The 134,614-nt window shown below is 46.7% G+C and overlaps 5 protein-coding genes and 1 pseudogene across 15 annotated transcripts; 1 reads left to right on the top strand and 5 right to left on the bottom strand.

The window, feature by feature from the left end:
• Nucleotides 1-20,248: 20,248 nt before the first annotated feature.
• Nucleotides 20,249-23,837, bottom strand: ITGB1BP2 (integrin subunit beta 1 binding protein 2). The gene is made up of 11 exons (XM_061178890.1): nt 23,774-23,837; nt 23,470-23,519; nt 23,324-23,380; nt 23,101-23,246; nt 22,129-22,223; nt 21,964-22,022; nt 21,751-21,821; nt 21,532-21,631; nt 21,148-21,261; nt 20,837-20,899; nt 20,249-20,476 (listed from the first exon to the last, which is right to left on the bottom strand). The coding sequence occupies exons 1-11, from the start codon at nt 23,835-23,837 to the stop codon at nt 20,249-20,251; spliced, it is 1,047 nt and encodes a 348-aa protein (XP_061034873.1).
• Nucleotides 23,838-24,476: 639 nt separating this feature from the next.
• Nucleotides 24,477-38,092, bottom strand: NONO (non-POU domain containing octamer binding). 2 transcript variants are annotated; one of them, XM_061178493.1, is made up of 12 exons: nt 37,982-38,092; nt 37,244-37,300; nt 32,392-32,551; nt 31,065-31,258; nt 29,524-29,825; nt 28,540-28,635; nt 28,149-28,345; nt 27,719-27,803; nt 27,187-27,289; nt 26,565-26,604; nt 26,227-26,336; nt 24,477-25,491 (listed from the first exon to the last, which is right to left on the bottom strand). In XM_061178493.1, the coding sequence occupies exons 3-12, from the start codon at nt 32,540-32,542 to the stop codon at nt 25,357-25,359; spliced, it is 1,413 nt and encodes a 470-aa protein (XP_061034476.1). In that variant the 5' UTR covers nt 32,543-32,551; nt 37,244-37,300; nt 37,982-38,092; the 3' UTR covers nt 24,477-25,356. The 2 variants fall into 2 exon arrangements, with proteins under 2 accessions (XP_061034476.1, XP_061034474.1); XM_061178491.1 differs by lacking the exon at nt 37,244-37,300.
• A 6,694-nt stretch (nt 38,093-44,786) lies between these two features.
• Nucleotides 44,787-60,293, top strand: ZMYM3 (zinc finger MYM-type containing 3). Of its 6 annotated transcripts, none has more exons than XM_061178475.1 (25): nt 44,787-44,802; nt 46,726-47,411; nt 48,403-48,446; nt 48,769-48,841; nt 49,274-49,568; nt 49,802-49,979; nt 50,333-50,551; nt 50,846-50,996; nt 51,240-51,355; nt 51,523-51,609; nt 51,737-51,887; nt 52,140-52,312; nt 52,519-52,684; nt 53,361-53,458; nt 53,541-53,703; nt 53,980-54,092; nt 54,233-54,407; nt 54,592-54,738; nt 55,184-55,287; nt 55,617-55,785; nt 56,085-56,236; nt 56,831-56,945; nt 57,533-57,787; nt 58,571-58,688; nt 58,812-60,293. In XM_061178475.1, the coding sequence occupies exons 2-25, from the start codon at nt 46,745-46,747 to the stop codon at nt 59,002-59,004; spliced, it is 4,122 nt and encodes a 1,373-aa protein (XP_061034458.1). In that variant the 5' UTR covers nt 44,787-44,802; nt 46,726-46,744; the 3' UTR covers nt 59,005-60,293. The 6 variants fall into 6 exon arrangements, with proteins under 6 accessions (XP_061034458.1, XP_061034456.1, XP_061034457.1 ...); XM_061178473.1 differs by lacking the exon at nt 44,787-44,802 and adding an exon at nt 44,875-44,921; XM_061178474.1 differs by lacking the exon at nt 44,787-44,802 and adding an exon at nt 45,313-45,340.
• An 874-nt stretch (nt 60,294-61,167) lies between these two features.
• Nucleotides 61,168-61,501, bottom strand: LOC133082399 (large ribosomal subunit protein eL33-like; annotated as a pseudogene).
• Nucleotides 61,502-69,787: 8,286 nt separating this feature from the next.
• GJB1 (gap junction protein beta 1) lies at nt 69,788-76,414 on the bottom strand. 3 transcript variants are annotated; one of them, XM_061178400.1, is made up of 2 exons: nt 76,338-76,414; nt 69,788-71,310 (listed from the first exon to the last, which is right to left on the bottom strand). In XM_061178400.1, exon 2 carries the CDS (start codon nt 71,292-71,294, stop codon nt 70,440-70,442), a length of 855 nt encoding a protein of 284 aa, XP_061034383.1. In that variant the 5' UTR covers nt 71,295-71,310; nt 76,338-76,414; the 3' UTR covers nt 69,788-70,439. The 3 variants fall into 3 exon arrangements, with proteins under 3 accessions (XP_061034383.1, XP_061034385.1, XP_061034384.1); XM_061178402.1 differs by lacking the exon at nt 76,338-76,414 and adding an exon at nt 74,338-74,435; XM_061178401.1 differs by lacking the exon at nt 76,338-76,414 and adding an exon at nt 72,361-72,482.
• A 35,800-nt stretch (nt 76,415-112,214) lies between these two features.
• Nucleotides 112,215-130,368, bottom strand: NLGN3 (neuroligin 3). 3 transcript variants are annotated; one of them, XM_061178943.1, is made up of 7 exons: nt 129,908-130,368; nt 129,217-129,276; nt 125,212-125,271; nt 123,356-123,505; nt 116,989-117,174; nt 113,692-114,481; nt 112,215-113,058 (listed from the first exon to the last, which is right to left on the bottom strand). In XM_061178943.1, exons 1-7 carry the CDS (start codon nt 130,362-130,364, stop codon nt 112,215-112,217), a joined length of 2,547 nt encoding a protein of 848 aa, XP_061034926.1. In that variant the 5' UTR covers nt 130,365-130,368. The 3 variants fall into 3 exon arrangements, with proteins under 3 accessions (XP_061034926.1, XP_061034927.1, XP_061034928.1); XM_061178944.1 differs by lacking the exon at nt 129,217-129,276; XM_061178945.1 differs by lacking the exons at nt 125,212-125,271; nt 129,217-129,276.
• Between the last annotated feature and the right edge of the window lie 4,246 nt (nt 130,369-134,614).

Below are 134,614 nucleotides of genomic sequence, written 5' to 3'. Positions count from 1 at the left end.
AGGTACAACCAGCACCACAGGAACAAAAAGGATCATAAGAGATTACTACAAACAACTATATGCCAATAAAATGGACAACCTAGAAGAAATGGACACATTCCTAGAAATGTACACTCTCCCAAGACTGAACCAGGAAGAAATAGAAAATATGAACAGACCAATTGCCAGTAATGAAACTGAATCAGTAATAATAATAAAAAATCTCCCAAAAAACAAAAGTCCAGGACCAGATGGCTTCACAGGTGAATTCTACCAAATATTTAAAGAAGAGTTAATACCTATCCTTCTCAAACTATTCCAAGAAATTGCATGGAAGGAACACTTCTGAATTCATTCTATGAGGCCAGCGTCACGCTGATACAAAAACTAGACAAGGATATCACAAAAAAAGAGAATTATAGGCCAATATCATTGATGAACTTAGATGTAAATATCCTCAACAAAATATTAGCCAACCAAATCCAACAATACATTAGAGGATCATACATCATGATCAAGTGGGATTTATCCCAGGTGTGTGAGGATGGTTCAATATCCACAAATCAGTCAGTGTGATACACCACATTAACAAACTGAAGAATAAAAATTTTATGATCATCTCAAAAGATGCAGAAAAAGCTTTTGATAAAATTCCACATCCATTTATGATAAAAATATACTCTCCACAAAAAGTGGGTATATAAAAAAAAAGGGGAATTCCATGGCGATCCAGTGGTCAGGACTCTGCACTTTCACTCCCGAGGGCCCAGGTTCAATCCCTGGTTGGGGAACTAAGATCCCACAAGCCATGCAGCACAGCCAAAAAAAAAAAAAAGTAGGTATAGAGGGAACCTACCTCAACATAATAAAGGCCATAAGCCCACAGCTAACATCATACTGAATGGTGAAATGCAGAAAGCATTTCCTCTAAAGTCAGGAACAAGACAAGGATTCCCACTCTTGCCACTTTTATCAGCACAGTATTGGAAGTCCTATCCACAGCAATCAGACAAGAAAAAGAAATAAAAGGCATCCAAATTGGAAAGGAAGGAAAATTGTCATTTTTTACAGGTCGCATGATACTATACATAGTAAATCCTAAAGACACCACCAGAAAACTACTAGAGCTCATAAATGAATTTGGTAAAGTTGTAGGATACCAAATTAATACACAGAAATCTGTTGCATTTCTATACACTAACAACAAATTATCAGAAAGAGAAATTAAGGAAACAATACCATTTACAATTGCATCAAAAAGAAGAAAATACCTAGGAATAAATCTAACTAAGGAGGTAAAAGACCTGCACTCAGAAAACTATAAGACACTGATGAAATAAATTGAAGATGACATAAACAGATGGAAAGACATACTGTGTCAATGGATTGGAAGAATTAATAGTTAAAATGACCATACTACCCAAGATTATGTACAGATTCAGTGCAATCCCTAACAAAATACCCATGGCATTTTTCACAGAACTAGAACACATAATTTTAAAATTTGTATGGAAAAACAAAACATCCCAAATAGCCAAAACAACTTTGAGAAAGAAGAACAGAACTGGAAGAATCACGCTCCCTGACTTCAGACTATACTACAAAGCTATAATAATCAAAACAGCATGGTAATGGCATGAAAACAGACAAATAAATCAATGGAACAGAATAGAGAGCCCATAAGTAAACCCACGCACCTATGGTCAATTAATCTATGACAAAGGAGGCAAGAATATACAATGGAGAAAACACAGTCTCTTCAATAAGTGGTGCTGGGAAAATTGGACAGCTACACATAAAAGAATGAAAGTAGAACATTCTCTAATACCATATACAAAAATAAACTCAAAATGGATTAAAGACTTAAATGTAAGACCAGAAACCATAAAACTCCTGGAAGAGAGCATAGGCAGAACTCTCTTTGACATAAATTGTAGCAATATTTCTTTGGATCTGTCAACTAAGGCAAAGGAAACAAAAGCAAAAATAAACAAATGAGACCTCATTAGACTTAAAAGCTTTTGCACAACAAAGAAACCATCGAGAAAACAAAAAGGCAGCCAACTGAATGGGAAAAAATATTTGCAAATGATATGACTGATTAGGCGTTAACATCCCAAATATATAAATACCTCATACAGCTCAATACCAAAAACAAACAACGTGATTAAAAAGTGGGCAGAAGACCTGAACAGATATTTTTCCAAAGAAGACATACAGAGGGTCAACAGATACTCAACACTGCTCATCATCAAAGAAATGCAAAATCAAAACCACAATGAGATATCACCTGTCAGAATGGCTATCATCACAGAGACAACAAATAACAAGTGTTGGTGAGGATATGGAGAAAAGAGATCCCTAGTACACTGTTGGTGGGAATGTAAATTGGTGCAGCCACTGTGGAAAACAGTATGGAGATTCCTCAAAAAACTGAAAATAGAACTACCATACAATCCAGCAATTCCACCCCTGGGCATATATCCAAAGAATACGAAAACACTAATTTGAAAAGATACATGCACCCCAATGTTCATAGCAACATTATTTACAATAGCCATAACATAGAAGCAAGCTACATGTCCATCAACAAATGAATGGATAAGGAAGATGTGTTAAACAATGAAATTTTGCCACTTGCAACAACATGGATGGACCTGGCGGGTATTATGCCTAGTGAAATAAGTCAGACAGAGAAAGGTAAATACTGTATGTTATCACTTATATGTGGAATCTAAAACATCAAATAAATGAATGAATATGAGAAAACAGAAACAGACTCACAGATACAGAGACCAAACTAGTGGTTACCAGTGGGAAGAGGGAGGAGAAAGGGCAAAATAGGGGTAGGGGATTAAGAGGCACAAATTAATAAGTATAAAATAAATAAGCTACAGGGATATATTGTACAACACAGGGAATATATCCAATATTTTATAATTTAAATGTGACAATCTATAAAAATTTTGAATCACTATTATATACCTGAAACTAATATAATATTATAAATCGACTATACCTCAATAAAAAAAAATTGTTAATAGTTGGCAAGGATGTTGGGAAACAGACCCTTAAATATACTGTTGGTGGATTTGTAAATTAGTACATCCTCTTTGGAAGGCAATTTGGCAAAATCTATTAAAATTAATAATGCACATAATATTTCACTTAGCACTTACACATCTAGGATTTTATCCTACTGATATACATAATGGCAAAGATGCATGAATAAACACATGCAGTGCAGTAGTATTTATAGTAACAAAAGACTGAAAACCATTTATATATCCATCAATAGAGGATTTGTTAACTACATTATGATATATCCATAAAATGGAAGTTAATTTTAAGAAAGCAGACTTTTACACAGCAATGAAAAAGAACAAACTATATACATATACATATATATATATATATTTTTTTTTTTTTTTTTTTTTTTTTTTTTTTTGGCCACGCTGCATGGCTTAGCAGGGATCTGAGTTCCCTGACCAGGAATTGAACCCAGGTCCCCGGCAGTGAAAGCCTGGAATCCTAACCACTGGGCCGCCAGGGAATTCCTAAGAACAAACTACTGATATATTCAAAATAGATGAAGCTCACAGACGATGCTGAATGAAAGAAGTCAGATGCAAAAGAGTACACACTCTGTATGATTCCACTTATATGAAATTCAAATACAAGCAAAACTAATCTATGACTATAGAAGCCAGAAAGTGGTTAATCTTGGGACTGAATAATGACTGAGAGAGGTCACAAGGAGCTAGCCTCTGTAGTGCTGGAAATGTCCTGTATTTTGACTTGGGGGAGGTTTCATAGATGTATACATACACAAAAACATATACTTCAGATTTGTACATTTTTCTATATGCAAGTTATACTTCAATCAATAAAAAGAAAGAAATGAGGGGACTTCCCTGGCAGTCTAGTGGTTAAAACTTCACCTTCCAATACAGGGGGTGTGGGTTCAGCCCCTGATCGGGGAGCTAAGATCCCACATGCCTCGTGGCCAAAAAACTAAAACAGAAACAATATTGTAACAAATTCAATAAAGACTTTAAAAATGGTCCACATCAAAAAAAAATCTTTAAAAAAAAATAAAAGAAGAAAGAAAGAAATGAGGTAAATTATATACTGATATGGAATGAATTTCAAGACATGTTTTAAGTGTGTATGGAGATATATATCTCTGTCCATATACACATATATGGTGCACGGGCAGTAAAGCAGAGGAAACAATGAATAACTACAACTCTACTGGGTAATTGCTAGAGCAGACTTTTGCTCTGAAGTCATCTGATCCCTCGTGGCCTACGGCCTTAGTTTTAAAAGCCCCATACTGGGCACTTCCCTGGTGGCGCAGTGGTTAAGAATCCGCCTGCCAATGCAGGGGACATGGGTTTGAGCCCTGGTCCGGGAAGATCCCACATGCCGCAGAGCAATTAAGCCCGTGCGCCACAACTACTGAGTGTATGCTCTACAGCCTGCGTGCCACAACTACTGAAGCCCGTGTGCCTAGAGCCCGTGCTCCGCAACAAGAGAAGCCACCGCAATGAGAAGCCTGCACACCGCAACAGAGTAGCCCCCGCTCGCCGCAACTAGAGAAAGCCCGTGCGCAGCAACAAAGACACAAAGCAGCCAAAAATAAATAAATAAATAAAAATGTAAATAAATAAGTAAATAAATAAATAAAAGCCCCATACTTACAGGTGATGTCTAATTGGAGTTCAGGCAAAGAATAGAGAAAACAGTGGAGCAGCAGTATTTGAAAAGAAATAACTGAGAATTGATGAAAAATGCCAATCTTAAAACTCAGGAATCCCAAACCGGAAAAAGAAACAAAGAAAGAAATCCCCACCCAGACACATTTTAATGAGACTTAAGAACATCAAAGAAATCTTAAAAGCAACAAGAGACTTTTAGAAGTATACTACTTATAGAAGTATACAATACTACCTATGACATATTCTTGCCCCTCAATAGAGGAAAAAATAGAACCTAAATCTAAATCTAATCAAGCCTCTAGTTCTAATCAATATTCAGGAAATATAAGGAACAGGGAAACATTACCACAGGGATGCAATTACTAAAATCCATTTTATGCAAAATGCTATAGGACAAACCACCCAGTTTCTTGAACTAATAAATCCCATGGGAGAAAAAAAAAAACGGGGGCAGAAGGAAGGCGCACCTATTGATTAAGAGATTTGAGAAACATATCAACCAATTGCAGTGTATAGCCTGTATTTGGATCCTGATTCAAACAAACTAAAACTAAACACACAAACATTTATGAGACAATCAGGAAAATTTGAACAATGACTGTACATTTGATGTCATTAAAGAATTGTTCATTTTTTAGAGGTGGTGGTTTTGTTATAATGTTTAAGAAAAGTCCTTATATTTTAGAGATACATATCAAAATATTTATGGATGAGATGAAATAATATGATGTGTGATATTTGCTTCAGAATAATCTTGTGTGGGTGGAGGAGCAGGGGTTAGTGAAATATAGATGAAACGAGATTGGCCATGAGTTAATAATTACTGAAGCTAGGTGACAGGTACATGGGAATTCAGTATACTATTTTCTTTACTTTTGTATGTTTGAAATTTTCTATAATGAAAGTAGGGAAAAAGAGCCAAAAAGAAAAGACAGATTGATTACCTGCAAAGAAATGACTGACAGCTGATTTATCAACAAAAAAAATTGGGGTTTAGAATAGTGTTTATAGTATGCCACTATTTGTGTAAAAAATAACATATTCACATATATGCTTATATTTGCATCAATTTATCTCTGGTAGTTCACCTAAAAATTGTTAATAGGAATTGCTTCTCGGTAAGGGAACTGGAAAACTAGGGAATACAAATGGGCAACTCTTCACATACCATTCTGTACCATTTGAATTTTTTACCTTATGCTTGTAGTACCTTAAAAATATTTTCTGGGAGGGAGACGCAAGAGGGAAGAGATATGGGAACATATGTATATGTATAACTGATTCACTTTGTTATAAAGCAGAAACTAACACACCATTGTAAAGCAATTATACTCCAATAAAGATGTTAAAAAAAATATTTTCTCAGTAGGCTAGGGACAGGAGAATTTTATAACTTGATAAAGAATATAGAAAACAACTGCAATCATCATACTTAATAGTGAAATACTAGTGGCATTCACCTTAAAGTCAGAACAAAACCAAGAATATTCACCTGTTTTCACAACTATTACTGAACATTGCTCTGCAGGTTCTAGTCAAAGCATTAAGACAAGAGAAGATAAAAGTTATAAATGTTGTAAAGGGGACTTCCCTGGTGGCGCAGTGGTTAAGAATCCGCCTGTCTACTGAATAATATTCCACTGTCTAGATATATCACAGTTTATCCATTCACCTACTGATGGACATCATAGTTGCTTCCAAGCTTTGTCAATTATGAATAAAGTTGCTATAAACATTTGTATGGAGGTTTTTGTGTCACTGTAAGTTTTCAATTCATTTGGGTAAATACCAAAGGGTATGACTGCTGGATTGTACGGCAAGAATACGTTTAATGTTGTAAGGAAACCACCAAACTGTCTTCCAAACTGGCTGTATTATTTTGTATTCCCACCAGCAATAAATGAGAGTTCCTGTTTCTCTTTAAAAAAAAAGAAAAGAAAAGAATCCGCCTGCCAATGCAGGGGACATGGGTTTGATCCCTGGTCTGGGAAGATCCCACATGCTGTGGAGTAACTAAGCCTGTGTGCCACAACTACTGAGCCTGCACTCTAGAGCCCACAAGCCATAACTACTGAGCTCGCGTGCCACAACTACTGAAGCCCGTGCGCCTAGAGCCTGTGCTCCGCAACAAGAGAAGCCACTGTAGTGAGAAGCCCACGCACCGCAACAAAGAGTAGTCCCTGCTCGCCACAACTAAAGAAAGCCTGCGCACAGCAACAAAGACCCAACGCAGCCAAAAATAAATAAATAAATAAATAAATTTAAAAAATGTTGTAAAGGAAGCATCATAAAATGTCCTTGTTTATATATGATATATCGATAATCTAAGAGAATGAACTGATATATTATTAAAATTAAACAGAAATAGAGTTTAAGTTTTAAATCAATAACTTTTCTCTATAAAAACAATATCCAATTAGAAAATATAATGGGGGGAAAACGATCCCATTCACAGCAGTAAAAAAAAAAAATGATAGGAATAAACCTAACAAGAAACGTACAAAATAATGACATGAATAAAATTATAAAATATTACCGAAGGCTATAAGTATGAATATTTGACAAATGGATAGATGTACAATATTCCTGAATGAGAAGTTTCATAATTTAAAATTTTTTTCAAAGAAGTATAAATTCCTATAACAATCTCTTTGGGATTTGAGAGGATAGGGTGGGAGTACTGAACAAGTTGGTTCTGAAGTTCATCTGGAAGAACACATAAAAAGAGCCAAGAAACTTTTAAAAGATAGAAATGAGGGAAGACTTACCTGCTAGATATCAAATTATTATATAAAGCTGTGATACGCTTCAAGAATAGACAAATATATCAATGGAACTGAATAGAGAGGCGGTTACGTGTGAGAATTTAGTATATAACAAATATAGCATTTCAAATCCCTTCTGAGGCACCACTAAAAGTGTACCAAAATAATATATAAAGTATGTACAAACCCAAAAGGACAAAAAGTTCTTGGAGTTTTCTGGATGCAAGAGAAATGGTAGCTGAAATAGGAGCTGGGAAGAAATTTTGGTCTAGTACAGAGGACACAGATAAGAAGGGGCCATTTTACCAGTAAAACTATGGAAAGATACAAGACACCAGGTACAGCAGAGGATGGACATGACATATGGGGCTGAAAACAGAGTTTAATTGAAATTCTGTACATTAATACAGTAAACCCGCCCCCCCTTATTTGCAGGGATACTTTCCAAGACCCCCAGTTGATGCCTGAAACCACGGATAATACCAAAACCTATATATACTATGTTTTTCCCCCTATACATACCTATGATAAAGTTTAATTTATAAATTAGGTACAGTAAGAGAATATCCGAATTGCCAGCATTTACTCTTGCACTTTGGGGCCATTATTAAGTAAAATAAGGGTTTCTTGAATACAAGCACTGCGATACTGAGACCTCTGATAACCTCCAGGAGGTTACTAAGTGACTGATAAGAGGGTAGTGTATATAGCATGGATATGCTGGACAAAGGGATGATTTACATCTTGGAGTGGGATGTCACAAGATTTCATCTTGCTATTCAGAACTGTGTTCAATTTAAAACTTATAACCCAATCAAAAAATGGGCAGAAGACCTAAACAGACATTTCTCCAAAGAAGACATACAGATGGCCAATAGGCACATGAAAAGATGCTCATCATCGCTAATTATTAGAGAAATGCAAATCAAAACTACAATGAGGTACCACCTCACACCAGTCAGAATGGCCATCATTAAAAGTTCTACAAACAATGAATGCTGGAGGGTGTGGAGAAAAGGGAACCCTCCTACACTGTTGGTGGGAATGTAAATTGGTACAGCCACTATGGAGAACAGTATGGAGGTTCCTTAAAAAACTAAAAATAGACCTACCATATGGCCCTGCAATCCCACTCCTGGGCATATACCCAGACAAAACTATAATTTGAAAAGATACATGCACCCTTATGTTCATAGCAGCACTATTTATAATAGCCAAGGCATGGAAACGACCTAAATGTCCATCGACAGATGAATGGATAAAGAAGTAACATGGATGGACCTAGAGATTATCATACTAAGTGAAGTAAGTCAGAAAGAGAAAGACAAATACCATATGATATCACTTATATGTGGAATCTAAAATACGACACAAATGAACCTATCTACAAAATAAAAACAGACTTACAGATATTGAGAACAGACTTGTGGTTGCCAAGGGGGAGGGGGTGGGGGAGGGAAGAACTGGGAGTTTGGGATTAGCAGATGCACACTATTATATATAGGATGGATAAACAACAAGGTCCTACTGTATAGCACAGAGAACTGTATTCAATATCCTGTGATAAACCATAATGGAAAAGAATATATATATATGTATAACTGAGTCACTTTGCTATACAGCAGAAATTAAACACAACATTGTAAATCAACTATACTTCAATAAATTTTTTTTAAAACTTATGAATTGCTTATTTCTGGAATTGTCCATTTAATATTTTCAGACAACATTTGACTGAGGGTAACTGAAATTGTGGAAAGTGAAACCATGGATAAGGGGGACTACTGTATTCAGTAAAAAATGCTTACCCTTTCCTGTAACCAGAGGAAGTGCAAAATAAAAATGAGATACCATTATTTGCATATCTGGTTGGTAAAAATATTTTTTAATGATAACATAAAGTATTGATGAGGGTATTGGGGAAAATGGTACCTCATACACTGTTGGGTGACCATATAAATTGAAACAGCCTTTGTGGAGGGAAATTGAGCAGTATCTATGAACACTTTAGATGTGTAAAGATGTATATACCTTCCTTCCAGCAATCCCACTTCTAGGAATCTATCCTCAAAAAATAGTAGCACAAATATTCAAAGATACATGTATAACGATTTTCATTGCTGCATAATTTGTAACAATAAAAAATTATAAACAACTTGTGTTCACCAATAGGGGAATAGTTAAATAAATCATGGCATATCCATACGATAAAGTACTATGCAACACTAAAAAGCATGTCAGATATCTATATATATTGACATGAAAATATCTTAAAGGACAATAAAGTGATATGCTTAATGATTAAGTAAGTTACAGAAAAATATTATAGAATGATTCCAAATTGGCCAAAAAGAAAAAAACAAATTTCTCCATATAAATGCAGGTATCTGCTCAGATTTTTACTGTCTCTACATGTTGTACGCCAATATCTGTTTGTAAATGTATAGAAAATATTTGTAATGATACACACCAAACTGCTAACAGTGACTTCCCCTGAGAACAATTTAAGGGTTCAAATATTGTATTTTCCATTTTTTTCACATCTGCGAGTTTTTTGTTTTTTTAAAGATGAAGGGAGCTCATACAAAGTAAGTTGAATGTTTAAGTGTCACATTGAGGCAGATGATACTCAAATCTATCTTCAGCGCTGACTTTTCTCATGAACTCTAATTTTGCATTTACAATTAACTGCCTGCTAGCATTTCCACTCTTATGCTTTGCCATCATTTCAAACTCGTACCTAAAATAAAATTCATTATCGGATTATTCAAATAATATTAGTTCTAGTTCCCGGTTTTCCTGTTTCTGTTAAAAGTACTAGCCTTCTATCGTTACTTAAGTTTGAAGACTTGGAGTAATTATCTTATACCCTTCCCTCCCCTATCAGAAAAAAAAAAATCAAGTCCAAGTTTTTTTTCTTCTTTTTAAATAATAACTTTTGTGGAAAAACAAAAGACCCCAAATAGCCAAAGCAATCCTGAGAAAGAAAAACGGAGTTGGAGGAATCAGGATCCCTGACTTCAAACTATACCACAAAGCTACAGTAATCAAGACAGTATGGTACTGGCACAAAAACAGAAATATAGACCAATGGTACAGGATAGAATGCCCAGAGATAAACCCATACACATATGGTCACCTAATTTACGACAAAGGAGGCAAAAACATACAATGGAGAAAAGACAGCTTCTTCAATAAGTGGTGCTGGGAAAACTGGACAGCTGCATGTAAAAGAATGAAATTAGAACACTACCTAACACCATACACAAAAATAAACTCCAAATGGATTAAAGACCTAAATGTAAGACCAGACACTATAAAACTCTTAGAGGAAAACATAGGAAAAACACTCTTTGACATAAACCACAGCAAGACCTTTTTTGACCCACCTTCTAGAGTAATGGAAATAAAAACAAAAATAAACAAATGGGGGGACTTCCCTGGTGGCACAGTGGTTAAGAATCCACCTGCCAGTGCAGGGGACATGGGTTCGAGCACTGGTCTGGGAAGATCCCACATGCCACGGAGCAACTAAGCCCATGCACCACAACTACTGAGCCTGTGCTCTAGAGCCTGTGAGCCACAACTATGGAGCCTGCATGCCTAGAGTCCATGCTCCGCAACAAGAGAAGCCACTGCAATAAGAAGCCTGCGCACCACAACAAAGAGTAGCCCCCGCTCGCCACAACTAGAGAAAGCCCGTGCGCAGCAACGAAGACCCAATGCAGCCAAAAATAAATACATAAAATAAATAAATTTATTTAAAAAAACCAAAAAACAAATGGGACTTAATTAAACTTAAAAGCTTATGCACAGCAAAGGAAACCATAAACAAGACAAAAAGACAACCCTCAGAATGGGAGAAAATATTCGCAAATGAAACAACAGACAAAGGATTAATCTCCAAAATATACAAACAACTCATGGAGCTCAATATCAAAAAAACAAGCAATCCAATTAAAAAATGGGCAGAAGACCTAAATAAACATTTCGCCAAGGAAGACATACAGATGGCTAAGAGGCACATGAAAAGATGCTCAACATCACAAATTATTAGAGAAATGCAAATCAAAATGACAATGAGGTATCACCTCACGCCAGTCAGAATGGCCATTATCAAAAAATCTAGAAACAATAAATGCTGGAAAGGGTGTGGTGAAAAGGGAACCCTCCTGCACTGTTGGTGGGAATGTAAACTGATACAACCACCCTGGAAAACAGTATGGAGGTTCCTTAAAAAACTAAAAATAGAATAGAACTACCGTATGACCCAGCAATCCCACTACTGGGCATACACCCTGAGAAAACCATAATTCCAAAAGAGACATGTACCACAATGTTCATTGCAGCACTATTTACAATAGCCAGGACATGGAACCAACCTAAATGTCCATCGACAGATGAATGGATAAAGAAGATGTGGCACATATATACAATGGAATATTACTCAGCCATAAAAAGAAATGAAACTGAGTTATTTGTAGCGAGGTGGATGGACCTAGAGTCTGTCATACAGAGTGAAGTTACTCAGAAAAACAAATACCAAATGCTAATGCATATATATGGAATCTAAAAAAACGGCACTGATGAACCTAATGGCAGGGCAGGACTAAAGATGTAGACATAGAGAATGGACTTGAGGACACGGGGTGGGAGGGGGAAGCTGGGGCGAAGTGAGAGTAGCATCGACATATATACACTACTGAATGTAAAATAGTTAGCTAGTGGGAAGCAGCAGCATAGCACAGGGAGATCAGCTCGGTGCTTTGCGATGACCCAGAAGGGTGGGATAGGGAGGATGGGAGGGAGGCTCAAGAGGGAGGGGATATGGGGAAATATGTATGCATATGGCTGATTCACTTTAGTGTACAACGGAAACTAACACAGTATTGTGAAGCAATTATACTCCAATAAAGATCTATTAAAAAAAATAATACCTTACATGTCTCCTTCATAACTTTCTTTGCCACCCTAATTCAGGCCCTTCATTCCACAAACATTTATTAAGCACATATTATATATGTGCTAGGCAGTTTTAGGTGCTGGGTATAGTGAAGAAAGACTTATATGCTAGTGAAAGAGAGAAATAATGTATAAGCAAAAAAATAATTATGCAATAATATTGTTAGCATTTATAATGCTTATCCTGTAGTAGGCACTGTGATAAGCTCTGAGATAGATATGTTATCTCATTTAATATTCCTAATGACCCTATGATATAGGCACTGTTATTAATCCCATTTTATAGTTGGGGAAACTGAGGTCCATAGCTCTTAAGTAGTTTAAGGTCACATAGCCAGTAAGTAGTCAAGATTTGAACCCAGGCAGCCTGATGTTATAGTTTGTCCTCTTAACTGTTATGCTATATTGCTTCTCATGTAAGGAAACCTCAGTTGATGATAAGGGATATGGGGAAAATAAAATAGGGTAATGTGATAGTAACTTGGAGAGTGGGTGCTAATTTAGAGAAGATGGTCAAGAAAGGCTTGACCTTTTTTTTTGGAAGAACTCAAGTTTCACCTGTGAAACTTCTCACTCAGCAGTTTGCCAATTGCATAGGCATCATGCAGTTACTATGTCTGTATTTCCTGCAAATTGGCAGCTGGATCCAAAGACTAGATCAAACTGAGGTCCCATCCCTTTCGTATGACTACAGGATAGACATAATGTCTGATGTCTTTTTATAATCTTAGAAGCTGCTGATGCTCACTATCTCTATTTATCAAGGATTACAAAATGGTGATATTCTAATTTCATTTCTTTTTATTAATTGGAATCGTTTTGGAAAACATGTCCTTTCATCTACTATTTTGTTACCCAGTTCATCTAGGAAAGGAAGGATAAATGCTTGATTCTCTCCCTTTATTGATTAAATTTTGAGATAATGAATTGTTTCTCTATCATGAGTGGTGATATCTGAGCTGAGACGTGAGTGACAAGAAAAAGCCAGCTATTCAAAGACCTGGAGGAAGACTATTCCAGGTAGGGGGAACAGATAGTACAGGGGCACTGAGGAAGGAGTGAGTTGAATAGGTTCAAGGAACACAGAAGACCAGCAATGGCCACATTACTTTCACTCCTACCTGTGTCATGGACTGAATGTTTGTGTCCCTCTAAAATTCATACATTGAAATCCTATCCCCCATTGTGATGGTATTAGGAGATGGGGCTTTGGGGAGGTAACTAGGATTAGATGAGGTCATGAATGGGATTAGTGCCTTTGTAAGAGTCATGAGAGAGCTTGCTTCGTGTCTTCGCTCTCCACCTGGTAGATGTCCCTCACCAGAACTTGACCATACTGGCACCCTAATCTCAGACTTCCAGCCTCCAGAACTGTGATGAATAAATTTATGTTGTTTATAAGCCACCAAGTCTATGGTACTTTGTTATAGCAGCCTGAACTAAGACATATCTCTTAAATCCATTATTCTCTCCTCCATTCTTACTACCACACCCACTTAGTCTGAGGTCTCATCTTTCTCCCCTGCACCACTGTGATTATCTTCAACTGGTTTCACTGCCTCCAAGTATCTATCTCTTCCACCCTAGTCAATTAACTTCTTAACCTACCAAAAGCTTTCAATTCAGTGTGTAATTCTTTTTGGTGAGAACGCATCTATAATTTTATTAACGGATGTCACTGGCAAAATAACAGTGATTTAATGGAAGGAGGTGTTTGCTGGAAAGTATGCTGGACACCAAAGAGCACAGGCTTTGTACTCAAAGCTGGATTTGTGTCCCAGCTCTGACACTTGATAGCTATGTGACCTAGAGAAAATTATGTAACCTCCCTGAAGCTCAGTTTCCTCATCTATTAAAAAAATAATAATGCTTTTAATACATTGTTGTGAGAATTAAATGAGAATATAAAACCTCATTTGATATATATAGTATAGAGAGATAACAGAAAAAATGTGTATATATATATACATATTTTATTACAGTGCTTAGATCATAGTAAAGAGTAGTTTTTTTCTGTAATACTCCTCTCACCATGTGTCTTGCAGAACTTCCAGTTTTAGTGATGAATTCCACCTGTTTAAACTTCAGTCATTGCTAAGAGCTGTCTGACAGCCATCTGAGAATATCCAAAACCTAAGGACCCAACGGAGATCTTAGAAGAGGAGCTTGATATCGCATCCCTGTAGCCTAGCAGAGTCCCTTCGACAAGCCTATCTGGGAACCAGCGAGGCCCTTAGTTGATCAGTGGTATCTCACACTGATATAACGCTTTCCCAACCACTTTTTGTCTCTGATCACCTCATCCCTAACCTAAGTGGGACCCCTGGGTACTTTACCTCTCACTTCATCCAGATCAGTAATTATCTCCCAGTTACACCAGATTTAGTGTTACTGACTCTGGGACCCCTGCCTCCACTGTCCTCTTTCTCCCTTTCTGCTCCCAAAGTCCCAGAACACTGCTAGAGGGAGAACCAAGCAGACCAATATGAATTCATGCTGTCCAATTTCAACTTGGCCCTTGCAGCTGCTCAGCAACCCTTTTATTTGTCTCATACATTCCCTGGCACTCTCCCCACAGAGGCTGTTCCAGACCTTCCTCTTCTCATATTCCAGCTCCTCCTGTTCCACTCCTTCAGACTAGTACACAAACTTTCATCAGATGTTTGACAATTCAGTAACATTTTTAAAAGCTTTTTAATGGAGAATTTAAAACATGTACAAAAGTAGACTGGATAGTATAATGAATCCCCATTTACCAAACACTCAGTTTCAACTAGTATCAACTCTTGGGCACTCTTGTTTCATCTATTTCCTCTGTCCTGTAATATTTTGGAGCAGATCCCATACATGACATCATTCCATACCTAAATATTTCAGTATGTATCTTTAAAAGTTAAGGATCCTTTTTAAAAAATCATAATGGTAATATCATTAGCACACATAAAATAAACAAGCAATATTTCCTTAATATCATCAAATGCCAAGTCAGCATTTAAATTTCCAATAGTTTCATAAATGTCAAAATAATTTTTTACAGCTTTTTTGGTTTCAATCAGTATCCATATAAAGTCCACACATTGTGATTGGTGGATATGTATTATATGTCACTTTTAAACTGAAGGTTCCCCTTCATCTCTTTTTTTCCTTGCAATTTTTTTGTTGAGGAAGTTGGACTGTTTTTCAGTAGTTTCACAGTCTGGGTTTTGCCAATTCCATCTCTGTTGTATAGATTAACATGTTTCCTTGACCTCCGTTTGTTATATGTATTGGTAAGATCAATAATGACTGTACAATGCATATTCTATATTCATTGTCCTGTTTTCAATGGTGTGAGGAAATTGTCCATGTGACCAAAGAAATGGAAGGTGTCTTGCCTGGAGAGTTACTCAGGAAGGAGCTAGGACCTCTTTAGCAGGACTGAAACAGATGGCTCGATAAATAGTAACGGAGGTCCAGGCAAGATAGGATGGGTGAGGGGCCATGTAGTGTCAGATTTCTACTCTGCTGGTATGTAGAGCAGGACAGTCAGGGAAGCAGATCACGCTGAAGTCAGAACTAGAAAAGGAGAGGTAGCACTTGAGGCAGCAGGTGGGATTATTTCTCAGGGGATTACTCTACTTGCTATACCCTGTTTTCTAAATATATCTTACTCATTTCCACCTCTGTGCCTTTGCCCCGGATGTTTCCTCTGCTTGGAATATCATCTCCTGTCTCTCCACCTATCCAAATCCTACTTATCTTTAACGACCAGTGCAAGTTCCCTCCTTTCCATATTTTTGCTTGCAGAGTCATAAAGTATCTCTGAAAGGATAAATAAGAGATCAAGAACATTGATTGCTTTCCCGGGAAGGAAACTGGATGGCTAGAGGACAGGGCTGGAAGGGAGAACGATATTACTGATTTGCTGCAGGAGGGACAGTTAATCAGATGAAAGTGTCTAATATGAAATCTGTGTAAGTAGAAGCAGGGAGATTGGAATTTGTAGTTTGAGGAGAAAGAAGAAGTTCTGGAACAGCCTCTGTGGGGAGAGTGCCAGGGAATGTATGAGACAAATAAAAGGGTTGCTGAGCAGCTGCAAGGGCCAAGTTGAAATTGGACAGCATGAATTCATATTGGTCTGCTTGGTTCTCCCTCTAGCAGTGTTCTGGGACTTTGGGAGCAGAAAGGGAGAAAGAGGACAGTGGAGGCAGGGGTCCCAGAGTCAGTAACACTAAATCTGGTGTAACTGGGAGATAATTACTGATCTGGATGAAGTGAGAGGTAAAGTACCCAGGGGTCCCACTTAGGTTAGGGATGAGGTGATCAGAGACAAAAAGTGGTTGGGAAAGCGTTATATCAGTGTGAGATACCACTGATCAACTAAGGGCCTCGCTGGTTCCCAGATAGGCTTGTCGAAGGGACTCTGCTAGGCTACAGGGATGCGATATCAAGCTCCTCTTCTAAGATCTCCGTTGGGTCCTTAGGTTTTGGATATTCTCAGATGGCTCTAGAACAATGACTGAGGTTTTAATCAGTAGCCATGTGACCTCAGGCTAGCTATGTCCTTCTCTGAGCTTTGGTTTCCTCATCTATAAAAATTGGGGATAATAATACCTACCTCACAGAGCAGATGTGAGGATTAAATAAAATAATGTGGGTAAAGTGCCCCACACAGTGGCATTCTATACATGATACTTTACTCCCTCAGCAGGTGAATACAATCTTCCTTAATCCTAAAGTTGATGCAATGGTATGGTAAATATGTTATCACTTTATAGACTAGCAAAACCTGACTGTCAAGAAAAATCCTATTTTCAGGGAATTCCCTGGCGGTCCAATGGTTAGGACTCGGTGCTCTCTGCTGGGACCCGGCTTCGATCCCTAATCGGGGAATTAAGATCCCACAAGCCACGAGGCAGCTGAGGGAGTAAATCTGACTCAGGAGAGACTCAAAAAAGAGATATCACTCCTCTAATTAAGAATCTACATTTAAGGGAATTCCCTGGTGGTCCAGTGATTAGAACTCGGCGCTTTCACTACCACGGGCCTGGGTTCAATCCCTGGTTGGGGATCTAAGATCCTGCAAGCCACGTGGCGCAGCCATAAAGAAAAAATCTACGTTTAAAAAGAAAAGGCCAGGCTTCCCTGGTCGCACAGTGGTTAAGAATCCGCCTGCCAACGCAGGGGACATGGGTTCGAGCCCTGATCCGGGAAGATCCCACATGCCATGGAGCAACTAAGCCCGTGCACCACAACTACTGAGCCTGTGCTCTAGAGCCTGCGAGCCACAACTACTGAGCCCGCACGCCTAGAGCCCGTGCTCCGCAACAAGAGAAGCCACCGCGGAGAAGCCTGCACCGCAACGAAGAGTAGCCGCCACTCGCCGCAACTAGAGAAAGCCCATGCACAGCAATAAAGACCCAACGCAGCCAAAAATCAATTAAAAGAAAAAAAAAAGGCCTATAATGCCTTTTTAACTCTCTTTTAAATCATGTTCAAAATCCTTGATCTAGCATTTTAGGCTCTTGCCAATCTAGCGACACTTCACTTGACTTTTCTGTTCCCTCGCTTAAACATACCCTTCTGAGGGAATTCTCTGGTGGGCCAGTGGTTAGGGCTCTGTGCTTCCACTGCAGGGGGTATGGGTTCAATCCCTGGTCGGGGAACCAATACCCTCTGATATGTTAGCAGTGGTTACAAACAGCAAAAGGACTAAACTTGGAGAGAATCTGAAGAGGAGCATTTACTTCTTACTCCATATACTTCTGCATTGAGTCTTTTACAGTGACAATATGTATAGCTTTTGGAATTTATAATAAAACACAAAAAGTAAAATAGAACAACTTCCTACCCAAGCCTGGCTCTCCCTACTCTTCCATATCTATCCAAATTTCTCATTCTTCAAATTTCCATTCAAAATATATTTCTTAACCCTCACATTTATGGTTAATTGGTTTTCAACTAGGGTGCTAGGACAATTCAGTGGGGACAGAATAGTCTCTTCCACAAATGGTGCTGGGACAACTGGATATCCATATGCAAAAATGTAAAGTTGGACCCCTACCTCGTACCACATACAAAAACTAACTCGATGGATCAAAGACCTAAATGTAAGAGCTAAAACTATAAAACTCTCAGAAAACATAGGAGTAAATTTTCATGACCTTGGATTAGGCAATGGTTTCTAGGATATGACATCAAAAGCATAAGCAACCAAAGGAAAAGTGGATAAATTAGACTTCATAAAAATTAAAAACTTTTGTGTATCAAAGGACACCATCAAGGAAGTGTAAAGACAACACAGAGAATGGGAGAAAATATTTATAAATGATATATCTGACAAGAGACTTGTCTCCAGAATATATTTTTAAAATACAACTCAATAAAAAGACAAACAACCCTATTAACAAATGGGCAAAGGATCTGTATAGACATTTCTCCAAATAAGATACAAAAATGGCCAATAAGTACATGTAAAGATGCTCAGCATCATTAGCCATCAGGGAAAGTCAAAGTAAAACCACAATGAGATTCCACTTCACACCCACTAGGATGGCCATAATAAAAAAAGACAAGTAACAAGTGTTACTGAGGATGTGGAGAAATTGGAACCCTCATACACTGCTGGTGGGAATGTAAAATGGTGCAGCCTCTTTGGAAAACAGTCTGGCAGTTCCTCAAAAGGTTAAAAGTTACCATTTGACCCAGAAATTACATTCCAATTACACTTGGTATATATCCAAGAGAAATGAAAACATATGTCCACATAAAACTTGAACATGAATGCATGGGAGCATTATTATAGGAGCGTTATTCATAATAGCCAAAAAGTGGGAACAACCCAAATATACCTCAACTGATGAAGAGATAAACACAAGTGGTATATCCACACAGTGAAATATTATTTGGCCATTAAAAGGAATGAAGTACTGATACATGTTATAACATGGATGAACCTTGAAAACATTATCCTAAGTGAAAGAAGCCTGTCACAAACAACCACATATTGTATGATTCCATTCATATGAAATATCCAGCATAGGTAAATCCACAGAGGCAGAAAGTAGATAAGTGGTTGCCTAGGGCTATGAGTTTGGGGGGACACTGGGAGTGACTGCTAATGGGTAAAGAGTTTATTTTTGGAGTGATGAAAACATTGTAAAATTGATTGCGGTTGTACAACTCTGAGTACACTAAAAAAAAAAAACCTGAATTTTACACTTTGAACAGGCAAATTGTATGGGATGTGTATTGTATCTAATTAAAGCTGTAAAAAATGTGCTTCTTCCATGGAGCTTTCCCTTTCTACTACAGTCCACATTAACCACTCCATTCTCTCAACTCCTACAGCTTTTCAAAACTGTACTGCACAATTTAGCACTCAGTTAAACTACCTGATAATGTTTATTATTATCTCATGTAGAGCCTTGACTTGGCAGCCTGACTACAATTTTCCTGAGAGGAATGAATGAGTCTTCTGTTTCTCAGATACCTCTAAACCACCTAACATATAACTGGGCACATAGTAAGTACTCAGTAAATACTTGGTGGTTGTGAAGAATTGATTACATGTGCTTTTTTCACACATGTGTGTTGCACACACAGGGAAGTTGGAGGGAATGAATACAATCTTAGATAGTGAGGTGAGAGAACGACACTATGTGAAACTGCAGAATACAAGATTTATTTAAGGGAAAAAAACAGAATGGTTGGGACACTTTTGTTCTCCCCTCCTTCTGCCTCCTGCTGCTCAATGACACCACATGGCCAACCATATCCTGGTCTCTGAGATCCTAAGGGAGTCACTGAGGTCCTATCTAGGCACTTGACTGTCTGGTGTCACTATTCCCCCATCACTTCCTCCTCTTCCTCCTCCTCTGTCCAGCTCAGGTCATCATCTGAATCCTCAGATTCTTCCTCATCCATCTCTAACCCAACCCCTGCCTTAGCCTTCTCAGCCAGTGCATCGGGGTGCTCCAGCTGGGCCCAGGATCCTGGGTCAGCCTTGACCAGGGAGATTTCAACCCGAGATGGCATCAAGGAGACAGAGCTCTGCTCCACGTTTATGACCTGAGGAGGAGGGAAAGATAGAGGAACACAGAAGAGAAAATGAGGAAATCAAAGGGATTGGGGTCAGGGTAGGATGGTGATGAATGACAGGGAGAAAAATAAAAAATGCAAGGTGGGGAAAAATATAGGGAAGGAATAAGTAAGGGAGAGAGAGAAAGAGGAAAGAAAGGGGAGTTGGGGGGGAGAGGGAGAAAAAGAGGGAGGAAGAGGGAGAGAGAGAGAATATCAAAGCAAATGAAGAGAAAACCTCCACTTTCCCACTACAACTCCTTCCCTCAAGACACCCTCTATTCATTCCAGTCTGGCCCTTCATTTTACCCCATCTGCCTCCCCCTCCTGTGCCCCCTTATCTTCACTTACCCCCCAGAGCTTCATCTGTGCTTGGAACACACGGTTACCATCAAAGACAATGTGGACATGAAGCTGAGAGAAAAGAATTACAGGGGTAGTAACAATCCCAGAAGCTCAGAACAAGTCATTAAGACAGAGAAGCAGGCCAGTGGTGTAATCCCTACATCCACGGGTCAACCAGATAACCCTGACCTAACAGCTCTACCTTCCTCTCAGAGGACTATGGAGCCTACATGTTTACTGCCTACGACGACTCTGCCTGTAAGATTATAATATCACCCAATTCACTGGCTTCCCATCCAGCATCAGACGTTCCTCACCTCAGTTTGACTGGCCTTCACCCAGTTGAACGCAGGAAGTGGAATCTGACCGTATACAGTCACCACTACTAAGGAATCTGTCTGGTGCCAATCATGACGGCAAGACGCTGGCAGCTAAAAAGAAGATGTGAAAAGTGGGTGGTAAGAATGAACTCTTAACCCAAGGGGCATTCTCATGGTATATGTGGAGAGGAGACAGAGAGTCTCAGAAAGATTACCACCACCTCATATTGCAAAACCACTGGGCTGGTAAAGGATAAGGAGCAGAATCTTATTTGGTCCATGCAAAAGGGAGAAGATACAGAGTTTGGCCATGAGGTACAGGGAGAAGAAATTATTTTGGAATTGGGTTCTAATCAAGAGTTCAGGAAAGTCGGGACTTACCTGCTTCCCCCAGTCATGTCTACCAACTCTGCACCCTGGCTGTGCCAGGAATGCCCCAAAATCCAGGGTCTGGATACCACAACAACTCCAAGATTTCATCCTGAGGTAGGAATAGAATTCAACTGACTCTCCTCTCCCCTCCCCACAAGCCCCCACTTCCATCTTAAGGTCAACATTGGGAGAAACCTGTCTCACAGCCCACCCAGTCCCCTCCATCACCCCTCATGGAATCGAGGTGCTCCTGGGTGGTAGGTACATGGAGTAGCATCACTCTCCGGGCCTTGGTAAACCTAAGACAGATAAAGGAGAATCAGGAAAAGAATTGGGTCATTTTAAAATGTACCCTATGCAGCCTCATATCTATACCCAGTCATCCCTCAGGCGTGGCATCTCTCAACCACATGCTTGAGTCCTCCACAAACTCTCACTCACAGCATCACATCCTGGGTTCTGGCAGCTGGCACCAGTCTGGATCAGACTACTGTCAAGTCCTGGGCAAAGGAAACAGAGTCAGGAACCCTATTCATTTCCTCCACCCAACTGCCACTTTCACTAAATTCCTGCCTGTGAAGCCTGTCCTACTAAAGACCCACTTACCTGCTCCAGGTTCTTGGTCTAATTCCTTCTTTTCCAGTGCCATTCCCAGGGCTTGGGATATATTTAGCGGAAGCAGCTTTGGAGGCAACTCTGACCTAGGGAGTATGGGTGGGGTGATTTAGTCCTGACCCACTAACCGTGATCAACAGCGCCAACCTTCCCACCAGTGGTAATGGAATCGAAGAAGTCTGGTGAAAGTGGGGCAGGGTTAGAGAAGATGGGTAGCAACCCCATTGCCAATTTTCTTCTCTGTGGACATGCCAAATCCTTGAACCCTGGGGAATTCCCCAGGGCTCCTCTTGCCCATCTACTCAGTTGCTCTAAATCCAACCATATTTCTCTGCAGAACTGCATCATTCCCTCTTCTTCTTCATCTAATTAATTGTAGACCTAATATGACTTTCTTCTGTTGCTCATACTATTTCCACAAAATTATCTTATTCTCCTCTGCAGTCTCCTGGCTGCCAATACTACTACATCCTTTTCTTGATGCAAAACTTATTTTAAAGCTCTTTTCCAAAAAGAAAAAAAAAGTCATTCTCAACAATCCCCCTTGTATTGTAACTAAGTATGTATTCATGAGAGGCTATCTACTCTATTGATTCAAAATACCTATCCCGGGACTCCCCTGGCGGTCCAGTGGTTGACTGTGCTTCCACTGCAGGGGCACGGGTTCAATCCCTGGTCAGGGAACTAAGATCCCACATGCCAGACAGAGCGGCCAAAAAAACCCCCAAAAAAACAAAACAAAAAAACCTCACAGAATACCTATCCCATCACCCCGTACCACTTTAGCACAAAGGACATTATTTCCGGACACAAATTTCCCCCAAGGCACCGAAGATACACCAAGCCCTGACCCTTGGGTCTCCTCACATCTCTAGTCACTAGTCCCAAACCTCAATGACCCATTAATCACTCCTAGTAAGCTCCATGAATGTAGGAAAAACCCAGGGACCTCCTCCTCTTTACTTGGGCCTCTCCCGGCGCAAAGTCTCTGCTGACTTTGGAATCGTATTCGGAGGTTTTTGCTCCTGAAGTGAACTGCTTGTGGCAGGGCCCTCAGGTTGAGGGGTCTCAGGGAGCTTCTCAGCACAGTGTGGTCCCACAGTACAGCCCTAGTACAGATAAGGAGAGAGGATTAGGGATAGAATCCTTCTATTAGGGGCAGAATCCCAGGAAGTAAAGAATTTACCTTGATGTTTAAGAACTCAGAGAAATCTACAGTTCGCTTCCGGCAGCAGGACCAACCCTGATAACAAGAGATCCAGCTCAGCTTAGATTCCTGGCTATATTTCTTTTGCGAAATGCTCTTGCTATCCCCCCTTGCCTATTCCTCACCTTAAGTGCATCATGGAAGATTGGGACCCCAGGGTGATGGCAACAGGAATCTGTGGATACCGGTAGAAGGATCAAGGAAGGAAAGATACTATACCAAACATCACTTCCTACCTTTTTTTCCAGGTTTATATGCTTACAGTCTTTCTGTATGAAGTAAAAAAAATCAGTAAAGACTGAAAATCACTCAGACCAATTAAACTATGGCAGTACACTAAATTTTTTTCTTTCTTCCTTTAACAGACTGCCCACAGCTGACAACTCCCCCAGCACTCACAGAGCTCCTGGCAAGGTCAGGATTACTCACCAGGAAGGTTGGTTTGGGGGTCAAAGTGCTGCCCACAGCCTTTGTTATGGCAGAGTAGAGACATGGAGGCGTTGGTAGAATTACTGAAAGGGTGTTTCAAGGAGTCTGGCTGCCGAGTGGGGAACACCTCTTAGTCAGGAGGCTTTTAGCTGCCTGGAAGGGCCAGCTGTTTCTATCTTTAGTTCAGGAGGCGTACACCTCCTAACATGGGCAAGGGAACTTCAATTGGTCTTCCCAGCCAATAGGAAAGAGCTCAGGAACATTTTAGCTCTGAGGCTCAAGAAAAAAGGATCAAGCAGAGTAGGGCTTGGAACTTGGGTGAGGTCAGCTAACCACTGCTGAGACGGTTTTAGATTTACCATGCCAATTCCAAGCCTCTGACATACCAGCAGCTGCGCAGAAATGAATACCAATTTTGAGCCCCCTCCCAGCTTGGTGAACGTACCCCAATTCCTCCAGCCCGTTTTCTCCCTCTTTCAGAGCAGCAGCTTTCCTCCCATCCTCATTACTTCTGTGTACCACCAATAGCCCCGGATCTTTGTCAACCACTTCAGTCATAGCATGCATCCAACCTCCCCATGTTTGCCTAGATGGATGATTAATACTTTAAGCAAAAGTTCATAAAGGATTATTCTTATAGCCTTGTGCTCATCTGAGACAGAACTCCCCTCCCTCCCTGCCCCTTCAAAAACAGCACAGAAAATTAAAAGGCTTAAAATGTATTTTAATAAGTTGATGTTGCATTACTTCATTTCTCAGAAAAACTCCAAAGGTATCAGGGACAAATCAATCATGGTACACCAATAAAAAATGCACAGCATAACTACCTAAGATAGGCAAAGCTAAGAGCTACTGTCTGACCTTCAGCATACAGCAACCCTATTCTCAAGATTGTACTAGGCCTATCAAGAAAAGCTGTGAACAGCAATATCATAGACACAAAAGGGCCATTTCTGGGTTGTCCTTACCCAAGAAAAAGATGGAGGCAAGTTTAACACAAGAGTTTTTTTAAAGATACACTAAATGAAAATCTCTAAGAGAAAATGTCTTCCTTAGGACACGAAGGGGTAATATATGGGATATAACAGAACCGCATGTATGTTGTCTGTGACCTCTGTGGACATCTGCCTGAATTCCCACCTGGGAGTGAATGGAGCAATGGGGCCAAGGTCATTGGGGGATGTTTAGTTTTTGTGGTATATGTGGCAGTGTCTCTGGGATGGGGGGGTGTAAGGACAAGAAAGCAAATAGAACAGGGTGGACAAAGAGTGGAATGATTAAGATTAATGGCCCTAACTGGATCCATTTTGTCATGGCTCCCCGCCCCTCAGGCTCTCAACAATCACATGAGACTTTAGGAATGCACCACACAGAACTGGTTAGTTAAAGGATATACCACACAGAACTGATTTGTTAAATATCGCCCCTCCCTTACCCTCTGCCTCCAGCATACTCCCTAGAGTACTACAGGCAGGGAAGACCTAACTATTGGGAGGAATCCCTAACACTTTTCCAGGGTAGAATTCGGCTAGTCCAAAAAGGGTCCTTTTAAGGGTTTTGGGAAACTAGACACTGCAATTTTATTAGTATCGGCGACGTTTGTTTGGAGCAAATTCAGCTCCAGGAGCTGCACGGTTGAATGCAGGAGGGGTTCCACCAATTGCCCCAATTCCTTCCATTGTAGCAGCTTGGCCAAAGCGTTCAGTTGTTGGTGGGGTCTTAAAGAGAAAGAGAGCAATGTTATAACAGAACCTATGCCCTAGCTTCCCACCCATCTGTAGTCCCTCCCCCGGAGGCCACTTCCACCCAACTATTCAAGGCTCCTGATGGTAGGGTTGACTAAGCCTGTTTAGAACTCTAGTGGCTATCCCTAAAAGGAAAGTAGCCTGAAATACAGTCCTACCCAACCATCCTACCTTTAACTTTTTATCCGTATTTCTACATGCTAAGCAATATTACATACTAAATTCCTAGGCTGGATAAGTGCTAGCCAAGTCCTTTTTCCTGAACCAGGTATATGGACGAGGGCAGGCCATCACTCTTCAGCAACCTTAAGCCTAACTAATTTAAACATTTTGACAGTAGGACTAAAACCACCTCAGGATTGTATGAGCCATAAAGCTTTTGGACTCACATCTATTTTATGTGATAATGCCTACCCTTTGTTGCCTTCCCTCCAAAGAGGAACCTGTTCACCCAGCGTAGCAACTAAACAGTCAATCAAGACTACCCAGTCAGACAGTTATTTGCTTAACTCCTGGGTAAAATATAGTTTGAGACTGGGTTTGCACAAGACTCCAAACAAAGATCTTGAGGTAATATTTTATGGATAACAGTGATCCTAAAAACTGTTATCTGTAGCAAAATTGTGGCAGGCCCAGGGACCACGAAGGCAAAGTCCTTCCTCATCCTACTACCATTTAGAGTTACTATAAGGCCCTGCAGTTTATTACCAATCCCAAGGTTCCATCTGGCATCATAGTGGCAGGTCCTGGAGGAGCTGGGGTACCAGCTGGCACAGGAGCAGGGGGCATAGCGCCTCTGTTGTTTATGCCCATAGCACCTAAAGCAGAGCAGTGTGATCAGTATAGGAGACAGAGATTGTCAGTCTTTTTCTATGCCAAAGGAAATAATTCAAGATCTCTGGGCTAAGACATGTTACCCTCCCACCAAAATGATGCTCCCAGAAATGTCAAGCCTCTTAAATTTGGACTAGGTAGGAGAAGCTACCTAGTTTACCAGAGAAGAGACAAAAAAGGAAATCAGAGCCCTTAACCCCTTAAGTCCTTACCTCCCATAGCCATCTGGCCCATCCGTATCTCCTGCTCTCTCTGAAAAACAGAAAACACTCAAGACAGTCCACGACAGCACTGCATTCATTCTACCACAATCCATTGAGGCCCACATACTAAGGGAAGTAGACAGTGATAACACATCCTAAGTGCCCTGAAACCAAGCTGAGGAAGAACATCAACAACAGCTCCTTGAACTCATTACAGTTGTACAATGAATTCAAGATTAGAGCTACTAGGACACAAGTCAGAGTTTCCTATTAGGAACAGAAGGAAAGATGAAAGAAAAGGAGAGACATAGCTGATTTCTTCTAGGGCTCCAACCTGTACAACTGCCAAGGACGTCAGAAGACCAGTCAAGGCTGCTACAGGACTGGGTCTATCTGATCCTCCAGTCACTGAGTTTAAACAGCATACACTGGCCCCCCAGCTTTTCATCCTAAATTGCCTGTGAGGCAAGAAGAGCTCCTCTTCAAACCTTACCTTTCCTTCCTATGAATGCTTCTTTCTATAAGGAGTGTCATAGAATGGAAAAATTGGTCATAGCCTAGTGTGTTTTAATAGTCCTAGTGGACAATTCATGATGAGTTTTTCATATCATGGGCACATGGGAGATAATACCGCATCAGGGAATGTTCCCTTGAATCCTTCCTGCTGTCGTCGCATCATTTCTTCTTGTTGCCGCCGCATCTCTTCCTCACGGCGCCTGCGCTCCTCTTCCTGCCTACAGAGATGTCACCAAGATATTTAAGCAGAGGCATTCCAAAACTCGAACAGATTATCTTAATAGGGGACTCAGCCAAGGAGATCAAGAGCCTACTGAAAACTATCATAGCTCTCCAGGAAACTCACTGTTAAATGTGCCCAGCCCTAAAACAACCCAGATGTGTCCTTCAGGGAAAAAAGTTCTTTCCCAAAGAAGCCAGTCTCATAAGACCAGCACTCAGCTGCTTTCCTCTTTAGCGCAGTCCCAGGAATTCCTAGAACCATGGGTACCTGAAACATCTCCCATCTAAAGGGAGAACTTGAGAAGCAGCCAGGAAATATTTGCCAACATATTTACAAATGCATGAGGTAGCATGGTGGTAGGAAACAGGAGAGAGACATTACATTTTAAAGTTGTCAGAGAAAAAGGGTTGGAGAAAAGAGTTACCTGAGCTCCAGCTGCTTTCGTTTTTGCACTTCTTGGTTGTGCAGCTCTTCCATCCTCCTAAGTTCTTCTTGACGCCTCATCAAATCTATGAAAACAACAGACTGATTGAGAGTATTCTTCATGCTCCTCATATAGGCCCAGTAATTTTCCATAAAGATAGATCCAGAAAGCAAAGGGGATATTTAATCCCCAAGTGGCCATCCGAGGTATCCAGATTCCAAAAATGAAGTCAAACCTATTATTTCCTTCTCCACAGAATCCAGTATCCTCTGCCACATCTCCAAGCTCATCTGCCTACCAAGATCAACAAAATATTTCAGAGAATAAAAGTTGAAGTTTAGGCCTTTCTCTACTGATTGATACAAAGAAACTCCTGAAAATAGTTACTTTGTCCTTCTTCTAGTTTTAAGACTTACAGGCCCATACTCACCCTGCCTCATTAGCATGACCTGGTGCTCATGGCGAGCAGCCTCCATCTCCATCTCCAGCTTCTCACGAGCTTCCTTAATGTTTCGGTCCACTTGGTCCTGCTGCTGCTTCTCCATCTCAATAAGTGCCTTCCAGCGCATGGCATACTCATACTCAAAGGAGCCAGGCTGTGCAAATCTGGGTGGCTGCTCTCGCTCCCTATACACAAGGTTCCTGGGTTACTAAAACTTTTGCCCAAGATTTTCCCAACGAACACTACATTCCTCCCGAGGGCCAAGACAATGGCTGCCAGTGAACACATACAGCGAAGATGTGCCTCTTTTACACATCTCTTTACAAGCTTCCTTAAGAACAGGCAAACATCTAACAGGGAATCTGTCAGGACCACATACTTGTGAAATTGCTGGTTCTTTATAACCAGCTTCTCTGGGAGTCCCTCTTCATCATCTAACTGGTCCATGGGCTCCACAGTCACAGGTCGAGGAAATCTGGGAGAGAGACGCTCAGTGTTAATCAAATTATACCAGCACAGTGAACTAGTTAGGGGTCAGGACTGGACAGTTAAACATACTTCTGAAGGGGCTTTTATACCCAGTCCTAAGTAACCACGCCCTTTTAATGGCATTATGTGGAATCTGGGGTTGACAGGATAGTCAGGTTTCAGATCTCTGAATACAGTCTTTAAGTAGGTAGAGGACTTAAGTGCAGCCTTTATTTTTTTTTTTTTTAATTTCATTTATTTTTTTGGCTGCATTGGGTCTTTGTTGCTGCACATAGGCTTTCTCTAGTTGCGGTGAGCAGGGACTACTCTTCGTGGCGGTGCGGGGGATTCTCATCACGGTGGCTTCTCTTGTTGCAGAGCACCGGCTCTAGGCACGCGGGCTTCAGTTGTGGTGTGTGGGCTCAGTATTGTGGTGCATGCGCTTAGTTGCTCCGCGGCACGTGGGATCTTCCCGGACCAGGGATCAAACCCATGTCCCCTGCATTGCCAGGCAGATTCTTAACCACTGGGCCACCAGGGACGTTCCAAGTGCAGCCTTTATATATGGTATCTACAGAACTCAAGGTAACGACTTGGGGTAAATATTAAGAGAGATGCTGCATGCACAAAACAACTTTTTAGAGTTCTAAAACTTCACCATAAGGGGAGATTTAACACTGATTAAATGACAACCTACTGAAAGACTGCAAACGTTTATTTTTTAATCCTCATACCATTTCCATTAATTTAAGAGTACACTGAAAACTCTACTAGAGCTAAATTATATCAAAAGTCTTTAAATGAACATAGGAACATGGTTCTTAGAGGCTAACTCCCCAGACCACAGAAGGAAGTAGCATTTAAGGTATGTTTCTGAAAATGACCCCTCACTCACGTGGTTAGCAGGAAGGAGCCTTCACTGCATCTGTCCAGAGCTTTCCGAGCAGCTGGCTTCCCTGAGAATTCAACAATGCCTTTTCCTGAGGGCCTTCCTCGATCATCCACAATGACTACAGCCCTCTCCACCTGGCCGAACACAGAAAAGGCTTCCTCCAGCAGTTCATTGGACACATACTGAGGAAGGTTTCGGACTGTAAGGGATGCACTATGGCAGGCAAAGCGCACACGCAGCTGCTTTCCACGGAGCGGCATGTTGTCCAGTTCCACTTTGGCAATCTCTGCTAGGGTTCGTGTTTCCTAGGAAGCAGAGGAAAGTCAGAATAACTCAGTTGGACAAAGACCACCTACACAGCCATCAAGAGCCTCAAGTAGAATAGCTCAATGTCTCCAAAAAAACCCAAAAAACCCTTGGCAACAAGCATACAAAGAAACGTGGATAGAACTGGAAGAATGGAGCCAGGTGTTTCAGATAACTCTTTGGTTAGCCTAATTGCTCTGATGGCCTTGCAATATATCAACTGGAAATTCTAGAGTTAATACCACTTACATGGTCACTGGTATCATAGGCTATTCTCTGAAGTGTTAACAGATCATCTGGACAAGAATGACCATCATAAAGCCTACCCTTACAATACAGCAGCCAGAATTATTTTAATTTTTGCTAGCTACATACAAGTTTAACCAGAATCACTATGCCCTACAAGAGGCCTCTTTAGAACCACAGACCTTGATGAGACCCTCCACATTACTGAAGAGGAAGCTGAGCCCTAGAAAAAATGACTTGCCTATATAGTTAGTGGTAGATCTGGAATGAAGACTAGTTCTGACCGTAACATCCAGTGATCTTGCTAGCACATTATGTTCCTCATTTATGGAGATAGATTATGCCCAGAAACGTTTCCCCCATGCACTTAAACACATTTCCTAAATCAAATCAGATTTTTAAAAAAGATCTACACTTAAATTTTTAAAAAAAATAAATACAAATAAAACTGCTCCCTCAAGGTTTTGACAAATCTTAAGTGAGGTAACATATGTGTAAGGGCTTTGGAGATAAATTATATAAACCTTGATCATTACTAAAATAAAAAGCTTTTTTCATTTTTTTGGAAAAAAATCTAATTTATTAAAACATTTGTGGGGGGCAGTAAATAGGAGAAGGGTAGAGATAAAACAAAATTAACTATGAGTTGATAGTTACTGAAGCTGGGTAACGAGTACGTGCAGGTTTATTATACTATTCTCTCCACTTCTATATGTTTGAAATTTACAAATTAAAACAAAAAAAGTTCCGAAGGGCATACTTTAGCCCCAGAGTCCTAGGCAAATAAACCTATGTTGTCCTTGAAACAAAAAAAAAAAACCTATGAGGAAAAATTAAAATAAAATATGCATTTTTGTCCTGTTCTACCAACTGTAACTATAAGCTTTTAATATCATCTGAGAATTATTTCTACTGCCTAACTTTCCATATCCATCATTCCCCAGCTTCCCCACCTTTTAGAGCACATGCTCTAAAAGCCCACAGTTGCTCACCAAGCGGATAAAGCCAAAGCCCTTGTCCTTATGAATGAAGACTTCTCCTGCCTTCCCATATTTCTCAAATAGTTTCCTCATTTCCTCCTCAGTGATGTCAGGAGGAAGATTGCCCACAAAGAGCCGGCTACGCTGGGTGAAGGTCTTCTCTCCTGGTTTCCTAAAATTCTTCAGGTCAATAGTCAAGCCTTCATCTGAGAGAAGACACACAGTCACATTCTCAAAGAGTTACAACTGCTGCTAGATGGGCAATATAATTGCTGTAGCGAAGTCAAACACCATTTCCCAATGGAATCTATCCACTAACCACTTATCAGTAAATTGCACCTTAGAATGTGAAAGCAGTAGGCAGAGATCTGGGGAGACTTCTCAACAACTCTACTATGGGCCAGGAGCCACCCTGGACTAACTCAGAGACAGAAAGAGAAAACTCAGCAAGTCAAGGAGCCCTAGGTCAGAAGGGATCAGATTTTTACATTTAAAACATAATTGCTCCATTTCCCAATCCCTCACTGATCTTCATAACCTTAACAGTTCCCATTCTTTCAGGCTTGGGGTAATGGAATGAAAAGAATGAGTTAGGGAAGAGTATTCTTTGTAGGAATCTCTGGAAATAAAGAGGGTTGAGGTTGGTTGTAGTCTTAGAGGCACACAACAGGTGCTCAAAATTTGCTGAATGGATGGGAACATACCTTTAAAGACCTTTTACTCTGATTAAAAATGGGGTGGCACAGGGACTTCCCTGGTGGCGCAGTGTATAGGACTCCGGACTCCCAATGCAGCAGGCTCGGGTTCGATCCCTGGTCAGGGAACTAGATCCCACGTGCATGCCGAGGCTGGGAGTTCGCATGCCACAACTGGGAAGCTTGCCTGCCGCAACTAAGACCCGGTGCAACCAAATAAATAAATAAATATTTTTTTTAAATGGGGTGGCACAGGCCCCAAGATAAAAGTATAATACTTAATACCAGACTTCTTCTCCATTAAGTCTTAAAGACCTTTTCTATATTTTCTCTATGTACTAGTCATCTGATGATTACCTCTAAGAACCAAGCTCTGAGGTAAAATATGCAGCCATCTGTTTAGCAATAGAATGTGCCAATGCAGCAAAGCAACCTGTACTCAACTGCTATCCCACATGCCTGCTCCTTATTTCAGAGAATCAGCCTTTTTCTATCCTAAGTATTAAGAGATAAATAGGGAAAAGAACAACAAAGGTGTGCTACAAAGGCCCATTACTTTATAATCCCAAGAGTCTAATCTAAAAATCAAGAAACTATTCCCAAGAAGGGACCTATTTCTACCCCATTACCTAGCATGTACTCACTTTGGCTGCTGGCTTGCTGCCCATTTGCAGGTATTGGTGGAGGTGGTGGCTGCTGCTGTTGCTGCTGGTGGTGCTGCTGATGGTGATGCTGATGATGTTTCCTTGGAGTGTGGTTTTGTTTCTCCAAGTTAAAAGTTTTATTGCTCTGCATTTTTGCACCCTAAAAAGAAACGGTAGAAGGTCAAATACATTCAGTGCTAAGAACACAATCAGCCACCTTCCTGATGACTTGTATGTCATTAATCACCTTTGGTATTATTTTTAACAAGTATGGCAAAGGAGTACAATTCAAAAATCTAAAAACCACCAGCACTAGCAGTTATGTTGTACATAGAAACTAGACAAGTACTAGATAAGAACAGCTTGCACTAGAATGACTTGAGGAAACTTCCAGTTCAATAACTATATGCATTAATAGGAAACTACTTTCCCAAAAGAATCTACTCCCTAAAAATTGGCCTTATCATAATATTAAAGCACACTTTAAAACACAATGACTGAAACAGATTCTAGTTATGAAAAGGACTAATAATAAGTCTTGTTCTTCTCTGGTACCTTGCAGTCCTAGCCTACAGTAGATACTGTGGAATGAACAGCAGGAAAAGTATGGGCTGTGGAGTTAGATATACTTAGATTTGAAGCATGGTCCTAATACTTACTTACTAGCCATGTACTACTTAGTAAATTACTTCTGCACCAGTTTCTTAAGCTGTTATAAAGGGAATAATAAAAATACCTACCTCTCAAAGTAGCTATAAAGATTAACGAGTATGTGAAAACACTAGTTCTGTACTGGCATATAGGAAACACTTGGTAAATACTGCTATTAATCACAATGGAAAGATAAATGACTACCAAAGCAATAAAAGCAGCATATACAAAAATATACAATCATAAAATCTTAAATTCTGTCATTTAAAAATCAACATAAAGGAGTTCCCTGGTGGCCTAGTGGTTAGGATTCTGGGCTTTCACTACTGTGGCCTGAGTTAAATCCCTGGCTGGAGAACTGAGATCCCATAAGCCACACGGTGTGGCCAAAAAAAAAAAAAAAAAAAAAATCAGCATAAGATTAAATGAAAACTCCTGGTATAATCCAGACTGAATACAAAAGTTGATGGTTTTAAAATGGAAATTTCCTAATGGATCAGGTTAACAAAGTGAGGACCATCTTCCTCATCCAAAGGCAGTTCTCCAGTAAATTAATGGGCAAAATCAATCCTGAATCTTTTCCCCTCAACACAGGACCCTCCAGTCAGATTTAACTGAAGGAAAGATGCAGAAAAGGACCCCTTCCCTGAATACTCTATTATTAACATCATGATTCCTTTAAAATAAATTATATTCCTCAGACGAAAAAAATGTGACAAAGGCTTAATAACTGTTGATTCTGGATTATGGGTATATAAGAATACTTCTACGTGTATAAAAACTTTCTAATACATTTTATATCATATCCCACCAAAACTGAAAACATCAATGCAATTAAGTTCTGTATCCAAAAGTTGTTTCATAAGACAATAGGTAACAAGAGCTATCAAGATGTCCCTATTCTTTTAACTCAGGAATTCTACTTCCAGTAATTTATCCTAAGAATATCATTTTAAAATTAAAAACTACATCCACAAAATACTCACTGTAATGGGCTTTCTGGTAACAAAAATGATAAAAATGACTTAGGTACCCAAAATTAGGGGCAGTGTTTTTAATAAATTGTGGTACATCTATACAATGGAATGTTACACGGCATTAAAAATTATAAAGACCATGTAAACATGAAAAATGTTTGATGCTTTAAGAGGGGAAGTGTTTTTTTAAATGCATGAATGTAGATAAGAAACAGAAGGTGGGCAAAAATGAAATCTGTCCTGCTTGTAGGTTGATAATTTTTTTACTAATTTTTTAAACTAATTCATTCAACAAATATTCACTGAATGCTTACTATTTGCTAGGCACTATTCTAGGTGCTTGGGATGCCTCAATGAACAAAGCAGATTCTTGCCTTCAGCAGTGATAACCTTCCAGTGAGAGAAAACAATATACATAAGAATTAAATTACACAGTACTTAAAAAGAGGTTAAGTGTAGGGGAAAATAAAGAAAAGGGGGCAGAGGGGGGAAAAATGGACAGGGAGTGGAAGGGGGAAGATTGCAATTTTAAATAGACCTGTGAGGTTAGTCTCACTAGAAACCTGACATTCAAGCCAAGACTTGAATTCTCTCATTTATATCATTTCATCAATCTTTTGTTTCTCACTAATAAGGTACAAAATACATCTTTAACATAGAAAATGTAGAAACAAAAATAAAGAAAACCCCAAAGACCCACCACTAAAAAAGTCACTGTTGACATTTTGGTATACCCTTTCAGTCACTGATTTATACATTTGTATATATTCTAAATGGTATATTCCATGTCACTAAATCTTCTACATTTACTGTCAGCGGACAAAGTATTCAGCTGTCAACCAAGCCCCTATTGTGTTGGGACACTTGGGCTGTTTCTAACTTTTCACCATTATAAACAATGCTCACAGCTAAATCTTGGGGCACCTCCATGACTAAATATTCCTCCCACAATGTCCATTTTTGCTTATTTACCTTCAAAACATACATTGTCATTTCAAAACTGCAATCATAAATGCATTGTTGTATATTCACCCTTTCCCCATTTCTATAGTGTCAACTTATACTTTTTAATGGCTACATAAAGTCCAATTGGATGTACACTAATTTACTAAACTACTCCCTATGAGACATTTAGGCTGTTTTCAGCTTTTTCCTATTACAATGCTGAAATAAATACCTTCTTGCTTATAGCTTTCTGTTTATTTCCTTAGGATAAATTCTTAAAAATAGAATAATTAAATGCCTTTGTGACTCTTGCCACATAGTTTAACGACTTTAAACACCATGAATAAGTGTACCAGTTTCACAGCAAATGGGATACCTTAAAAAATGTTTTTAAAAACAAGATATAAAAGTAGGAAATTAAAACACACAAAATTTAAAGTCTACCCCAGCTACAGGTGAGGATAGGTAAGTGGGCATTAGAATCAGATCTTTTCCTATTTGAGTCCCATGAATCAAACACCTCCCTTCCCCTGACCCCAAAGTGGCCTACAGCAGAAACTTGAATTATCCACAGCCATCTCTCCAACTAGTTCTTCTTACCTCTGGCTAGAATCCAAGGAGCCTCTTTTTTTTTCCTCTAGCCTTTAATTTAAGAGTCCGTGGCCCCAGCCTCAATACCCTGCATCCCATTCAGGAACCCACAATGTATATGTTAACAGAAATCCTTATAGACATCCACTCAAAACTGAAATATTAAAAACTCTATATTTACATCCTAACCACACCTCATCACTCCATTTCAAAAAAGGCCATTTTACAACTTAGTAGAAATGATCTCCTTGAGCACTGGGATGTCCTAAACCATTTAGAATTACTTCAAGGGCGGTTATTTTTGGTTCTAGAAAGTGTAGCCTGGTAGTTAAGATGATAATACCAGATATTTATTGACCACTATATGTCAGGCACTGTGCTAAGTCCGTATTATCTCATTTAATGTGCATAACTATCATTCTTCTGAATAAGAAAACTGATGCACATCCAAGGTCACACAAAAATGTGATGGAGCATGGAGTAGAACTCAGGTCTGTTGAACTCTAAAGCTCATACTAATCCCTATGCTACAAACTGTGTAATCAAGCTCACCTTGATTTTAGAGTTCAGAATCCAAAAAACTTACTAAAATGTCACTTAACCTCTGAGCCTCAGTTTTCTCACCTGTAACACCTATCTCACAGGGCTGGTTATTTTGACTAAATGAGGTCACTAACACAGCAGTCACTTGTTCCTGCTGGCAACCACTACCCCTATTTCTACATATGGTGGGTGCTCCAGTTAGACAAATGTCATCAATTACATTCTTCCCCTGCTCTTCTGCATTCTAGCAAAAATTATTTTTACAACCAAACTGCCTACCTTTGTGTTGAATAAATGTCTCCATAATGCCAATCTTTATAATCTTTCCCTTCAGTTTTTTATTTCCCAAGCAGGCATTCAACGGTGAACACTAAATATTGTATCAATCACCTAAAACAGTGCCCACAAAGTAGCAAGTACTCAGTAAAGTATTATCCCTATAGTGTACTTCTGATGATGACCACCAATATAATTCGGAAGTATGTGCAGGTATCTTGATAATAAATTCACTGCCCCCTAACCACTGGCCCTCTGAGAAAAGAACAAAGCATAAAGATCAGCAGTAAGGATTTCTGTCTACTTATCTGCCCTTAAGTCTAACCCTGATGGACTTTCTTGAGAGAAAACACATATTTATGTTAGAAAAACTGGTGCTATTTGCAACACAACTGCACAAATGTTGTTCAGGTACAGGACCAAACACTACATCACATATATCTGAAATCTAAATAAATGTCCCCTTAATTTTCAGGAAAAGGATCAACTTTTTAAGTGGAAACTGGGGGGGTAAACCTAGTAAAAATCTACCAGACGGAGATGGCTGCCTGGATGTGGACCAGCCTGAAAGCTGTAGGAGGCACTGGCATGGTAAGGTCCTTTCCTAAGAGTCTCTTAGGACCTTTAGTAATAAGGAAGTCCGACAAAGAAGCAATGTAAATGCAACCAGTACCCTCCCATTAGAGTTGCCAGATGTATCAAATAAAAACACACTACAGTTAAATTTGAATTTCATTTGTTAAAAAATGAATGATTTTTAGTATAAGTCCCATGCAACGTATACTAAAAAATAATCTGTTGCCTACGTGAAATTCAAATCTAACGGGGTGTCCTGTATTTCATCTGGCAACTCTACCCCCTACACCTACCTCAACTTCCACTGAAGATAGCAAAGTGCCTCCCAGTCCTCTCTAACCTCGACTTCTCTGTTAAGAACACAAAGAAAAGCATCAACTTACGACAATAATTTTTCCAAATGTAAAATACCCGATACAAAATCCATAACATTCATTTTCATTTTAAAAAGTGATGTCATAGATGGGTCGAGTAGCTAGGCAACAAGACCAAAAAAAAAAAAAAGCCTCCAGGAACCTGCCTAGGAAAGCGGCGAGGTCTGGACTAGCAGATGAACTTCCCAGCTAAGAGTTTCGCCAAAAAAACATCGCTGGGAGGGGGGGCGCTTTCTCCTCCGGAATTAACGGCCTCAAGAGGTCGAGAGGAGGAGCACCCGACAAAGCGCCTCCTCCTGCAGCCCGCGACTTCAGGGCTCTCGGATAATAGACCCCACACCCTCAGGCCCAGGGCGGCTCAAGGACCGGGTAACTTACTGACAGGGCTCAGATTCCAAGATGTGTCGCACAAAGAAAAGAGGCGGGAAGGGAAACGGGAACCAGGTTAAAGCCGAAGGCGAGGCGAGGGGAGAGCGATGGGCCCCCGCGGGTGGGCTGAGGAGGCCGTGTGGCGGCGCGGACAAGGCCTCAAGAGGCCTCGGAACGAACGGCCCAACTCCCTCCAAACCCAGCCTCGCTCTCGCCTCTACCTTCACCGATTGTCGCGAAAAATCCTACTCCCCTCTCGAACAAGAACTAAGTCGTCCCCAAACTCACCCTCTACCGACTGTTCTCTCCTCAGAGTAAAGGCGACGCTACACGGCCTCTACCGTCCCGAGAAAAGAGCGCGCGACCGCCGGAAACCAGACGACGGAGCTCGGTGGCTCCCAAGGGCTACAAAGTGGCGTTCTCTATTGGTTATCTGACTTGCCAATCAACGTTTATCTCCAGAGGCGGAATCGGTTTTCCACGATTTCTTCGATCTTATTGGCTACCGAATGCGAAAGACTTGAGTTCGTGTGAACGACAGATGGGGACAAAGAGCGAGGCTTTGTACCGAGTGCGCATGCCCAAGTTGCGTCCGCTAGAGGCGGAAAAGGAAGGGGGGAGGGGGATAAAGGGTTGGAAGGAGAGACATCAACGGACTGACTGAAAGACCGAAAGACCAAGTGATGGGAGGGGGAAAGGAGAGGAGAAAAAAGGGAGAGAGAGGAAAGTGGAAAGAGAGTGAAACAGAAGGGGAGAAAATGTGCGCGTAGGCGTGCTCTGAGAATTCCTGCACTGCGCCTGTACAAGCAGCCAGAGTAACAATGTCATTGTATTCAGTGTAGTAGATCTAGAGTTTTCCTACTGAAAAAATGCCCCGCCATGTTTCTTTTTTCACACTTCCTCATTAGGGCTTGCACTCTGACACTCCTTACTTAATCTGATTTTCTAGTTGCTTCTCCTGCTGCCAGGTTTACTCCTAAAGCCCAGCTGAAATAGTCATCACTATGGCTATGGTTATAGAAAGGGATGGGGGATGGGGGATCGATACTGTAGTCTCTGTGTGATTACAAAGAATTGTAACCAGTACCCTCATTTCCATGGTAACCAGGGAACCCAGCAGTCCAGACATCACTATTCCCATGATTTACAGAGAGACTCAACAGGTGTCATCATTGCCATGGATACATTGTAGGCCTCCAGATCAGACTGATTCTATATTCCAAAGGATGCCAATTAGGTAATCACCTTCATTTTTCAGTAACGCCTAACTAGCCCTGTGGTTAATCAAGGGCTACAACACTCAAGTGATAGGTGTTTGTAGTTAATTCCCACTAATTAACTAATTCACACTCAAGGTTTCAGGGTGTTCCGACTGGCGCCACCTTATGTGGGGACACAGTGATCTAGAGCCTGTCTAGAACCTTCTGCAATGACAGAAATGTTCTATATCTGCTCTGTTCAATACAGTAGCTACCGGCCATATGTGGCCATTGAGGTCTTGAAATGTGACGAGTGCAAGTGAGGAACTGAATTGTTAATTCCATTTCATTTTAATTAGCTAAAATTTAAGTAGTCACATATGGCTAGTGGCTACCATATTGGACATATCTAGACCAATGGAATTGTTATTTTTGAGAATAAATAACACCTCTATTATGAAAAAGAATTCCTCTATTCTGAAAGAGGCATTTTTTCTTGCTTACAGAAAAAAAAATCAAACAATACCCAAGAGTAAAAAGAGAAAAGTCTCTCCCTCTATTCATCCCAGTGATTACAATTATGACATTATTGCATTTCTATTTTCTATGTTTGTACTGTCCTGGTCAAAGGGAAAACTTCATACCTTTTTATACATGTAGGATTAAGCTATACATACTTTTCTGAGCCATGACTTTCTCACTTAAAATACTTTAGCTATCTTTCCATATAGATGCATAAAGATCTATGAGGACTTTTCATATCAAATATTTTATAGACTCCAGCATGATGGTTTCTAGTATCTGTTAAGTGAAAAAATACATAGTTACAAAAAAGCTACTATGGGACCTCCCTGGTGGCGCAGTGGTTAAGAATCTGCCTGCCAATGCAGGGGACACGGGTTTGTGCCCTGGTCCGGGAAGATCCCACATGCCACGGAGCAACTAAGCCCGTGTGCCACAACTACTGAGCCTTTGCTCTAGAGTCCGCAAGCCACAACTACTGAGCCTGCGTGCCACAACTACTGAGCCTGCGTGCCACAACTACTGAAGCCCACACGCCACAACTACTGAAGCCTGCATGCATAGAGCCCATGCTCGGCAACAAGAGAAGCCACTGCAATGAGAAGCCTGTGCACCGCAACGAAGAGTAGACCCCGCTCGCCGCAACTGGAGAAAGCCCACGTGCAGCAACGGAGACCCAACGCAGCCATAAATAAATAAATAAATAAATAAATAAATAAATAAAGCAAGCAAGCTACTATGGATTCAATACCATTTTAATGAACTTTTTTAAAAAATAAATTTATTTATTTATTTTTGGCTGTGTTGGGTCTGTTGCTGCGCGTGGGCTTTCTCTAGTCGCGGCGAACAGGGGCTACTCTTCGTTGTAGTGAGCGGGCTTCTCATTGTGGTGGCTTCTCTTGTTGCGGAGCACAGGCTCTAGGCACACAGGATTCAGTAGTTGCAGCACACAGGCTCAGTAGTTGTGGCTTGTGGGCTCTAGAGTGCAGGCTCAGTAATTGTGGCGCAAGGGCTTAGTTGCTCCGTGGCATGTGGGATCTTCCCGGACCAGGGCTCGAACCCGTGTCCCCTGCATTGGCAGGCAGATTCTTAACCACTGCACCACCAGGGAAGTCCCAACTCCCAGGTACCTACCCAAGAGAACTGAAAACGTGTTCACATAAAAGCTGGTAAAAGTGAATGTTTATAGCAGCGTTATTCATAATAGCCAAAAGGTACATCAACTGATGAATGGTTAAGCAAATACGGTATATCCATACAATGGGATATTATTCAGTCATAAAAAAGTAATGAAGTTCTGATACATGCTACAACATGGATGAATCTCGAAAACATGCTAAGTGGAAAAAGCCAGTCACAAAAGACCACATATTATATGATTCTATTTATATGAAATGTTCAGAATAGGGGAATCTATGGAGAAAAGAAGTAGAACAGTGCTTGCATAAGGCTTTGGGAGATGGAGAGATGGGGGAAGATAGCTAAAGGGTACAAGGTTTCTTTTTAAAATGATGAAAATGTAAAATCGACTGTGGTCATTAATGGTTGCACATATCCGTGAATATACTAAAATCCATTAAGTTGTATACTTTAAATGGGCAAATTGTATAGTATATGAATTCTATCTCAATAAAGCTCTTATAAAAAAAAAGAAAGTATAAGTGGGACCTAAAGAAGTAATAATAACCTAAGTTGATTTCCCAAGGGACAGCACCATAGCAGAAAGTCCTGTAGAGATCCTGGAACCCATATAGACCCTAGGGTGTGTGTCTCATAAAGTCAGTTGCCCTCCTGTGGAGTAAATTAGGATATGTTGCCTCCCAAGTTGGGAGAGATGTTTGGACAGGAGAGAGTGAATGTTAAAGAGTGGCGTGTAGTCAGAATCACACTAAATCAGACTGCCACCATTGGACTTGCTGATAAGGAGGAATAGGCACGCTTTTACTACATTTCACTCATTCTTCTTCGTTTTTTTAAAATTTTCAAATAATATTGTGTTTTAAAAATTTCTTAGCAATACAAAAAGAATTTTGCTCTCAATAGAATATTCGTTTGATAATTTTCACTGAAGCAGTGTTATTGACTCTGCTTAATTTTTTTATTGAAGTATAGTTGATTTACAATGTTGTGTTGATTTCTGCTGTGCAGCAAAGTGATGCAGTTATACATATATACACACTCTTTTTTATATTCTTTTTAAAATTATTTTTATTTATTTTTGGCTGCGTTGGGTCTTGGTTGCTGTGCGCGGGCTTTCTCTAGTTGCAGTGAGCGGGGGCTACTCTTCGTTGCGGTGCGCGGGCTTCTCATTGTGGTGGCTTTTCTTGTTGTGGAGCATGGGCTCTAGGCACGCGGGCTTCAGTAATTGCAGCACACGGGCTCAGTTGTTGTGGCACGCAGGCCCTAGAGCACGTGGGCTTCAGTAGTTGTGGCTTGCGGGCTTAGTTGCTCCGAGGCATGTGGGATCTTCCCAGACCAGGGATGGAACCCATGTCCCCAGCACTAGCAGGTGGATTCTTAACCACTGTGCCACCAGGGAAGTCCCTATATTATTTTCCATGATGGTTTATCACAAGATATTGAATACAGTTCCCTGTGCTATACAGTAAGTAGGGCCTTCTTGTTTATCTATTCTATATGTAATAGTTTGCATCCACTAACCCCAAACTCCCACTCCTTCCCTCCCCCAACCCCCTCCCCCTTGGCAACCACAAGTCTGTTCTTTATGTCTGTGAGTCTGTTTCTGTTTCATAGATAGGTTCGTTTGCATCATATTTTAGATTCCACATATAAGTGATATAATGTGGTATTTGTCTCTTTCTGACTTACTTCACTTAGTATTATCATCTCTAGGTCCACCCATGTTGCTGCAAATGGCATTATTTCATTCTTTTTTATGGCTGAGTAGTATTCTTCTTTTTAAAGATAAAGATGAAGATTCCTTATCTTTGCCTGCCTGCCTTTGCTCCCCTCTTGCTTCACTCTTACCTCTCTCCTTATATTATAGAAATATTACTACAATTTGAGTTCATTGAGGCTTTTATTCCCCTCTCGCTCCCTTATTCATTCGTCCACCAATTCATCCAACAAACATATCAGGGACTATGCTAGATGCTGGAGGTAGAGATGAGTAAGAACTGGTCCCTATTGTTGAGGAGCTCACAGTCTAGCATTTCCCCAAAGTCTCTCTAAATGCATATTTCCTTTTCTTCATTCCATGGTACTTTAGAATGGTATAAGACATTAAATAATAATCCATATGTTCCCAGAGTTGGTTCTAAAGAGTGAACTTCACTCTAATCAAATGGCTGCCAAATAGTATCTCCAACTGTTTGATCAAGTTACATGTAGCCTTGCCTGTCATAAAAAAATAATAAAAGTTTGACACCCAGCAGTAGTTAGTTAAGTAAAGCATGGCACATGCAAATGATGGAATAATATACAGCCATTACAATTATGTTGTAGAACATATTGTACAAGATAATTCCAATTTTGTAAAAAAAAAAAAGTATGCAAAAAGAAAACAAAGGACTGGAAGGATATACATCAAAAAGAGTAGTGGTTATCTCCAGGTATGATGGATAGGATAAAAGTGATCATTGCTTTCTTCTTCAGACCTTCTATGCTTTCCAAAAATTTTACAGTGAACATTTATATTTTTGTAATCAGAAAAGTATATATATAATTAAAATGAAAGAACTCTCATGAAGACAGGGACTGAGTTTTTACCTGTCTTATAGTGTTTACAGAGCTTTAGGAGTGCTTTATAAATGGTGAATAACAAGTAACAGAATTGAGTACTATGCCATAAATGTAACAAGGCTGAAAATGAGTGTTGAATTGCAGGCCACACTCTTACTCAACACCTTCCCTGTCGTCCCCCATCAGCCCATTTATGTTAGAGCTTTTCATCTGTGGCTGATACATACTCAAACCTATCAACTATGGGCACTCTTGGCTTACTAAAAGAGAAAAAGTAGATATTTATTTTAAGGACATGAAGCTTCCAGGGTGTGAAGTCCCAAACCTTTCATAAGTCAGCTCTATTTCTCTTATAATAATAACAAGTATCTATTAAACACCTGCTATATGTCAGGCAAGTGCACACCTCACTTAATCTTAGTAGCATTGCTATGCGGTATCATTATCCCCAGTATTTCTTTCCAGTCTTTTTCTAAGTATACATGTATATAGAATTTCTCTACAAAGTTGGTATCATATTTTAACTCCTGTAAAAAAATGTAACATTATATCTGGAGTGTTTTCATGTCTCATTTGCTTTTTTAATAGACTTTATTTTTTAGAGTAGTTTTAGGTTTGCAGCAAAATAGTAATTTGTAGTAATGGTTGTTAATTACTACATCCAGTGTATGAATATAACCAAAATTGATTTGACCAATTTTCTATTGTACATTTAGATGGTTTTCTTATCTCTGTTTTAAAGATGAGAAAAATAAGACCTGGTGACTTGACAAGAGACAAATCCAAAGTCAACTGGTTAAAAAGCAGGCAGAGTTGAGATTAGAATTCTGGTCTGTCTCCAGAACTCATACACATTGCCTCTGAATACACCATCAGCCCCCTTTAGATTGTCTCCCCTCAATTTGAAACCAGGCATTCTCCACAACGAGAGCAGTCAAGGATCCAAGCATGTGTTGAGAAGGGCAGGCAATACAAAAGAACGACGTGACCCAACTGAGATGGAACAAATTGAAAATGCAAAAGGAGGTACAGGGACACAGAAATAAGCAGAAGGTGTGAGATGGATACACAGTATACTGGTTAAGATAAAGAGAAAGCTGCGTTTGGGAAACCTAAAGGGGAAAACTCTTGCTTTTATCTCTGTATATAGGAGAGAGCAAAGATAACCTCAAGGCCATGGGGGGAGCCAGGAAGGACAAGGTTTCTGAGAAAGTGAATGAGACAAGGGAGGATAAAACTCCGGAGGACTACAAGGCTAGGAGAGGCTTAGTGTGGGAAGGAAGAAAGGCCCAGGGCAAAGAGGCAGGCCAGAGCAGGCACTGGACACCAAACCTAAAAATGTGATGGGACTCCCTTCCAGCCTGAGCCTCTTCTAGTATCTCAGATACTAAATACTCTCCAGCACTTAGGGGTCGGAGGGGTAAAGTGGAGAGAGCGGGGATTGTAAAGTGCTCTAACTCTAATGGGGACTGAGAATGGATCCTGGCACACATTTTTTAAAGCCAGTAGGCCTAATGCTAATGCCCCCTCCCCCTACCCCACTTCCCTAGCTTCAACCCCAGCCACACCCACACGCTAAGGACCATCCAGGAGGGGGAGTGTGTGTGTGCGCGCGCGCGTGCGTGCTCGTGCCTAAGAGAGCCTGAGAGACAAGAGACGAGACAAAAAGAGACCGGGAGAGAGAGAGTGCGCGCCAGAGTGGGGGGGGGGGGGAGAGAGAGAGAGAGGGACAAGGACAGAAAGAGGGAGGGAGGGAGACAGAGACAGAGAGACAGAGAAAGGAGGAAGGAGAGCTGTCGGCCTCGGTGAGGAAAACTACTGAAGAGATAACGCTGGGGGCTCCTGCGCGAAGACTCAGGGAGAAGATCTCAGAACTTACCCTAAGACCGTGGAAGGAGTGGGGGAGTGTCTTTGCAGGACCTGGTTTTGGGGTCATCAGGCAGTAACGGCTACTGCATAGGCGTTGTCACTGAGCCAGAGCCATTTAACTCGCCCTGGGTGGCTGGAGACCAGGCTTAAGACGCCCCACAACTCTGAGTCTCAGAATGGTTAGGGGGGCCCGAGGCTGCAGACAAGGAGAGGAGGGGCACGTGAGGGTTGGGTCACTGCCTCCCCCCACCCTTCGCTGTCACTCATTACCCCAACAGTCGCCCAGGGGGCGGGCCCCGGAGAGGTGGGGTTGGGGGGGAGGGTAATCTTGGCAGGCGCCTGCGGCATGGCGTAGGTAGGGACTGTTGAGGGGGGCGGACGCCGGGGGGTTGAACACGAGTGGGAAGCGGAGAGAGACACGGGGAGGGGGAGGGGACCGGGAACCATTTGAATGAGAGGAGGGGATCACGGGTAGAGTGGGCTCCAGGAGGTAGGGCGGGCACGGGTGTTGACGGGGGCCAGACTCTCAAGCCAGGTAAGGGAAGCAGGTGCGTAGATCTGTTTTTTGTGGGTTAGTGTACTCGGCCCTTTGGTGGAGAGGGGGTGCCGCCTTCCCCGGGGGCGGGCTTCCAAGCTCCGGAGGCTAGCTTTTCCTTCTCAACTAACGGGGCCCCGGGCGGGGGCTCAAGCTCCATCTCCAGTGCCGATGTTCCACTCCACAATTTCCAGGCGTCCACTGGGCTGGGAGTCTCGCGCCGGGGGCCGGCGCTGTCTCGCGAGCCCCCTCCTCGAGCCAGCCAATGGGGTTGGTTGCTGGCGCCGCCCGCCCGCCTGGTGCAGAGCGCTGGGCGCTGTGAGCGGCGCTGCCATTTAAAGGGGCCGCGACCCCTGTCCCGGCTGCTAGGGAGGGAGGTGGAGAAGGAGCGCGGGGCCGTCGCTGTCTGCAGTTCTAGGCTTGTAGCCGTTACACTAACCCTGCCGCAGGTAGGGGTCGAGCCTGATCAAGCCGAACCGAACCTGCAGGCGGGTTCTCGCAGTAGCCGGGAGGGGGGTCTAAGGAGAGATCGTAGCTCCAAAATGTCTTCCTGTAAATGCCTGAGGTGGGGGGTGGGCAACAGGAGAAGGAGGACTGGGGGAGCAATAGGAAAGGGGGACTAGGCTGAGGAAGTGGGCGACCCTGAAAGGTAACTGGGGGGGGAGGGGTTAGGAAGGGCAGTTTGTGGGGGCGAGGGAAGGGCTGAGGGAGGACCATGCAACGCGGGGAGGGGGGGTGGGGCCAGACAGGGTGGGTAAAGATTGGGGAACTGGGGGGCTCTAGGAGAGAGGGGAGGGGATAGAAACTGAGATCGCGGGGGCGGGAAAGGCTCCTGTTGGCAGCGGCCCTGGGAGACTCTAAGGGGGCGTTCAGCCCGAGTTGTGGGGGGGAGTGAAAGGTGAGGGGGGAGGGGAGCTGGGAGTTGCAGTGGGGTGGCGGGGGCTAGGCGGGCGGGTGGAACGACGGACTGCCTGGCGAGTGGGGCACAGGGCCAGGGCGGGGAACGCCTCTCCCCACAGGGGGCGCTGTATGTTGGTGGGGGGAGTGGTCATTTGCACTAAAGCCTGTGGAAATGCTTGTCGGTTGTGGTGGGGGCGATTCAAGAGAAATCCAAGTGGATGATGGGGTGTGTCCCAGAACCTATATAAGAAGGAATTCTGGCGAAGACCACCTCTTCTGTCCTCTTTTCTACCCCTAACCTACAGCCCATATCCAGTCATCCTCATGGACCCCAGTGATTTCCCCAGTCCGTTTGACCCATTGACCCTGCCAGAGAAGCCCCTGGCTGGAGACCTTCCAGTAGACATGGAATTTGGAGAGGATCTACTGGAATCCCAGACTGCCCCAACTCGAGGATGGGCCCCCCCTGGCCCTTCTCCATCCTCAGGAGCCCTGGACCTGCTTGATACCCCTGCTGGCCTGGAAAAAGACCCTGGAGTCCTGGATGGAGCCACTGAGCTGCTGGGGCTGGGGGGGCTGCTCTATAAAGCCCCCTCCCCCCCAGAGGTGGACCATGGTCCTGAGGGGACCCTTGCATGGGATGCAGGAGATCAGACCCTAGAGCCTGGACCAGGGGGCCAGACCCCTGAGGTGGTGCCACCTGACCCAGGGGCTGGGGCAAATCCCTCTTCACCTGAGGGGCTACTAGAGCCTTTGGCTCCAGATTCTCCAATAACCTTGCAGTCCCCACATATTGAAGAGGAGGAGACCACCTCCATAGCTACAGGGCGAAGGGGCTCCCCTGGGCAGGAGGAGGAGCTTCCCCAAGGGCAGCCACAGAGCCCAAATGGCCCCCCCAGCCCTTCAGTGGGAGAGACTCTGGGGGATGGAATCAACAGTTCTCAGACTAAACCTGGGGGCCCTAGCCCCCCTGCACACCCTTCCTTGCCAGGTAGGTTGCCTGATCAGCTGGAAAATCAAGGATGGGGAGAGGGTGGGGGTAAGGAGGGTGGCTGTGTGTTTGGGGAAGAAGTTGTGGGAGGAGGGTGGAGAGATAAGAGTAGGGATGTGTATGGAGGAGTTGGGGGTTTGGAAGGAGGAGTGGGGGTGTGGTGAAGAAGGTTAAGGAAAGTAGGGGTAGGGGGAGCTCAGTGGCTGTGGAGGAGAAATAGGGGTGAGGTTTCAGGGGGTGGGTTGAGAAGACTGGGTTTGGTGGCAGAGGTTCCCTTTTTCTTCCCCCAGTGGGCTTTTGGTACCAGGGTCCTCCTTCCTTCGGGATTTGGGGAGGACACCAGGCTTCTTGGTTCTAAGATCTTTCTAGCTGTTTTGTTCTAGATGAGACTGGGGTTTCTGGGTTTGATGAATGATAACTAGGCTCTGGAGCCACCAAGTGCATAGTGATTTCAGAGGAATGGTAGACATGCAGGGCCTAGGATTGTGTCTCTGATAGGGGAGGGCCAGCCTAGACTTGAGAGGCTCGCATTTCTCCCCAATTCTGCCTAGTGTTGTGCCTCTCCCAGGCTGTGACCAGGGTCTTAGGGCTTATATAACCACCTGAGTCCAGGGGAACCTCCCATACATTAATGCTTCCTTTTTCCCTTGCTACCTTTGGGTGGTTGCATTTGTTTTTGTTGATAAACTATAAATGCTTGATGAAAGGTGTGTTACTTGTGTTTCCTTAACTCCCAATGATTGGGACAGAAAGCTGGTGGGAAGGTAGGATTTTTTTCATGGAGAATAGCTGCGCGCCGCCCCCCCCCCCCCCCGGCCTTAGTGCAGAGCTCAAGGTAACCCTGAGAGGGGCCCCAAGAAGCCACAGGCACTCGAGTTTTCCCTTTCAGTTTTGAGTAAGTTCTTCCCCAGGAATGGAGGCGGGGGTTGGGCCAGGGAGGGGGTGGTGAAGGCAGGCTCAAGATTTAGGTTGCTTTCTGCTTCCTTTGCAGGAGATGGCCTGACTGGGAAGGCGAGTGAGAAGCCGCCTGAGAGGGTGAGGGGGGGAGGGGATTGGAAGGAGTCTGGTTCCCCCTGTAGCTCTGGGAAGGACAGACCCTTCATTTTCCCTCCCAGATGTTGCTCTGTGGAGGGTGTGTGTGAGGAGAGTTAGGAAGAGGGAGGGAGCGCTTGTGTCTATTGCTTCTTAAGGAGAACGTCCAGCCTCCTTTTCTCCCCTCCTCCTAAGGGCAGGGCCAAGGGTCCCTACTCTCCCTTCCCCCTCCTATTTCTGTACACCCCCCAAACCCTGTACTAGTGCAGCTGGCCCTTTAGCCTGCCCCTGGTGTCAGCTTTCCTCCCCTCCCCATGTTTCCAAGGTGCAGAAGAGAAGCGAGCGCGTTAGAAGAGTAGAGCCTCCAAAACCTGAGGTTGTGGATTCCACTGAGAGCAGTGAGTAGGCCTTGAGGAAGTGTGACCCAGTGGGATGTGGCGGGCCACGGATCTCCTGGCTCCTGTAGTGCCGCACTCTGCAGAGTGCGAAGCGCCTGTCTCTGCTCTGGGTTGGCATGGGAACCAGGGGCAGTGGGGGAAATTGAAAACAAGAGCAGTGAGAATGGAGTTTCCTGTTTCAGCTCTGCCATCCCTGTCCCTGAATCTTCTCCCTTGGATCCCTCCCTTCCCCTCCCTGGGAGGTTACAGAGTAACTAAGGGAGAGTGACACCGGGTGGCTTGAGATTCCAATGTAATAGGGGCGGGGTATAAAGCCAAGAACTACAGGGATTGGGGATCCCAGGATCAGCTGAGCTACCTGTTGGTCAGGTGATAGCTGGAGGCCTGGTCCCTCAGCCTTTTCTCCCCGCCCCTCCCCCCCCACTTCCTCAGTTCCAGTGTCAGATGAGGATTCTGATGCCATGGTAGATGACCCCAACGATGAGGACTTTGTGCCATTCCGGCCCCGGCGCTCTCCTCGCATGTCCCTACGCTCGAGCGTGGCACAGAGGGCTGGGCGCTCAGCGGTAGGCACCAAGATGACTTGTGCCCACTGCCGGACACCACTGCAGAAGGGCCAGACGGCCTACCAGCGCAAGGGGCTGCCACAGCTCTTCTGCTCTTCATCCTGTCTCACCACCTTCTCCAAGAAGCCCTCCGGCAAAAAGACCTGTACCTTCTGCAAGAAGTACGTGAGGGTCCCGGGCTGTGGGGAGGGCAGGGATCGGGCTGGGAGTAAAGGGTGAGACAGAGACTATGTTGGCAAGAACCTAGCAAAGTGGAACTGGGAGAGAGGTGACTTAGGGAGGGGGTCCAAGAGTATTTTGGTTCTGTGGTCATTGATCCCAGAGGAGGGGGGTGGAGGCTGATGAAATGAGAGGGTGGTACTGAGTGAATGTGCAAACCTGTCCCCACCTCCAGGGAGATCTGGAACACCAAGGACTCAGTTGTGGCGCAGACTGGTTCAGGAGGCTCCTTCCATGAGTTCTGCACGTCTGTCTGTCTCTCTCTGTATGAGGCCCAGCAGCAGCGCCCAATCCCCCAGTCTGGGGATCCCGCCGATGCCACTCGCTGCAGTATATGCCAGAAGACTGGAGAGGTGAGGAAGCTCGATGGGGGCTGATTTACAGAGCCTGGCCAGCCCTGAGCTGCCCCTGCAATCCTGGGGCTGCAGGGGCCAGGCCCTGTGGAAGAGGGGAGTGGGGAGGGGAAGCAGCCATCGTGAGGGAGCGTATTCAAGGATAGAGCTTCTCCAGGATGTGTGCAGCTGGCCTTCCTTGCCTCCCAGGACCTCACCATCAAGTCGGCAGCCCGATGTGCAGGTTGGGGGGTCCCTGGGCCCACTGTCTGCTGTGAAGGTCTAGGGTGAGGCGGGGCGGGCCGTCCTTGCACTAGGGTGGGTGGTGGTGGCCAGGCCCCAGCTCAGGGGGTGTGTGTGTGTGTATGTGGCAGGTCCTGCACGAGGTCAGCAATGGCAGCGTGGTGCACCGGCTCTGCAGCGACTCTTGCTTCTCCAAATTCCGGGCCAACAAGGGACTGAAAACCAACTGTTGTGACCAGTGTGGGGCTTACATCTACACCAAGACCGGGAGCCCTGGCCCCGAGCTCCTCTTCCACGAGGGCCAACAAAAGCGGTTCTGCAACACAACCTGCTTGGGGGCGTACAAGAAGGTGGGGCCGAGGGAGTAGTGCATTAGAGGGCTGTGGAAGGGGGTGCGCGGTCCTTGGGTGAGAAATAAAGGTGCCTGACGGGTCGAGGGCTGGGAGAAATAAAACAAATAAAGGGGGTTTCAATTGTATCTGTTATGTTTTATTTTTGAAGCTGGCTGGTGGATACACAGGTCTTTGTTATCTCATCATCTATACTTTTTTTGTATGCCTGAAATATTTCATGTTTTAAAAATTTAAAAAAATAAAAGTGAAGGGACAAATCCAGCCTCAGCCTCTCCTTCCCCATCCTCACAGAAAAACACACGGGTGTACCCATGTGTCTGGTGCAAGACCCTGTGTAAGAACTTTGAGATGCTATCCCATGTGGACCGTAATGGCAAGACCAGCTTGTTCTGTTCCCTGTGCTGTACCACCTCTTACAAAGTGAAGCAGGCAGGGCTCACTGGTAGGTGCAAAGCCCTCTTCTCTGAGACCCCTGCTGGCCTTCCTTCCACCTCCCATACTCCCTTCTTCTAAAGTAACCCCTGCTGCCCGACTTCAGCCCCAATCACATCTTCCCGTGGATTTCCTGTTCCATCTCTGCACTGCCTTACACGTTCTGTGTGCTCTCTCTCTCTTTCTCTTTCTCTCTCTCTCTCTCTCTTTCTCTCTCTCTCTTTCTCTCTCTCCTTTTCTCTCTATGCCCCAGGCCCTCCCCGACCCTGCAGCTTCTGCCGCCGCAGCCTCTCTGACCCCTGTTACTACAACAAGGTTGATCGCACAGTCTACCAGTTCTGCAGCCCCAGCTGCTGGACCAAGTTCCAGGTACTCCAAACCCTGGACCAGGGATAAAGGGTGTGGCGACGTAGAGAGGGTATGAGATTTGGGGTAGGTAGGCCTGGGCAGAGCAAAGAACAAGCCTGACTTCCCCTACCCCTACCCGCCCACCACACACATCTTGCCCCTCCCTTACTTGTCTTCCTTCCCTCCAGCGCACAAGCCCCGAGGGGGGCATTCACCTGAGCTGTCACTACTGCCACAGCCTCTTCAGTGGCAAGCCTGAGGTCTTGGACTGGCAGGTAAGATCCCCACCCCCACCCACATCTTGCTACACAGAGACATCTGTCTGAAGGGGTCCTTCCACTTGGCTCTCGCCAGGTCCAGATGTCACAGCCCTGCCCTCCCCACCCTGTGCCCCCGTCCCAGGACCAGGTGTTCCAGTTCTGCTGCCGTGATTGCTGTGAGGACTTCAAGCGCCTTCGGGGTGTGGTGTCCCAGTGTGAGCACTGCCGGCAGGAGAAACTCCTGCATGAGAAGCTCCGATTCAGTGGGGTGGAGAAGAGCTTCTGCAGTGAAGGTAAGGAGATGGGGAAGGGGCAGAGGGCTCTGTACCTCACAGCTGGGGAGAATGGCAGATTAAGTAAGGAGGGCTTGCAGAGTGGTCCACGGGGCCAGGGCCTTCTGCTCAGGACGCTCTACGCCGTCTGTCCCCAGGCTTTGGGCACGGGAGGTTGTTAGAGGGTTCAGGTGCACTGCCTTGAAAAGGTTGGGTCTCACGGCCATGGAGATTTCTGCGTCTCTGGACTCTTCCCTCTCGCCCCCTTTCCAGGCTGTGTGCTGCTGTACAAACAGGACTTCACTAAGAAGCTGGGATTATGTTGTATCACTTGTACTTACTGCTCCCAGACCTGCCAGCGCGGAGTCACCGAGCAACTGGACGGCAGCACCTGGGACTTCTGCAGCGAGGACTGTAAGAGCAAGTACCTGCTGTGGTACTGCAAGGTAAGGGGGGCAGCACGTTACAAAGGAGGGAAAAGGCGGCAGGGAGCACGGGCTGTTGTGCTGCCATCAGGGTGTGGGCCGATCTCCAGGGAGGGGGCTCCGGCTTACCCAGGCTCCAAGGGGAGCAGCACGGCTTATCCCAGGGCAAAGGGCCCACCCAGCACATTTTAGGGAGGCAGGTCTGACCATCCTGTTGACACCCTCAGGCTGCCCGGTGCCATGCCTGTAAGCGCCAGGGGAAGCTGCTGGAGACCATCCACTGGCGTGGGCAGATCCGTCATTTCTGCAACCAACAATGTCTGCTGCGTTTCTACAGCCAGCAGAACCAACCCAACCTGGATACCCAGAGTGGGCCCGAGAGCCTCCTGAACAGTGAGTCCTGGGCAGGGGGCACAGTCTGTTAGAACTGGCCTGGACTCTTCTGATCCTGGGCCTGGCCCCTTTCTGCTTCCTCTCCCGCTTTCACCTCATCCCTGGCCAGAGGTCCTGGTACTGCGTTCTCTTTCAGCTTCCGGACTGTAGAGGTACTAGAGAAGTCTCGTTTAAAGGTTCTGAGAGTTTAAAAAAAAAAAAAGGTTCTGAGAGTTAGATCCTACTGATTTTCTATAAGGGATTTATTGTAGGGAATGGGTACCTGCCCAGGTAGGGTGGGGCATATGGGGGCTGTGGTTAGTTTTAAGAGAGAAGGAAGTGTTGGCATAAGCTCTGCCTTTAGTGAGAGTGAAGACTGTTGTTTCTAGAATGTTACCCCGGCCCCTCCGCACTCCAGGGGCACTAAACTCCTGAGGGCCATCTAAATGGAAGGCCTTAAATTATGGGTCACTGGGGGGACACTATTTTTCATCCTTGGCAGCCAGGAGCAAAGAATCTTTTGGGCCACTATTGCTGGGACCCAGACAAGACTAGACCTGGGGGCGGGGGTGGAGGGAAAATTTGAGACTTCCCATTCGTATTTGGTGTTCTCTTAATGAAGCTCTCCTGGAGCAGGGGTGAGGAAAACGGAGAGCTAGTGCCTCAGATGAGAGCTTTCGTTTGCTTTGATCTACAGGTCAGTCTTCTGAGGCGAAGCCCCAGACACCCTCTCAAACCAAAGTGGAGAACAGCAACACTGTAAAGACCTCAGAGGAAAATGGGAATCTGGGCAAGGTCAGGGCAAAAGCCAGGGGGGAGGATGGTCTCAGAGGAGGGTACCGTAGTCAGCGGCACTAAAATTCCTTTGTCTCTGCAGATCCCTGTGAAGATCCGAACAACCCCCGCTGCTCCCACCCCTCCTCCACCCCCACCGCCCCCAGCAACACCCCGCAAAAACAAAGCTGCCATGTGTAAACCACTGATGCAGAATCGGGGGGTCTCCTGCAAGGTGGAAATGAAGTCCAAAGGGAGTCAGACAGGTGAGTGAGGGTGCCGAGACGCCACAGGCTGTGTTCCTTGGTCTTGGGCCTCCAGCTCTGTGCCTGGGAGCTGGACGAGGGAGTTTCTTAGGTGGCCGAAGCGTCCTGCATATTGTCATCCTAGAATCCCAGAGTTGTCTCTCAACATTTGGTTCAAGGGCAGTTTTGTGACACTGAGCACGTGTTAGAGCTTTGGGGGGGTGACAAGCACCAGGTCCTGGGTCAGGTGTGACGCATCTGGCAGGCGCTCTGAGAAGACCCCTTTTTTGTCAGCAGAAGAGTGGAAGCCACAGGTGATCGTGCTGCCCATCCCAGTGCCCATCTTTGTGCCAGTGCCTATGCATCTGTACTGCCAGAAAGTCCCGGTGCCTTTCTCAATGCCTATCCCGGTAAGTTTTCCTGCCCTTCCTGGTGGGGGCCTCCTTTACCCTCCCAGGCTTGAGACCCACCCTGCCCCCTCCCTCTCACCAGCCGTTCCTCTCATCTGCTGGTGTGGTTCTTGGCGTTTAGTTGGGATTCGTGCCTCCAGGTGCCTGTGCCCATGTTCCTGCCCACTACCTTGGAGAGCACAGACAAGATTGTGGAGACCATCGAGGAGCTGAAGGTGAAGATCCCTTCTAACCCCTTGGAGGCCGACATCCTGGCTATGGCAGAAATGATTGCAGAGGCCGAGGAGTTAGACAAGGCCTCATCTGACCTTTGTGGTATGCCATGGACAGCGGCGGTGAGGGAGACAGGGTGCTGCCAGTCTGTCTCTGCCTAAGGGGGCGGAGAGTGGTGATCTCGGTGCCTGGCGGGATGGGGGAATAGTTGGGATCAGCCCCTGAAAGCCAGTTGAGGGCGCCAAGTAGGAGCTGCAGGGACTAAGCCAACCTCTCTGCCTCCCAGATCTCGTGAGCAACCAGAGTGCAGAGGGACTTCTGGAAGACTGCGACCTGTTTGGGCCAGCTCGGGATGATGTCCTGGCCATGGCCGTCAAGATGGCCAATGTGTTGGATGAGCCTGGGCAAGACTTGGAGGCGGACTTCCCCAAGAGTGAGTAGGATTCAGGGCGTGCCCGCTGTGTACAGTAGCATTTGCGCCGTCAGGAAAGGAGTGTTGCTTGTTACCCCGAGCATGACCCTAAACCGAAGACTCTCACAGGGAGCGGTGCCGGAGATACCAGGACAGGCAGACCATTCTATGCTTGAATCTTGTTGTTTTTTTTTTAATTGTGGTAAAACACATAACATAAAATTTACCATCTTAACCATGTTTAAAAGTTTACAGTTCAGTAGTGCTAGGAACGTTCCCATTGTTGTGAGTTTTTGTGTGTATGTGCCTCTGAGCACGTTCTCAGTATATAGCTTTGTCCTGGTGACTACGATGAAGCTGTCTCGGAGGCTCATCTCGAGTCAGGTGAACAAGTAGCAGGGGTGGGGTGGGAGGACAACGGGGTTGAGGTCTTAGAAAATTGATTTCTTCTTCCTTTCCCCTCTAGATCCTTTGGATATTAACCCCAGCGTAGATTTCCTGTTTGATTGTGGCCTGGTAGGGCCTGAGGACGTGTCTACTGAACAAGACCTTCCCCGAACCATGAGGAAGGTGAGGGCTGGGGCTGCTGTATCCACAGAAGAGGGGTGGAGGCTCAGAGGGCGGGGTGGGGGGTGGCTTTCATAGCCAAGTCAGCAGCCTTAGTTTCGCCTTCCCTAGCCTCCTTTCTCCACCACTGTGAATGCTAAGGTACAGCCAAAGTCTGCTCTCTCCCCAGTTCATCAGAGGTTATAAGAGCTCTTCCTGGGGTTCTGCGCTGTGGAAGCTTGCTGTGTTCTTTCATCAGTCCCCACCTCCCCTGGTGGTGAACACTGTCCTGACTAGCTTCCATGGTGCCCCGGCCTTACCTCCACCACTCCCTCCTTTCTCTTCCCCTCCAGGGTCAAAAGCGGCTGGTGCTTTCAGAGAGCTGTTCCCGGGACTCCATGAGCAGCCAGCCTAGCTGTACTGGACTCAACTATTCATATGGTGTCAATGCTTGGAAGTGCTGGGTGCAGTCGAAATACGCCAATGGAGAAACCAGCAAGGGTGATGAGCTGCGCTTTGGCCGTAAGTACCCAGGGGAGGAGGAGGGGAAGGGGAGCAGGGGCAGGGCTGTGATTCAGCTGTAGATGTCTACAAGTGATAAGGCTGTGATCACTTAAGGGTATCCTGTGAAGATGGGGAGGAGTTGCAGAATAAGGGGAGCTGCCGTCTAGGTTTCAAGGCTGAGGGCTCTTTGTGTAATTGGTGGGTTTGTTCTGGAGCTGGACGTGACTAAGGGGTGAAGGGGTTAATGGTGGAGCTAAAGGAAATTCTTAATGTGCAGTTGTCTTAATGCCAGCCACCTCCACTGTGTATCACTGCAGCCAAACCTATGCGTATCAAAGAGGATATTCTGGCCTGCTCAGCTGCTGAGCTCAACTACGGTCTGGCCCAGTTTGTGAGAGAAATCACTCGACCCAACGGTGAACGATATGAACCTGACAGTATCTACTATCTGTGTCTTGGCATCCAACAGGTACCCCTTGCGCCCTGCCTCACCTGCCGTCACTTAACACAGCAGGCAGGGTCCCACCAGAAATGATCCTGTCCCACTCCCTGTTCCTCACCTTGTTTCCTGCCTTGAGCAGGCAGCTTGCCTTTCATCTCCTACTCTAGACACGACAAGAAATGAGAATACTCTTCTAAAATCAAAGCTGTGTTCCAGGACTTTTGACCAAGGAGCAGTCTTCATTGCTCTGCGGGTCCCTTTGTCATCCTGAAACCCACTTTAGGAGGGGAGGGATGGGCAGAGCTGGGTTCCCTGAGTGGTGGGGTGATGTTTGGTTCCCAATGGGAGACGTCAGCCATGCCTCAGCTGACAAGGGGGTCTGGGCTTGTGAAGAAGCGGCTGTGACACATCTCTTCCAGACTTCCTCCTCTTCCAGCAAGGCCTCAGCTCCTCAGAGCCGTAGGTATACCTGGGGAGAACCACTCTGGATCACTAAATCCAGCAACTGTTTCCCATGGGCTCCTAACTGTCAAGGTCGCCATGCCTGGGGCCTTCGGCCTCATTGTCTTTCCTCTAGGGCCTAGAGTCTAGCTCTATGTGTGTCTGTTTTTCTTTTTCCAGTACTTGTTGGAAAATAACCGAATGGTGAACATTTTCACGGACCTTTACTACCTGACTTTTGTTCAAGAACTCAACAAGTCTCTGAGTACCTGGCAGCCCACACTCCTCCCCAACAGTAAGGGACAGGGACTTAGCAACCCCTCCGCCCTTTCCTCCGTTCTTCCAGTGCACCATTCTGAGTCCAGGGCTCTTGGGTCTGCCACTCTTCACAAAAGGGTCTGAGCGTAGACGTGTGTAGTTGGGTGCCTCAGGGTTAAGAGCTAGAGGAGCCAGAGCCCCTGTCCTTGAACATAAGGAGGGGATCAAGACTTAGGTCTGAAGACCTATCTCTGGGACCCAAAATGGTGACCAGGGTTTGAGTGGTAGTTGAAGGAAAAAAAGGAAGAAGTTGTGGGACTCCTCAAGGTTTACGTCGACCTGCCTGTAACTTGAGGATGGTGAGCGAAGCTCTGAATACAGGTGGAAACTGTTAAAAAAACTATCCCCCCCAAAAAAAACCCCACCCCAAACCGAACCAAAACAAACCCCAAAATGCAGCCCTCCTGTGCAGTATAGCGAGGCGTCAGGGTTTTACGTGCAATGGTCCCTTACCGAATGAGTCTGGCATGCCCAGTGCTTGTGAGCGGGACATGTGGGAGCAGAAGCGGTTGGGTTTGTGTAGTCAATCCCTCCTGACCAGCCTCTCCCCCTTGCCCATTGCAGATACGGTGTTCTCCCGAGTGGAGGAAGAGCACCTCTGGGAGTGTAAGCAGCTGGGGGTCTACTCGCCCTTTGTCCTTCTCAACACCCTCATGTTCTTCAACACTAAGTTTTTTGGGCTGCAGACGGCTGAGGAACACATGCAGCTCTCCTTCACCAACGTGGTGCGGCAGTCCCGCAAGTGTACCACCCCTCGGGGCACCACCAAGGTGGTGAGCATCCGCTACTACGCCCCCGTCCGCCAGAGGAAAGGGCGAGGTACGAAGCTGCCCCCTCCTTTGCTTTTCCCCCTCTCTGCCCTCCCCTTCCGTGCCCCACCATGCCACCAGGTTGGCCCTCTCCATTGCCCCCAGCTTCTCTATCCTTCCGTTCCTGGGTTTGCAGAAAAGATGAAAACAGCCAGTCCTTCAGTCCGATGGGCAGTGGCTATTGCATAAATAGGAGGTCACCCAGCTGCCTGTTTCCCACTTTTCCTCATTTCAGGGCAGTTTACTTTTGGGGCTTGGGGGATTGGACAGGTGGGAAGCTGTTGGGTGGGTTTGGCTGAGGGGAAGAGTTGACAAGAGTGAATGACAGCCTTTCTGTCACTCTTAGCTAGTGGGCATAACTGCCACAGCACCTTGGTTTCCATTCTGGCCCTGGAATCAGTTCCCAAGGTCCCTTCTGAACCTGAGCCTCTACCAGGACTAATGTGCCAGGGGCTGGGGCCATCGCTGTTTATCCCGGAAGGCAACCCCAATCTTGCGGTAGGGTCTGTTTTGTCAGTTTGTCCGTGTAACTTCTGAGATCACCTCTTCAGGAAATCAACTTGGGGAAGATGATGGAGACTTTAGCAATGAGAACCAGGGTTCACTGCAGAGCAACACCCTGCAGAGCATTGGGTTGGTACAGAGAGACTGACAGACTCTTCTTCTGCCTTTATTTCTCCATGAGACTGTTTTGTGTCCTGAGGCCTTCCCCCCGTGCCCTGGACTGTGCTCTTGGAGGTGCCTCGTTGAGACTGCACTTTTAAGGAGTCTGGTTCATTCGTCTCCTCCACAGACACCGGTCCTGGGAAACGGAAGAGAGAAGACGAAGCCCCCATCTTAGAGCAGCGTGAGAACCGCATGAATCCCCTCCGCTGCCCTGTCAAGTTCTATGAATTCTATCTCTCAAAATGGTGAGTTGGCAGGTTCGCAGGAATGGCATTAGCGGGGGGGACCCACAGGCTCTACTTCGCCCAGGAACTGATCTCTGTCCTCCCGCCCCACCCCCACCCCCACCCCCACCCCCACCATTGCAGTCCCGAAAGCCTCCGGACTCGCAACGATGTGTTCTACCTGCAACCCGAGCGGTCCTGCATCGCCGAGTCACCTCTTTGGTATTCTGTGATCCCCATGGACCGCAGCATGTTGGAGAGCATGCTCAATCGCATTCTGGCTGTGCGTGAGATTTATGAGGAGCTGGGTCGTCCCGGGGAGGAAGACCTGGACTAAGCCCACGTGCTGCCCGGATCCATCTTTCACACCAATGTCTGTCCCGTGGCCACGTCCCACAGGGCGACTGGCCCAGGAACCAATGCTACTCATTCTGAAGGGCCCTGACTGCCCTTTTCTACTCATCCATTCCCTGCCTTCCCTAGGAATCCCTGGCTTTTGTCTTCTCCCAAACCACTTGACAACCGCAGGGCCCCAGTCCTCTGTACTGAGGGACTGGTCTCCCAGTGATGGGCAAAATCCAGCTAGGCCATTTTCTTTATGTTTCAGAGTAAACCCCTTCTCCTGGGGCCAGACTCTGGGTGGAGTGTTAATGGCTCTGGTGATCCTGTTGGCTTTGGGTTTCCTGACCCATCCCACATAGGTAAAGGCCCTTGTTCCTAGGTTTGGCCAAGGGAAGAACCCAGCTGCCTTCTCTGCCCTGTGCCCACTCCCTTCTCTACTCTTCCCCGGTACCAAGCTAAAGGGTCTTGTATGAAAGATACGAGAGAAACCATGAAAGTAACGAGGGGACCATTTACCTAAAACACAGAGCTTAGGCAGTCTTCCCCTCCCACGAGATAACTGGTGGTTGGAACCTCCTCGCCACCTTGTTCCCCCTCTCCACCCCTGCAAGCATCAACCCTTGGTGCTGCGATTAAATAAAATCTTCCAAATGCTTTCTTTCCCTCAAAGGCAGAGAATGACTCTTAAGTATGGGGAGCAGACTCCTGTCCCCTTGGTTTATGTGTTTGTCTGTCTCTGCCATCTTAGGTTGGCATGAGCCATGGTGTCAACATGCTTAGCCCCCTTCTGTAACTGCTTCCCTTTAGTTCAGTGGACAGAGTTCCCAAGGCAAAAACTACCTTGTGACTTGGGTTGGGGCTGGGTTCCCCACTCTTGTTCTTCCCCCATCGTGAGAGCCAGGCCTAGCCTGTGTGGGCCCTGGGTCATGCAGGATGGGATCTGTAGTCAAAGGATAGGTGAGGAGCTGTGGGCGTGGGTCCTGCCCCCACTGCCTCCATCTCCTCTCTTCCCCATCTTGCCTCTGTAGTTCCAGAAAACTCTTAGCATCTGGCAAAGGGGGTACCCAGTTCTTTCCCTGTTGGCTTTGCTGTTCCCCCGCCTCCTTTTTGTGTTTTTATAACTGTCACCAGTTTAGCCACTGTTTAAATTGTATATATTGTTCTGAGGCGCCTGGCCTGTCCCTTCAGTGAGCCATGCCCGCCCTTGTGTTGTAGTGAGAAGCTGTTGTCACGACTAACCTTCTGTCTCTGGAATTGTTTGTTTCAAATAAAGAGTTAAAATTGTCTTTTGCCTTCACTGGGGGAGGGAGAGCAGTGTATGGAGGGGTGAGGGATATAGAGGAGCAATGCTGGACCACTTCAGATCTCTCAAGGTATAAAGAAGTGAGGTGTCCCACCACAGGTTGAGAATCATTTTTACCCAGCTCACTGAACGGACCCGCTAGGAGTATGGTCCTTGTTATAACAAGTTTCCAAACACTTAAGGGAAAAATTTATTCAGCAGCTGTCTATTAAGAACCTACTGTGTTTAAGGACCTAGATTCCATTTTTCGGAGAAGACAGAGATTAACTAGACCGGGATCCTATCCCCAGCAGGCTCCCGGGCTAGAGGGGAGACAGAACGGTGCACAGTTAGTTGCAAGACAGGCAGAATGAAATAAATACCTAGTGCTATGGGAGAGCAGAGGAATAAGGAACTCATTTCAAGTTTACAGGGGGGTTGTGTCCAAGTTCACGAAGGGAGGTGGCATTTGACCCGGGCCTCCAAGAGTAGGTAGGAGGGGTTGGGGGACCAGCACAATCAAAGGCTGCGATTTTCTAACCCGGGAGGAACAGGATCAGATCTGTAGCTTTAGGGAGGAGATCCCTGGGACAATATGAAGGATCGGGGGTGGGGCAGATCTGAAGGCCAGGACAGCAGTGAAAGGAGTGTGGCTAAAGAGATTCTGTGAGCCTCGATGGGGATAGAGAAGCAAAAGAGAGGATGAATTCAAAATGAGTTTCAGACATTGTGAAGGTCAAGTCTGCAGGCTATGGAGGAGAGGGAAGAATCGAGCGTGAAACCAAGGTTTCTAGCCTTGATGATTGGGAAAGTGAGACACTGGTTTTTTTTTTTAACAAGAGAACAAATCCACACTTTATTTACTTTTCAATAAGTTTAAATCCTTGAAGGGTACGGCGTCACACTGATTCTGTGTCCAATGGCCTTAGCACGAAGGTTCCTTCGGAATTTGGCACGAACCATGCCACTGTTTCCATGAGCGCGAGTTACCTTTCCCCAGATTACTCTGGTTTTGTTAGGTTTTCCACCAGGAGTTAACTGTGTTGTTCTTTGCTTTGTACACCTAAGCACATCTCTTGCCTAGATAGAATTCAGTTTCATCTCGAGCATAAACACCTTCAATTTTAAGAAGAGCTGTAGGCTCCCTCTGGTTCTGGAGACACCGCTTATAGCCAGCAAAAGTGGCCTTGGGCCACAACCTTCGAGACATATTTGTCGTTTTAGAAGTCCTGTTCCCAGCAGGCCTCCACAGGCTCCAAGATGCCTGAAACAGCGAACATGAGACACCTTTAACCAAGTTGGGAAACATTAGAGGCAGGGTTTTGTTGTTTTGTTTTTTGGGTTTGTTTGTTTTTTCAGGGGAGTAGGGGTAGGAGGAGGTTGGTAGCAAGTTGAGGTTTTGATCACGTTGGGTTTGAGACTCCATTGAAACATCCATGTGGTGGGCTGTGCAACATGGCATAACAGAAAGAACACCCAAACTTGAGTTCTTAATCATAGCTCTGCCACTAAAACTTGGGCAAGCCTACCTTTTCGAGTCTCCCCTAAAAAATACATTCATATTCTGCCCTGACTTTCTCACAGAATTGTTGCAAAGGTCAGATGAGAAAATGGATATGAAAGAGCAATATTGATGCTAGATATTACCATATAAACTAGGCAGTTGGAAATGTGGGTCTGAGGCTTAAAAGAGAGATGAGTTGTCTGTTTTTTTCCAGCTTTGTTGGGACGTAATTGACATATATCATTGTATAAGTTTGAGGTGTACAGTGTGTTGATTTGATGCACTTATATGTTGCAAAATGATTACCACCATGGCGTTAGCCAACACCTCCATCCTGTCATATAAGTACCGTTTCTTTTTTGCGGTAAGAACTTTTAAGATCTCTCATAGCAACTTTCAAGTGTATGATACAGTGTTGTTAACTATAGTCACCATGCTGTACCTTAGATCCCCAGAACTTATTCATATTAGAACAGGAAGTGTATACCCTTTGACCAACATCTCCCCATTTCCCCCACCCCCTGGCCCCTGCAAACCACCGTTTTACTCTCTGTTTCTATGAGTTTGGCTTTTTTGGATTCACTTATACATATAAGTGATATCACACAGTATTTATCTTTCTCTATCTCGACTTGTTTCACTCAGCATAATGCATGAGGTGTCAATTTAGAAGTCATCTACAGAGGGCTCCTAGCTGAAGCTCTGGGGGTGGACAGGATCATTCAGGGGAAAATAAGGAGAGAAAAGGACAAAAAAAATGGTACCTTGGAGAATATCTCCAGTTAACCAGCGAAAGGAACTGAGAGGGAGAGACCAGAGAAGTAGGAAGAGCCCCAGATCTGCCAGGTGCCAAGGGTAAAACCACCTGAAGAAAAGCTATCCTCATACCCCAGGCCAGGATGAAGTCTGTTAATTTGCTTTCACCTTCTTCCATCCTCAGCAGGGCCCAAAGCCATCTGGCTCTCCTACCTCCTTCCCCTACTGGAACGGAGAAGGGTTTGATGTCATTTGTGCAACTAGATTTCCGCTCTGTGCCCACCCTTGTGCTAATCACTAGGGATACGAAGATGAGTAAGAACTTGGGGTCTGTTCTTGAGAACTCCCCAGTCTGATAGGACCAAGGCTGGGACTAAGGTGAGGCAATTAAGGTACTTAGGGTGCAAAGTTTAAGGAGGCACTCACTGCTGGGGTCAGGCGAGTATAGGGTTGGCATTTGAGCAACCCCGAGAGCGAATGCCTCCTTAAATTTTGCACCCCAGGTGCCTTGATTGCCTCACCCTAGTCTGACCCTGGGGAAGACTCACATGTCAATAAAATGGTCAAGGTAGAAGGTAATTGTTATTCATTCCGTCCCAGGGAATCAAGAAAGACCACAGAGGTGCTATGGGAGCTGGGTTCTCATGAAGAGTGGATAGTTTATCAGGCAGCATAGAGGTGCAGGGATCAGTGTGCACAAAGGCATGGAGGTAAAAGAGATCTCGGAGTGTCTTCAGGGAAGGGTGGTTGGGCTGCAGAGGACGTGGAGAGGGCACAGTAAAAGGGGTGAGGAATGGTGGGAACTGTTGCTGGGTGAGAAGGGATCGGGTTGTGAAAGGCATCCAATGCCGCGCCCTGCTAGGGTGACCAACCATCTCAGTTTGCCCAGGACCTTCCCAGTTTTAGCCATGAAAGCCCAGCAACCCGGGAAACCCCTCGGTCCTGGCAAACTGAAACAGTCATACCTTATCCTCAAAACAGTGGAAAGCCATTAAAGGATTTTCACAAAGAACTGGCAGGATAGGCTTCATGTTTTAAGGTGACTCTAGCATGTCTGGGTGGGTGGAGGAGAACTGGGTGCTGAAGAAACCTGGGAGGCCAGTTACAAGGAGCCAGTGGCACGGAAATGGGTACGTGCTTTGCCTATGGCCTCTGGCAGACATGAGTTCCAGATCCCGGGTTCAGCCCTTTCTTTCCTAGCTGTTTGGTCTGACCAAGTTACTACGTGGCCTGTTTCCTCATCTGTAAATTGGGGCAATAATGGTGCTTACCTCCATGAATAGTGAGGATTAAGGGAGATACGGTTTAGCACAGTGCCCAGCACACAGCAAGCACTTAATAAATATTAGCTTTTTTAAAAATAATTAATTAATTAATTGATTGATTGATTTTGGCTGCGTTGGGTCTTCGTTGCTGCCCGCGGGCTTTCTCTAGTTGCGGCGAGCGGGGGCTACTCTTCATTGTGGAGCGCGGGCTTCTCATTGTGGCGGCTTCTCTTGTTGTGGAGCACAGTCTCTAGGCGCGTGGGCTTCAGTAGTTGTGGCATGCGGGCTCAGTAGTTGTGGCTCGCAGGCTCTAGAGCACAGGCTCAGTAGTTGTGGTGCACGGGCTTAGTTGCTCCGCGGCATGTGGGATCTTCCCGGACCAGGGCTCGAACCCGTGTCCCCTGCATTGGCAGGCGGATTCTTAACCACTGCGCCACTAGGGAAGCCCCCTAAACATTAGTTTTTATTGTCCACATTATCAATTAGGAGATAATTTCAAGGCCTGAAGGAAGGCAGCAGCACGATGGGACTGCTGAGGAGGAAAGGAACTTGAGCAAGATTTGGGAAGCTGACTTACCAGACTTTCTTTGCTGGTGAATTGATTATATTTTAGCATGAATGATTTTTTGTTGGCATTAATCCCCCAAAGTATCTGCTTTTCAAGACTTTTTTATCTCTAATTGTGGAATGAAAGGTTTTGTCCCCTTGAAGGAAAGGCAGAGGGGAGAGAGAAAGGGGCAAGGGAACTGCTGGAAAACCAAGCATGTGTTTGAGATCCCTAAGGCTAAGGGAAAGAAATGGTGGAGTTTTCAAATGCTTATCTTGATCTAGGGGGTTGAAAGGTACGGGTTCTGAATAACTCTCTCGCCCCATCTTGCCTGCACTCCCCACATTGCCTTGCTTCCCAGGGATGGACAGTTTCTGGATCCTGCTCCAGGCAGAGATCTCAGAAGACACCCTCTCCCTCCAGACTGCCCTTCCCTGTCTGAGCACAGGGCAGCCCCTTCCTCAGCTTTCACCGTTTCTCTCTCTTAACCTTAGGGCCCTCACAAAGCACATCTTGTTTTCCAGCAGTTTAATATTTTCATATCGCACTGAGCTTCCCCCACCTCACCCCTCCATCATGAAACCCTTCCTGAGGCAGCATAGAGTGGTTACTTTGGTGTAGAGGAGATAGCACAGATTTTGGATTAGAATAGGCCTAAGTGTTCATTCTAGTGCTGCAGTTTTCAGCTGGACATATTACTTAACCTCTCTGACCCTCCATTTCCTCATCTATAAGCATGGGTATAGTAATAGCTACGTTGCCATTACTGAGATGATGTATGTAAGTGCTTAATTTAGCACCAAATCTGGTCCATACTGGGTGCTCCATAAGCAGTCTCCTTTCCTTTCATCCGCCTAAGTTGTTTGTAAGACTGGGAATAAAGTTTCAGACTTTATTATGATTGAGACACATGCTTTTCATTAAAACTACATTAAGAATTAAGACCGCCACCCCCCGACAGCCATCCTTCCACTTATATCTGAATGTGGCCATATGTACCGCTACGTGTGTGCCAACATGCAGACTTGCGTACTTCAGCACACACACGGCAATTGACAACTAGACAGTCAAGAAAGCACCGTTAGGTGAGACAAAGAGTTTAGTTCAGTGTTTCAAAGAGCTGGTGAATCGTTGGAGGGTGGCAAAGATGGTGAGAGGAAATAGAAATACACACCTGTATAGAGCTTACTATCAACTAGGCAATATTCTAAGTGCTTTTTATGTAATGAATGCATTTGATCCTCACTACAGCCCTGTGACATATGTACTATTATTATCTCTATTTTACAGAAGAGGAAACTGAGGCATAGAGTGGCCAAGTGACTTGGCGAAGGTCACTATGCCGTACCGACTTTTCACAGGGGCTTCAGTTGACATGGAAGACATCCGGTCACCATCCTGAGTAAATTACACTTTCTCTTTGAAGTCCATTGAAGTCCACTGTCAAATCGCTCTGCTATTTCTTCCACAGTTCACCGTCAACCTTAATGCATCGATCTTGGATCTCCTCAAGATCTCCACAGTCAGTCTGCCTACCATGATGAGTACAGAATTGCCTACAAGTCTAGTAGGGGCCTAACTTTTAAAAAAGAAGGGTCCTGCCTGCGACAGCTGAGAGTTCAAATTCCCGTGTAAATTCCTCCACACAGCATATGAGACCCTTCATGACCTGGCCCCAACCTACTTTGCCAGTCTCACCTCCTATGACACCCCCCACCCGCCATTCCCGGCATTCTTTGCTCTAGAACACACTCTACTCCTTCAAGACTCTGAGCCTTTGCACATGCCTCTATCCGCTTCCCTGCTGCCCTTAATTCAACAGGCTAAGCACCTATTGTGTGCCAAGGTTGTGAAAGTAATTAGCACACAATTTGACAAGCACTCTGATCAACCGCACTACTACAACATCCTGTGGGGATTCAGAATGGGGGGAGGACTCCTTCTCCCTGAGGGACTTGGGAGGGGGCGAGGAGAAGAGAGTTGAGGGCTTCACATAGGAAATGACTTTTGAGCTGAGTCTTGAATGATTAGGAGTCTGCCAGTCAAGGAAGGGGAAGGAAACCGCTAAATTACCTCTGGCTCCTCCATCTCCCCACACTCAGACATCAAGTCCTGGTGTCGATTCTACATCTGAAGTGTCTCCTATGTTGGTCTCCTCTTATTCCTCCTGCCACTGTATGAGTCCCACAGGCCCCACTTGGGCTATTGCCCCAGTTCCATAGCTGGTCATTCTGCCTCTCATTTCTCCAACCCCCAATCCACTGTCTGTAGCTGCCAGAGTGAGCTCCCCAACCGCAAATCTGAAGGTGGCACTCCCCTACTCAAAACCCTTAATGGTTTCCACCAGCCATAGGACAGTCTTAACCCCTTATAGTGACGTACAAGGCCCATCATACGATGGTCATAGTTTACCTGTCCTACCTCCCCTCTAGCCATTCCCCTCCTCAAATCCCTCGCAGCAGATTATTAGTCTAAGTCTGAAGACAATACCATACACTTTCAGACATCTGTGTGGTTTCTGCCTGCTTTATTCCCCCTCCCTAGAGTGCCCCAATCCTTTCCCCACCTGACAGGTTCAGACTGGCCTAGTCCAGGGATCAAAGAGAGCCCAGCTTGGTGGGCTTTTATAGCCCCTTCTCTCCCACAGGTCAGGTCTGGCATTTAAGTACTGTGGAATCAGTAAATGGAGCAAGCAGTCCCTTCTAGCCACCACTGTGTGCACCCAGGCTGTCTGATTGGGCATCTGAATCAGTTCATGGTTGCCATGCCAATTCTCTATGGAGACTGCAGCCTGCTTTGAAATCCCAACTCAGTTGGCTGGGGCCTTGACTACTCTCCTAGTTCGGCCAGTCCCTTCATCCAGGAGCTGACTCTGTTCCTTTGTCCCCAGCTCCTGGTATCTCTGCACACAGATGCCTTTAAAAGGCCATAAATGTCCCTAGAAGCACCAGTGCCATGAGAGAGAGTGCAAGAAGCTCCTATTACCAGGCCTTTTCTACCTCCAGATCAGACCCCTTGAATATCGACCCTTAAATGGATCATGCTCAAGAGAAGTTTGCGACATCTCCTGGACTTTGCTGTTTGGACTGTTGTCCATTCCCTCGGGGAGCCAACCCTACTGTTGCCAAGTTCCTTCCACTATCTCCAGCCTAGCTGAACCGGCCTCACTCCTTTCTGGCTTGTTGTGAGTTCTAGCATGCCCTAAGGCTGTGGCCTCAGTGCTTGTGATACTATCATTCCTTACTTTACAGTGTGTATGTAACCAGCTTTTGAACACATCTTGTTTGATTCTCACAAAAGCTCTGTGAAAGAGGTAGAGAGGTTATCATCAATCCTATATCGCAGATGAGGAAGCTGAGACTCGGAAAGGGTAAGTATGATGTGTCCAAGGGGCTAGAGCTAATAAATGGAGAACCAGGTTTCCGAATTCCATCACCGTCTTCACTACCCTGGTCACTCTTCCAAGTGTCTACTGTGTGGCAAGTAGTAAGCCCCGCTTGCCTCCTGTTTCTCCCTTACACGATTGTGACAGAGCCTCAAATACAAAAGTCAGTCCTGGGGTTAGCCTGCCACACCCTCCTTGCTATCTTGTGTACACCAGCTCCCCTCAAGCTTCCTTTGGCCTGCTCCCACCTGCTTCACAGCAAACAAGAGTGAGAGTCCTCCTTTTGGCTGGAACACCCAGTCCGGTAGCTTTATTGTCCCACCACTGCCCCCTGGAGAGGAAAGCCTGGATCTGGAGATGGAACCTCTTTCCAAGGGGGATTCGTAGAATCTTCTGAAGAGAAACTAGATGTCTGAGGTGAGGGATTTAACATTTCTCAATGTGAGAAGGGCATGAAGTTCCTTTGTTGCACCAGGATGGATTTTTAAAAAGAAAAGCTTTCTCTCGATGGCCTTTTGGACAGAGAGGAGATGCTGTTGTTTGTGTTGTGTTGTGTTGTGTTGTGTTGTGTTGTGTGTGGGTGGATTTCAATAAGAAAAGAAATCTCCCTACCATGAGGGGGTGGGGACCTCTCCTCTGACAGAGTATGCTGTCTGTTTCTAAGGAGGAAGGAAATTTCTTGCAGGAAAGGAATGTCTCTCTTTTAAGAGAGGGGGAAGCTCTCTCTCAGGATTGCTGAGTGTGTGGGAAAGGAATACTTACTCTCTCCTTTCTTTTCTAAAGGAGAAACCTCCTTGAATGAGGAGCCCTTCCAGGCTTTCTGTCTGAAGGGAAAAGACTGTTTCTGGAGAACAATTCTGATAAGATTATGCCTGATTTTCTCTTCCGTTCTGATATACTTCCCACAGGGAGTCAGCATTCTCTGAGAGGGAGTGGCAAATAATTTTTTCTATTAAGAGGTAGGGAAGCTGAGGGGAGAAACTTACTGTGGGGAAAACTCTTACTCCGAGAGGCCATTGGTGAGGGCAGTGACTCTGTGATGGGGAACCCTCATGAAACCGGGGGAGTCCTTTGGGAATCCGAGGAGCCCAGAGTGTTAAAGGGAGCTTAGAGAGGTGCTAGGCCAGCCCTTGTTTGCTCACAAGGAAGCTGAAGCTTGGGGAAGGGAATGCCTTGCTACTAAGTGACAGAAGCAGGAGTTGAACCCAGCTTTATCAAGTGCCAGCCTGGAGCTCTTCCTACCACAGCTGACCGAGGGAGAGGGGGCTACCTGCTTCTTGGGCGACTGATGCTGGCCAGGAAACTGCTGCTGCTGCTGTGAAATGTTTGACCTGTGTTAGAGGCATCTCTGGGGTGGGAGGCATTGATTCCTGAGGGAAGGAAACTGGGGAGGAGGGTAGAATCTGGGGCTATGTCGGAGGAAAGGGGTCAAAGTCACTGTGCAATCCAATGGGTGGCTTGGGGGCATCAATCAGCAGTGAACGCTGAGTTTCGAGGAAGAACAGGGCATATTTCTCCCAGGAGTGCAGGGGACGTGTGGGTGGAGCCAAGGGGATGCCGGCTACCCTCTCCGACTTGCGAACTTTCTCTATCATTTCCTGTCTCTCCAGGAGGAGTTGTCGTTTTAATCTTTTTAAAATCAGAGGAAGGGGCCCAAGGAAACTTTTTGAGGGAATGTAGATGTTTTATAATAGATCGTGGTCATGTTTACGAAACTGCCCACAATTACCAAAACTCAATAAACCGTATACTTAAAATGGATGAAAAAATCACATCAGAGGAAGGGGTAAGTGAATTAGAGCCCAATAAAGCTGTTATTAAAAAATGGGGGGGGGAACCCCAAACCAAAACAACAAAAAACAGGAGAGAATGGCCCCGGGCCTGGTTTTGCCCGGCCTGGGGGGTGGCGATCCCTCCTTGGCAGTTTCAGCTACTCAAGTCACTATCTCTTTTGCCCATTCCTTTCTTGATCAGCAAAAAGCCAAGGCCAGCTCATCCAGGGGTGGTCAGAGGTTGCAGGAGAAAGAACTTCACAAACACACAAGCCACCTCTTCGTTTACTGTAAAATCCTGTTTAATGTGTAACATTTCAGGCAGAGAGAGGCCTTAGGGACTAGAGGCAAAGGCAGCCCTGACCAACCCCCACTCCAGCTTATCTGCCTGCTTCTCCCTCCCTACCTCCTCCACCCCAGACATGTCCTCCTTTTCCTTGGGCCGGCAAGCACTGTTCCTCCTTTTCTTGCGTTTGCTACCCTCCCTTCTCCACCCACACGTCCACAGCACCCTCCCTCCACTCCACTTGCCCACATCCCTCCCTACTGATGTGACTCCAGAAATAGGGTATCTGACAGCACGGGGTTAAGATTAGTTTCAGAATTGGAGATGTTGTCAGAGCATCCTACCTCTGGTCCCCAGTGGTCCCAGGGAGAGGGAGAGGGAAGTGGAAGGGGTGCGGGCAACGAGCACGGCCCACACCCCCAGTAGCCTTGAGTGCTGGCGTGGGTGGCCTCCAGCTCCCCACCCCTTCAGCCCCTGAGGAAGAAGGCCCTGGAAGGAAGGGAAGTTGGGAGGGAAGGAAGGTTTTGATGGAGCAATCCCTAGCAGTCCGAGGCTCGTGCACCGGCAGGGGAGAAGGAGGGGCAGGCCCGTGCAGGGTCGGGGACGGGATGGGAGGTTGCCTGGTCTGTGGCATCAGCAGGCTGAGCAGCGGTCGCTCTTCTCGGCCAGCCCGGCCCCGGTGCCGGGGCTGCGGCGCAGTATGTCTTTCAGGGAGCCGTCCTGCTCGCTGAGCAGCTTGTTGATCTCGTTCTGCTTGTACTCAGGTGAGAGGCGGTGGCCGAAGCCCCCGGAGCCCTTGCGGGAGGGCGGATTGGAGCGGCGCTGGGCTCGGCGGGCGCAGGCCCGGAAGATGAGGTACACCACCTCGGCCACGTTGAGGATGATGCAGATGCCGGAGGCGGCCAGCATGAAGACGGTGAAGACGGTTTTCTCCGTGGGGCGGGACACGAAGCAGTCCACTGTGTTGGGGCAGGGGTAGGCCTCACATTTGACCAGCCGCACCATGGCGTAGCCAGGGTAGAGCAGATAAAAGACGTACATGAAGGCGGCCTCGAACAGCAGCCGGAAGACCACGCTGATGACATAGGTCCACCACAGTGTCCCTGAGATGTGGACCTTGTGCCTCTTCACCTCCTCCAGGTGTAGGGGGTCCCCGTGGCCCTCAAGTCGCAGCATTTTCTTTTCTATGTGCTGCTGGTGAGCCACGTGCATGGCCACGAGGAGAGCTGGGGTGGAAACCAAGATGAGCTGCAGAGACCACAGACGCACATGGGAAATGGGGAAAAAGTGGTCGTAGCAGACGCTGTTGCAGCCAGGCTGGAGGGTGTTGCAGATGAAGGAAGACTTCTCGTCACCCCACACACTCTCGGCAGCCACCACCAGCACCATGATTCTGAAGATAAAGATGACCGAGAGCCACACTCGGCCAATGGCAGTAGAATGCCGGTTCACACCACTGAGCAAGGTGTACAAACCTGTCCAATTCATCCTGCCTCATTCACACCTGCAAAACATGAGCCACAGAGCAAGCTGTCAGGAAGCTGGGGCCGAAAGCCAGGCACCGTAACACTGCCTGACACCCCCTTACCCCTTCCAAGAGCCAGTGACAAGAAAGGAAGAAGGAGAGTCATAGCTTTCCTCACCACCCCCTCTCCCGTGCTAGCCTCTCCTTCTCTTTCTCTTCCTCCTCCTTCTCCTCCTCCCTCATTCACTTGATGACTTGACCTCCCTGAGCCCCATCTCCCTTCTTCGCCTTCATCCAACATTCTTTCCTCTCCTGCCCTTTGCTGCCAGGCCCATCTTGTTCTGCCGTCAGCCATCCTCTTTAGCTCCCCCTCCCCCAGCTCCTTAAGTCTGGACCTGGGGCAAACCCAACAAAGCCTCATTACCTTGGGGAGCGCCTATCCCTGAGGCCACCCAGACAGGTCCCCTATGGTCTCATGTCTGTGCAGGGGGAGTGGTCCCTGGGTCCGCGCCTGCGTCCCAATTCATCGCCGCCCGGTGCTGGGGAGTCATATGCTGCTTTATACCCAGTGTCTGCACAATGGGACCTTTGTGGGGCTCTGAACAACGCCCTTTAGAATTCAGATCAAACGCCCTGACTTCCGCCCACCCTACACACAGAGCACTTGTGTCCCAGCGCCGGACACCCAGCCTGCACCCACCTGTTCTGTGCCCGCCCGGTCCATCGCCGCACCCGCCCCATAGCCCCACCAGAAGAATGGCCACAGCGGGGCGAGCGGGGGGAAGATGGAACAAAGACAGGTGCATGTAAGAGGGGACCCGGGGGAACCAGGAGGCTCTGGGCTGAGGCCCTCTCCGGTGACTCTACTAGAAACTTAGATTCAGCAGGATTTTTCCTAGGCTTAGATCCCCTCCAGGGAACGGGTGAGCTTGAGGTTAGGAAAGGGAGCTCACATTTATCAAGCCAGGAACTGTGCTAAGCGTTTTCCCATACATTCTTTCTTTTGACCCATTTAGCAAGCGTCTAAGGACTGTTACCCCAGTCTTTCCAGCTGAGGAAGCTGAAGCTCAGATAAGTTAAGTAACTCACTCAAGATCACACAGCTGAAGTGTTTGAGTAAGATGAAACACAAAGGTATCCGCAGCAGAAGTCTAGGCTCTTTCCACGGTATAATCCTTGTGCTTTTGCAGATGGTGTCCACAAAAGCGAAGCCTGGCCGTTAATGACAACAACAGCAGCAGCAGCAGCAACAAAAGCAAAGGCTAATGCTACCCATAAAAGCACAAGAAACAAGGAAGCTGCTGACCAGTGAGTACAGCCCAACTCCAGTGTCATGGAGCAAACCCTGATCATCCCTCCTTGAGCCCGTATCGAGGGTGGCCAGGTGGGGACAAGCCAGGAGGAGAAAGCAAACGTTAAGCAAGCAAACAGAAAGTTAGAAGATGGAATAGGTAAGAGTCACCTAGCTTTGGGTCTGAATCCTGGTTCTTCACTGGCTACAACTTTGGGCTGAGTTACCGAACCTCTGAGTCTGCCGTGTTCATCTATAAATGGGGTTAATACCCAGGGTTACGGTAAGGTTCAAAGAAGCAACCTGCAAAAGTTCTTAGCCCAGCTGCAATTTCATAGTTGGTGATCAAGGGAAGTAAAAACCTTATCAGGAAGAGAAAACAATGTGGCTTCGGAGGAACTAAGTGATCTGCCAAACCCAATATCCCTCTTTTTTCCTTCCCAATGCTGTTGTTGACCTATAGTGTCTCTCTCGGACAGAACAGACTGTTCCATTGCTGCCCTGCCCCCAAGTCAAGCATACATGGTAACTCCTGGTTTCCTGAGCTTGCCGGTTGCTCTAGGGAAGAAATTCCCCTCTGTCCCTTAGGCAGGCAAAGAAGGCCTCCTTCTCCCTCCCACCACTTCTGCCATTAAGTTGCAAGGAGATCATGCTGGAAGCCGGGAACTGGCTGTGAGAGCACACAGGCCTGGACGCAGGGGCAGTGGTTGTTGTAGGAGAAAGGGTAGGGTATTAGCAGCTGGAAAAGCTGGGGGGAACGGAATGGAATGACAGGAACTAGGGGACGAAGGGACGGTCCATGGGAGATAGATTACTTCTCTGAACAAGGTTTCTTCATTTAGCTTAACAAAAAAGTCTCAGCCAGTTTATGCTGTGGGCCTAAACCAGTGTGGGAAAAGCAGGGACGCAGGTGCCCTTTCTCCCAAGCCTGGGATTCTGAAGGCACAGCTGCTACAGGAGGTACCCCGGGAAGAAATGCTTCATCCAGTGAGACATGTTAGAGTCAAAAACAGGTGGTCGAGGAGCATTATTAAGAATAACCATTTCCTGAGCCCCTGTTTCGTGCCAGGCCCTTGCACGCACACGATCTCACGTGAACCTCAGAACAACCCCGTGATGGAGGTGTTATTTGTAATCCTCATGTCACAGACGAGGAAACTGAGGCAAAGGAAGGTGAAGGGACTTACCCCAGTGTCACAAGGGTCGTGCAGTGAGTACGTGCCAGAGGTGGGATTTGAGCCAGGTCAAGCTGACTCCAGAGCCCATACTCTTTCCCATAAGGCTTTACTGCCTCAGCTACAATGATCATTTTTCTTTCTATGAGTGCGTTTTTAGAAACAGAGAGATCGAAGACTGGTCTGGCTTTTATTCTCCTCTAGCCCTTCTCCCCTTTCCTATAACTCACAGCTGTTTTCCTCTCCTCCCTTCCCAGGGCTTTCGGCGGCCTCCTGATTTGTTCTGTTTCCCCTTCCTTACCTTTCTCCAGCTGCTTCCTCAAACCCCAAAGCAAACTTCATGTGTTCTCTTCTCTCTGTCCCTCAGCGGTGCCCCACAGACAGCCTGGCCACCCCTGAGTTTCTAGGTTCTTGTAGCTCTCCGCCTCCCATCTTCTTGAGCCCTCTGGGACATAGCCAGGAGCTCCCTTTGGGGCCCCTAAGGACCCTTGTGCAGGCACTGGGATCTCAATTTTTGCTCTCCCTTTGGAAGGAGAGCTGATCCCTATGTCAACATCAATACCTCAAGGGTTTCACTTCAAAAACATCCAGGGGACTTACCTGATTTTGAAATCCAAACTGTTTTTGTGACTTTGGGTTAAAGTCCAGGTATTGATATGCTCTGTGTTGCTCCAGGAGTGTTTTGCTCTCATGTTTAATTGGACAAGACTTCTCTGACCATGTCAGGCTCTGGCCTTGTCCTCATATTCAGATTTGCCCAAGCACTCAAGCACAGTTCCAAATCAGGAGATCGTCCTTAGTGCCTCCAGCTAATATTATACCCACTTCTCAGACAAGGCAGTCGAGGCTCAGAGAGGTTAAATAATTTACCTCAATGACAGCTGCACTGCTGCTAAATGGTAGAGTCAAATTTTAAATTTGTTTTCCTCTGACGCCAAAGCCTTTGTACACGGGCAACCTCTCTTCCTTAAAGGACACTGCATTCTGAGACCAGGCCCATAACTCAAAAACGTATACTCCTTTCCACGTGTGCCAGCATGCGTGGGTATGCGTGCACACACACACACTTTCATCAAGTCTGTCTCTCTCTTGCTGCTCCCACCTCTTCCCTGTACCTCCTTCCAACTCCTTGTGTCTTTCTGGTTTGGGGAAGAGGGGCCTGGCTGGGCTGGCTGAGGTTACACTCAGCCTCAGACTCCACACTCCCTCCCCTGTTTCACAGGCAGCCTCTGGCCAGGAAAGGACAGGGACCTTTCTCTGAGATTTTCTTCTGAATTTTGGGCTGCCTTCATCAGTTTGGCGTGGCTAAGACCAAACTCCTCCAGCCCTCTGCCTCTTCACCTGCTTCTCTTCCCTGCCTACCCCCTGTGGTTCCACAGCACCTCAGTCGCTGCACTGTTCCCTCCACGCTGCCATACGTATTCTGTGGCCAGGCTTGGGTCAGGGCCAGTCTAGCTCATTCCAGTTTTCTTCTTCTCTCACTCTGCCATGGTCTTTCCATAGAACTGCTAATATCAGCTCCCTTCGTCACTGTTTGAACTATACCCTCTTACGCCTCCATCAGCTATCTGACTTCCTGTTGCTCTCTACTTGGGCTTATTATAGCAGCCACCATTTATGAAATACCTACTGTGTGCTAGAAGTGGTCTGTTCCTTAACTCTTATCCTCACTACAACCCTGTGAGCTGTGGGTTATTGTCTGCAATTCACAGAGGAGGAAATGGAGGCTCAAAGAAGCTGAGTAACTTATCACACAGCTGGTAAGCCAGTGCTGGAGCTCAGATTAGGATTCATGTTGGCCCCTCACCAAAGCCTGGGTCCCTTCCCCATTGCTCTGCTGCATCCTCATATATACTTCTCTCCATTCAAACCCCTCTTGTCTCTATTCTCCTCTCCCCATCTCATTTTCTAAAAGTCCATGCATTCTGCAGTGCCATTCCCGACAGCTGGAACAACTTTTAAACAGCTGGGGGGGGGGGAGCCACCCGTCTTTTAGATCTCCCAATCATCAGTTACTCCAAGCTCAGCTTGAGTCTCCCTGTCTCCCTCAAGAAGTTGGAAACGCATGCTCCCAAATCTTGGCCCCATTGGCTGGTCCTCGGGCCTGCTGAGTGCACTGTATTCATCCGCTGACAGCCCCCATGTTGGTTGCACGCCTGGTTTACCTTCTAATCAGGGAAGGAAAACAGTACCTGGCAGTGCCCAGAGGCCCCACTGAACCCTAACCCTAACCCTGTGTGGCAGGAAATGTCTTAAAGAGATAAACTTGGCCACCCTGAGCTTGGTGGGGGCCCCTCAAGTCTTTCTGGGGGTTTGACCCTGTGGAGATGAGGGGGATTCTTGTCTAGGAAAAAAAGAGTGAGAGCAGAAGCAACACGGAGCCTGGAAAGAGGATGAGTTGGGGGTTACAGAGAGAAACTAAGCAAGCCTGGCGGGAGGGGCCTCAGCCCAGCTCAGAGGGAAGCAGGGAAGGGATCTTAGTGGCTGAATGCTGAGCCCAAGAGAAGGCAAAACCCCGGCCTCTCCCCAGCCCCCACTTCTGCCCTCCTGGGCCACACCAGCCCACGGGGCCCACCTCCCTCAGCCCCCAGCTTCCTCACCTGGCTGCTGCTGCCCTTTCCCAGGGAATGTCTGCAGGCGTGTCTGCACTATGTCACTAGGTACTGTCAGCCCAGTCCAGGGGAGGGACAAAGAGCCCAGGGCTGGAGCCAGATATGGCCCACAGCCCAAGAGGAACCAGACAAACATTAACCAGCCCTACCTCCTCCCACACACAATCATTAAATAAGATTGATCCCCTGAGCTCCCAGTGGCTTTGGAGAGACAAATCACATAGCCTGAAGTTACTGCCCTGTCCCAGAGGAAGAGAGGCATCATCGTCACCCATGTACGCATATTTAGCCCAGTCTGGGAGACTGAACTGGACCTGGGCTCATCAACAGTCCTCAGCCTTCCCCCACCCCCTGGCCATAGGTAGATCCAATGTGTGGGCGAGCTGCAGAGAGGGCTCCTGCACTGGGTGCCATCCCTTCCATCCCTTCCAGCTCCCAGTCTCTAAAATGATATGACTATGGGGAGAAAAAAAAAAAGCCATGGGCAATGCTTACTGGCCCCTTGAGGCTGAGGTGAGAGACAGCAGTGCTTCCCCCACATGGCAGTACCAGGGTGCTCTTTGGCCGTCTGTTTATTGCCCATGCCCTGAGTGGCTAGGGATGGACCAAAGTATTTCCAATCCCATCCCAGAACCCCAAAACCTCTTCAAAGTTGCCTTCTACCCTCGGGGCCAAGGCAGTTGAACCACAAAATGTATCGTGTGCAGCAACAGATCTTGGCAATCATTAAGGTAAACAGAGAATGTCAACCATTAACTGAGGGATCAGTCCAGTTTGCAGGAAGGTTTACCTGAAGATCCTGCTAATTCTGTGACCTGAGTGACGGTGAAGAAATAAGTGAAGTCAGCAGAAACTGGTCCCCTGCCTTCTCTTCACCCCAGCCCAAGCTCACTGCCAGAAAGAGAGCCAGAGCTCCGGCTTCCCTTGGCCATACCCGGGCATATGGGTACATCAGTTGATAAGTCTTTACTGGACACCTGTTGGGTACCCAGTACTGGTTACATGCCAGGGGCAGATGGCAGGAGAGGGGAAAACATCCTAACTGTTCTTAAGGAATTTATCAACTTCCGGAGGAGACAAGACCAAGACTCAAAAGTTGCCATGAAAAATATTAGTGTATGTTCAGTTACGTGGTTCTGACTTGGACTGCTGAGGGAGTTCAAAGAAGGGGAAGATGAGGGTAAATTGAGGTAATCAGGGAAGGCTTCCTAGAGGAGGTGAGGCTTGAGTGGAAAAGTAAAGGATGGGGGGCTTCCCTGGGGGTGCAGTGGTTAAGACTCCGCCTGCCAAGGCAGGGGACATGGGTTCGAGCCCTGGTCCAGGAAGATCCCACATGCCGCGGAGCAACTAAGCCCGTGCACCACAACTACTGAGCCTGCGTACCACAACTACTGAAGCCCATGTGCCTAGAGCCTGTGCTCTGCAAAAGAGAAGCCACCGCAATGAGAAGCCCTCGCACCCCAACGAAGAGGAGCCCCCGCTCGCCGCAACTAAAGAAAGCCCGCGGGCAGCAACAAAGACCCAAAGCAGCCAAAAACAAACAAATAAATAAATAATATGTGTATATGTGTGTGTGTGTGTGTGTGTGTGTGTATATATATATATATATATATATAGTAAAGTATGGGTGGGAGTTGGAAAGGTGAAGGGTAGGGCTAGCATTCCGCGGAGGAAGAACACTGTGAGTAAAGGCACAAAGGTAGGAATGAGTGGGGCATGGCTGGGAAACAGAAAGGAGGCAAGACTGTGTTGGGTGGCTGTGGACAATACCATCAGTCAGCTAAGGGGCTCAGAGCAGGAAGGATATTTAAAGTCAGGTAGAGAATTCCTTCAGCGAGTGTCTGGTAAACTTGGTATAAGGCAAAACCGAGCTAGACACCATGGGGGACAGGCTGAATGCCATTCTTTGGCGCTTGGCAGTTCCTGCTGAGAGTACAGGTTGGAGTGGATAAAGAAGACTAGCTTTTCTTGAGTACTTAATGGGTGAAAGGCAATGTTCAAAGTGCTTTGCAAGTATCACTTTGATCCTCAAAATAGCCCTCTGTGGTCTTCCCTGGTGGCGCAGTGGTTAAGAATCCGCCTGCCAATGCCGGAGACACGGGTCCGAGCCCTGGTCTGGGAAGATCCCACATGCCGCGGAGCAACTAAGCCCGTGTGCCACAACTACTGAAGCACGCGCGCCTCGAACCCGTGCTCCGCAACAAGAGAAGCCACCACAATGAGAAGCCTGTGCACCACAACGAAGAGCCCCCCCCCTTGCTGCAACTAGAGAAAGCCCGCACACAGTAGCAAAGACCTAACCCAGCTAAAAATAAATAAAATAAAAAATAAATAAATTTATTAAAAAAAAATAGCCCTCTGCAGTATATGTTATTAATATTCCCATGTTACAGGGGAATTAAGGCACACAGAGGTTAAGTGACATAACTGAGGTCACCCAGCTAGCAAGTGACAAAGCAAGATTTGAACCCAGGGAGTCTGGCACCAGAGCTTGTTAGTTTAACCACGACATCACAGCTGATAAGCTCTGTAGGTCCCATGGAGTATCTGAGTGAGAACTGGTCCTTGACTCTAGAAGGGTCTAAGCTAGCAGGAGAGATGAGAGGTATACCCGAGTATCTACAACAAGGGAGTACGTCCTAAATGACATACGTAGATATGAGGGGCCAGAAGGCATTCAGATGTGGGAGTATTAAGGTAGGTTTTATTGGAAGAGGCAGAGTGGGACATGGGTCATAAAAAAGATAGAGAGGCCAGGCATTCCAGGTGACAGGAAGCTGTGAGATGTTTAGGGAATGGTGGGCAGACCTGTTTGACCAGAAGAGAAAGCTCCTATGACAGAGCTCCCAGGAAGGGAAAATACAGGTCAATATCAGTGTGTACTCATTGTTTCTTAGAGTTCTGGCATGGTTTCTCTAGGGTGCTTGCAGTTCTAGGCTACAGGAAGTCTTTTAGTTTGTAGCTGTATAAAAAATACTGTTATTAGAAGCCACTTGTCCTCTGCCTGTTTATTGCTGCTTGAACACATCTTCTGGATGGGGTGCTGCTGCAAGAGAGAGGAAAGGCGAGGGGGAGAGAAGGGAGAGCAAGGGAGAGGGAAAGAGGGGAGGAAAACGGAGAGGAGAGGAGGAAAACTGTACTGCAGGGAGCAGTGCAAATCCATTTGCTTCTGGTAAGCAGCTAAAATCAGCGTCTGCCTTGAATCCTAAGCAGACTTTCTTCTTACAGTGGACGTTTTGGGGGAATATTAAAATTTTTTTACATCAGACTGTTTATTTCCTCAGATTCACTCAGGGAGATCTTCATTAGATCTGGAAACATACAAGATAAGAGACCCTAAACATAAGCCTGCTGTCTCCGGCGCGGCTCAGACATTAGCCCAAACGAGGGCTTTCCCCGTTCTGTTCCACCCAGGACCAGGACAGTTGCTGGAAAAAACTGATCACTTTATTTCAGAGCACATTTCACCAGCAACATGGTCATAGTTCAGAGGTTCTGAACTCATCAACAGAATCAGCAGGCCGGTGGGAGCTCTGCTCATTACACCCCGGAGCAGTGCCGGCTGCCTCAGCACAGCGATCTTGAGGCTTCCCGGGATGGCCTGCAGCAGTACTGCCTTGCATGTGGAGTCCAGCATCCAGCCCGTCCCTGGGCCTCATTACCGAACAAAATGTGGCATTTTGTATGGCTTTGATCAATGAGACAGCATTGCTGTATGGCTCAGCAATCAAAGGGGACAGCTTCCCATATAAATGTTGCTTAAGACACACAGGCCAAAAAGATCTTCCCAAATGGGTCCATAAGGTTAAGGAAATGGCTAACCCTGAAAATCTGCAGAACATTTCAAAAGTCCCCACCCCAGCTCAGGCTGTGGAAGGTTATGCAAACTGTTTCCATAAGGGCTGCTAGGGAAAAATGGAAGTTGTCCTGTGTTCATAATTGGTTTTGGTTGTCACAAATCCTTTTTAAAGGACACATAACTATATGAATGAGTTTGTGCCTCAGGAATTCATATTCTTAGAAGAGGTCAAGAAGGGGGAGTTATCAATATTTTTTCAAGAGAGTTTCTGAAGAACTGGACACAGATAGTGCACCAATTCACTTGACATTAAGCATATACCTTTTGCTCTCAGGACAGTTTGGAGCAGGGAACAAAGCAAAGTTGCTTCAGCCCTCCCCCTCAAAAAAACTAAGAGTGTAAAATATCCTGAAACCAGCCCCACGTGGTCAGGATAGTGCACTCATTCTACCAACAGTAAAGCTTATTGATTTCTTGGGAGTAAGAGCATTAAGCAGCACCATATCCGCTCCCTGCAGTTTGAAATTCACTTTGCCTCCATTTTTGTATCTTATCAAGACCCGAATTCCTGGGGTTTGAGGAATGGTACTGTATTTCACTGGCGTCTGATCACTGCACCAACAGAGGGTATGCTTGCAAAAGACTCCAGAAAATTCCACATCATTTCAGGTAGCCAAGTGAAACAAGGGTAATGGGAAATTGGAACTTTTGGGCTCCCATCTTAATGCTACAGCTTGATGTCCATTTCCTGATCTTTCTGCTTCAGGGTACAGTGCACTGTAGGACCCAGGGAGTGGTGCAGGGGAAGAAAATTCCTAGGTTGCATCCAATCCCAAGGGGTCTAGACGTAGCATGATAGCAGTGAGGAATCAGAGAGGAGTCCAGGTTATAGCCAGAAAAATGGGGCCAAGAGCCAAGTCTGAAGGGTGAAGCAAAAAGGACACAGAAGAATTTAGCTTGTTCTGCTAATTGTCCAAGTTTGCTAATTGTCCAACCTGATGAGCTGACGCCCTGCCCATTAAGCTGTTAATAGTTTAGTACTTTCTTTCCAGTTTCCTTTCTTTTTCTTTTTTTTTTTTTTTTTTTGTTTTTGGCCGCACCCCACAGCTTGTGGGATCCTAGTTCCCCGACCAGGGATCGAACTCAGGCCCTCAGCAGTGAAAACTGCGGAGTCCTAAGCACTGGACCACCAGGGAATTCCCACCAGTTTCCTTTCTTTACATATACAACGATCACTGAAATCATACTGTATATAAAGGGGATTTCTTTTTCATAGGATCCTTTTCCAGGACTTCCAAGTAGAAATGTATTGGTCCATCACCCACCCCCTCAAACTGATAATCCAATAAAACATGTAAATCAGGCCCTAAATAGAAGCCCCGAGGCTCATCACTTCTGTCTAATCTTTGGACTTCTCTGCTCTTCCCTCTGTCACCCAAGTTTGTCAACAATAACACCATGAATGCCTCATCCAGAATCCCTCTGCCTCAGCAATCAGAGCCACTGCCCCTCTTATTTCTCTGAACTACCCAGTGCTCCTAGGTCAATACCTAGGGGAGTGCCAGGCTGCTGATGACACCCTGAAGGCAAAGGCTTCTGTTGACAAGCATTGCTCATAGGCGGGATTGTAGGCTGTCTAGGTAGGAAACCCAGGCACTTTTTCCCCAACTCCACCTGCCCCAGTCAACTCTGCTGCCAATTAAAAGACTGATTCCTAGGCCCATTCAGATCCCTGAAATCATGAACCCCATTGCCTTCTGCCTAAAGCTGCCCCCGTTCCTGTTCACATATATCCATCTACCCTACCAGGGATAGGGAGCCAGCATGTGTGTTACAGGGATTCCTGGATAGCCCCACCAACTTGGATTCCAGGGAGAGAACTGTGGGTCAGAGGGGTACCCCTAAGAGCTTGAGTCCAACCTTAACTCTCATCCATAATGCTTTGAGCCAACTCACCTCCAGCCCCAGCCAATACAGTGGTGTGTGTGTGTGTGTGTGTGTGAGTGCATGTGTGCGTGTGCATGTGTGCGCACGCACATCACAAGGAGAAAATAGGATCTACTCCTATATACCTTCTTTAAACTGCCAAATCAGTCTCTGCAACAGGCTCTGAGCACTGTATAAAAGAGGGAGCTCTCATACCTCTTCATCCTTTACAGCCTTCATTCTAACTTGCCTACTTTCCTTAATTTGTTCCTTGCACCTGAATAGGACAATCCTGCTCCCAAGCCTCTCAGACAAAGATTTTGTCTCCCTTCTATTTCCATCCTCATCTTGCCTTTTGTTTAAAGATTACGTTTCTCCTCTATGGCTTTGCTGCTCTGGGCCTCCTCATGTGAAAACCTCTTCTATTTGGATGCCCCTAGGATCCTTTTCCCTCTGTTCGCCCCAGAAGCAGACACATCCTGAATCAGGATTCCATAATCTACGGGGCCTCTGCTTCAGATAAAAAAGTAAGAGCTTCAGATTCTCTGAAGAGGCCTCCATTTTGGTTGTTTTTTCCTCCTACAAAAGACAAGGGTGATTGAGCTACTTCATTGTCTCCTAGGCAATGGGTGTTCAGTGGCATTGGATTTGCCAGCATGAGGGCGCTTTTCAGAATGTCAAGCGGTTATTGATTGCTGAATCTGTGTTGGTGCTTTAATAAACATAAACTGCTCTTTCTCACTGTTGACATTTCACCTCACAGTGTTGGGGATGGGTTGAGCTGTAGCATGCACTGAGGTTTGGCATTATTCCTAGAGAACAACATTGTCTACAAAACTGAGTTACACACCTTGATAAAGAAGCCCTGACTGTTATCACATGAGTCACAAGAACTTCCACAATGATTTCATACTTATATCACAAGCTTTTGGGGAGGGCTCTTTTCCAAGTATTAACCCACACTTTAAATTAGGTAGCCACATACGTAGCATTGGAGTGTTTCACTCAGTTCCAATGATGGTAAGTTTGTCTCTGAGCCCAGAAGAGCAATTTCTGATGTTGATTCCTTGAGCTGGCTGTTGCTTCCAATTCCACACTATGCTGTACCCCTTACACTGAAAATCTGAGTGTCAGAAGACCTTCATAACTTACCCCTCTTCAGGGTGCTTAAAACCACCACACATAGTGTGGGAGTCTTAAACTGGATGATATCTGAAAGTGGGCTTCTGCCCTATGTCTTTTCCTTCTTAAACACATTTTTTGAATGACATGTCTATACTTGCCGTCTACACTTCTTCATCTCCCGCTCACTTTTCCATTCCTCTCCAGTCCGGCTTCTGCCCCTGCTCCCTACTCCATTGAAATAGTTTTCACCAGGGTCACTTTGTTGCTAAATCCAATGACATCCCTCAGAGCTAGTCTTACTGACTCTGAGGTGTTGGATCCAGCTGACCACTCCCACCTACTCTAAAGTTTCTTCTTTGATTTTTTCCCTTTTATATTAATTTTTTTATGTTTGCTGTTACACAAGTAATGCACGTTCCTTATGGAAAACTGGAAAATACCAAAACAAATCATAAGGATAAAAATAAAAATAGTCTGTAACAGGAGCCTGCGAGCCACAACTACTGAGCCCACATGCTGCAACTACTGAAGCCCACACGCCTAGAGCCCATACTCCGCAACAAGAGAAGCCACTGCAATGAGAAGCCCGTGCACCACCACGAAGAGTAGCCCCCGCTCACCGCAACTAGGGAGAAGCCCACGTGCAGCAACGAAGACCCAATGCATCCAAAAATAAATAAATAAAATAAATAAATTTATATATTTTTTAAAAGTGTTATTATAAGGACTTCCCTGGTGGAGCAGTGGTTAAGAATCTGCCTGCCAATGCAGGGGACATGGGTTCGAGCCCTGGTCCGGGAAGATCCCACATGCCACGGAGCAACTAAGCCCGTGCGCCACAGCTACTGAACCCGCGTCCCTAGAGCCCGTGCTCTGCAACAAGAGAAGCCACTGCAATGAGAAGCCCGCGCACCGCAACGAAGAGTAGCCCCTGCTCGCCACAACTAGAGAAAGCCCGCACGCGGCAACGAAGACCCAACGCAACCAATAAATAAATAAAAAAGAAAAAAAAATAGTCTGTAACATCACCACCCAGAGATAACCATTACTGCAAGGTGTGAAACCTTAGTCATTTTTCAATGAAAATATATACATATACTTTTAAAATAAAATTGTCATTATACAATGCATGTTATTTTTATTGAGGTATAATTGACATGTAACATTATATTGATTTTAGGTGTACAACATAATGATTCAATATTTGTATGCACTGTGAAATGATCACCACAGTAACTCTAGTTACCACACATAGGTACAGAATTTTTTGTGTGATGAGAACTTTTAACATCTACTCTCTTAACAACTTTCAAATATGCAATACAGTATTATTTACTACAGTCACCATGCTGTTCGTTACATCCCCATGACTTATTTTGTAAGTGCAAGTTTGTACCTTTTGACTCCCTTCATGCTTTTGCCCACTTTCCACCCCCCACCTCTGGCAATCACCAGTCTGTTCTCTGCAATATGTATTATTTTATATCCTCTTTCACTTGCCATTATATCATGACCATTTAAAAAATGTCATTAAATATTTTTCTAAAACATATTTTCTAACGGCTACAAAGTCTCCCTTCAATTTTTTTTTTTTTTTTTTTTTTTACGGTTGCGTTGGGTCTTCGTTGCTGCGCGCAGGCTTTCTCTAGTCATGGTGAGCGGGGGCTACTCTGTTGTGGTGCGCCGGCTTCTCATTGTGGTGGCTTCTCTTGTTGCGGAGCATGGACTCTAGGTGTGCGGGCTTCAGTAGTTGTGGCACGAGGGCTCAGTAGTTGTGGTGCACGGGCTTAGCTGCTCCGCAGCATGTGGGATCTTCCCGGACCAGGGCTTGATCCCGTGTCCCCTGCATTGTCAGGTGGATTCTTAACCACTGCGCCACGAGGGAAGCCCCTCTCTTGAATTTTGTTACACTTTTCTCTACTGGTCTCTCTCTTGTCTCTCTGATTGCTCCATGCTTTCCTTTTACTCTGCCACTTAAAATGTTGATGTTCCTCAGAGTTCCACTCTCTCTGTTCCTGTCACTTTTCAAACTCTCCCTGAGTAGGCTCATCTAACCCATAGCTTCAAACACAGATAGATCCAAATCTGTATCTTCAGGCCAGACCTCACTCCTGGTCTCCAAATATATATATCATGCGCATCTCACCTCTTCTTCTCCCAAACCTGCTGCCCCTCTAGTGTTCCCTTATCCCATTGAATGGTCTCATATCCACCCAACTGCCCAAGCCAGGAATCTGGGGAGTCAGCACTAGCTTCCTCCCCTTGTTCACCCGCCTATCACTCCATATTTGATACATAACTAAACCCTGTAGGTTTTGCTTCCTTGTATCTTTCAGCTCTTTCTCTTTCTTTCTATTCCGCTTCCACTGCCCTAGTATAGACTCTGATAATTTTACGATTGGATTAGTAAACCAGTTTCCTTACTGTCTCCCTACTTCCATTCATAGCCTCTTCCAATCCATTCTCCAAACTTTATTCAGAGTGGTCTTTCTAAAATATATATCTGATCATATCCTTCCCCTGCTTCAAATGCCCCATTGGCTCCTCACTGCCTTTAGGATAAAATCTGCCTATAACACCTCTTCCCCATTTCTTTGCCAACTCTTCATTCTTTGAAACTCAGCTCAGATAGTCTGCCCTTCACGTACAAAGGCTGAGGAGAGGTGAGAGGTAGCCAGTGGCCTTTTATGCTAAATTCAGGAGTTTAGGTTTGGTTCCGTCCACTTTCTCTATCCCTCAGTTTCTCCTCTGTGCTGTATATCTCTGTGATAGCACTTATCATAGCCCACCATATTGTCTGTTTACTTGTGTGTCTCCTCTATTAGAATAATACTTTTCTTTTAATTAATTAATTAATTTTATTATTTATTTTTGGCTGCATTGGGTCTTCGATGCTGCACGTGGGCTTTCTCTAGTTGTGGCGAGCAGGGGCTACTCTTCATTGCGGTGCGCGGGCTTCTCATTGCAGTGGCTTCTCTTGTTGCGGAGCACGGGCTCTAGGGACGCGGGTTCAGTAGCTGTGGTGCACGGGCTTTGTTGCTCCATGGCATGTGGGATCTTCCCGGACCAGAGCTCGAACCCGTGTCCCCTGCATTGGCAGGCAGATTCTCAACCACTGCTCCACCAGGGAAGTCCCTAGAATAACACTTTTTTAAAAAATATAAATTTATTTATTTATTTTATTTATTTATTTTTGGATGCGTTGGGTCTTCGTTGCTGCGCATGGGCTTCTCCCTAGCTGCGGTGAGTGGGAGCTACTCTTCGTTGTGGTACACGGGCTTCTCATTGCGGTGGCTTCTCTTGTTGCGGAGCACGGGCTCTAGGCGCATGGGCTTCAGTAGTTGCAGCACGTGGGCTCAGTAGTTGTGGCTCGCAGGCTCTAGAGCACAGACTCAGTAGTTGTGTCACACTGGTTTAGCTGCTCCATGGCATGTGGGATCTTCCCAGACCAGGGCTCGAACCCGTGTCCCCTGCATTGGCAGGTGGATTCTTAACCACTGTGCCACCAGGGAAGCCCCTAGAATAATACTTTTTAAGGGCAGAGACCATTCATCTCTGTATCAGTACTAGGTACCTGGCACATAGTAGGTGTTTAGAAAAATTTTAATGAATGACAATTGAATTAATGATGGAGGTGGCCAACAAAGAAATGAACTTGAGGTTTTCAACCTGTCCTTAAACTGTCAACATGAGAATGCAGGGAATTCCCTGGTGGTCCAGTGGTTAGGACTCTGCACTCTCACTGCCTAGGGCCCGGGTTCAGTCCCTGGTCTGGGAACTAAGATCCCACAAGCCGCGTGGTGTGGCCAAAAACATGAGAATGCAAATCGTCTTTTATCTTGGCATTACTCCAGGCATCACTTCCAGAATTGGGATGATCTGCAGAGTGGCCTTAGCTAAAAGCTGTGTCCAGTATGTCCTGGAACAGATCCTGCTACTGAGAGACCATAAAGGAGTGTCACACATGCCAACCTACTCAGCCTGCATCACCCATCACAGTTACCCACTCTTCCAAGGGAAGTGATCCAGGGAGCTCAGTCAAGAATCCTTTTCCATACTACTCAGCCATAAAAAAGTATGAAATAATGCCATTTGCAGCAACAAAGCTGCAAGTAGAGATTATCATACTAAGTGAAGTTAGTCAGAAACAGAAAGATAAATACCATATGATATTACTTATATGTGGAATCTAAAATATGACACAAATGAACCTATCTATGAAACAGAAACAGAATCACGGACGTAGAGAACAGACTGATAGTTGCCAAGGGGGTGGAGGTTAGGGGAGGCATGTAGTGGGAGGCTGGGGTTAGCAGATGTGAGCTTTTATATTTAGAATGGATACACAACAAGGTCCTACTCTATGGCACAGGGAACTATATTCAATATCCTATGATAAACCATAATGGAAAAGAATATAAAAAAAGAAAATGTATATATATATAATGTATATATATGTATGTATGTATAACTGAATCACTTTGCTGTATAGCAGTAATTAACACAACACTGTAAATCAACTACACTTCAATTTAAAAAGAAAGAATCCTTTTTCAGGGAAAGATTAATTTCTGGATCATGATAGCCTCCCTTTGCTAAAGGCTCCAAAGAGGTTCTGCTTCCACCTCCTCCCCTCTTCAGCACCAGTCACTGCTCTCTCCAGCTATTTGTAAACCCGCTGGCAGGGGACAATGGACCTGCATTGACCTCAGCTTATTTTAAAGAATGTGTGGGTAAGAACTTTATCTGAGTTGTGTCACGTCTCCTACCTTATCATCCTCAAGCAAACTGTCAGGTTGAACCAAGGCTTCTCTGAAGCACACTGTTGAAGATTTTCCAACGAGGTTTCCCAGATTTTTCTTCTCTCAACATGTCACTCCATGTTCGGCAACAGGAGTTGGTCTTGCTGAATTACTAATGAGGTGATGTCTCAAGACTTGGCTCCACAGTTTTCCTCTCCTTTTCATTCCTTTCAATAAATATTCGTTAAGTACCTATTGTGTGCCAGGAACTCTGTTAGGGGCCGTGGAGGATGCAAAGATGAATGAGACAAGTCTCATTAGTTGTTTAAATAACCAGTTTGAATAAGTGAAATGTGTTAAACAGAAGTATAAGCAATATGTTTTGGGAACACAGGTGAAAAAAAGGGGGACAGGAACTCTCTAAACACTTATCTATGTTGTCAACTACTATCACATATGTTATCATAGAGATTAATTCTGACTGGGGAAATCTGAAAAGTATTCATGCACTAGGACATTTAGTTGGGCCTTGAAAAAAGAATAAGAATTTGACAAGAGGAAATCAAAGTAAGACACTCAAAGTTGAAAGAACATTATGTAAAAAGGCAACTGGGCATGAAAGTGCATGAGCTATTCAAAGAACACAGAGTTTTGGGCATGGCTGGGTCATGAAGTATAAAAGGGTAGTGTGGGCAATGAAGCATGGAAAGGTGGGCTGGCAGCAGACTTTGGAGGAGTTTTGATGCCTAGCTTGGCCATTTGAATTTTATTTAGGAGGCAATGAGGAACCACTAAAAGCTTTTCGATGAGGGGAATGACAAGATGGAAATGAAGCTTTAGGGAGATTAATGTGGCAGAATGAACTGGGGATGGGTAAAAGAGAGGTTACAAGAGTAGGTAGAAGGCTGTGTCAATAATCCAGGCACGAAGTTACAAATATTCAGTCTTGGGAGGTGGCAGTGGTGACAGATCCAATAAGATTGCAAGAGGCAATATGGCTCAGGACAAAGCCCATGGACTGGGGGCTCCAATAGCCCTGGGTTCCAGTCCTGACTCCTATTTACAGGCCATGGGGATTTACCTTTCACGGATTCAGGTTTCTTTTCTGGAAAAGGTGAAGCTTAGAGAAATAATTATCTTCAAGTTCTCTTCCAGCTCTAATGGCCTCTGGTTCAGACTAAGTCACTTGTCCAATATCACGGAGCCAGGATTTGCTCCCAGGAAGTCTTGTCTCTAGGGGCAGTGTGCTTAACTCCTATACGACTAATCAACCAGATTTGGTAAGAGATTAGCTGTCTCGGAGAATGAAGGTGCCATTGATATGACGATGGAGTCAAAGAAGGAAGCTAGCCTTGTGGGAAAAGATGATGTTTCAGGCATGCTGAGTATGAGGTGTTGGTGGAACATCTGACTAACTGTTGAAAGGGTGGGAGAGCAGCTCTGGAGAGAGGCAAGGGTGGGAGATTTCAAGCTGGTGATCAAAAAACCTAAAGGCAATCCTAGAAGCTGTGCAAACCAATGAGTTTATAGAAAGAGGAAGTGAGCATAGGAGAGCAAAGAGCAAAGAACTATGGGAAGTGAGAAAAGGGGAAAAAAAGACAAGGAAGGAACAACTGACTGTGAACCTTGAACCAGCTACTTCCATTTTCTGGCTCTTCCGTCTCCTCATTTGTAAAATGAGGGGGTTGGCGCAAGTAAGTGATACGGCTGAGACATCCTATGCTTAATCAGAGAAGATAGAAGAGAAGAGAATGCCATGGAAACTGAAGAAGAGAGTTTCTAAAAGAAGGTTTGAAGAGGTCACTTGCATCCAGTGGTGCAGAGGTGTCAGGAATTGAGGACTTAGATGAAGCCACTGCATTTAGCAGTTTAAGAAGATCCTCTCCATGGACTTCCCTAGCGGTCCAGGGGTTAAGACTCCATGCTCCTAACACAGGGGGCGCAGATTCGATCCCTGGTTGGGGAACTAAGATTCCACATGCCACGTGGTGTGGCCAAAAGGTTTAAAAATAAATAAATAAATAAAAAGATCCTCACCAAGGTAAGGACTTCTCCCTCTCTCTCACACCACTAATGTCCTGTACAATATTCTGCAAAATTCTGTTCTCTGCTCTTCACAGTGGCTCAGCCAGTCTCCGAGATTATAAGGTGACTCAAAAATCTCTGGTGTGTGGGACTTCCCTGGTGGTCCAGTGGTTAAGAGTCCGCCTTCCAATGCAGGAGATGTTGGTTCGATTGCTGATGGGGGAACTAAGATCCCACATGCCGCAACTACAGAGCCCACGCTCTCTGGAGTCCACGCGCCACAACTAGAGAGGAGCCCCTGCACGACGCAACGAAGAGCCCATGCACCACAAAGAAAGATCCCACGTGCCGCAACTAAGACCCGATGTGGCCAAAAACAAATACATAAATTAAAAAAAAATCTCTGGTGTGAATGAAAAATCTTTGGTTCAGGGACTTCCCTGGTGGCGCAGTGGTTAAGAATTCGCCTGCCAATGCAGGGGACACGGTTTGAGCCCTGGTCTGGGAAGATCCCACATGCCGCGGAGCAACTAAACCCGTGTGCCACAACTACTGAGCCTGTGCTCTAGAGCCCGCAAGCCACAACTACTGAGCCCACGTGCCACAACTACTGAAGCCTGCGTGCCTAGAGCCTATGCTCCGCAACAAGAGAAGCCACTGCCATGAGAAGCCCGTGCACCACAATGAAGAGCAGCCCCCCGCTCTCCACAACTAGAGAAAGCCTGCGCGCTGCAACAAAGACCCAACACAGCCAAAAATAAATAAATAAATAAATTTGTTTTTAAAAAAATCTCTGGTCCATACCTTCCTTTTGCACTTCAATTCACATTTCTAACTGCCTATTGGGCATTTCCATCAGTCACTGAAATTTAGCTGGCAGTAAAAATAATAATATTAAACATAATAGCTAACATTTATTGAGTACTTACTCTATTTTGTCCTATATGGTAGGCATTTTATTATCCCCACTATGCAATGAGGAAACAAACTCAGAGATGTTAAATAACGTGTCTAAGATCACACAAATGGAATGTTGCAGAACCAGGATTCTTCCTGATTCTAGAGCTCGAGAGCTTAATAATTCACTATGATCAATCACCAAGTCATCATCTTTATTTTCTAAATCAGCTCAACTGCGTTACTTTGCTATTTGTTTCATTCTCCTTCAACATCTTGTCACTCTCTTAGAACGGGTTCTCAGCCCCTCGTGATCAGACAGTTATGAAAGTCTCTCAAGTCCACTTGCAATTTGACCCTTCCAATTCTGGACATGTGACTAATCTAGCTTCAAAAAACTCTGGAAGCTTCTCATTACCTCCATTAAAGTCCAAACTCACTAACATGCCCTTCATCTGTACTGAGCCGCTAGTCATCCCCAAACATGGCAGGGACATTGCTGTCTATAAGCCTTTGCCTATGTGTCCCTCTACCTAGAATGCCCTCCCTACCCGTCACCAGGAGAACTTCCACTCATCTTTCAAATCCCAGCTCTAATGTCATTTCCTCCGTCAAGACTTCTCAGATTCCCAACCCCTTCTTCCAACAGAAATTATGTTCCCTCCTCTGTGCTCCCAGACCTCTATGTCTGTCTTCTACTACACTATGAGCACCTTGGGGACAGTGACCTCGCCTTGATCTTCTTCATATCCCCAACGACCAAGGCACCCAATAAATGTTTGCTGGAGTTGAAAGAAATTGTAATACTCACCTTCTGTATATTTGTTATTTAACATATGGTAACTGGTATTGCTACTGCGAAAAGAAATGCCCAGATTCCGGTTTTCAGAAAAAATAGTTCACACTCACTATCTTCACTTCCTTACTTCCCCCCATAATTCAATCCCTGCATTCTGGTCTCTGCCCCAACCACCAGCTTTCATTATGCTCGTAAGTGGCTTCCATATTGGAAAAGCCACAGACATACTTCAGAGGGAACGTCTCAGTAGTATTTGATACTAAGAACAAATCTCGTTTCTGGAAAATTACTCCTCCTTTGACTTCCATAATATCATGCTCATGATTTTACTCTGCATTGTCCTCCTCTGGCTTCTCCGTCTCTCTAGATGTTGCCCAGAATTCTAGCCTCAGTGTCTTCTTACTCCAAGACTCTTGCTGAGTGATTTACTTGACTCTCTTGCTTTCAAGTACCATCTGTTTGTTGATGACTCCTAGAGCTCTATTTCAGGTTTTGATGGTTCCTTTCCACCTCCACACCTCCAGCTCATTCCAGCTATTCCCAGTGTGAACATCCATTTCTCTACAAATTCGCATACTCCTCTTCTGGAATCTATGCAAGGTCAATAGATGAATATATCTTCATATATAGTCTTCACCTCACATCTGGGAAGGTTTTTTTTTTTTCGTTTCTTTCTTTCTTTCTTTTGGCTGCGCTGGGTCTTTCTTGCTGCACAGGGGCTTTCTCTAGTTGTGGAGAGCGGGGGCTACTCTTTGTTGCGGTGTGCGGGCTTCTCACTGCAGTGGCTTCTCGTTGCGGAGCATGGGCTCCAGGCGTGTGGGCTTCAGTAGTTGTGGCGCGTGGGCTCAGCAGTTGTGGCTCACGGGCTTAGTTGCTCAGCGGCATGTGGGATCTTCCCGGACCAGGGATCGAACCCGTGTCCCCTGCATTGGCAGGTGGATTCTTAACCACTGTGCCACCAGGGAAGTCCCTGGGAAGGTTTTTAATCCATTTATATGCTATGGTGAAAGGCAAAGTTGCTGGGCACTCCTGTGAGTGTATGAGACAGTGATTATTTGTGGATATAGTGGTGTCCATCATAAGCACATTAAACTGAAATGAATGAATTCACCTAACGATTTATAGAGAGAGAGAAAAATATTTAAATAGTCCAGATCCCACCTTTGCCACCCCCTGCCCACCACTATTCCCAATCAACCCTGTAGTGAGGTACTATAGGAAATGTGGATGTAACGTTTTCTCCAAATTGCTCTCCAGCACCATAGGAATCTCATGACACCAAGTGGGGTTTGAATTTACAGATTTCCCAACAACGTGGCTCCTAACTGCGTGTGTACAACTTCATCAATGGCTCAACTCAAGAAACAGCAATCTGTCGCAAGCTCTGTTGAATTTCTTGAGATAAAGTATGTTGGTCTCCAGCGTGATATCTTCCTCATGGGTTTTTAAAGGGTGGGTTTAACTACTGTTGCTTGGGAAGAAGAAAAAGGGAGGAGGAGTTGATTTAAAGGCAACTGAAAGAAACATGTTAAGTAAATAATAGTACAAGTGGTCACATGGGTCTGTCAAAAATTGTGAAGGTTATTCTTGAATGACTAAAGCTTGGGAAATATTGCCAGAGTACTCAGGTGAGAACTGGGCTAAACTGTCCTGGGAGAGTCTAGCAAGACACTCTTGCATCGAGTTGCAAAAAAGATTAAATTACAATCCGAAGGGTTTGTGGAGGATGGATTCCTGATCCTGACTTGCTGGTATCTAGGAGAGGGCTAAGGGAGCCTATTCCAAGAATGCAAGTGTATGGGCAGGCCCTTCAGGAAGAGCTGGGCCAGGGCAAGGACCGAGGCAAGGGTAGAGAAGCCCTGACCTTGCTAGCTCTAGACCTGTGTTTCCAACGGCCTTCTAAATATTTCCTAGATGTTCCTCAGGCACCTCTATTGGTATGCTGGAGTCAGCCTGTACTGGCAGTCGGTTGTTAATTTTTTAAAAAGACAATTTTTTTTAAGAGCAGTGTTAGTTTCATAGCAAAACTGAGAAGAAGGTACAGCGACTTCCCATATATACTCCCTGCCCTGACACATGATAGCCTACTTCATTATCAACATCTCCCACTAGAGTGGTACATTCAAAGTCCATAGTTTACCTTAGGATTCACTCTTGTTGTTGTACATTGTATGCATTTGGGCAAATGTATAATGACATATATCCACCATTATAGTATCATACAGAGTAGTTCCACTGCTGTAAAAATCCTCTGTGCTCTGCCTATTCATTCCTCCCCCAACGCCAGCCCCTGGCAAACACTAATTTTTTCACTGTCTCCAAAGTTTTGTCTTTCCCAGGATGTTATATATTGAAATCATAATTATGTAGCCCTTTCCAGTTGGCTTCTTTCACTTAGTAAGGTGCATTTGAGGTTCTTCCTTGTCTTTTTATGGCTTGATCACTCATCCCTTTTTATGAAAAATACTCCTTATTTGGATGTACCACATTTTATTTATTCATTCACCTAATGAAGGACATCTTGGTTGCTTCCAAGTTGTGGCAATTATGAATAAAGCTGTAATAAACATCTCAGTGCAGGTTTTTGAGTGGACATAAGTTTCCAACTCCTTTGGGTAAATACCAAGGAGTGTGATTGCTGGGTTGTATGGTAAGAGTATGTTTAGTTTTATAAGAAACCACCAAACTGTCTTCCATTTTTCACGCCCACCAGCAATGAATGAGAGTTCCTGCTGCTCCATATCCTCACCAGCAATTGGTATTGTCAGTGTTCTGGATTTGGAGGATTCTAATAAGTGTGTAGTGGTATCTCACTGTTGTTTTAATTTGCATTTCCCTGATGGCATACAATGTAGAGCATATTTTTGTATGCTTATTTGCCACTTGGTTATCTTCTTTGATGAGGTGTCTGTTAAGGTCTTTGGCCCATTTTTAAATTGGGTTGTTTTCTCATCATTGAGTTTTAAGAGTTCTTTGTATATTTTGAATAACAGTCTTTTATCAGATGTGTCATTGGCAAATATTTTCTCTTAGTCTGTAGCTTGTATTCTCATTCTCTTGACGTTCTTCACAGAGCAGAAGTTTTTCATTTTAATTTTAAGCTTATTAATTCTTTCTTTCATGGACTGTGCCTTTGGTGTTGTATCTAAAAAGTCATTGCCATACCCAAAGTCATCTAGGTTTTTGCCTATGTTATCTCCTAGGAGTTTTATTTTTATTTACTTTTATTTTTTATTTTTTGGCCACACCACGTAGCATGCGGGATCTTAGTTCTCTGGCCAGGGATCAAACCAGTGCCCTCTGCAATGGAAGTGCGGAGTCTTAACCACTGGACCACGAGGGAAGTCCCTAGATCCATTTTTTGGATGTAGATGTCCAGTTGTTCCAGCCCTTGTTGAAAAGGCTGTCTTTGCTCAATTGTATTGCCTTTGCTCCTTTGTCAAAGATCAGTTGGCTATATTTATGTGGATCTATTTCTGGGCTTTTTATCCTTTTCCGTTGATCTTTTTGTCGATTCTGGCACCAATACCACAATGTCTTGATTACTGTAGCTTTATAGTAAGTCTTGACGTTGGGTAGTGACAGTCCTCCAATTTTGTTCTTCTCCTTCAGTATTGTGTTGGCTATTCTGGGTCTATTGCCCAGAATAAATTTGCTGATATCCACAAAATAACTTGCTGGGATTTTGATTGTGGTTTCTTTGAATATATACATCAAGTTGGGAAGAACTGACAGCTTGACAATATTGAGTCTTCCGGTCCATGAACATGGAGGATCTCTCCATTTATATAGTTCTTTTTCACTTTTGTTCATAAGAGTTTTGTAGTTTTCCTCATATATTGTACATATTTTGTTAGATTTATATCTAAGTATTTGATTTTAGAGGGTGCTAATGTAAATGGTATTGTGTCTTCAGTTTCAAATTTCACGTGTTCATTACTGGTATTTAGGAAAGTGACTGACTTTTGTATATTAACCTTGCTATAATTGCTTATTAGTTCCAGGAGTTTTTTGTCATTGTTGATTCTTTTGTATTTTCTACATATCATGCCATTTGCAGACAAAGATAGTTTTATTTCTTTCTTCCCAATCTGTATAACTTTTCTTCTCTTTTCTTGTCTTATTTCATTAGCTAGAACTGCCAGTACAATGTTGAAAAGGAGTGGTGAGAGGGGACACCCCCTAATCTTGGTGGGAAAGCTTCAAGTTTCTTACCATTAAGTATGATGTTAGCTGTAGGGTTTTTGGTAGATATTATTTATAAAGTGGAGGAAGTTTGCCTCTATTCCAGGTTTACTGAGATTTTTTTTATCATGAATCAGTGTTGGATTTTATCAAATGCTTTTTCTGCATCTACTGATATGGTCATGTGATTTTTCTTCTTTAACTTATTGATGTGATAGGCTACCTTAATTGATTTTTGAATGTTGTACCAGTCTTGCATACCCGGGATAAATCCTAATTGATCATGGTGTATAATTCTTTTTATACATTGTTGAAGTTGGTTTGCTAATATTTCATTGAGGATTTTTGCATCTGTGTTCATGAGAGCTATTTGTCTGTAGTTTTCTTTTCTTGTAAAATCTTTTTCTGTTTTTTTTTAATTAATTAATTTATTTATTTATGGCTGCGTTGGATCTTCATTGCTGCGCATGGGCCTTCTCTAGTTGCAGCGAGCGGGGGCTTCTCTTGTTGCGGAGCACAGGCTCTAAGTGCGCGGGCTTCAGTAGTTGTGGCACACGGGCTCAGCAGTCGTGGCTCGTGGGCTCTAGAGCGCAGGCTCAGTAGTTGTGGCGCATGGGCTTAGTTGCTCCATGGCATGCAGGATCCTCCTGGACCAGGGCTCGAACCTATGTCCCCTGCATTGGCAGGTGGATTCCCAACCACTGCGCCACCAGGGAAGCCCTCTTTTTCTGGTTTTAATATTAGGGTAATGCTGGCTTCATAGGATGAGTTAGGGAGTGTTCCTTTTCATTCTATCCTCTAAAAGAGATTGTAAAGAATTGGTATAATTTCTTCCTTAAATGTTTGGGTGAATTCACCAGTGAACTCATCTGGATCTGGTGCTTTCTGTTTTTGGAGGGTTATTGATTCAATTTCATTAATAATTAGGCCTATTCAGATTGTCTATTTCTCCTTGTGTGAGTTTTGGCTGCTTGTTATGAGTTATGCTCAAGCATAACTTGAGTTATGCTTCTATTTCAAGGAATTGGTCCATTTCATCTAGGTAGCCAAATTTGTGGGCATAGAGTTGTTTGTGGTATTCCTTTATTATCCTTTTATTGTTCATGGATCTGTAATAATGACCCCTCTTTCATTTCTGATGTTAGTAATTTGTGTTCTCCCTCTTTTTTCTTAGTTAGCCTGGCCAGAGGCTTATCAATTTTATTGATTTTTTTCAAAGACTCAGCTTGTTTTTGTGATTTTTCTCTATTGATTTCCTATTTTCAATTTCATTGATTTCTGCTCTACTTCTTTTTTCTTCTGCTTATTTTGGATTTAATTTGCTCTTGTTTTTTTTTTTTTTTCCTGTTTCCTATGGTGGAAACTTAGATTATTGATTTTAGATCTTTATTCTTTTTGAATACAAGGATTCAATGCTATAAATTTCCCTCTAAGCACTGCTTTTGCTGCATTCCACACATTTTGATAAGTTGTGTATTCATTTTCGTTTAGCTCCAAATATTTTAAAATTTGTCTTGAGATTTCTTCTTTGACTTTTGTGTTATTTAGAAGTGTGTTGTTTAATCTCCACGTATTTTGGGATTTTCCAGTTAACTTTCTATTATTGATTTCTATTTTAATTCCACTGTGGCCTGAGAGCAGACATTTCTCTCTATAGCCACCCCACCTTTTTGATTCTTGTTTACAAAATACATCTCATCTCATTAGATTTGGCTTGATTATTTACATAAATGCAGCAAAAATATGGTAATTGACCACATAGGCCTTTTAGAGTTTGCTTTGCTGGAACTGTTCATGAAGAATCTCATGTTAGACTTTCAAAAGCCTTCTGCAAGCTGAGAACTTGCCATCAGATTTCACTTGCAATACCTATAGATGTGGGTGAATTCCTCTTTTTTTGAGGTCTCCAAAATAGCCCAAGATTCCTGGGCCTTCCTTGCAAGAAGTGACCTTCTTTACTCACCTGTAAGTCTGGGAACCTTGTAAGCCAGGTACCAGGCCAGTTTTCTCAAGAGGACTTTGTAAGTATTGGCTCCATAAAGTCAACCTTAGTTCCTTAAAGCTGTCTGGTCATATCTGATTCTGTGCATCATTTTCAAATATGACATTCCAATCAACATCTTGGTTATATATGCAATGTTTCTAATTATGTCCTGTTACAAGGAGGACAGATTCCTATTGAACTTATGCAAATAATTATATTGCCACGGAAATAAGAATACTCGATAAGAGTTTTCAAATTCTGGAGAGAGGACTTCCCTGATGGCAGAGTGGTTAAGAATCTGCCTGCCAATGCCGGGGACAGGGTTCGAGCCCTGGTCTGGGAAGATCCCACATGCCATGGAGCAACCAAGCCCGTGCGCCACAACTACTGAGCCTGTGCTCTAGAGCCTGTGAGCCACAACTACTGAAGCCCATGCACCTAGAGCCCGTGCTCTGCAACAAGAGAAGCCACCGCAATGAGAAGCCCACGCACCGCAATGAAGAGTAGCCCCCGCTCACCGCAACCAGAGAAAGCCCGCGCGCAGCAACGAAGACCCAATGCAGCCAAAAATAAATAATATAAATAAAAAAAATTCTGAAGAGATCAGTTAGGGAGAAAATATAAGTTTCATTTCTGTTTACAAAAGTACAATATACTAGTTGTCATGAGTATAGCTAACTAAAGAGAAAAGAGAAAGGGGTTCCTTGAACCCAGCAGCAGTATTCCAAACAAAAGCTATAATCATCCTTCATCAGTTCATTCAGTGCCATATAATTCATTCTTGTTCTTCTTGATCTTGGGTTAGCAGTTTAATGAACCCATTAGTTTCTCCACTGGAGTTCTGAAAATCCTAAGTCCAGTGGTATGGTCTCAAAATTATTTAAGTAATGCCATCAGAAGCCTGTGCCACAGATTACCTGGCACAGTCCTTTCTGGGGCTTTGAGACTAATTGTTAAATTTTCAGGAATTTTGTAAGTGGGTTGACGTCACATTGGTAGCTTGAAATTGGCTACGGTGGGTGTATTTACACCACAGAAATCAGTAAATTAAGGATCCCCCCCACCTTCCAGAGCTGGTAGTTAAACATTTACCAGCACAACACCGGGCACCTCCAACTCAGCATATCCCAAACTGAACTCCTTATCTCCTCCCATAAAACCCACTCCTTACCCTATATTCCCAATCTTCATGTGAATGATGTCACGACAGATCCAGTTGTCAAGCAAGAAATCTTTGGCATTGTCCATGACTCCTTTTTCCCCATTACTCACCACATTAGTCACTGAGACTTGTCAGCTCTCCCTCAGAAATATTTTCCTGAACTAATCCTCTCTGTCACTATCTTAATTCATGCTCCTATCATTTTTTGCCTGCACAATTGCAATAACCTCCTGAGTGATCTGCCTGCCTCCAGTACATCTGGGCACTATTTCCCATGCAGTCTTCCCGAAATACCTCAGTGCAATCCCATCACTTGTCAACATAAAGACCGCAGCTGGGTCTCCTTTACCTGTGGGAGAATGTCCAAGATTGTCAGCAGCACCCACAAAAGCCTTCATAATCTGGCCTCAGGCCTTCTTCAGCTTCATATTCCCCACCCCTCCCTACTGTATACCCCATGATCCGGTATGAATTGCTTATTGTTCCCCAAATGTGGCCTATTCTTTCAAAACTTTAAGCCTTGGCCCATGGTATTCCCTCTGCCTGAAATCCTCTCTACCACTCAGAGTCTGGGAAATTTCCCCGCTTCTTTGAAGACCCAGCTCAGAGTTAATATTCTCTGTGAACTCCCCAAGGAAAGTTAGTCTCCTCCCTCCTCCACACACAGAGTCTGTTCGTTCCTCTAATATAGAACTAATCACCGTTTTGTAACTATCCGTTTTATAGGTCTGGCTCCCCCCAGTAGACTGTGTCTTACCCCAGAGCCTAGCACAGCGCTTACAACCTAGTGAGAGCTCAAAAAATGTTGTTGAAAGAAGAGATGGGAGGATGAATGAATGGAGTTGATTCCTAGCTCTAATAACTGGGCTGTTTCCTGGTTTGTTGTATAGAAGCCTGTACTTAAAGCCCCATTCAGGTGCTCCCAGCTCCTTAGTCCTACCTTGGTGCCCCGTCTGGCACCTTAGACTTTGCTAGAATAGTGCTTCATCTGGCTCTTGCCAGACCTTTTGACATCTGGCATCCTGCTCTGGAAGCCCAGGCCCCATGGCAGAGCCTCTGTCACTGGCTGCCAGAAACTCTGGCTGCCAACCACCTGCCTATCTGGGCTTCCTCCTAGTGTCTGCTGTATCCTGGTTACTCTGATGCTTGCTCTACCTGCCTGTCTAAATAGCTGACTGGGGACTCTGCTGCTGCTTCTGGGATCTTCTGCTTTACCTGGTCTACTTTCAGAGTCCTGGCCCTCCCTGTTTTGCTTCCCCTGCCATCAAAGGAGTTCCATTTCTATCATTGTCCAACTAGAAGATTAGGTAAAGCATACTGATTAAATTCATGGGCTCTAGACTCTAACTGCCTAGATTCAAATCTCACCTCTTCCACTTACAGCCAGCTGTGTGATCTTGGGGCAAGTCACTTCATCTCTTTGAACCACAGTTTTCTCATCTACAACGTGGACATAATAATGATACCTACATCATAAGGCCAATGTGAGATGTAAATAAGATAATGTGCTTAACACAGTACCTGGCACATAGTACGTACTCAATAACTATTTGCAATCATTCTTATTTTTATGTTCCCAATATCTAGGACAGAGTTGGCATTCAACAAGTGTGTGTTGAGGAGGGAGGAGGAAAAGGAATAACAATCAGTGGTTATTCAAGCTTTCCTGATCGAAGTCTACTCCGTCTGCAAGTTTCACTCCCACCTCAGGATGTAAATACCTTGTGGCCATTTGGTTCTGTCACTCAGCTATTTCTGAAATCGCACCTCCTCTAGGAATCCCTTACAATTAAGAGCCAATAGCTTTGCTTGTCCCAATCTACCTAGATCTAAAACTCTCACAACTGCCCACCCCCACTTTCATCACCATTACATGCATTTATCCTGATTCCTTAGCCACAAATGGCACTGATCCCCAGATGTGTCACTGGCATGAACATCTCTGGACTCCACATTTTACCACATTAGCCCATTTCTCCCCTCCCATCTCCATGTGTTAGTGTTTTCTGCATTTTCGGTGTCACTCACTCCTTGTTGCCTTCGATGGTCAGGGCAAGGACTGTGTGCAAACTAATGAGGACAGACACAGCTTTGGACAGAGAAACGCTTCCAAATTGTTTTTTGATGAAGATGAAGGAGAGAAGGTGGAAGCAGAAGCTGAGGAGGGGACAGGATTTGTGTCCCCACTTACTCTTCACCCCAGCAGGGGCAGAAAGCATGCTGCCTCTTTCTTGTTCATTGGCTACATTCCTCTCAGAGGCCAGAGGGGCAAGCCTGGACAATGCAAATGAGCTGTGTGGATGGGACTTAGCCAAGGGGCCTCCAAAGGGAGGGCAGCGGGGCTGCCGAGGAGGGAACAGAAAAGGAAGGTGCCTTACGTATTTCTCAGCACCTTCTTTTCCCCAAGCAACAAACTACTCTTTTCTCTCAGAGACACAATACCAAAGTGCATAAGCTCCCTCTGAATAGATGCCCGAGTCTGAGAGCACTTTGCAGACTGGGTGGTCCCTGAGTCTCTAGCCTTTGGTATGATACTCAGACTCCAGGGAATTTGTTGTGCACCCACTCTGCACAAAGCCCTATACAGGCAGTGTTAAACCTAGGCAAACTGAAGCTTTCAATAACAGGCTTTAGCTGTGGCATAAGAGACAGAGAGACGTGGTGATGAGTGTGTGAGCATGAAAGAGCAACTGAGCCTACAAGTGCCCAAAGGGGACAAATTCAGCCAGTTCCTTGCCAACTTCCTACTATATGTCTTTTGCTGGCGTCATTTGACCCTATCTGGGAAAGCATGCTGTGAGGACACTTGCCCAGGTGAAAGTCCATTCATTCACTTATTTAAATGGACTGGGTCGAGGACAGCTTCTAAGTTCAGTCTCAGCCCCCTACTTGTTTTTTGCACCGCCCCCCACCCCCAACCGCCCACTTCCCTCTCCACGCCGTTAACGACTCCAAGTCTGTTTCCCCTTTAGGGCCGTAGTTCCCAGCACAGCTGTCATATGTGCCTGATGCAGATGCCCAAGAGACCCACAGAAATGTTTGAAAACTTCCAACCCTAATCGCGCCTCCCCTTGAGTCCTCCCTCTGCAAGGCCAGCCGCTGAAGCGGGGCTGCTTGACCTTTGCTAGGAACTCAGAGCTGCCTGGGGTTTGGAATTGAACTGGAAACAGAGGCAGAAGCCAGCCCCCACCACGAGAAAGAGAAAGCTCAAAGAACAGTGACGGGTTAAGCTCCTTATAAGGAAACGAACCTTCCCGTTCCTGCGCGGAAATTGTGTTTTTTTGCTTCTGTATGTTTCAAGTACACTGTAAAAACTACACTCGATAGGATTCACAAAAACCATTCCCCCAAGGGTGGCGGACAGCTGGGAGCCAAGAGAGATAGGATGGGCGGGGCGGGTATAAGGAAGGAGCGTCAGCGAAGAATTTAAGGGATGAGTCATCAAAAAGAAGCTGGGAAAGAGAGCGGAACAAATAATCTGAGCCGGGAAGGAGACGAGCATTCATTAGGCACAGACCGTGTCAATCACGTCTGCTCCACAAATGACCTGAGAGCCTCCCAGGCTTCTCAGACCGGAAAAAGGGTCTCAGTGGGCGGTCGTAAGGCTTTGAAATCGGAAAAGACAGAGCGCGAGCCGCAGTTAGAGGAGTGTGCTGCGGCGCAGGCAGGCTGCTTGGAAAGATGGCGTTTGCCATCAAGGTCGCATGGCCACTTTAGGGGACTAAGCGAAATACTAGTGAGAATGATAGGAACAGCCAACTAAGGATTCAGATTTTCAGAAGCAGCCTCGAATCCAAATTTTTTTGCCAATTAAACTCATAAGCACACTTAGGTTTGTCAGAACATAGGTCCTAAAAAACATAAAAACGATATGGGAAGGGGTGGAGTTTCACCGGGGCTCTTCTCTCTCAGGGAGCAGGAAAGTGTGGGAGATACCAGGGGTCAGGGTGACTGCACAACCAGAAGGCAGCTGGGTGCCTGCCAGAAGGCAAGGTGGGAGGCCGATTCTGCCCGGGACTGCCAATCTCACCAGATCTATGTCAGGCTAAAGTCTAGGCAGCTTGGTCTAACTTCTGGCCTCTCACCTGTTTTGCAAGGTTGCCTTCACACAAAAGGACTTGGTTGGGTCCCCTGTACATTGCACCAGGTAAGTTCACCTACAGTTAGACTTTAGCTGATCCAGGATAGGATAAGGAATGTTAGTTAACCCCTAAACCCATTTGTTTGTATGTTCTTTTGTTAGTCTTCTTATCTGTTTCCTAACAGATGTTACTTAAAAAAAATTGGCAACCCAGCTGTAGCTAAACTACAGGATAAAAAGGGATTTGTTAACTTCTTGGCCAGTCCCGGTAGGGGGCCTCCACTCATGCCTCCCTGTTTTGTAGGGACCAGGGAAGAGCTGGGACATATAAAAGTAGTGATCTGAGAATGGAAGCATTCTAATCTAGCTGATTCCTTCCATTTGCACTTCAGCCATTTTCAGTCTCCCACCCACAATCCATAATCCAAACTGAGAGCTACCCAGGATTCCCAGCACTCAGAGGAGCCTGCAAAAGCTGTGCCTGGGAAGATGGGGGCACAACAGAAAAGCAGACTTCAAGGGTACCTGAGAATGCAGGCAGTGGCAGAGGGATTCACCTCTTCACTAGCTCAGTCTTGTCCTTACTCAGCTCTGGCCATCCCAATTCAAGCGACCCCCTCAATCTACCCTCTACGATTACCCCATTGTGAGGCATCATCAGACCAATTCGGTTTTAGTTTTATCGATCGCTTTGAATCTATTCAGGAATGGGGTTTGAGGGCAAAAGGGGCTACCATCTGTTCTACTCTCTGAGGCTCCCCCATTCTCCCTCCCCTAACCTTTTAGAAGGGCTGTAGGAAGCCTAAGTATAGCCTCCGGGAACAGATTTCTCATGGAAGAGTTCGGGCTCAGTCATTCTAGAACAGTATAACTCACACGGGAGGAAACAGAGGTGAGCTCATGGGGGAACCAGACCTTTTTACTGTTCCTCCCTTGGCCACCCTAGAGGCTGACAACAATGTCTCTTGGTCAGATCTGAAAGAGAGATCTTGTAGCATCTGTTAACGGATATTCAAGCCATCGTAAGAAAGTGTGTGTGAGTGGGGGGGTGGGTGGAGGAAGGGGGACACGGCAAACATAATCCTGTAGTACTTGGGTAAGCACACATCTCCAGGGGTACTCGGGAAACTGGAGCTTTAACGACAGAGGAAAGGATGGCCATGAGGCCTGCCTGGAGCAGCATTTTCCCTTTCTCCCTCTTCTTTTCTGTTACCCAGACCCCAGAGTGACTCTACCCTACTGGAAGGAAGCTTGCCTCATCCTAGATGCTGGGCGGCGGTCCAGTGCTCTCAATTTAGGAAGGAGGCTGCTATATTCCATCTCGGACACCAGGTGGCACCAAAGTATAACCATAACTCCAAAGAAACTGGCAGGAAATGGACCTTGAGAGTCCTTGAACTATTTTTCTCTCCCTCCCCGCTCCCCACGTGGAATTGAAAAATAAGAAGCCTTTCAGATATGGTTGATAACTCTCATTCAATAAAAACGCTTGAATCTTTAATCTTCCAGCTGAAGATTCCAAGGATTTAAATGCAGCCTCAGTCCTCACCCTTCCCGGAGACCTATTTCTCAGCGGCAGATAAGGAAAATGGGACTTCCCTGGAATCATTTCAGATGCCTCCACCCTCCAGAAGGGTTGTTTTTCTTCAAGGTGGTCAGCTGAGGAGTAGCAGACATCAAACCTCGGCGGCTCTGCTCAAATCCTGGGCCCCCTTCTGAAGGGCTCAGTGCTCTGTCCTGGGCATGCTAGGAATGACCATGTCTAAACAAGTTGTGATGTGGCCAACCAGCCTCATGGCCTCTTAAGTCAAACAGGACTGCTTCCAGCCCCTCGGACACGCTCCATAAATCCCCATTCCCAGGCTCCTCCACCTGGAATTCTGTCCACTCTCAGCTGTTTCTGTCAGATCCAAGCCACTTGTTGAGGTGCAGATAGAGCTCCATGAAGCCTTCCTTCATTTCCCCTAGTCTGAAGGGACCTCCACTTTTCTAAATTACCATAACAACTTGTGCCATTTGCCCTATTCTTCTACTTTATGTTATAGTTGTTTGTGAACATGTCTCCCCTACAAAATTATGAACTCCCCAAGGGCAAGGACCATATCTTATGTATCTTTTTTATACCCTGTACTGATGAACACAGTAGGCACTCAATAAATAATGATAATAATATCTTACATTTGTATGGTGCTTACAGTTTACAAAGCACATTCACATCCATTTTCCCATTTAATCCTCACAACAACCCTGTGAGGTAGGTGTTATCACCCCTGTTTTACAGATGAGCAAACAGACTCAGAGAAGTTAAAGAACTTGCCCATGGTCATACAGCTGGGAAGAGGTGGAGATGGGTCTGAATGCAGTTTTTCTGACCCTAAATTCAGTTCTTTCAACTTTCTCTACCTGAGCTGGTGGCTGGAAATTCCTTCGTGGAGACTGAGGTCATGGAACTCATCATGGGACTGGGGAAAAGAGAGGGGAAGATCTAAAGGTCAAACTCCTTTCATCTCTGCTCCCTTCACTCCCCCCTCCCTTGTTTCCAAAGAGGATTTCAGAATGCAATGTTACTTCGTTTAAGAATGTCCTGGTGTGAGATGTCCTTGTGGATAAGAAGAAAAAATGTGGGGTGAAGATAGGACAGTAAAGGTGTATTCACAGCCGGTGACTAATGGATCTTTGGAGGCCTGAAGGGAGGTCCCTGGCCTGTCCAATAATTTAATTAACGACTTGGATCAGGACATTGATGGCATGCTGGTCAAATTTGTAAATGATGCTGGTTTCAGGAAGATCCCAAGAGGCCATAATGAACCAGGAAAATGGAATGTAAAGTTTCATAGTCTAGTTCATCAAAACCAAATGCTTCAGCGCAAGGGACGAGAGAGGTGACTCTGTGTGAAAAGGTTTCAGGTGTTTGAGGTGCCTGTAGGCTCATTATTTTTGACATTAGCTGCCTGCAATGCTAATGAATTCAGGGCTAGGATGTGGGAGATTACAGTTGTGCTTTCTTCTCTGCTCATTAGACCACAGTGGAGGACTGTCTTTAGCCTTGGACACCACACAAGAACAGGGGCATTAGCAACCTGGAGCACGCACAAAAGACGGAGACCAGGAGTGTGAGGGGATTTTAGAATCATCGTCTATGAACCTGGAGAAGGGATCAAAAAGGGGATGGTGGTGGATCTGGATCAAGTTTTCAAATATTGGAAGCTTCATCATATAGAAGAAGGAGTCATCTTGTTTTGCTCGATAAGAGGGACAAAGGGCATGTGCTCTGGGAAAACATATTTTGACTCAACCTAAGGAAGAACTTTATGATGGTTCAAGATGACCAAGTATTATGCAATGGTCGGCTTTGAAAGGACAAGATATTCCCATCACTGGAGGTATTTAAACAGAGAGAGGCAAGATAACTATTGGCAAAGAGGTTGCAGAGGGGATCAAGCATCAGATCATAAGGGTGAGGAATTAGGCAAACATTAAGTCAGCTTCTGACACTGTAATTTGGGGATTCAAGTCAGGGGTAGGGGTGGGGGCCAGAGGTGAAAATCGTTGTGGCCCTCAAAGTAGGTACCTCCCAACCAGTTACTATCTCTGCTTCCAGCGTGCCCTGCACAGAGACTCCAGTAATATTTTTCTGAATACTTTATCATGAGACTTTCCAGCTCACGTATCATAGAATCCCAGTAACTCTAGAGGTCATCCGGCACAGTCCTTTATCAGATGATTTCTTTGCCTTTGAATCACCCACATGGAGTGATTGTCCAGTCACTGTTCGAATATCTCTGGTGATGGCGAGCTACCTACCGTTTGGGGTAGTCCATTCTAATTTCAGAGACTATTACTAATCATTAGAAAGTTCTTCCTAAACACAGCGAAATGCTTATATCAGGCTGTTGAGATTAGGAATTTTTTTCTTTTCTGTTTTTGAAACTGTCGGTAATAAATTTTAAAAGGACTTCAAGAGGCTGGACTCATGAGCCAAAACTTTTATTATCATTTTTTTCATTATAAAAAAGAAAGAAAAAAAGCCTCTTCCTTCTGTTGAACCAAAATCTGCTTTCCTGTAACTTCCACCCATTAGATCTCAGAGCCCTTGGAGTCATACACAGGATAAATCTACAGCTTCCTCTTCACCATGAGCCCAGTAATGATTTGCTGACAGTAGACAAATTTCTCTGGGGATTTGCTAGTCCCCTCACTATTCTCACCACTCTTTCTCTGGCTGTACTTTTGTTGACATGTCCTTTGAAGTGTGATGCCTGCATTGAACGGAGGACCTCAGGTGTGGTCTGACCAGTGCAGCGTAGCACAAGATGATCACCTCCTTTATTCTGGACGTTATACTCTTATTAATACAACCCAAGGTCACAATACTTTTTGTAACAACCAAACCGTGCTTTTGACTCATGGATCATGATGAGTTTTCATTTATTCTAAAACCCTCTAAGCCACATCTCTCACTTCCTACGGTTGTACTGTTACATTTTGGAATTCAAATAGGTGACTTCATATTTGTCCCTGTAAACTTTGATTTTGCTATAGCGAGTCCAGCCTCATGACTGGTATATATCATACCAGCCTCTTGACATCGCTACGAATTCTTATTCTGTCATCTCACATTTTGGCTCTCTCTCCCAGCTATGCGCAATTTTCAAATTTGATCTAGTGACATTAAAACAGAAAGAACCCTTTTGTGTGTGGTCGTTCAACTGGTTAAGAATCGCTTAGAATCCCCACATTTCTTTATATTGTCCCAAGAGTATGGTGAGAGAATGTTTGATTGAACTCCAAATACATTGTAGGGGCAGCATTCTCCTCATCTGCCCATCGAGTCACCCTATCAAAGGAAATGAGCTTGAGTGGGGAATGATTTGTTTTTCCTGAATCCATTCAGGGGCTGAGTGATCTTCTCTTCCTTTTGTAAGTGCTCACCAATCCTCCTTTTAATCATTTGTTCTCGAATCCTGCCTTCAATCAATATTTAACTCGTTGATCTCAGTGACACGGCAGTGTGCATCCCTTTCACCCTCCATGGGGTTTTCAAAGACATCACCAGTTGTCCTGCAACTTGAGCTGCAGGTCATCATAATGCCCTGGGCTGTTATTGACCTAAACTATGAGATGGAGTTGCTCAGAGCAGCTAAAGGCTCTCTGGGACTAGACTGCCTTAAGGAGCCTCTCTCTGGGGCTCACTTTGCCCCTTTGACTCTGAAAATCCTTCTCTTTGCAGAAGAGAAGGAACACAAGGGTTGCCAAGGAGGTTTTGATTCCTCTCTGTAAAACCATTAGCAAATGAAAAAGGGTGCCCCATCACTCACCTGGTAACACCCAAACTCCTCAGCTGTTATGAAGACCTCCACAGCCTGCCTTTCCAATCTGATTTCCCACCATTTAACTTGAACCCTCTACTTCGGTCAAGTCGGTTCCCTCACTGCTCCTCAAGCACATCTAGACCTTATCTCCATGCTCTGGCTCAGGACTTTCTCCCAATTTGGAATGCCCACTATTCCACCCACCCACCCAGATCTCATCATAGCCTCTCTTGCAATTTCTGTAGCTCCTTTAACCTTTATCATACAATTAGAGTCACAGAGATTATGCATGTCACTCATTTGATCATAGTTCAGTTTTGTCTTCCTGACAGTATGCACACCAAAGGGGGTATGTTTTATCCCTCATGGTATATAAACCAGCACAGGGCCTGGCCTACAGTCCTGATAACCATCCTCACTTCCCACAGAGATTTTCCGCAGTGACCAACCTCTGGCCCTTCACACACACCACAAGTTCAGATCCCAAGATAGCTGTGTCCAGCTCTTCAAAGGACTAATATAGAAACTAGATAAATCTAGGGATGCAGGCTGGACCTGGTCTAGGCACTAATGATTTTTGCAGTGTGAAATCAGATCTAACTATACCCTCAGCCCTTTAAACAAGAACCTGGGCTTTTTTAGCTGGGCTCAGGGCTGGCAGTCAACAAGGGGGCCAAGAACACTCAAGGCACCCTGGGACAGCACTGACTGTCAATTAGACTGAAACCCTGCCTGCCTTGGAGGTCACTCAGACCTTTTGAAGGTGTGAAGACCAACTATAATCTCTCACTGATGGGTCCCAAATAGGATTGGAGCTGGGTTTGCTATGGCACCTTGAGTTCTTAGAGGAGAAGCAATGTCTAAATCTTCCCAACTAGAAAGCCTCCTAATTTGGAGGTACACACACATACCCCAGAAGAGGAGGCCCAATTTGGTAATATCTGACATGGAGCAATGAAAGGATCATGACAACAAAGACTCTGAATTGATCTAAAATGGTCACGTAACCCAGCCCTCTCTGCCTTCAGGAAGGTGAGCACCATTGCTTCCCTTAGTCATTCACTCAATTTGGCAACTATTATTGAGGACTTACTGCGTGCCATGATCAGCTCCTATCTACAGCAAAGTTTTGCCTTGTGTCTAACAATCTTTTCCCCTCTGTCAGTCTCAGAAGAAATAGAGAACAGATCACCAGCTCTGTCCTGATTTAGGAGTTACATTTTTGAAGATGGTATAGCACACTTGTCATATAGTAGGTGCTCTACAATGATTGAATGTTACTTCATCAGCTTCTTCCTTTCTAAATTAAAAAAAAAAAACCCTAGTCCTTTGCCACATTGTTTTTGCTCTTCTCCAGACCCTCTGCAGCTTTTCCACATGTGCTGAAAATGTGTTAACCAAGGGCAGACCCACGACTGTTTTCAAAGGCCTAACCAATACTAGGTAGAGTGGAGAAAGTTGAGGACCATGAGAAAGGTCATATGTTACTGGACTGCATTCTAGATCTGTTTATAACACTGTGACATTGTGCTTTTCTGAGCCCATTTACCCAATTATAAAATAAGTGGGTTGGACTACATGGCTCTGAGGTTACTTCCAATTCTAAAAATTCGGACTCTGATTACTTCCTAGTGACTCCATACTAAATTTTTGTTATTATATGCTAGTATTTGAGTTAGGTTTGGAAAGAAGGAAGGAAGGGAGGAAGGGAGGGAGGAAGAGAAAGAAGAGGGTGGGAGGGAGCAGGGGGGGAAGAGAAAACCAGTTCTACACCACGGACTCAGACTCATTCAACTCGTGACCCACCCTGCCAGCCTCCCCCCAGTTCTTTTTTTCTTTCTTAACTAACCTGGGTCAAGTCAATCACTGCCCATCTCTCTCGTCCCCACGTACCATATTAGTATATTTGTCCTTGATTTTGGTCTTTGTACTACCTTGTGTTCGTCCCCTCTGAACATCATCCTGTTGTGTTGGTTCATCTCCCTCATTTTGTCAGGGTCACTTTGAAGAATTCTATTCCTGGTTTCTGAGGTGTCAGCAACCCCGCCCAACTGTCACACTTGATGAGCAGACTCCTGGTTCAGTCCTTCAAGTCACTGAGAATAATACGATACCATAAGGCTAACTCTGTGGAGCCCATTGAATCTGTCCCCCAGGGTTGACAGGGAGCCACTGATCACGATCCTGGAGAGGAATGCTCCCAGAGCCCCAATGACTCCTCCAATTCTAATTCACAGACCAGGAAACCAGTATCTCTGGGGAGGAGAGGGCCCCTGCTCTGTCAGTCACCCAAGGCCAGGGAGTCCACATATCTGATGCTGCACTGGATTCAGACATGAAAAAGAATTTCAGCACGTTAGAGGGCAGACCTCCTCCCAGCCCCCAGTCCAGGACGAGGGCGGGGTGGTGGCAATGGTGGCAGTGGCAGAGGCAGCGGCGGGTGGTGGCGGCGGCAGCAGAGTGGTGCAGTGAAGAAGGAAGTGTTTTTTTTGACGTTTCATTAGGAGGCCCGAGGTGCTGAGAGAAGGCTTCAGCTGCAGGAACCCAGAGCGTTGGGGGGGTAGGGGGGTGGGGACTGCAACTTGATTAAGATTGGAGAGGCCTTCGTGCAGGGGGCCGGTAGTGTGCTGCCCAGACTTATATCAGCTTAAAGGCACAGGATGCAGAGGGAGGCGCCCTGCCGGGAGGTCTGTTGGGCAAGGCCTGTGCAAGGGAGGCAGGTTGGGAGTGCTAACTGGATTTTTTATTTTTATATCAAGACACTGTGTTTAAAATTTTTACAAAGGACAAACTCCGTGGGTTTCCGTTAGTGTTTTAAGAACTTTTCTTTAAAAAAAAAAAAAAGCCAACAACAACAAAAAACACCACCTTTTTGAAAGAGAAATGACAGACACAAAAGAGACTCTGTAAAGAAAATGGGGCGAATTTCTGATAGCATTACCCCAAGGGCAGAGGCAGAACCCAGATTGTACCCGGGGCACCGATAATCACTTGGCCTCCACAAAACCTCCTTCACCAAATCTGCAGTCCCCTGCCTGGTCTAGCTAGGCCGATGCTCCTGGCCTCTGGGGGACGCAGGTCACCCTGTGGTCTCTGCAGCCCTCCGCAGAGATACAGAGGTGGCTGGCAAGTTGCCCCCTAAGGCCCTCCAACCCAATCCAGTGAGAGCCCCTTCCTCCTTCTCCCCATGGTTTTGCTCGAACCTGTTTCTTTCTTGGGGGCCACGTTCCTTGGTCGGATTGTGTGAGCACTGGGAGTTCCAGAGCCAGAGAGACCTGGGCCTGGAGCCCTCCCTTCCGGAGCTTCTTTGCCCCCACCGGTTGGAGAAGCATTTGTTCCAAAATTTTTTTTAAAAATCAACAAAAACAAGACCCAGAAAAAAGACCAAGTCTGGGGGAGAAAGAGCTACTCTGCTCTTTAAAGCTCCCAAGTCTGGAGTTGGTCGGTGGTGCAGTTCCAAGAGAGGTGGAAGGCGAGCACCAAGGGGGTGTCCAGCTGGTGCTTCAGGCTCCCCAGTAGTGTCTGTGGTCAGGCTCGGGGAGCCGGCTTCAGCTGCTGTTCCACGGGTCCTCAGTTTCCCAAGGACTCGTTTGCGTCCCCATTTGAAGGGTTTGTTCAGGTTTACTTCCTTATTTGTGTTGTTGCACATGCGGGTGCATGCCCACATCTGTCTATGTTTGTGCAGGTGGGTCTGCTGTCGGGTGTGGGTGCGTGCGTATACATATATGTGTGTGTGTGTGTGTGTGTGTGTGTGTGTGTGTGTGTGTGTGTGTGTTCGTGGATCCGGGAGGGACAGAGCCAGGATATATGCTGTGCTCTGGGCTGCAGCTATACCCGGGTGGTGGAGTGTGAGTGGGGCAGCCCGGTACTGTTGAACCCTGCGGCAAAGGTGTTATAGGGGTGCAATGTCTGCAGCCCCACCAGGGAGTTGGGGATCATAGTGATAGTGTTGGGGGTCATGAGTGGGATGTCATCAGGGGAGCGCCGCAGGGTCAGCGTGTAGTCGGGCAGTGCAGTGAGGCGCAGGGTGTCATGGGGGGGACCCGCCTCACACTCGTGGTGGGTGGGGCCCAGCTGCAGTGCTGCCAGCTCCTCCTCGGGAGCAGCTCCCAATTCAGGAGCCCCGGCTCCCCTCTGAGGGCTGGGCTGCCGCAGGGGCTCCTGACGCCGCTTGTCCTTCCGATAGTAGAGGGCGGCGAAGGCCAGGACATTAAGGAAGAGGAGGGAGGCCCCCACGGCGATGGTGACGCTTAATTCAGTGGAGTAGTCACGAGGGTTCTCCACCAGGAGCGGCCCTGCATCCTGGTCCCCGTTCCAGGACCCTTGGGCGTTCTCGTTGCTGTAGGCGGGGGAGATGGCTGGCCGCTTGGTGCTCCAGGTCTTGCCATTGGGCCTGCGGGTGATGTGGGAGCTGTGGGTGGTATCCGGGGGCGGCACTTTGGTGGTTGTGGACGTGTAGTGGAACATGTCATGCAGGTTGTATAGGTGGGGCACCAGGTGTTTCCAAAAGGCCACCTTAGTGGCACGGTAATGATCGCGGACCCTTGGCTTCAGGCCGATGTGAAGGTAGAGCTGGTCTCGGGGATTGTATTTGGACCAGGCCACTTCCTCAAAGCGGTTGGCCTTGGTGTGAATGAACTTGGTGTCCTGGGGGACCGGCTTGTTGGGATCCCTGAAATACCACATGGAAATCTGGGGTCACCACTCTACCTAGACGAGGAAAGGGCCCAGGATTCTTCCTCTCACACCCAGCCCTAAACCCCTTTCCCAGTCCAAAATGTCCCACCATTTCCATCTTTTTCAGGGTCCTTCCCTCTGTCCATACCCTTCTTTGTCCCCAGGCCTTGAACTCCTATTGCCCATGGCATCATGGAAAGCATCTCATCCTTCCCTGCGCCCATCCTGTGAGATCAACCTATAGGACGCTTCTTCTCACAAGCTACAGAGCACCCATCAATCTTTTCAGCTGCCCAATTTTTCCGAGAGCCCTTTAAAAGCTCTTTCTGAATGTACTTTATTCCCACTTCACATGGCCTCCGACCATCTAACCTTGAATCCCATAGCTCTGCCAGTAACTCTCACTCCTGCTCAGTCCTAATGCTGAGTTCTGAGCCTCAACAAAATTTTTAAGGGAAGGAAATGGCATGAGAGACTAGAAAGGGGGACGTAGGAAGAGGGATGAAGGGGTTACCAATCAAGATTTGGGGACTGTCTTAGGAAGGGAGATGATGGAAGAGGTTTGGATAGAGGAGCAGAGGGGAGGGCATGCTGGGGCCCCAAAGAAGAACCCCCAATTTCTCCTTACCCGGTCTTGGCAAAGTTGGTCCAGTAGGTCATGACGACAGCACTGAGCATAACGTCATTCTTGGAGAAGTTGCAGGGGAAAAGGTCAGTGGGGCCTACCATAGGGACACCGAAAACGTAGGGTACTTCATCCCCATGAGCTGCGTCTGACCAAGCAGGCTTCATGAGGCTCTGGCAGTGATGGTAGAAGGCGTAGAAGTAGGTAGGCGAGCCATAGCGGGCGTGCAGATCAGCTGTCACCACTGAGGGCTCCACCCACTGGTGGTCAGTGAAGAGCGCCACCAGTGTTTTACGGCGGGTCTCAGGATTGTCACGGTCTGCCCAGTCTGTGTACATGAACTTGATGGTCTCCCGCAGGGTGTCCTTACCCTCAGGATAGCCGTACAGATTGTCCACAAAGTTGGAGACTGAGTAGTCAAAGTCAGTGCCAGAGACACCATCCTCAGGGTCCACCACCCCTTCCACAAACTTGAGCCCCTCACCCTGGTTGACACCTAGCATGATGTCATAGTTGAGGAACTCGCCCTGTTCCATGAGAATCTCCGGGTCATCAGGAATGACATCACCGTCAATCACGGGGCCAAAGGCCACATGGTAGCGGGCAGGCTGGATGTCCTGCTCTACCAGCTCCTTGGCACTCTTTTGCCGAAGACAGTCCACCATGTCGACAGTGTCTAGCACGTTACAGCCTACCTTGTCTGCCAGCAGGCTGGTGTACTTCACCGGTTGGTAGTTCACAGCCCAGCTGGACAGAGCAGAACCACTTTGGATGATGGCCCTCTGGAAAAGCCCTATAGGAAATAAGCAGCACCAGGTCAGATCTGTCGTGTCTCTCACAGCCTAAGCCTCCCTTGCTTGTCCCTGAGGGACAGATCGAACACCTCATTCCTTTGTTACTGAGGCTGCCCTCTGGGTTGAATGGACTGCAAAGGACGAGTAACCCTTTCGGCTGGAATGATGGGTTAGGAACAGAGGAGGGCTTGTTGGGCTCCTTTCCTGACTGGTCCCCTGCCTGCTTCTTGCTTCCTTATTCTGGGTGATGGTTGGTAACTTGGGGGTTAAGGAAACGCCAGGAAGAATTAACCCCTTGGGTCCCAGACATCAGCTTCCTTATGCTCCCTCTCTTTATCTCTCCTTGTCTTCCCCTCTTGCTTCCTGCCCAGCTGGGCCCAGCTCTGTGCCAGCACACCACCAGGGAGCTGGCGCTTCCACCACAAAGGGGTCTTTTTCATGAGAGATGAGAAATGCAGGCAGGAGAGAGCCTCACATTCTGGGAGTTTAGGGAAAGATTCCCGAGGGCAAAGGCCCTATGGTCTGAAAGTCTCCAGGGAACGTGCCCTCCCAGGCTGTAACCTCCACAGACACTTTCCTTTTCCTGAAGCTACTGCTGCCTCAGATCCAGATTTCCCTCTAGGTGAGAGGGAACCAGTCCCCCAAACTCAAAAAGTAGATGATTCTTCCCCCCTAGGGAAAAAAGGTATCATTCTCTCTCTGGCCCCAACATTTCCAAGTAAGGGAGAACCTGGCCCTCAGGTGCACGGTTCTGTTCCTCTAAGAGAAAGGGAGTTTACGGGACTTCCCTGGTGGTCCAGTGGTTAAGACTCCATGCTCCCAATGCAGGGGCCACGGGTTCGATCCCTGGTCAGGGAACTAAGATCCTGCATGCCGCATGGTGCGGCCAAAAAAAAAAAAGAGAGAAAGAGAGAGAGAAAGGGAGTTTGCATGGTTGAAAAAGAGAGGGAGAGAAATATAGATGAGTATAAGTGAGCCTCACTTTTTGAAAGATTATTCTCCATTAATCAGTTACAGAAAAACAGAGAGAATAAATCTTTTTTTTTTTAGATTTTTTTAAAAAGTCTTTATTGAATTTGTTACAATATTGCTTCTGTTTTCTGTTTTGGTTTTTTGGCCACGAGGCACGTGGGATCTTAGCTCCTGGACCAGGGATCGAACCCGCACCCCCTACACTGGAAGGCAAAGTCTTAACCTCTGGATCACCAGGGAAGTCCCAAGAGAATAAATCTTTAAAGCAGCCAGGTCTCCAGGGACACAGGCCCCCTATGAGACAGAGAATAGCAGCACACCAAGAAAGGCCTTCTCCTCCCAGGGAAATAGTCCCTAATCAGAGGAGGCACCGTTCCTCTTTCCAAACAGAGGCACCCTCACAACTAGTCACTTCACCCTCCTTGGTGGAAAAAAAGGAATTCATGTTCCCGTACTGTCACCTAGAAACATATTCTAAAGGAGGGATGTACATCCAACATTCCCTACATCCCACCTTAGTCTTCCCTCACGGAGTCCCTGGAGGGATAGAGACAGAATTTCTAGGTCAGAGAAGGTGATTTTTGTCCTTCAGAAAGACAGGCCTTCTTCAAAGAGAGACTGCAAGTCTTCCTGTTAGAATATCACTAACTCATAAGGTTGATTTCAGTAAAAAACCGTGTCCTCTCTTACGGCTTTCCTTATCTTGGAGAAGGACACTTATTTTGGGAAGATCTCTTCTTTGTGAGAAGCTCATCTTTGCCTCTCAGAGGTAGAAAGGGCTCTTATAGTCCAGAGGTGAAGAGAACACTTCCTGCTGAGCAAAAAAAAAGGCCCTATTTGGCCCCCTTGGAAGGGTCACTGGCAGGGGGACCCACAGCAAGGAGAGAGGTTTCCCTTCGGACTAGAAATGAAAGTCTCCCTTAGAGGGGGTTGTACAGCCCGGGGGCGGGAGAGGTCTGGTCTGGAGTCTGATAAGAGCTCACCATCCCTCAGACAAAGCCCACCCGCAGGTTTGTAATCCTCACTTCGGTCCCATCTCCCCCCACCCCACCCCCGCCGTCAAGGGCATTTCCCGTCTTGCACAGACTTGTTCTTCAGCAAGAAAGGCAGAGAATGTTTCTTACACCTAAAAACTAATTTCCACTCTAGAGCTCTACCCGAAGTCATGTGTCCTTCCCACATGGAAAGATTTCCCACCCCCCCCCGCCCAAAAAGAGCCGTTGTCCTTCAGAGAGAGACATTCTACTCCCACGCTCCTCAATAAGACTCCCACATCAGGAGAACATTCCTTTCTCAAGATGTAAATGGGATTCTCTCCTTCCCTCTCTCACAGTGGGAGAATTGCATCTTCCCCTCGAGAAGCATTTCCCTCCACTTCTCCCCAAAGGGACACCGAGCTGGCAGGTGAGGGCTGCTGACTCCCCTGGATGCTCCTGGGACATGGAATTGGGCACCCTGGAGCCTGGAGGAACTGGGGCTCAGGGTCGGCGGCCAGCACTTGTCTAGTTCCTGTTTCGTTCCAAGAGCTACTCACCCTCAGAGTGATGCGACAGCGTGAGGAGGCTGACACAGGACGCGCCAATGCCCGAGCCAAAGACGGTGATACGGCGGGGATCGCCACCGAAGAAGGCGATATTCTCGCTCACCCAGCGGAGGGCCTGGATTTGGTCAAGGAGCCCATAGTTGCCCTTGGCAGCCTGATCACCAGTGCTCAGGAAACCTGGATTCAACAAAGGGCACGAGGACAGTGAAGGTGGAGGGATGGAGGATTTGGATGACGGTGACAGTTGGGGGCATGAGGACGGAGGATGAGCATGCAGTGCAGCTCTTTCCACCCAGCTAGCATTAACCATTGCTCCGTTCTGCAAGGACCAGCGCCATCACTATAGGAAGGATCGGCTTCCTACCTCCCACCCATTCTCCAGTTTGGAAGGTGAGGTCTCCAAACCATTCAAAAGGGATGCCTCCAGCTGGGAGACTTAAACTGCAGGAACTGCAAATGACCAGGACCCAGCATCCTCTGCCCTGATGTACCAGCCGGGACATTACCCTAGCACCTGGCAAGATAGAGTGGAAAGAGCAGGGACCCTGGAGTCAGTTTGGTTTGAGTCCTGGCTCTACCACTTACTGGCCATGTAGCTTTAGGCAAGTTATTGAGAATCTCTGGGCTCTAGTTTCCTCGTCTGTAAAATGAGGATAAAATACTTCAAAGGGTTGTAACAAGGATAAAATGAACATAAGCATCTCAAATATGCTCAGCACTTTACACATCTATAGTTACTTCTCTTTCCCCATCCTTCTCTCTCTGGAGGAAGTGAAGATCCCAAGAGGCTACAATTCCTAAGCCCTCCTTGCCCCTCCTGTCCAAGGTCATTCATTTTCACTTCCTTCCAGGGTCTCGGATGCCCCTTTCTCTTCATTCTCATGGCAGGTCCTCACTTCCCCCTCCTCCAAGACCTAATGAATCGAAAACTCTGGGGATGGGGCCCAGCAATCCGTGTGTTTAACAAGCTCTCCAGGTAATTCTGATGCCTGCTAAAGTTGGAAAACCACTGGGTTAGACCATCTTTTTCGTCTAGTGGAGAAATGGGGAAGTCAGTGCAGTGCGGTTACCACAGAAACAGGTCTTCCTGCCCACCCACTGGGATTTGCTGCTGAGGAGACATGTCACCATGGAGACTACCTTCCCACCCACCTGCTGGGATTTGCTGCTGTGGAGACTTGTTGCCATGGCAACTACCTTCCCGCCCACCTGCTGGCTATCCCACAGAGATGTCCTATATTCCCCCCCACCCTGCTTCCATTTTAGTCTGATCTTGCTGCTTCATTTTTTCTCTCTTCCCTGATCCTTAGGCTCCTTGGAAGGCTCTATCTTCTCCTGCCCTAGGCTTTTAGAAAGGTTCTTTCCAAGTGGGTAGCTGTGGTGCTCCTACACATTGGAAACCTACACCTGGGTGAGTATTTTTTGACCCCACAGTTAAAAGCTCATTTGTAGCCCCTGGGATCAACTTTGTGGGAGGCCATGTTTGAGGAGGCTCCCTCAGCTCACGGAGAGTTCTCTGACGGTCCTGGTAGTCCACGGGCAGAAGCTGAACTTAGACTCAAGCAGGCACAAGACCCCATCACTGTCTTTCTTGAGTCCATTTGTTTCTAGTTTCTGTAAAAGAGCTCATTTCACCCTCTTCAAGTGTGTTATTAATTTACCTTTGGTGCAATTAAGTGTGTAAAGTACTTAGTTATTCCTCCCAGGACCTAGTCACAAGCCCTCTTTAGCCTCAGGTTCCCGATGAGGAAATGAGAAGGAATTAGAGAAAGCCTGAATGAGGATGAACGGAGGAGCTCTTGTTCCTCTAGACAAGAGAACCAGCTTCTCCTTTGCCCGGCTCATTCACAAGCTGAAGTTGCTCCTGCAAGTCTTAAAAAAGTATGCTGACCAAGATCCATCCCAGCTGTCCAAGCCTTGCGACCCTCCAGCAAAAATCACTATGTGTTTCTCTTAGCCTGCCTGTCCTCTCTCCCTCCTCTCTCCTTCCCCCGTTTTCTCTCTTCCTTTTCTCTTATTTACGCAATAGCAGACTTGGCTTCAGTCTTTGCCAAGGTATCGTTCAGTGAAATGTGTCAAATACGTCTGTCCTAACCAGCAGGAAGAGCCTGCATTTGGATGCAGTAGATTTCTCCAACATGTACCAATTTCCTGGGCTAGAAGCAAAGGTCTGAAAGGGCTGGGTGGAGGATTTGACCATCACTCTCTGCTCCCTCAGATCCCACAAACCTCAGGATAAGAGGCACTAAAGCCTGTGGATGACGTCATGCCAACCATTCTACTACAAGCGTCCTGCTTGAAGTGCTCTATCCAACAGGCTCAGGCAGATGATACAGCAAACGTCGCCGACCACAAGCACACAAAAACCTGTCAGTCTGGGAGAGCGGTCACTCGCTACTAGCTCCCCAGTAACTCAGTCACCCACAGAAACCATGTGAGAATGAGGGCTGAAACACCAAACTCCACAAACTGTTAGAGCAAATCTGAGCCAGTCTCCCTGGGCCCAAGTTTATACTGCAGTGCATGGTAAGCTGCTTGTCAACAGAAGACAGGGGAATCTGGCACATTGTATCAAAACCAGGTATCTGTGTCACCCAGGGCTTGACATTTACCAGGTTTTCAGTTTGCCTGAAGGGTACCTGAGCAAGAATGTAGGATTAAATTCTGAAACCCAGAATAAAACTCGGCAAGCCTCTACTTCCTCAGCCCCAGGGATATCCACATCCTGTACCCTGCTGGGGTCCCTTTCTTTTGTTGGTCTCAACAAAAGCCCAGTGGGGGCTTCTCCAATTATAGCTACCCCTCTGCCTTGGATGGGATCCATGGAATAGCCTGTGACATTCTCCAAATACATGAATTACCAAGATGTCTAAAGAAGCACCTTGGAGGAAACCGTCTGTTTGGGCTCAGGGCTCAGAGAAGCTGATGGGGGGGAGGGTGAATGAATGCATATAATTGAGGTCCAGAACTGGCCACCTGTTCTGGGATGTTTTGGGAAACAAAACAACAAAGCCTCAGCTCTACAGCAAAATCCCCAAGATTCAGGGACAAACCCGTGTTCTAAATCTGGCGCCAAGAGACAAAAACATCTTGAATGTACCCAGAAGCCAATCAGTGGCTTATTGATGACATTTGTGTTCCAGAGCAGGCACTAAAGGGTACACAGGAAGTGGTGGGGAACTTCTGGCCAAATCTCAGTTTATGGCTCCTTCTGAGGTTTGGGTAATATTAGTTTGATCATTAACTATTTAAGCCCAAAGAATAAAAATCCTACCCCGAGATGTGCTGTTCTGGTTATCCAAACGAGAGGAGGTTATAAGGTGGTGGTGGTGGGGTCTTTTAACCTGAATTTCGTGGATGAGTTTCAGTGGGATCCATGAAATAATTTCTGTGTGTGTGTGTGTGTGTGTGTGTGTGTGTGTGTGTGCGCACGCACATGCATTTTTGGGGGGAAGAGTCCATAGCTTTCATCAGAATTTCAAAGGGGTCCAAGACTCCCCAAAAGGTTAAGAACTTCTGATATACAAGCTTAAAGATTAGAGCAATTGAAGGGTTGTGAAGTAATCAGCAAACCAGGATATCATAGGGAGGGCTCGCCAGCAATAATAGCCTTCTGTGCAGCCCACAGCTCCCAACTGACACTTCAAATCCTGAATCTCTCCTCTGTCTCCTTTTTGCCTCCTTTCTGTGTGTCACTCTTATCCTCTTTTCTCTTTCCCGTCCTTTCCTTCTCTTCCTTATTTTCTCCTCTCTTTTCCCCCGATGCTCCACTCTCTCTTTTCTTTCATTCCTACCTGGTCCGATCATTTGGAACTGAAGCATATTCTTAGTATTCTCCGTGCTTTCCATTGATCTTTAGAGACTGGAGCTTTGTGTTGATAATTTTTAAAAGCAACTGAGTTGAATATCTTCTGTCACTCTCATTTAGAAAATAAAGTAACACAGTTACTTCTGGCCTTCAACTACCATGCACGTGCGCCTGTGTATCTGTGTGTGATTACGTTTGTATACGCATTACTCTTCAAGAACTATGCAGCCCAAGTATGTGGGTTTGCAGCCACCTTCATGGTACCATTTTTACTGTCAGAGACTCAGATCCCCTTTCTCAACAGGACAGAACAGCTTACAGAACAGAGCCTTGCCATGATGTCTGTGGCAACTCAGAGAGACAGAGGAGCAGTGGCAGAACCATGAAACCCAAAGCCCACTAGACTGTGGAGAGGCCAGGGAGATGCCCTGCACACGTCACACCCAGCATCCGGATGCCGCTGAAGGGAACGCAGGCTCCACTTTTTTCAGGGAGTATCATTTCTCTCGTCTGAACTCCCAAAAGGTGTCTTGCTATCCCACATAGTATTAAGGGGAAGTCAAGAGAAGATTGCCTTTCTGTGTACGTAGATGCACCCAGAAGTGAAACGCAGCTCTGGGGCCTCTGGGATGCCAACTGGCAAAGCCACATACTCAAAAGCAAATTAAAATAGGGTCATGTCAGCCAACAAGCCCTGGAGTAAGCCGTGCCTAATTGCTCGTTCAGCACCCAGGCCTGCAGACCTGAGAAACAGCCCAGACACCCACTGGGACTCAGAACACCAGCCCTCCGGGCAGGAAGTTGGCTTCTTTGTGCCACTCCAGGGCTATGGGGCCGCGTGTGCCCTCGGAGGCCTGGGTGAGCATCCGAAAGGGAGCGAGGCCCTGTGTGCTTGGTCGCCCTTTCTGAGGCACTTGTTTACCTCAAGACCTTGGCCACAGTTAGGCATTAACAGTTACCAAGGAAGGCACAGGGTAGAGGGGCAGCCTAAATCACCAAAATAAGCGTGTGGGTGACAGAGTAGGAGTGGGGAAGGGGATATGGGTGTGTATCAGGAGGTATTTGGGAAGTAAGTGTGTGTGTGTGGGAGGGAGATGGTGTAATGGATGGGAGTGTATGGGGATGTATGTGTGGAGAGAGTAGAAGAAATGTGCAGTGTATGTATATGGGATATGTAAGTGTGGGGTGTGCATGAGTGTGTATGCGTGTACAGATATGGATGGCCAGGTGTGGGGATATGGATGCGTGTATATTCGTGGGGTAGGAATATGTACATATGCACGTATTGGACATATATATGCCAGATGTGTATAGGAAGAGTGTGTGCGTGTGTGTGTGTGTGTGTGTGTGTGTGTATGTGTATATGGGTACGTGTATCGGGGTCTGTGGGTGTGTATATAAGGGGAGATGTGTAAGCGTAGTGCATGGGATGTGTATGTAGATGTGGAAGCAGGGATATGAGGGGTATGTGCGTAGTATCTGTGTACTGTGGGCTGGGGAGGTGTGGACGTGCAGGTATGGCTCCCGCATGTGTAGGGAGGGGAACGCTGGTTCGTGTTTGTGTAGGGAAGGTGAGGGACATCATACGTGTGTGTGTGGCTGTTGGAGGAGAGGTGGAAGTGGGGTGTTTAGGGGGACATGGATCTGTCCGTGTATGTGTGGAAGGAATATTTGTGTACATTTAAGGTATATATATGTGGGGTTTGTGCGCGGATGTGGACGTGCAGGGTGTGGGTCTTTGTGTAGAGTGTATTATGGGGGTAGAGGAAAGCGTGAGCGTGGGGGCACATGTGGTGTATATGGGCACAGATGTGGATACAGCGATGCGGAGGGAGAGATACATGGGAACGTGTGTGTGTGTGTGTACGCGTGCATGGAAGGTGAGAGAAATCTGTGTAGATGTGCGGTATGGATGTGGAGTGTAGAGAGGCATCTGGGTATGTGGATATGTGCATCGGGGAGACTATACGTGTGCAGTGTATGGAGTGGTGAGGGAATGTGCATATATGTGAGGGGGTCTGTAGACGTAGATGTAGGGGTCTGTATGTGTATGGGTGTGTATGTGTGCTTGGGGGGGTGAGAGAGAAATAGATGCATGCGGGTGCATGTGGGCAGCGTGGACGGTGGACATGTGAGGGTATGTGGGTGTGTGGTTATGTGATTGGCTAGAAGGAATATCTGTGCATGTGTTGGGTGTTTAGGGATGTGGGGTGGGTGGGTAGGGATGAGGATAGGACACCAGAAAATGAATCGACTCTACAAAACTCAGCCAGGCAAAAGTCTGGAACCAGAGACCTGGCTGGAGACCTAAGAGAAGGTGTGAAGTTTGAATTGAATTTCCAGTGGCATCTCAACATTCCAGGAACGGGCCTAGGGACACCGTGGGGAAGCCCCGGGCAGTTGGGTAGGGGCTATGGGATAACAACATTGTGGCCATGGTCGTTAGCACCAGCTAGAGAACCAAGGCGGCCTGTTCTCAGCTCCTTAGCCTTCTTTCCTCCCTCCTTGAGAACCCAGGCTTCCTTCTAGGCACCCAGCAGGGAACCATACCTAGCACTCCAACCCGATAGTTGAGGGTGATGACGATGACGTTGCCATAACTGGCCAGGACGCTGCCGTCAATCATGTTGCCTGTCCCTTCCATGTAAGAGCCTCCATGGATGTAGACCATGACAGGCTTAGCGCCACTGTCCCGGATGTCTGCAAGGAGAAGGGGTGAGACACAGGCTGGGTAGGCTGCCCTTCCTCCCCCACCCCCGCCAGCCCTGGGTGGGGGGGTGTGGGCAGCAAAGCTATCCCAGGTGCCAGGACACCACCGCCATCTCTGAGGGCAGGACTCATGGGGCTGTTCGGCCCGGAGCTTGAGCATCAGCCAGAGAAAGTTGGACGTCGGTGATGTTTTTAAAGACTCTGGTTTCAAGTGCCTCCCAGCAGAAGGCAGCCAGGCGTTCCTGATACAGCTAGGTCTACAGAGGCCGTGGCTGGGCCCTGGGGGACAGAGGGAGGGAGGAAGAGAAAGGGCAGGTCCCTTAGCTGGATCAGTGAGTCCCTGCCCCGGGCACCCAGGAGTCCTGGGACCTGACATGGCTTTAGAGAGTAGGGGCTGGGGAGCCCTGAAACCCCCAGGACTAGACCAGTTACATGGAAATACGGCCATTGGCAGCAGCTGGCCCCCCAGTGCAGACAGAGACAAGAGGGGCGGGAATAGGGGGTGGCACAGGAAGAGAACAAGGGAGAATGTGGGGACAGGGGAGTGAATGGCAGAGATGGGGGTGTGTGTGTTGTGGGGGGAGAACCTTACTGACATGGTTTCTCAGCCATGTGCTGGTTTACCCCATTCTCCCCGGGCATCAGGCAGACTTAACTGGAAACACTGGGGATGGGGAAGAGGTGGGGGCAGAACTAAGAATGAGAGAGCCTGCCCCCAGGCAGCTTTAAGATGAAGATGGAGCCTCCGCAGAGGCCACTCAATGAGAGACCTTTAAGCGGCTGCTCCCAAGCCCCGAGCAGTGCGGCGACAGGGCTGGGCGGCCACGAGAAGGCTCCCGGCCTGATCACCTCGACCTGAAGCCTCTCGGCCTGTGAGCTGGACCACACTCTGCCGCACCGGCACAGCCCTACCAGCCACCAGTGGGCCCCCCTGAGCTGTGTGGCCCCCAGGCCAGGGCTGGGGCGTGGAGGCAGAAGGGAATGCTCTCTGCTGCCGAGCAAACACAACCTGTTTTCCTGAGGAGGAAGGAAGACTGGTTCAACCGTCACCCAAGGATCTTATGCCATCCACTGACTGGGCTGTGGCGGCCGGGCCTCAGCCCGGTGCTTTAGCCCAGTCCTTGTGGCCCTGTCCTGAACCTAATGCAGCCTCTGGCCGAGGCCATCTCTCTCTGGGCGAAGGCCAAGGAGGTTCTAGGTGGCGCTGTTCCCCAGCCCCTCTGGTTGTCACTGCCTCACTCCTCAGTTCAGCATCCTGCTGGGCCCCTCTTCCAGGAGCCAGCCTCCCCGCAGAAACACAGGGGCTCCTCGCCATTCCGTTTCCTCTGTGCCTCTCCTCGCCCCCGCCCCCCTCAGTCCTGCTTTCTCTCCACTCTCCCTGCTGCTCAGTAGGGGCAGGTGCCCGTGAACCACAGAAGATGGGGGAGGAAGCTGTCTCTGGGCAGTGGGGACCGGGGCGAGGAGGATGCCCTCCCCATGGCTCTGCTCGTGGTCCCCTGCTCCCGCCAGCCGTGTCCATCACCCTGGAACTCCCAGTGGCCGACCAGGCCAAAGATGGATGAACAGCCCCACGGCCTTGCACAGGAACAGAAACACACCAACGGACGGACAGACAGACAGACGGGGCTTCTCCCCATCGAGAGGGGGAGGGGCTCTGTGCCATGCACCAGCCGCCGCGCCCTGCAGCCCCCAAATACCTTCATCTTCATCCCCGTCATTATCCGCTAAGTCCTCGCCCTGTTTCTTAGCGCCGGATCCTGGGGACCAGACACGGGGAGACACAACAGCACAGAACAGAGAACAAAACAGAGAGAGAATTCAAAAACAGCATGACTGCAGTGTGGCCCAGCAAGCCAGCTCTGGGCCTGGGCCCAGGACAGGCAGGAGGGATGGCAAGAACTGAGGGAATGGGTGGGCTGAGGCCCAGACCTTCATCAGGATGATAGTGTTGCAGGCCCCTGCTGTGCTGGCCTCCCTGCGCCTCCCTGTCCCCAGCAGCCTGTCTCAACCAACCACCTTCCCAGTTAGGAAGGAGGTAGCAGCAGGTGGGCCAGGGCACAGAGCCAGAGACCCACTCAGGGGAAGGACTTCTCCCGGGTGGAAGGGGCTGCACGTGTGTACACAGGCAGGCTGAGCTGGAGAGCAGGGGCAGGCACCAAAGGTGAGAGGCGGCATCACCAGCACGTGTAGATATGGATATGAGCTGTTAGGGCAGAGCCGGGGACCCCAGCCTTGAGCTATTCGGGCCCAGTGGGCAGGCTCAAGCTGGGCCTCAGCTGACCCTGATTCCCACAGGAGAAAATGGGAGATGAAGCTTTCCCTCCAGTCTTCCTCACTGGGGCCTGCTCTGGGTAATGGCAAATGGGGTTCCTGCCCACAGGAACCAGGCCTGAGAGCAGCAAGCATTGCTCTGAGATCGAAAGAGAGCCAGAGAGGGAGGGAGGGAGAGAAGGAAGGGGAAAAGGAGAAAGGGACATGAGAGAGAGAGGAAGAGAGAGAGGGAGAGAGAGAGAAAAAAACAGAGATAGGAATAATGGTAGCAGCTCCTACCATGTACCGAATGGTTACCATGTGCCAGACACTCTACTTCTACCATACTGTTTGATCCTTACACCCCAATGAGGGAGGGACTATCTTTATTCCTGTTTCACTGATGGGGAAACTGAGGTTCAGAGAGGCAAAGTGACTTGCTTAAGATTGCACAGCTAGGAAGTGCTAGAGATGAGATCCAAACCCAGGTCTGCTTGATTCCAAAGCCCATGGTCTTTCCACTGCACCATGCCACCTTTCTGGGACGGGGGAAAGGGAAGGGAAAAAATGTCAGGAAAGAGGTGGAGCATGGGGGAGGCGGTGGTGGAGGGGAGGGGAGGGAAGGAAAGAAAAGAAGAGACTAGAGGAGAGAAGAGAGACGTTTAGGACCTGGGTGAGCGGGCCCCAATTCTCCTTCTCATTCTAAGGAGATGAGAAGGTCATCTTGAGAACGGCTTTGAGAAAGAGGACCCACCGCCTGGGTGCTAGTCAGTGTGTGGAAACAGAGGTCATTCTGCTGGCACCCCAGGGCTTATCCTCTTGTCTAAGACATCAGATACTCTCGGCCTGGAGGCAGCAAATAGCCCTCTTTCTCAGCTGGTCTGGGTTCCCATACAACTATTAATCAAAACAGGAGCCGCCCTCCAATTACAAAATGGCTTTTCAACCAGGGCAAGAGCCCAGCCTGAGGGGCAGAAACTGCCTCCGGCTTCCCGAACCTCCCGGGGCACCTACCATCTTAACACCTGACAACGACGGTACTGCCCTCAGAAACCCTGTGGGACCTGGGGTGTCATCACCCACACAGCAGACAGCCCCCCAAACGGCAAGGAATCACCCATCCCTAAACATGAATTCCCTCCAACTTGATGGGGGTGGAGGTTGGGGGACAGGGCATATCTTCCCCAGGAAATCCTTCGCTTCCCCTGGACCCCGACTTAGAAGATGCGTCCCGTTTGCCCCCCTCTGGGAAGGTCCCTGGGTTGCTGCATTGTCCCAGCCTCCTCCGTACAGATGCCTTTGCTCCCTCAGCTTAGCACTCGCTGAGCAACTCCTTGCTGCCACGCCTGTCCCCCACCCCCGGGCCAGCTCGACCACCATCCCCCAGCCCAACACTGTGCTGCTGCAGGAGCCCAACCGGGCCAGCCCTGCCTGCCCTGCACACATCACAACCCTAACCACCCCTGGGGACGGGTCTCCCCCAAGAGGCAGACTTTTTAAGTCTGTTCCAAATGGCCAACAGGCCCTGGATAGGGATCTCATTTGAGCAGCTAAATGACCAGATGCCCTCTCCCACGCTGTCTGGAACCCGCTTCCCAGCTCGGCCTGTGGGGCTTAGCTAAACCAGCTGAGTTTCAATGCTAGGCTAGGAGTTTCCTCAGAGTAGCGATCAGGTCTTTAGTTATTTCTAAATCTTCCCTCCACCTCGTAGCCCTCCACATCCCAACGGCACCTAGCACGTGGCCTTGCCCATAGTCAACAATCACGATTGGTAAGTGTTTGTTTGAACTTGACTGGAGCGTCCAGTTGGCTCTCTAGTCAAACTCTCAGGACTGGACTGGACTGGACTGCCCTAGGCTCTTACTGGTGCCCTGGGGGATCATTGCTCCTAGGAAATGGTTAGTGTCATCGCCTCCCCCTCCGCCACCCTGCACCCGAGTAAGCAAGTAACTGGTAGGAGCAGGTTTAAGAGACCCTCTTCCTGAAATCTTTTATACGTTAATGGAACGTTAAGACCAGAATAGTCCGCTACCACCTTCAGATGCAGAAACAGAGGTTCTCAAAGGAAAAGACTTGTCTAAGTCACTTCACTGTGAGTTAGCAGCAGAGCTGGGACTCGGTCAGGCTTGTGGCTCCCAGACCCATACTCTTTCTGCGGTACCGCAATGCGTCTTCATTTGTGCAAAAACATGTTTACTGATTGCCTTCTGAGTGTGAGGTCCTGGGCTGGGTGTGGGGAGGTGGTGTAACGCTTATCCCCAGGGCAGCAGACCTCACTCAAAGCTTCAGTGAGCATCAAAAGCGCAACAGGCAGATCGCCGGGCTCTGCCCGCAGAGATTCTTACTTAGTAGAGGGCACTCAGCCCCAGGAATCCTGATGACCCCACTTGGGGGAACCCCGCCCTATGATTTCAAAGGAAAACAAACTCCAAGCTTGCCAAAGGGTTGTAGGGACCAGGCTGTGCTTTTCCACTTGTTCCTTAGTCTTACTGTTTCCAATTCGGTTCAACCCATCCACATTTCACCATTTGTTTCAGAGTAGGGGAGGTGGGAATGACCAGATGGGAGTTGCCTCGCATGCTACAGTGGAAAGAACACGGCCCTGAGGGTCAAGAGACCCAGGTTTTGGTCCAGGCCCTGCCACAGACCAGCGACGGGGCCTTGAGCAGCAGCAAGTCACTCCCCTGGGCCTGTTTCCTCATCTGGAAAATTGGGATACCAATTCCTGCCTCATAAGCTTCCACGGAAGTGGGGGGGATTTTCTGAGGTAAGTATGCAAGTGCTTTGCAGAGAACATAAAGTAGTATTTGAACAGGAAGAATTATTACACGGGTGGAGGGCGACAAATTCCTCCCGGAAAGAGGGTCAATTTGCAATTCGGGATCTCGTGCCTCCTTCAGAGTGCACAGTTCCTGGAGACCCGCAAGGTCTGCCACCAGGCTAGCCCGGGTCACTCAGCTAGGCCCTGGCCAGAGATGGTGGGCAGGGTGGCAGGGTTGCTACACCTGGCTGCAGTTTGGTCTAAGCTCCACCGCTGGAGAGTTGACTCTCGACTTTCAACCCGGGAAAGGGCACGGAAGGATGAGCTGGTAGCTCCCTCACCAGGAAAAGGTCAGAGCCTCTGGCTCCATCTCGGCGGCTTAGAGTTTCTCCTGAGGTGTCCCACAGGGAACCACTGGCTCTGTCTTTGGCACACGCTTTAGGGTGGACTTTGGGGCTGGGAAGGTTGGAAGAAATGGGGTTGCCGCTTCTGCTCTGAACCTGCCTTAGGCCACCAGAGCCTTCCTGAAGAGCAGCCGGGGCCCTCGGACGAGATGGAGCTTATGCCTGCTCACCGACCGCCCCCTGAGCCTGGTCTACTTGAAGGAAGGCTGGGTCCTCGGGGGCAAGGGCAGGTGGGCAGGCAGCCCTCCCTCTCTCTCTCTCTCCCTCCCCGCCGGCTCGCTACCTACCTCCTTTCCTACAAATTTTCTTGTTGGGCTTTCGGGCGCATTCCTTGGAAATCCGCTTTACTGTAAAATGAATAAAAAACTAAAAAATAACAGGAGGCCTCTGCCCAGGGGCATGCACCCGCACCCCCCCAGACCCCAAGAGCTTCTCTGCAGGCGGCACGTGGCAGAGAGCCTGTCCCACCATCTCCTTGCTTCTGTCACTTACCTTAGTGTGACCCCCGCGGGAGGAGGCATCAGCTAGTGAAAGAGGAGGCACCTAAGCGCTGCCCACCAGGCTTGCCCCCTGCCCCCCACACACACCCAGCTCCCTTGGCCACACACACCTACCACCTCTCAGAGCAGGTGGAATGGCGACAGGGGGGCCCGGTGGCACCAGCATCCTCCCGCGGGCAGCTGCCAGCAGTGACCCATACTCCCCCAGGGAACCCCCATCCAGCACCTGGCCCTAGACCTGTCAGAGCTCTCAGGCCTGGCCAGGCCCCTCTTGGTAACAGTGTCACTCACACATGGGAGCTCAGACAATGCTGGGAGAGGAAAGAACAGGGAGGAGGAAGGGGGAGGCCAAGCAGAGTGATGGTTAGAAGCATTTTCACAGACAGATGCATGCTGCAGGGCACACCACCACATGCCAGCCACAAACACAGCGGGGCAGGTGGGAGGCAAGAAGGGCACAGTGCCTGGCCGCACTCACCATCCTCCGTGGGCACATAGACGTTCAGGTAGAGGCAGTCTTCGTTGGGCTCCTGAATGTAAGTAGCGACGATATCCAGGTTGGCCGTGAACCAGACAGGAAGCATGACTTCGGGCACAGCTGTGTGGATGTTCTGGGGGCACACTGGGGGAAAGTGTGTGGCGTTCCGGATGCCCGACCAGGATGGGGGTGGTTCAGGGGGCAGGAAACGTTTCTCGCCGATGGGGGGGGCTGCGTAGGGCACCCCAAGGTATTGGTCCACAGGCCCCAGGATCTCACTGGGCAATGGTACCCGGGCACCCCTTAGCTTCCCAAAGTGAGTATTGACTGTGGGTGCTGGGGCCTGGGTACTGGCCCTCAGCACCAAGCTCAGGAACCACAGGGTGAGGCACAGGCTCCGGCCAACTGTGGGCTTGGGGCTCAGGGACAGCGAGGGCAGGCCAAGCCGCAGCCACATGTTCCGGGCCGGGGGACTGGCAGGAAAGGCAGACTCCGGGGTCACAGCATCAGCCCAATAGGCAGCCCCTTCATGGCCACACTGACTTGGACCTCAAAACTGAGCTCTCGAGGGACACCTACAGGTGCCCGGCAACGTAGAGAGCAGGTCTTCCGAGCTTCAGAAAGGGGACTCCCTCAGGGCCAGACAGGCCTGTGGAAAGAGGGAAGTATGCGTCATCCAAGATGGTCGCGGAGGGCTATGGAGTGGGTCTTTGGGGCCCTGCTGCGCTTGGGCTATTCTCCTACAGTTAGGAGAGGTTTCCCATGCCCGGGGTTCCAGGGACCCTCAGACGATCTCCACTGCCAGTCAAAGCCATTCGCTGTGTCCGGGCCGTGGTTGGAAAAGCCAAGGGGGTCGACAGATTGACAGTTGTTGCCACTGCAAGTTGCCAGTCCCTGACTTCAACCCCTCAGCCAATGGAGCTCATCGGGGTCAGCTGGAGCCAGAGTAGCATGTGGTAGTAGGCGATGGGAGAACAGGAAATGGAGCTTAGGCTCGTGGGCACGCTGCGTGGACACTGGGCTCCCAGCCCCCAGGACCCATGACCCCGCACAGGGACCTCAACGTCAGGAGACGGTAGGATTGTGAACCTCACTCCAGGACTAAAGCAGAAGAAGGGAACACAGCAGATAGGCAAAGGGGCCCCCAGAGAGACCCCGTCTCCCTCTGGCAGGGCAGGGGGCAGGACAGCCATTCACCAGAGTCCCCAGACCCTCCTGTACGTTTCTCAAAGCCCTCACTGCTCCCACATCCTTAAGCCTTGGTCCTTTCTGTCAGCTATCTCTAATTCACATGGGGTGCCAGAGACTGAGGCAGAAAGCGTTCTGCCTAGCACCCTAGGCATTGTTGATGCTCAGCCAGTGTAAAATAAACAACAGAGTGCGGGGGACACACACTCAGAGACTCATAGAAATAAACTCACAAACACTGAAAGAGGGAGTGAGAGAGAGCAAGCCGGGACCACAGACACCGTGATGTTCACTCACAGAGACATACATTCCAAACCCACAGAGATCGCCTCATATAGTCCCACATTCTGAGACAGAGAGCTTCACAGAGCCAGAGACTCACAGAGAGATACAATCAGAGACACACGCAGAGACTCACTGAAACATAATCACACACACATCGCATAGGTAAATATCCAGAGACACATGCAGCATAATGGTGACACATAGGTGGAGACAGAAACAGAAACAGCAACACACTCGAGGCACACAGGCCTTCTGACAAAACAGTTGTACAGTCAACACATATACACAGGCACACACAGACACTTCCGCATGGACACACACACACACAATTTAGTTTCCCCCTATTTCTCCCGCCTTCCAAGGTTGTAGGCCTGCTCCTTTAAGAACTGGCTGAAGGGGTGGGGGGAGGGAGATTGGGAACGCCCGGCAATCGGCCACCAAGAGAGGGGAATGAGAATGTGTGTGTGTGTGTGTGTGTCGTGTGTGTGTGTGTGTGTGTGTGTGTGTGTGTGTGTGTGTGTGTGTGTGTGAGAGAGAGAGAGAGAGAGAGAGAGAGAAATAGGGAGAGGGAGAGGGAGAGGGAGGGAAAGAGAAAAAGAAGGAGGAAGAGGAGGGAGGGCGGGCAAAGCGACTAAAGGGGTGGGGGCTCAGAGGAAAAGGGGAGCAAAGTATGGGTGGTTAGATCCCAGACGCTGCCCAGAATGCACCCGGGTGGAGGAGAGGAGGGGACGGGGAAGGAAGGGGTAGGAGTAGGGAGGTGGGGCAGGAGGGAGTGTGTGTGTGTGTGTGTGTGTGTGTGTGTGTGTGTGTGTGTGTGTGTTGGGGGGGGATAGTCCGCAGCTGAGTTCACACAATCCCCCCATTCACCGTCTCCATGGCAACTCCGGGGCACAGACCGCTCATTCACACGGCTTCCCCGCCAGCAACCCCCCCCCACACACACCATTAACCCCCTCGGTGCCGCCCCTCCCCGCAAATTCCATTAACCCTTTCAGGATGCCTCCCTCTCCAGTAACCCTTCAGTACCAAATGCCATTCTCCTTTGAGTCAATTTCCTGCAGCCCCTCCCCCCGTGAACACCTAGACAAATCGACCGACCCCCAAACGCCCTCTGTACCCTAGGACCCACTGTGAGTCTTCAAGGCCAAGATCTCCATCCTGGTCCAACTTGCAATTTGGGAGAAGACAAGGGGAGGCGGCAATGCCGGGGATGAGAATGGCAGCTGGGGGTACTTTCTGGGCTGGAGCAGTATTGGGCGAAGGGCATTGTGCAGGAATGGACTGGTGTCAAGAACAGCAGCATTGGGGGCTATGCGGGTTCAGAATAGTATTGGGGGACGGAGCTGCATTGGAATGGGGGAGGATAGGATAAAGGCCTCCATTGGGGGGGGCTGCAGAGAGTGGGGGAGGGAGCCTGGCTGTGAGATGCTATGATGGAAGAGGGATGGGGCTGCACTGCGGGGGAGGGGGGACTGGCAATGTACTATACAGGAATGGGGCTGGGGGCCTTCAGGAGGGGTATTTTGATGAGCATGCGGGCCGGGCTGTGGAAATAGAGGGACCATGGGCGGGAGGATGATAAGGGTGCGGGATTCAGGGAGGAGGTGGAGGAGAAAAGCGGGGGAGGATTGGGGGGTCAGGGGTGCTGATGGAGAACGTGGGGTTGAGATGGATGGGGAGCACTAGCTGGGAAGTGGAGCACCCCAGGATTTGGGGGGGGATAGGATCGGGGCAAGGTATGGGCAGCTAGAGGATGAGAGACCGGGGCAGGCGGCCTCACCTGTTCCCCGGGCTGTTGCGAGCGACTGAACCGGGCCACGGACCACCCATATCGCCTCCAGGCCAAGGGCTCCGCACCCGAATCCCCGAGATCTGCTCTCCGGCAGCCTGGCTGCTGTGCCCGCGCACCGAGGGGGCGCGCTGCGCGTGCCCGGACACGGGGGGGCGCGGTCCCTGCCATTAACTCCTTTTGTGCCAGAGATGGCTCAAGTCCTGGGGCATGGCCCAATTCCTCCCAGGCTCAAGCACGCTCTCCTCAAGCTCTCTCCCCACCCTCTCTCTCTCACACCCCTCAAGTCACAGTCAGGTGATCTTCCGGGGCAGCTAGTCCAAACTTTACCCGCCAAGCTCGAGACCTTGAAACAAAGGGAGAAACTGAGGCACTGCCTGCAGGAGTCCCCAGTCACACTCCACGAAGACCCACCTCCACCTCACTTGGCATCCCTCACCTCTCCTCAGCACCAGCACCACTCAAGCAGCAACCAGGAGGTGTGGGGGGGGGCACTTTGCCCTCATCCTGTCACTTTCCCAAAGGTCAATGCTGTTCCTTTCTGCTGGGGCATGTCAGACTCCGGCTGTCAGCGTGCCAGTTGTCGGACCATTTCAGTCTCTCCCCTCCAGATCTGGCTGTCTTTGTGTCTTGTGTTTCTGTGTGTAGTGCACCTGTCCAGTTTCAGTAGCCCCCCACCCCAAGCCCCTCTGAGTGTCCCTTATCCCAGCCAAGCCTCTACCCCTATAGCTCCTCAGAATGTTTCTGTCAGGATAGGACAGGGCAGAAGAAAGCTTCAATCGTGTTCAACTTTACCCTGTCAGGGAGTTCCACTCCTTGTATACACAACTCTTAAACTTGGTAAGTAAGTCCCGTCTGAGCAAGGGCTTCATGGACCTCAAAGAGGGAATTTTTTTTTTTTTTTGTAACTTGGGTATTGACTGGTGCTCCTGGTTTTACCAGCACACTTGACACTTCCCAGTAATAGAGTGCAACTATGGCCTGGACGGTATCCTGAAGTTGTCAAATCATCTGGTACCACCCACCCACGAGGCTGGGGCTGGCCCTCTTCCAGCTCCAGCCTGGGCATACCAGAAGACTCCATGGTAGTAAACCAGTTGGCTCTCCTGGATAGCCTTAGATCTAGGGCCCCAAACCTGAAGGCAAGGGGGCCGAGAATGGCCCCGCCGCAGTTCCAAACGTGACCTTGGAGCAACAGTTTTGAGTTTTCTCTACTGTAAGATGGGAGTGAGCAGGTCACCCTGGGTAACTGCCACGGTGGGTCGTGTGAAAACAAGCAGTTCCAGCAACAGAGCAGAGAGAGAAAAGGGTGCTTCCTTTTGCTGGTTTCTCTTCCTCCTAGAACCATACTGTCCTTCCACCACCTCTGTGGTGGCGACACTTGCCAATGGAGGGCAATGTTTCATCCCAGAAATGTGACTCAGGGAAGTTCTCTATCTAGGATA

This window comes from Eubalaena glacialis, chromosome X, assembly GCF_028564815.1.
Source record: "Eubalaena glacialis isolate mEubGla1 chromosome X, mEubGla1.1.hap2.+ XY, whole genome shotgun sequence".
In the NCBI taxonomy this organism is placed as follows: domain Eukaryota; kingdom Metazoa; phylum Chordata; class Mammalia; order Artiodactyla; family Balaenidae; genus Eubalaena; species Eubalaena glacialis.
The sequence above is the reverse complement of the archived record's forward strand: the minus strand, read 5'-3'. Positions and strand labels throughout refer to the sequence as shown.

Excerpts from the sequence above, each read along its gene's own strand:
- NLGN3 (XM_061178943.1), bottom strand. The coding sequence starts at position 130,364 with ATGTGGCTGCGGCTTGGCCTGCCCTCGCTGTCCCTGAGCCCCAAGCCC. Across the intron at positions 129,277-129,907 it reads CTATGTGCCCACGGAGGATG|TAAAGCGGATTTCCAAGGAA; the intron begins GTGAGTGCGGCC and ends TTCATTTTACAG. Across the intron at positions 125,272-129,216 it reads GAAAATTTGTAGGAAAGGAG|GATCCGGCGCTAAGAAACAG; the intron begins GTAGGTAGCGAG and ends TCTGGTCCCCAG.
- NONO (XM_061178493.1), bottom strand. The coding sequence starts at position 32,542 with ATGCAGAGCAATAAAACTTTTAACTTGGAGAAACAAAACCACACTCCA. Across the intron at positions 28,636-29,523 it reads GGCTCCTTCCTGCTAACCAC|ATTTCCTCGACCTGTGACTG; the intron begins GTGAGTGAGGGG and ends TCTCTCTCCCAG. Across the intron at positions 27,804-28,148 it reads GGTCATGCTAATGAGGCAGG|ATTTGATGAGGCGTCAAGAA; the intron begins GTGAGTATGGGC and ends TTGTTTTCATAG.
- ITGB1BP2 (XM_061178890.1), bottom strand. The coding sequence starts at position 23,837 with ATGTCTCTACTCTGCCATAACAAAGGCTGTGGGCAGCACTTTGACCCC. Across the intron at positions 21,632-21,750 it reads GCACCTCGATTCCATGAGGG|GATGAAATCTTGGAGTTGTT; the intron begins GTGATGGAGGGG and ends TTCCTACCTCAG. Across the intron at positions 20,477-20,836 it reads CACAGATGAAGCTCTGGGGG|GTCATAAACGTGGAGCAGAG; the intron begins GTAAGTGAAGAT and ends CCTCCTCCTCAG.
- ZMYM3 (XM_061178475.1), top strand. The coding sequence starts at position 46,745 with ATGGACCCCAGTGATTTCCCCAGTCCGTTTGACCCATTGACCCTGCCA. Across the intron at positions 48,447-48,768 it reads GTGAGAAGCCGCCTGAGAGG|GTGCAGAAGAGAAGCGAGCG; the intron begins GTGAGGGGGGGA and ends CATGTTTCCAAG. Across the intron at positions 50,552-50,845 it reads GCTTGGGGGCGTACAAGAAG|AAAAACACACGGGTGTACCC; the intron begins GTGGGGCCGAGG and ends CCATCCTCACAG.
- GJB1 (XM_061178400.1), bottom strand. The coding sequence starts at position 71,294 with ATGAATTGGACAGGTTTGTACACCTTGCTCAGTGGTGTGAACCGGCAT.